Source organism: Anomaloglossus baeobatrachus, chromosome 4 (assembly GCF_048569485.1).
Source record: "Anomaloglossus baeobatrachus isolate aAnoBae1 chromosome 4, aAnoBae1.hap1, whole genome shotgun sequence".
Classification (NCBI taxonomy): domain Eukaryota; kingdom Metazoa; phylum Chordata; class Amphibia; order Anura; family Aromobatidae; genus Anomaloglossus; species Anomaloglossus baeobatrachus.
The window spans coordinates 440,084,226-440,228,404 of NC_134356.1; the positions used below are offsets into that span (position 1 = coordinate 440,084,226).

General features: G+C 46.7%; 1 protein-coding gene across 1 annotated transcript; it reads right to left on the reverse strand.

Annotated features, from left to right (window-relative positions):
- Positions 1-41,660: 41,660 nt before the first annotated feature.
- Positions 41,661-105,926, reverse strand: RAB8B (RAB8B, member RAS oncogene family). The gene is made up of 8 exons (XM_075345513.1): positions 105,750-105,926; positions 82,367-82,427; positions 75,868-75,928; positions 72,665-72,742; positions 64,285-64,374; positions 64,132-64,197; positions 59,175-59,225; positions 41,661-44,701 (listed from the first exon to the last, which is right to left on the reverse strand). Exons 1-8 carry the CDS (start codon positions 105,871-105,873, stop codon positions 44,609-44,611), a joined length of 624 nt encoding a protein of 207 aa, XP_075201628.1. The 5' UTR covers positions 105,874-105,926; the 3' UTR covers positions 41,661-44,608.
- Positions 105,927-144,179: the final 38,253 nt, after the last annotated feature.

A 144,179-nucleotide genomic window follows, 5' to 3' on the forward strand; every position in this document is an offset into this window, starting at 1 on the left:
TGCTCCAAAGATCAAATGGCGCTCCTTCCCTTCCGAGCCCTGCCGTGTTGCCAAACATTACTTTACAGTCACATGTGGGGCATTACCTCGTTCAGGAGAAATTCTGTAACACATTATGTTGTTTTTTTTATATATTCCCTTTCTGAAAATTGAAAATTGAAAATCTTGTAGTGGTAAAAATGTAATGACTTCCGGATCCTGTCCTGGCTGAGGTGGAAGCTTAGAGGAGAAGCTCCTGCCACCCCTCACAGAAACCGACTAAAAAAAGACCCCCCCGGACGAGCCAGCAAACAGAGAGCAGCACAGGAGGTTACCTAAAGCAGCCAGCTATGGAACGGTACCTCCTGAGAAGTGCTGGGAGCGGTGAGGGAGCCTGGAGAAGCTTTGACATGGACAGAGGAGAAGATAAGATAATGGCGCCGACGAGCCTGATGGGGGAGGAGCCTGATTGCATGGTGGGAGACACAGAAAAGCAAACACAGAGCTGGAGGGGGAGAGATAGGGGAGATATGAGCGAGGAGACAGGAGATAAGGAAGATATGAGCAAGGAGTCACAGGAGGACACAGCAGGAGAGAAGTGGATGCAGGGGACTGATGACAGTGGATCGCAATGGGAGGATGAAGAGGATATGGAGGCAGAGGGGAGAGAAGATGCAGGCAAAGCAGGGCAGCTCAGAGACACAGCAGTGTTGGAGGATGAAACTGACAAACAGCACAGGGAGATTAATCCCACTCAGACTCACAGGAAGTCAAATGCAAGAATTAATAATACCCCTTCCAAAGGAAACAAAAAACAGCCTACTACACCAACATCACAAGCCTGCAAGCTATTGGGGGATGGAGGTGGTGGCCCAGTCCAGACAAAGAGAACTAAGAAAACAGCACCACCTGCAGGCCAAGACAAGTACACACAAAAGCTTAATGTGGACTATAAAAAACTGGCTGAAGAAGTGACATCACACTTGTCAAAAGAGGTTAAAGTGGCTATTGAGGCAGCCATACAAACATCATTAGCTAATATGCAAAAACAGATAAATGCCCATGCATCTAGACTGGCAGAATCAGAGCAGAGAATATCTGACTCCGAGGAGACAATACTGGCTATGCAAGCACAAATAGCAGCTCTAGCAAAATCTAATGAATACTTGAAGGATAAAGCGGAAGATTTGGAAAACAGATCGAGACGAAACAACCTACGTATAGTCGGGTTGCCAGAGTCTGTGTCGATTGGACAGTTGGATAATATATGCGAGTTGGAGCTACCGCAGGCCCTGGGCATAAAGGCGAAATTCAGAGTTGAAAGAGCCCACAGAGTGGGTCCACTGAGACACCAGGAGGTGAATAAGGGAGAGGGCCACAACTCAAACAAGAATACCCCGATAAGAGCCAGACAGGTGATTGTCAAGTACCTTGATTATAAGCATAAGGAGGAAATATTGAGGGCCTTTAGAGAACGAAAGCGTCCACTACAATATCAAGGCAACAGACTGCTAATTTTTGGGGATTATTCAGCGGAAGTATCCAGAAGGAGAAAAGAATTTACCAAAATTTGCTCATTTCTGTACAACAAAAAAGTAAAGTGCCAGCTATTATACCCTGCTACACTGAAAGTTAGAAACCCCAATGGCTCGTTTGTATACTACAAGGACTACAAAGAAGCAGAAAACATTCTCATGGCAGAGCTCGACAAGACTAGGTCAGAAAGGCAAGAAAAAGGAGCTAGTGGAGAAGGGAATAATAGAAGAGGATCCCCCACAAGCTCAGGAAGAGATGTGGGACGTCTTGGGGGACAAAAGCAAGTCGAGACCAGGGAGGAAAGGAGGCCAAGCCCAGGTCGACAGCATAATTCTCACCCGGAACACAGGAACCAACCCTTGGAGAGAAACCATGATACCTGAACTGGAACTCGCTCATTGTTTTTCCTTTTTTTGCCTGTTTTTTTTTTTTTTTTTTTCTTCCCAAACAGGAAGAGGCGTTGAGGAGGATGCATTACGGAGAGAGGGTTGGGGAGGTGAGAGGAGGAGGGGGAAGGGAGAAAAGAGAGGAAAACATCCCAAAGTCTGGGTCCTCTTCCCCCCCCCCTCTCTTTTTTTTTTTTTTCTTCTTCTTTCTTTCTCCATCTTCTCTCCCCTTGGTCTTTTTTCTTTTTCTCCTTTGTCCAGGAACATCATCCAAATTCAAATGAAGTGGGCCTGTTCTGGGTGGACTGATGGCTACCTGGAGTCAGAGATAAGTAGGACTGGAGAATCTTGCTGAGGTTTTGACATACTGTGCTAATTTTTGCATAATTTTCAAAGGCTTATTCCAGTTAGTCCAGGGATAGAACATATATTTTTTGAGGGGTGATTAGGGAGCTACATATTTTGGCTAGGAATAGGGGAGCTCACCAACGTGGCGGAAAGCGCCGTGGATTTCTCGGAAGGGAAAATATGTTTTACAGTTACATGCTTTTTGTTGTATTTGTTATATTTGCAAGGTGGGGAAAGGGAGTGTCGATTTTGTGGTACCAACTGTGATTCTAGTGTCGAACATCTCGTCTTCCTTGATGCAGGGGCCCATAGGGGAGGGAGTAGTAAAAGCAGAATACACAGGTAACCATGATACAGATAACTACGTGGAATGTTAAAGGGCTGAGATCACCTAACAAACGAGCAATGATATTGAGACATCGGAAAAGACTAAAGACAGACATTGCCTTATTACAGGAAACCCACTTGGGGGGGGAGGACTTTTTCCGCATGAAGAAACAGTGGGTGGGCACCATTTACGGGGCAGCGGCACAAGGTAGAAAAGCGGGCACTATGATTCTAATAAATAAACAATTCAGTCATGAGGTAGTGGCACATGAGGCAGACGACCATGGAAGGTGGCAGCACTTAACGATCGTTAGTCCAGCGGGTAAACTCAGTATTTATAATGTCTATGGCCCAAATTCACAACAAATCACATTCCATGATGACATAAAGGCCACCATATTAGCAGATGGGGAGGCTAACATGATAGTGGGAGGCGATTTTAACACCGTCCCAGACTCAGCTGAAGATAGGAGGAGGGGCGAGGAGGGGACAGCTAATGTGGGCAGGAGTTTAGACAATAGGGATGTAACATTAGAAGACGTAGGACTGAAAGACATCTGGAGACTAACTCACCCACATGACAGAGAGTATACACACTTCTCTCACCCTCATGATAGCTGGTCACGTATTGATCAGTTCTGGATCTCGCAAGACTTACTGAGTGGAACGCAAGATTGTGTGCTAGAGAATATGGTGATCTCTGATCATAGTCCGGTGAGATTGGGCATTAGAGAGAAATTCAGGAGAGGTACAGATATCATATGGAGATTCCCATCGTTCCTTCTCAGGCAAGATAATTTCCACAAGGTGCTACAGGAGTGGTGGGGAGAATTCGCAGAGGACAATAAGGAACATAGAGAGTCCCCAGTGATATTTTGGGAAACGGCAAAAGCGGTCCTAAGGGGCCGTCTGGTGGGGTACGCAGCCATGATCAAACGGAAAACCAATGAGAATTATAATTTCCATAGTGAAGCAGTACGGGTAGCATATACAAATTATGTGACAAATAGATCTCCCATGACAAAAGGCAGATGGCTGGAGGCAAAAGAGGGATTTGACGAATGGGCCAAAAAAAAGGAACAACTATTCTGGTCGCATAAGGAGGTTGACTTACATAGGTTTGGCAACAAGGCGGGAAGGATGTTGGCCAATCTGGCAAGGGGCAGCAGAAAGATGACAGTGATCTCTAAACTGAAAACAAAGGGGGGAGAGGTGACTACGGATCCTAAGGACATTAATAAACTGTTGGGAGATTACTATAGAAAACTATATGGGTCAGGGAATAACGACATGACTGATGAGGCAGAGTGGCTAAGACAAGCCCAAATGCCTAGCTTGACGGAGGAAGATTTGAGTGCCTTAAACGCAGATATCACAGTAGAGGAGGTGACGAGAACAATTGGGGAGCTTAACACCAACAAGGCACCGGGACCTGACGGTTTCAATAGTGAATTCTATAAGGCTCTGAAGGATCTGATCTCGCCGGATCTAACCTCAGTCTTTAATGCTTTCCTGGGAGGGGCGGAAATACCCAAAAATTCCAACATAGCATATATTAAATTACTCCCCAAGGGAACCAAGGACCTGGATGATCCCTCTAGTTATAGACCTATATCGCTCATAAATCAGGATTTAAAAATTATGTCCAAGATCATGGCTAACAGACTAGCCGAGATCTTACCTAGGATCATTACGAATCACCAGGTGGGGTTTATTAAGGGGAGAAATGCCGTTACCAATATCCGAAAGACAATTCTAGTGGTAGACGCGGTTAGACTGGGTCTCACTGAGGGAGGGGCTAGACCTGCCCTAGTTACACTTGACGCAGAAAAAGCGTTTGATAATGTAAATTGGAGGTGGTTAGACAGGGTAATGGAGGCCATAGGGATTGTAGGCAAGATGAGACTTTACATTAGAAACCTTTATGCCAACTCGGGAGCTAGGGTACACACTCCGGGCTTTCTATCAGACGTGTTCCCTTTGATGAAGGGAACAAGACAGGGCTGCCCATTATCTCCTCTTTTATTCAACCTGGCAATCGAGCCGTTGTCAAGAATACTACAGGGACAAAATAGCTTTAAAGGAATCAAGATAAGGGGTTCAGAAGTAAAGACAGCGCTTTTTGCTGATGACATCATACTTTATATGGGGGACCCCGGTGCGGATTTGCCACAGACTCTTGCCTTGATTGAAAAATTTGGCTCATTCTCAGGTTTCAAACTGAACAAAAAAAAGTGCGAGATCATGTTCCTAAAGGGGCATCATGGGACAATGGGGGGACAAATAAGGGATGGCTGTCTATGTGGAATTCCTATAGCACAATCTTCAATTAAATACCTGGGAGTGCATATAGGAAGATCGGTGGAAACAATCTATAACTTGAACTATGGACCGCTAATCAGGAAAATTATAGTTCAATTAAAGGGATGGAAAGGTCTGCCACTTCCATTACTGGCAAGATGCCACCTGATAAAAATGATGAGCTTTCCTAGGCTGCTGTATCCCTTCCAGACAATCCCGCTATTGCTAAAACTAAAGGATGTGAATAAGCTCAACTCCGCGTATACAGAATTTCTGTGGAGGGGAAGGAAACCCAGAATAAAGTTGCGTACGCTGATGAAGTCAACAGAGGAGGGAGGTCTAAACTTTCCAGATGTCCAAGGGTATAATCTTGTATGTATCATGAGGCATGTAATTGATTGGGTGAGAGGAACGAGTAGGCACTCAGATCATGCGATGGAAACTAAATATGCGTCACCGTGGGATCTGACGTCCATTCTGCACTCCCCACTATCCAGGGTTGAAGGGCACATAAGGAACTCAATTATATTCCGAGACACCATGCTAACATGGAAGTCGGTAAGGAAAAAACTGGGGCTCTCATGGAAAGTGTCCAAGTACTTGAACCCCTGGGCATTCCCAAATTTTCCCCTGGGACGAGAAAACAAGCTATTTACTAGATGGAAAGAGAGGGGAGTCAGGAGAATGATAGATGTCATGAATGTGGAGGACAGGAGGTGGATGACAGGTCGGGAAGTGTTGGATAAGTACAACCTTAATAGCTCACATGTCATCCAGTATGAACAATTGAAACATGGAATAATAGGAGACCTTGTTGTGGTTGGAAGAGAGCTGAACAGAAGTTCGATTGATGAGTTACTGGAATGTGATGTAACAAGTATAAATGTCTCTAAAATTTATCGATCGCTAAGGGGGGTGCTTATCTCACGGGAGGATAGTCGGACTTTAAAAGCGTGGGGGAAACAATTGGGAAGGGAAGAAGTGGTGGATGATATACTGAGAGGATGGGTACAAGTGCGGAAACATATTACCAATGAGAGATGGAGAGACACTCAATTCAGAATTCTACATAGGGCCATTATAGGTTTCAACATACCAGGTAGGGATAGGTGGTGTCCTAAGTGTCAAAAAGAAAAAACGGATATGCTGCATGGGCTATGGGAATGTGAGACAATCGCTAGGTTCTGGAACCAAGTCAGACTATTTGCCCAGTCAACATGGGGAATTTTCAGCAAACTAGACTTAATGGTGTGGATTTTCCACTCCTTTGAGGGAGGAGTAGGAGAAGGACCGAGCACGCAGGAAAAGAGGAAATACGCAATAACGCATGACATAGCCATGATAGCTAAGCGTTGCATCTTAAAACACTGTATTCAAAGGGAGGGCCCATCCATAAAGGAGGTTATGGGCGAACTACACAACCTTCTGAAGTGGGAAAAACTAGAAGCGGAGAGGGATAAAGATGGGTTGACAGCCAAGTTTTTTGTGAGATGGAGACATTTTATTGAAAGCCAATTCACACAGGGAGAAATAATTAACCTGATGGCACCTTTTGTTCACTCGGAGTGGTATATCCTGAGCGATATCCAGGACAGCCTGGGTAAACTGAGAATCACCTAGGAGGGGGCTCTGGCGGGAGGGGGAGACGAGACGGTTGGGAATACCAAGGCACGCTAGCAAAATTGAAATCATTCAGGGACGACACAGAGATTTAACGAATTGTATTGCATATGTTATATTATATTTCATTACCTCTGTTTTGGTTTAATGTTACTGTATACTATCTTAAATCGAACAGCAACATGGAACTCCAAATTGGGGTATCACCCACCTCTATGTCACATTTTGTCAGACGAATGTTCTTCTTTTGCAATGATACTTGTCATGTTTTTACAAATTTGAAAAATCAATAAAAAACGTTTTGGAAAAAAAAAAATGTAATTATTTTTTCTTCCACACCCAATCATACAAAATTTTGTGACACACCTGAAGTGTCAATATGCTCACTGCACCCCTGGATAAATTAATTGAGGGAAGCAGTTTGCAAAATGGGGTCACTTGTGGGGAATTTCTACTGTTTTAGCACCTCAAGAGCTTTGCCAATTTGACATGGCACCCACAAACCTTTCCAACTAAATCTTAACTCAGGTAAGGCACTCCTTCCGTCCTTCACTTTGTACTGTGCTTTAAAAGTAGTTTTCAACCAGATATGAGGTATTGGCGAACACATAAGAAATTGCACAACAAATTTTATTGCCTATTGTCTCCTGTTACCCTAGTAAAAATGAAAAGTTTTGGGTTAAAGCAACGTTTTTCTGATAAAAATGTATTTTTTAAATATTATGGCTCAACGTTATACGTTGTGAAACCTGGGGTTTCTAGATTCCTTGAGGGGTCTAGTTTATAAAATGGGGTCACTTGTGGTGGCTTCCATTGTTTAGGCAAATCACAAACTCTCCAAACACGACATGGAGTCCGCTAATGATTTCAGCCAATTTTGCTTTAAAAAAAGTCCTTTCACTTCCGAGTCCTTTCATGCACCCAAACAGTAGTTTTCCACCACATGTGGGGTATTGGCGTACTCAGAAGAAATTGTACAACAATCTCTACAGTGCATTTTCTCCTATTACCCTTGTGAAAAATAAAGATTTGGGTTAACGCAATATTATTTTGGTAAAAATGTATTTGTTCATTTTCACGGCTAAACTTTATAAAATGTTGTGAAGCACATGGAGGTTCCAGGCACTCACTGCACATATATCTCACTTGAGGGGTCCGGTTTCAAAAATGGGGTCACTTGTGGGGGGTGTCCACTATTTAGGCACATTGGGAGCTTTCGAAATGCAACATAGCGTCTGCTATCTATTCCAAACATTTTTGCACTTTAAAATTCAAATGGCACTCTGGTCTTATTATGAAGACCTATATAATATCAAGGCTCAGTACACGGAGCTTCCGCCCACAGACCTAGCAGAAAAAATTGAAGGATATATTTGGGAGATGGCCTTGCCCCCTCTAGACAATCTTGTTGTTGAGGCTTTGCAGGAGGATATTTCCGAATCGGAAATTTGTAGTGCAATTCAGATTACTCCCTCGAGGAAGTACCCTGGCCCTGATGGGTTTAGCCCGGACTTTTATAAATTGCTTAAAGACCAATTGGCCCCGATTATGACCAAAACGTTTGTCAGGGGCCTTGAAGCGAGAGACAACACCATTAAAACGTTGTCTCTTATTGCTAAGGCTAAAAGCATGTCGATTCCGTTGGGCCTCCTAGCTATCGACGCTGAGAAGGCCTTTGACAGAGTCCACTGGGGCTTTCTGAGAGCAGCCTTGGGACAGTTAGGACTGGGACACCGGTTTTTACAAAAGATCAGTGCATTATATGATAATCCAGCAGCCAGGGTCAGGGTTAATGGGGCATTGTCCTCCTCCATCGCTATACGAAACGGGACCAGACAAGCCTGCCCTTTATCTACTGTTTTATATGTGGTGGTTATGGAGAATTTGGCTAATGCACTCAGGGGAAATAAAAAACATTAAAGGGCTTAAGATTGGCGATACACACCACAAAATTGCACTATACCCAGATGATCTGCAGCTATATGTTTCTCAGCCCCACATTTTGTTTCCTTCTATAATAAAGGAGTTTGAACGATTCGGTTACCTAAGCAATTTCAAGGTTAATCTTTCAAAATCAGAAGCGTTAAACATTTCTCTGTCCCAAGATGAAATCACCCGGGCAATGGCGAACTTCCCATTCAAATGACGACCTACAGCTATTAAATATTTGGGGATATTAATTCCAGCAGATCTCTCTAAACTTTACACGCTTAACCATAACCATCTACCACTGTTAGAGAATACAATCAAGAACCTCAGGTCCTATGGTGGGTTGAAACTGTCTTGGATGGACATGATGAACATCCTCAAAATGGATATCCTACCACGCTTTTTATATTACTTTCAGACCATCCCCATCTCCCCTCCCAACAGCTTCTTCCGTAATCTTCAATCAGACATCATTCGATTTGTATGGGGTAGGGTGAAACCTAGAATCAACCTTTGCACTTTGACCCTTTCTAAGGCGTGTGGAGGAGCCGGTCTCCCTAATTTTAAAGTTTATATGCAAGCAGCAGCCTTGGCCCGCCTGCTGGATTGGCATTTCAGTAACAATTCCAAACAGTGGATACAGGTGGAGCAGGAGGGACTAGGGATACCTCTTAGACACCTCTCATGGTTACTCCCATTCAACCTCCTAGAGGTAGGGCCGTTCTCGGAATTTACAAGAGAGACACTTAGGGTCTGGCATACAGTATCCAGTAAAATATCTCCCACACAATCCATTGGCCCCCTCACTCCTCTACTCTCCAATCCATCGTTCCGTTCAGGATACAAACAGAGAGGCTTTTTCGGCTGGAGGGCAGAGGAAGACATCCGCTTGGGGCACATCCTGATCGATGGTAATTTACCTATGTTTCAGGCCTTTCAGACACAGCGTCCATCTAGAGCAGTGTTTCTCAACTCCAGTCCTCAAGACCCACCAACAGATCATGTTTTCAGGTTTTCCCTCAATATTAGACAGGGAATAATTCCATCACCTGTGCAACATTAAGGAAATCCTGAAAACCTAATTGAGGAAAACCTGAAAACATGATCTGTTGGTGGGTCTTGAGGACTGGAGTTGAGAAACAATGATCTAGAGGAACACAGTGTCTGGAGTTCTTCCATCTGTGGGCCTAAGGCTCTGTGTTAGAGTCCACTAGCCGAGTTCGGGGCACTTGCAGTGCTTTTGAAGATTTGTTCATGAGAAAAGTTCCGCCTGAGCACCTTCTGTATGGTATGCTCAATTGAGTTGGGGTCCCGGGTAAACGAGGCTACCAGTTGGCTTGGGAAAGAGAGCTGAAACAACTTATCTCGGCAGTTGTGTGGGAAACGTATTTCCTATTTACCCATAAATTGTCAGTTACGTGCTCTGCACAGGAAAAGAGCTTTAAAATATTGACATGTTGGTACCAGTTTCTGGCTACACTACATACCATATTTCCCTCAGTATCAGTGCTATGTTGGAGATGTGGATGAGAAGTTGGTACAATGATACATGTCTGGTTGGAGTGCGACAGGGAGAAAGTTCTCACAAACTACCAGCTTGTCACTGGGAAAACTGTGAAGAACTGTCCAAAGATTGCACTACTCTCCATCTTACCTCACTCAATTGCATATCATAAGTGTGATATTCTACGCCTCTGCCTGGCGGCGGCGCGCTCCATCATCCCGTGGTATTGGAAGACCTCTACAACCCCTCCTATCTCCGAATGGTAAACGGAGATGGCGAACATTTGTAGGATGGAGGAGCTCTCCGCCGACATTGCTGGTACTAGTGAAAAATTTTGTAGGACCTGTAGTAAATGGATTCTGTTTAGGGACTCTCCAGATTTTCATAAACTGTTTCTTTAGAGTCCTGGGTAGGTGGTGTGAGGTGGTTGGAGATGTGCCATACAAGACTGATTGAGGCAGTGCTCGATTGGTAGTTCTTGGAGGACCCTTTAAGCCTTAGACCTCGCCCTTTCCTTCCTATACGCTCCTTCCCCTGTTTTCCCTTGAACGCTCTTTCTGGTACCTATCTTTCCTGATGTACCCCCCCTCTCTTTTCTTGTCTTGTCTTTGTTTCTCTGTCTCTTGGTTTCTTACATGCCTTTACTTGACACACTCAATGTTAGTTTTCCTTAGACTTTTAGGTTCCCAAAGGAAAGTATAAATTCAATATTAAAATCCTTTAGACTGAACGGGGAGCCTGGTTTTATAGGGCACTTAAACTTCTTAGTGTATACTTGTATATCATTAGATATTGAGAACCCCTCTATCTGTATTAGCAACATGAAGGTTGACATACATTTTTCAGTATGTGCCTCGAAGTAATTGAGGGGTTGTTTAATAATCTGTTACAGCTGATAGGTTTATAAGATGTTTTGACCCTTGGTAACAATTGGATTCAATAGTGTACAAACGAAATTACTTATATTGTATGTTAACTTTCTGGATTTTTCTATTCTCGCAAAAATAGATTGAGCATAAAAATTCAAATGGCGCTCCTTCCCTTCCGAGCCCTATCGTGTGCCCAAACAGTAGCTTTCTACCACACATGGGTTATCGGTGTACTCGGGAGAAATTGATCAAAATTGTACAGGCATTTTCCCGTTACCCTTCTAAAAATGCAAAATTTGGGGATAAAGTAACATTTTGTAGTATAAACTAACATTTTCATTGTTTCCTTCCATATTGCTTTATTTCCTGTGTAGTACTAAAAGGATTAATAAACTTTTTGGATGTGGTTTTGAGCAGTTTGAGGAGTGCTAGTTTTAGAATGGTGCTATTTTGGTATTTTCTATCACTTAGGCCCCTCAAAGTCTCTTCAAATGATATGGTCCCTAAAAAAATTATTTTGTAAATTTTGTTGGAAAAATGACAAATTGCTGATAAACTTTGAACCCTACCAACTTCCTAACAAATAAAAAAAATATATGAATCAAAAGTTGCGCTGATATAAAGTATACATGTGGGAAATGTTATTTATTAACTATTTTGTGACATGACTATCTGGTAGTTTCAGAAAACGTGTATGTGAGCAGTCTTCTGAACTTCCGGTCATGCACAGTGCGCCTACTGAAGTCAGGTGGCTGCCACGCTGCTTTTGAGATGCACCGAAATGAGCCACGCACATGCACAAGAGATTTCAAGGAGCTGCAATGACACTGGCTCGTGAAATCATGTTATGGGCGAAATTCAATAGAAGAAAAAAGCGGCACCTGCCATAACAATAAATCCAGACTTTATTGGATTTAGAGATGTCCTCTGTTAATTACCAACACATAAAATCTTTAATTTTAACTCACCTAATCAACCCTTCTATCCCACCTCCAAACTCCCCCACTTTATACGCTACAATAAGAGCATGGAAAACTTTGGCCAAAACTCCGACTAATCTTAATAAAAATCATCTTCTAAAGCCTGCTTTACACCATACAATTCTGCATACGATATCGTATGCGATCGTACCCGCCCCCATCGTATGTGCGACACGTTCAATTTTTTTGCCCGTGACGCACAAACGATTATTTCCCGTCACACACACTTACCCGTCCATACGACCTCGCTGTGGGCGGCGAACATCCACTTCCTGGAGTGGGAGGGACGTTCAGCGTCATGCGGCAGCTGGCCAATAGAAGTGGAGGGGCGGAGATGAGCGGGACGTAAACATCACGCCCACCTCCTTCCCTCTACATTGCCGGCGGGAGCCGCAGGACGTAGATAAGATCTGTTCATCGTTCCCGGGGTGTCACACACTGCGATGTGTGCTACCTCGGGTACGATGAACAACCTGACGTTCAATTTTTAGAAAATGAACAACGTGTATGCGATGAACGTTTTACCGTTCAATCGCAATCGCATGTACCTGTCACACACTACAATGTACCTTACGATGCCGGATGTGCGTCACTTACGACGTGACCCCGCCGACACATCGTAAGATACATTGTAGCATGTAAAGCGGGCTTTAGAAATACTCCCCTAGCCTTTTGGCGATTCTGGATAACTCAGAAATTCCCTCAACAAGGCAGGAGTCAAATCTAAAAACTATTGGAGACATCTTTAACGGAAAAGACTTTGTATCCTTCCTGGATATAAAGATCAAACACAAGCTCCCAGAATCTGATTTTAAGGCCCTCATCAAATTTAGGGAAATTTTAAGGACAAAATTATTATTTACAAACCCCCTTTCTGAAATAACCTGCATGTTATTCTGTAACCCAACCAGAATGTCCCTATGGTGTTGTAAAAATATCTACAACTACTTCAATAACGATTAAACATTCCACAAAAGCAAATATATGCTAGATTGGGAAAGAGATTTGGGTAAGAGGTTTACGAATGAGGAATGGCAGAAAGCCACAAAGCTCTCCACAGTGCGGCACCCCCCTACATCTCCACCCTCCTCTCTGTCTATCATCCTACCCGTTCTCTACGCTCTGCAAATGACTTTCGACTAACATCCACACTAATTCGAACCTCCCACTCCCGAATCCAAGACTTCTTCCGAGCTGCACCAAACCTCTGGAACGCTCTACCCCAAGAAGTTAGGACAAATCACCACTTACTCCGCTTAGGACGCTCCCTAAAAACGCATCTTTTTAGGGCGGCCTATCACACTCCCTAGCCAAACTAATTTCACCTACTCACTCTACAACTTCTCAGAACATAACCCCACGTCAAGCTCCATGGCACCCAAATGCATCTCACGGCTCTAGCCAACTGGTCCAAGAAGCCATTATCTATCCCCCATGATATGGCTGGATTGTCATTGTAAATAAGCACTTGTACTTTGCCCCTCCCCCCATCTCATTGTAGATTGTAAGCTCTCACGAGCAGGGTTGCCATTTTTCCTTTTAAATATTATATCTTCTATAATTGTTACTTGTTTGTATATGTTTATGTATATGATATGTATATGTATATGAGCCTCCTGAATTGTAAAGCGCTGCGGAATATGTTGGCGCTATAGAAATAAAGATTATTATTATTATTTATTAGAAAGCCATTTCACTAACCTATTCTTCAAATACACGTGCCTCTCTCCATCAATCTCACTTCGAAATTCTCACGCGTTGGTATCTCACTCCATGCAGACTTGCTAAATTTAATAGAAAGACGTTCCCTTTATGTTGGAGGGATTGCGACGAGAGAGGTACTTTACTCCATATTTTCTGGCGTTGTCCCATATTGAAGAGTCTCTGGGAAAATATTTCTAGTCTGATTAATCAGATTACTAACTCCACAATTCAGATAACTCCCCAAATGGCCCTGCTTTCACTTAATTTGGAAAAATGTGACCCTATATATAAACCTATCCTAACTCATTTATTTCTAGTTACTAGAAATCTTATAGCTTCTAATTGGAAGACACCTGCGGTGCCCACTATCTCTGAGGTCATAGAGACTACTTCTCTTCACAACAACTTCGAGAAGAAGTACTATGCTACCATTAACAATGCCTTTGCTTTTTATTACTGAAGTTGGGATCACTGGAATCGTTTTATACAAGGTATTACATAAAGAATCTATATATATAATTGCCTTATTCTGTCTGTCTGTCATGCTCCAAAATTGTGTCACCGTGACATGTCCTTACGGTGACACAAAGCTGATTGGCCGCTGGGTTCGCCATGGCCCCGCCCCCCCACACGGATTGGCCTCTCGCCCCGGCTCTCTGCAGGCCCCGCCCCCCTCACGCAATGCACGCTCGCTCTGGCCCAACTGACACGGGGCTCCGATTCCCAGGTGAGTACACACACATCAGATCACACTCACTCTCACACACACCTCACACATCACATCCACACACTCACAACATGCTGGGATATCTCTTGCTTCTACACCGGCTCCGTCAGGATCCCGGCAGCGCCACACATAACCTTGCGATGCTGGGATCTTAACGGAGGCCGTGAAAGCTGGTAACCATTATACACATCGGGTAACTAAGGTCCCTTAGTTACCCGATGTGTATCATAGTTACCAGTTTACACCGGCTCCCACTCACTCTCACACACACCTCACACACACATCACATCGCATCCACACATCAAGGTCCTGCAGCTGCGGAACATACATAACATAACAGCACACACACACACACACACATAACAGCACACACATACACACACACACAAATCAGATCACACTCACTCACACACACACATCACATCGCATCCAAATACTCACAACATCCTGGGATATCGCTTGCTTCTCGGCGGCGATATTGTGCTGTTGTGAGCTTCCAGGACCTGACGGAGGATCACATGGCCAGAAACATGTGATATCCCCGGATATTGTGAGTATCAGCGCGTATGTGCGATTTCGTCAGTGTCTGTGTGTGTGAGTGTATGCGATCGGGTGTGTGTGAGTGTATGCGATCGGGTGTGTGTGAGTGTATGCGATCGGGTGTGTGTGAGTGGATGCGATCGGTTGTGTGGGTGAGTGGATGCGATCGGGTGTGTGTGAGTGGATGCGATCGGGTGTGTGGGTGAGTGGATGCGATCGGGTGTGGGTGAGTGTCGGCAGAGGAGCACGGCGTGCTGGAGGAGGCTGGGAGCAGAGAGGCTGATCTTGGGGAAGGCTGGGAGGGGGAGGCTGATGCTGAGGGAGGCTGGAAGGAGAGAGGCTGAGCAAACGTGCTCCATCCGCCATACTGCGCACTCCCCATCGTGCTGCATCCCCCATGCTGCGCACTCCCCATCGTGCTGCATCCCCCATGCTGCGCACTCCCAAACGTGCTCCATCCGCCATGCTGCGCACTCCCCATCGTGCTCTATCCGCCATGCTGCACACTCCCAAAAGTGCTCCATCCGCCATGCTGCGCACTCCCAAACGTGCTCCATCCGCCATGCTGCGCACCCCCCATCATGCTCCATCCGCCATGCTGCGCACTCCCAAACGTGCTCCATCCGCCATGCTGCGCACTCCCAAACGTGCTCCATCCGCCATGCTGCGCACTCCCAAACGTGCTCCATCCGCCATGCTGCGCACTCCCAAACGTGCTCCATCCGCCATGCTGCGCACTCCCAAACATGGTCCATCCGCCATGCTGCGCACTCCCAAACATGGTCCATCTGCCATGCTGCGCACTCCCAAACGTGGTCCATCCGCCATGCTGCGCACTCCCAAACGTGCTCCATCCGCCATGCTGCACACTCCCAAACGTGCTCCATCCGCCATACTGCGCACTCCCAAACGTGCTCCATCCGCCATACTGCGCACTCCCCATCGTGCACCATCCGGCATGCTGCGCACTCCCAAGCGGATGGAGCATGATGGGGGGTGCGCAGCATGGCGGATGGAGCACGTTTGGGAGTGCGCAGCATGGCGGATGGAGCACGTTTGGGAGTGCGCAGCATGACGGATGGAGCACGTTTGGGAGTGCGCAGCATGACGGATGGAGCACGTTTGGGAGTGCGCAGCATGCCGGATGGTGCACGATGGGGAGTGCGCAGTATGGCGGATGGAGCACGTTTGGGAGTGCGCAGTATGGCGGATGGAGCACGTTTGGGAGTGCGCAGCATGGCGGATGGAGCACGTTTGGGAGTGCGCAGCATGGCGGATGGACCACGTTTGGGAGTGCGCAGCATGGCGGATGGAGCACGTTTGGGAGTGCGCAGCATGGCGGATGGAGCACGTTTGGGAGTGCGCAGCATGGCGGATGGAGCACGTTTGGGAGTGCGCAGCATGGCGGATGGAGCACGTTTGGGAGTGCGCAGCATGCCGGATGGTGCACGATGGGGAGTGCGCAGTATGGCGGATGGAGCACGTTTGGGAGTGCGCAGCATGGCGGATGGAGCACGTTTGGGAGTGCGCAGCATGGCGGATGGACCACGTTTGGGAGTGCGCAGCATGGCGGATGGAGCACGTTTGGGAGTGCGCAGCATGGCGGATGGAGCACGTTTGGGAGTGCGCAGCATGGCGGGTGGAGCACGTTTGGGAGTGCGCAGCATGGCGGATGGAGCATGATAGGGGGTGCGCAGCATGGCGGATGGAGCACGTTTGGGAGTGCGCAGCATGGCGGATGGAGCACGTTTGGGAGTGTGCAGCATTGCGGATAGAGCACGATGGGGAGTGCGCAGCATGGCGGATGGAGCACGTTTGGGAGTGCGCAGCATGGGGGATGCAGCACGATGGGGAGTGCGCAGTATGGCGGATGGAGCACGTTTGGGAGTGCGCAGCATGGCGGATGGACCACGTTTGGGAGTGCGCAGCATGGCGGATGGAGCACGTTTGGGAGTGCGCAGCATGGGGGATGCAGCACGATGGGGGGTGCGCAGCATGGGGGATGGAGCACGATGAGAGGTGCACACCTCCCCCCAACACACACACACACGCGCACTGCACAACACACACACACTAGGAATCACAAACAACGCCCTACACAGACACCCACACACACAGACAACGCTGCACACACAAATATACGCACATACCGCACAACACACACATTGCTCAAAACATACCTCCCCCCAAAACACACCACACACACACAAACCGCACAACACACACACACACACAACGCTACAGACACACAGCGCTCCACAAACAACGCAACACACGCAACACACATACAACACCGCTCTCACCCCCCGCGACACTCAGAACATGTACAGCGCCCTACACAAACACTTGGTAACTACACACAACAACATATATATATATATATATATATATATATAACAAAAATCATACATGAACTACACAATACGTAAATTCTAGAATACCCGATGCGTAGAATCGGCCCACCTTCTAGTTATTTATAACTACTTAAAAACCTTTTCATAAAATGAATCCTTTTATTCAAACCTTCAAGCATGCTTGTTTTTGACAATACAGTACGCTTATATTCCTAGAATGGAAGCCTGTTAATATGGTTGAGATTTGTTTATGTTCATTGTTCTTCCTTTTACCCATTTCATCCCCAATAAAGTAATTACTTTACCTCCCCCCGATATAAACGTTTTATTCATACAATAGATCTCCACATGTATTCAAATAATGGTATGCTACACATAATAACATCTTGATTGTGTGGATTTGATATGTTATTCTGTTAACCCTATTTTAAGACAAATATATGAAAACAGACTTTATTGAGAGCGGTGCATTAAAATCGTGGATGTCTGAGGCCGTGTTCTGGCACCCTGAAGGACGACAGCTGTTTCGCGCAAATGTGATTCTATGGCTGTCATCCTTCAGGGTACCAGCGCCTGGACTTTGACCTCCATGATTTTAATGTACCGCATTCTGAATTTGTTGTTATGGTAGGTGCAGCTTTTTTCTTCTTCTATTGTATTACCCTTGGACATGTCTTTTCTCATGATCGAGCGCTGCTAAAGATCCAGCATTACTCAGGAGTTTCCATTTGCTCCCCAACCACCTGCAGCACAGGACCAGGTAACCAGGTGGTGTGTGACCGCATCTGCCCTTTCGTTGTTGATAACACAGAAAGAGGGCCAACTAAACTGGGGAAACAATGCCCATGTGACTAGTCAAGGCCCTAATTAGCATAGCGACAGTGAGGTTTACAAGTAGTATTTTAAATATTCATATTAGTGAATAGCGTTATACAGGGCTGGTTAGGCAGGAAATTTGGGCATACAGGTATGAATGCTGCTGGGATGGAGGGCATAGGGGACCTGATAGATTCCCTTTAAAGGTAATAAAAATGCAAATTTTGAAAATTGCAAAATTGACTAAATTTTCACCACGTTTACAATATTTTCACAAATCAACGCAAAACATATTGTCCTAAATTTACCACTAACATGAAGTGCAATATGTCATGAAAAAAAACAACTCAGAATCACCGGGATCTGTTGAAGCATTCTAGAGTCATTACCGCATAAAGTGACACTGGTCAGAATTTAAATTATTGGCCTGGTCATGAAGGAGAAAACAGGCTGGGGGTGAAGGGGTTAACATATGTAGAAAACCATGTATCATTTACTCCACACCTTACAAATACTTGCTACTTAGTATTGGTAGACCACATAAAATCCCAATAAAACACATTTAGGTTTGTGGATTTTGCATGAAAAAATGTGGAAACGTTCACATGGTATGAATATTTTTTCAGTGCACTGCATATACCTTTTCTGTATACATTTATTCTTTTCTATATAATAATACTGCTAATTATTATGAAGCTCCCTGCCATCTAGTGGTTATATTTTATATTGCTTTACATTTTTTATATTGTGACCTGCAGCATTCTCCCCACATTTTTGTGTGTGATTTCAATTAGCTGTTTTATGAAGTATGTCATATTTTCCCCTTACAAAACTATATATTTTATCGCCATACTTGTACTGACACGATGAATCATGATACCAAATAATTTTTTGCACACAATGAATGCTGTAAAAACAAAACCCAAAAAAGAATGTTGCAACTATATTTTTTCTTTTGCAAGTTTTCTGCACTGAGAATTTATTCCCCATTTTTTCAGTACATTGTGAGTGACTATGTCATCCGCAAAATGGATGGCTCCTGGAAAAAGCGAGAGAAAAAAAACAGAAATGCAAATGCAAAAAAATTGGCAGGTCTTTATGATGTATAAAAAAAAAAAATAACTAATGGGATGTGCACACGGCATCTTTTTCAGGCAAATTGTGCCCAGAATCCCCCTAAAACCGCACCACATAAATGCCCCATTACATGAACATAGTGCACAGCAATGTCAACACAAGTTGTTATGTCACTTCATTTATCCACTTCAGGGTTCAGTAAAGGCCACTTTACACGCAACGACATCACTAACGAGGTGTTGTTGGGGTCACAGAATTCCTGACGCACATCCAGCCTCGTTAGCGACATCGTTGCGTGTGAAACGTATGAACGACCGCTAACGATCAAAATTACTCACCTAATTGTTGATCGTTGACAGTCGTTCTAATCCTAAATATCGTTGCTGATTTAGGACGAAGGTTGTTCGGCATTCCTGAGGCAGCACACATCGCTACGTGTGACACCCCAGGGACGAGGAACACCACCTTACCTGCGTCCCCCGGCAACGAGGTGGGCGTCACTTTCTTTTGGCTGCTCTCCGCCCCTCCGCTTCTATTGGACGGCTGCCGTGTGACGTCGCTGTGACGCCGCACGAACTGCCCCCTTAGAAAGGAGGCGGTTCGCCAGCCACAGCGACGTCGCTACGCAGGTAAGTACGAGTGACGGGTCCTAGCGATGTTGTGCGCCACAGGCATTGATTTGCCCGTGACGCACAACCGACGGGGCGGGTGCTTTCAGCAGCCTTAAGACTGGAGCTGTAAAAGAAGTGACACACTAAATCTTCAGGCGACTTAACATTATAGAGGTCGAGACACCGTAAGAACAACAGCAAAGCCGCCTCAGGAAAATAGTCACCAGTGTTTACCTGAAGCAGCTTTGTCTAGGAAAATGAAGATAAACCATTTGCACTTATTAAGATTGACATTCCATACACCAGTCTTAATGATCAGGAGCAGCAATAAGATCTGCTTAATTAAGAGTCCATGTCCCTTAATAAATTTGGTCCATCTTATCAGTGGCATGCGCCTCACCAGAAATGTTACTTCAATTGTTGACTGGAGTCCATTTCTGGTGGAACTTATCATATAGTTCATAAATCAGTTTAGGAGTAATCTAGATTACTACTTGCCAAAGGCAACTAAACCCCTAAACTAAAGACTTATAAATAAAACTTAACTTTAATTCATTCAATTGTGAAATAATTTCACAAAGTGCACTATACACACATGTAAGAGCACTAAGGGGTACTTCTCACATAGTGAGATCGCTGCTGAGTCACAGGTTTTGTGACGTACCAGTGACCTCATCAGCGATCTTGCTGTGTGAGTATAAGCAGCGACCTGGCCCCTGCTGTGAAATCGCTGATCGTTACACACTGTTCTGGTTCATTTTTTGCTCGTTGGTCTCCCGCTGTGCAGCACACATCGGCGTGTGTGACGGCGGGAGACCAATGAGCACCGACTCTGTGTAAGCAGCATACGCTGGTAACCAGGGTAAATATCGGGTGACTAAGCAAAGCGCTTTGCTTGGTTACCCGATATTTACCCTGGTTACCAGTGTACACCGCTTAGAGATGGCTCCCTGCACACTTAGCCAGGGTAAATATCGGGTAACTAAGCAAAGCACTTTGCTTTGTTACCCAATATTTACCCTGGTCACCAGCGTACACCGCTTACAGGCTGCCAGCGCAGGCTCCTTGCACACGTAGCCAGGGTAAATATCGGGTAACTAAGCAAAGCGCTTTGCTTAGTAACCCGCTGTGTACCCTAGCTACCTATACAGGGAGCCAGCGCTGGCAGCCTGTAAGTGGTGTACGCTGGTAACCAGGGTAAATATCGGGTAACCAAGTAAAGCGCTTTGCTTAGTTACCTGATATTTACCCTGGTTACCAAGCACAGCATCGTTACACAAGTCACTGGTGGCTTGTTGCTGGTCGCTGGTGAGATCTGCTTGATTGACAGCTCAATAGCGACCCTGTAACGACGTACCAGTGATCCTGGCCAGGTCGTATCGTGTTCGGAATCGCTGGTACGTTGTTTAGTGAGACGGTACTCTTAAGGTACCGTCACACTAAGCAACTTACCAGCGATCCCAACAACGATAGGGATCGCTGGTAAGTTGCTAGGAGGTTGCTGGTGAGCTGTCACACTGCGACGCTCCAGCGATCCCACCAGCAACCTGACCTGGCAGGGATCGCTGGAGCGTGGCTACACGAGTTGCTGGTGAGCTCACCAGCAACCAGTGACCAGCCCCCAGCGCCGCGTGGAAGATGCTGCGCTTGGTAACTAAGGTAAATATCGGTAACCAACCCGATATTTACCTTGGTTACCAGGCACGCAGCTACACGTGCAGAGAGCAGGGAGCAGCGCACACTGAGCGCTAGCTCCTTGCTCTCCTAGTTACAGCACACATCGGGTTAATTACCCGATGTATGCTGCAGCTAAATGTGCACAGAGCAGGGAGCAGCGCACAATGCTTAGCGCTGGCTCCTTGCTCTCCTAGTTACAGCACACATCAGGTTAATTACCCGATGTGTGCTGCAGCTACATGTGCACAGAGCAGGGAGCAGCGCACAATGCTTAGCGCTGGCTCCCTGCTCTCCTACTTACAGCACACATCAGGTTAATTAACCCGATGTGTCCTGCAGCTACATGTGCAGAGAGCAGGAGCCGGCAGCACAAGCAGTGAGAGCGGCGGAGGCTGGTATCGAAGGTAAATATCGGGTAACCAAGGACAGGGCTTCTTGGTTACCCGATGTTTACATTGGTTACCAGCCTCTGCAGAAGCCGGCTCCTGCTGCCTGCACATTTAGTTGTTGCTCTCTCGCTGTCACACACAGCGATCTGTGCTTCACAGCGGGACAGCAACAACTAAAAAATGGCCCAGGACATTCAGCAACAACCAACGACCTCACAGCAGGGGCCAGGTTGTTGCTGGATGTCACACACAGCAACATCGCTAGCAACGTCACAAAAGTTGTTCGTTAGCAGCGATGTTGCTAGCGATGTTGCTTAGTGTGACGGGGCCTTTAAGCTGGTGTCACACTAAACGACAGCGACAACGACGTCGCTGTTACGTCACCATTTTCGGTGACGTAACAGCGACCTTGTAAGTCGCTGTTATGATCGCTGCTTAGCTGTCAAACACAGCAGAAGCAGCGATCATAACGTCGCTGTGCTACATGTGCAGAGAGCAGGGAGCCGCGCTTAGCGCTGGCTCCTTGCTCTCCTGCAGCACACATCGGGTTAATTAACCCGATGTGTGCTGCAGCTACATGTCACAGTTCAGAGAGCAGGGAGCCGCGCTTAGCGCTGGCTCCTTGCTCTCCTGCAGCACACATCGGGTTAATTAACCCGATGTGTGCTGCAGCTACATGTCACAGTGCAGAGAGCAAGGAGCCGCGCGCACTGCTTAGCGCTGGCTCCTTGCTCTCCTTGCTACAGTATGCATCGGGTTAATTACCCGATGCATACTGCAGCCACATGTCACAGTGCAGGAGCCGGCGCTGGCAGCAAGAGCGGAGGCTGGTAACCAGCGTAAACATCGGGTAACCAGGGAAAGGTCTTCCCTTGGTTACCCGATGTTTACGCTGGTTACAGCTTACCGCAGCTGCCAGTGCCGGCTCCTGATCGCTTCATTTCGTCGCTCTCTCGCTGTCACACACAGCGATGTGTGTGTCACAGCGGGAGAGTGACGACCAAAAAATGAAGCTGGACATTCAGCAACGACCGGCGACCTCACAGCAGGGGCCAGGTCGTTGCTGGATGTCACACACAGCGACAGCGACGGGACGTCGCTGCAACGTCACAGAAAATGGTGACGTAGCAGCGACGTCGTTGTCGTCGTCGTTATGTGTGACACCAGCTTAAGTGCAGGAACAGCTCATCTAATCTCTTTATGGAGATACACAATCTTATCTCTCCTACTGTGATTATTTAAAGGGGTTATCCGGCTTATTTTGCATTTTTTTGGTCGTCATTTCACTATTGGGCTACATAGGGTTCATGTGAGTAGATAGCAACTACCTATGTGCCCTTCTGTTAGCCCCTCTCCTCAGATATGACCACTCCTGCCAGGATTTAGTTGCTTCCTGTGATGTCACGTCGACAGGGGTAGGACCTTGTTGATGGTCAACACAGCTGATGTCATGTTGCTGACCTGCTCGGCGGGTACAGTGCATGGAGTCCCCAACCTCCCTTCCCCTGCACCCTCCCTTCCCCTGCACCCTCCCACACATTTCATAATGCAGTGGGCTAAGGCATAATCTAAGGCCCCCTTCACATGTCTGTGTTTCAGGTATGTGTGCAGAGAAATAACTGTGGAACAAGAAGGGCATAAATAGGGTCTTACCAGATAAGGCAACAGATAAGATAAGGCAATTGTACTCACTTATTAGCATTGTGAAAGTCACAACTCCTAAATGCACGTAAGAAAAATGGCGTCAGTCGCAGCCCTGGACTGGAGAATGAAGACGTAAGTAGGGGGAGATCGGGTGTATGCCGTGCTATCACCAGCGTTGCCGCAAAGTTCTTTCCTCTTTGATTCTTGTGGCTCTATATATCTGTGGCACCCCTGAGGGTCCAGTTGCCACAGAGGAACTGTACCTCAGTCAGTGGTGTGGAGTCCCATCCCTGGTAAGGAGTTCACAGACCATAGCACACACACAGAAATACACTTAGCATAGCTTCACTCCATCAGGCCGTGGTTAGGGCGAGATTGCTCCTTAGGAAGAGCACAGTCCCGGGAACCAGACTGGAGGTGGAGTTGGTGGGTGTACACTTAGAAGAGTGTGAAGAAGGAAAGTGAAATTAAACAGAACAGTGGAAGACAGAGAATGAAGTAGGAAGCGGAGGGGTGTGGTCCTAGGGACTGGAGCTGGAGGAGCTCGTCCTAGGACCAGGTGGAAAAAAAGAAGAGAAAGAAGGGGTCCTAGAGCCACGGGAAGTGAGAGATCCACCCGTGGGCTTGCATCCACAGCTGACTGTCTGGTGTGGAGGGACTTGGCTGCAAGGGGGGAACCAGCCCCTATACTAGAGTAGAACTACAAGGCTCAGCTAGCAAACTGTAGCCTGAGGTATCTTTATGTGCCAAGGCTGCAACCGCACACAAATCCGCTGGAAGGTGACCAGATAGGACTAGGGGACAGAGCAAGAAGCTTCCCAGAAAAGGGTCCGCGGGCACTGGCTCAGGGCACAGTGTGTGAGGTGCGGGGCAGGCAGGAGAGGCCAGCACAGGAAGACGACCAGGAAAGGCTTTTACAAAAAGGGACACTGGGCTTGTTCTCCAAACTACCTAGGGATCGGCTGGATCCCGTCACAGCAGGACCCCGCACTCCAAGGACAGCATTAAATCAGCCGGGATAATATGGAACTGCTAAACTGAGTAAAAGACCTAATGACTGCATCATCGCTGTGTCCTGGAGTTATTGCCTGCGTCTCCGGTTCTGCACCCCAATGTTAATTCCTCCATCATACACGATCACCTGCCCTGGGGTTAAGCTCTACCAGTGGAGAGCTGAACCACCTCTGCTGCATCACCACCGACCCCAGGGGAACTGAATGGCAGCGGCGGCCCATATCTTGCTGCAAACCACAGGTGGAGTCACGACTTATTCCCTGTAAATATCCCCCCCATCTCATCATTTAATAATTGACACCGCCAGGGTCATGGAGTCAGGCCCTGCCACCGTGATCTCCCAGAACAGAACCACAGCCCGGTTTCGAGTGCCCCACGGCCCTGGTAGGCGTGTCAACTTGGCGTCACGAACAGGATTTCGTGCCCATTAACACGGGCACTGTGTGCCTAAAGACTGTGTGAAAAACCGTGCAATTGTGGCTACTAAGAAACAACAGGCGGCATGTGTAATCAGAAAGGATGGCAAAACGGCGCAAACAGCCGTGCCTGCCCAGATAGAGAAATGAAACTTTCTAAATGACTCAGGAGCCTCGCCTCCCCAGGAAGTAGAAAGAGGAGTAAGGAAGTGTGATGAAGCACCTGTGTTACTGGAGAACTCTGACATTAAACAGCTGACCAACCCCATAAACCATTGCCCCGATTACCATCGCATCAGAGCAACAGGGAAGAGTCGGGGCGAAGTGCCAGAATTGGTGCAACTAATGGAGCAGTTGTGGGCTGGTATTGTTAGGCTGGGAAGGGCCCAAGAACGATTGACCTTCCCAGCCTGATAATACCAGCCTGCAGCTGTCTGCTTTACCTTGGTTAGTTATCAAAAAATGGGGGTAGGACCCCGTGCTGTTATTTTAATTTTTTTTTTTTCAATTAAACCAGCCTAAAAGCACTTTTTAGTGCCACATGAAAGGCACTAAAGGGTGAAAGTGTAAAATTGTTCTCTAATCTAAGTTCTGCTTCCTACAGCAACTCTTCTTGAACTGCATTGTGCTGAGCATCACGACCCCCGGTTTTCAATTCCAGTAGCCAAAATGGCTATGGTATTACGATGATTGGCAAGCAACCCTCATACTTAACCGCTTCACGACACATGATGTACTGGATACATCATGGATCGTGTCAGGGTAATCCCTGCCGACTGCTGTGCGCAGCCAACAGCGATCCCTGCACATGTCAGCTGATTTTGAACAGCTGACATGTGCGGCTATCAAGCACGAGTGGATCCGCGATTCACACACACCTGTTAACCCCTTACATCTCGCTGTGAAAATGTCACAGCGCGATGTAACAGCGGGCCGCAGTAAGCACTTCCCCGTCGCCATTGGAAGTCACGTGACGTGATCAAGTGGAACCATTTGTTGCCATGGTAGCACAGGATCATGTGATGACTCCTGTAGCTATCATGTGTAGAGAGCGCCGTGTGTGAGAGGAGAGCAGTGTTTCTGCAGATCTCAGCTGTGTAGCCGTTATCTAAATGAATGAGCGATCAGACTGCAGATCGTGATAGTCCCCGGGGGGACTAGTAAAATAAAAAAAAAAAAATTAAAAGTTTTACAAAATTAAAAAATAAATAAAAAACCTAAAAGATCAAATCACCCCCCCATTCGCCCCACTGAAAATTAAAGGGTTCAAAAATAAAAAAAGCTATACACATTTGGTATTGCCGCATTCAGAAACGCCTGATCTATCAAAATATAATATTTTGCGCAAAATGCAATAACAGGTGATCAAAATAGCGCTTCTGCGCAAAAATAGTACCGTTAAACGTCAGCTCAAGATGCAAAAAATAAGCCATCACTGAGCCATAGATCCTCAAAAACGAGAATGCTACGGATCACAGAAAATGTCGCAAGAAGTGCGCCTTTTTGGGGAAAATAATCTGAAAATTTTTTAACCCTTTTTCTTAACCCCTTAGATAAAAGTAAACCTATACATGTTTGGTGTCTACGAACTCATACCGACCTGAGGCATCACACTGACACATCAGTTGTAACATATACAACTCCTGGCTAAAATTATGGAATCGCCTGGCTCTGAGGATGTTCATTCAGTGGTTTACTTTTGTTTAAAAATAAGCAGATCACAGACATGGCACAAAACTAAATAATTTCAAATGTCAGCTTTCTGGCATTAAGAAACACTAAAAAAAATAATGAAAACCTAATGTGCTAGCCAGTAACGATTACTTTTCAAGACCAAACAGTGAAAAAAAATATGGAATCATGAAGAACAAAAACAAAAAAAAGAACACTCCAATACATCAATAGTATTTTGTTGCACCACTTCTGGCTTCAATGAAAGCTTGCAGTCTCTTAGGCATGGACTTAATGAGTGACAAACAGTACTCTTCATCAATCTGGCTCAACCTTTCTCTGATTGCTGTTGCAGATCAGCTTTGCAGGTTGGAGCCTTGTCATGGACCATTTTCTTCAACTTCCACCAAAGATTTTCAATTGGATTGAGATCCTGACTATTTGCAGGCCATGTCATTGATCTTATGTATCTTCTTTCAAGGAATGTTTTCACACTTTTTGCTCTATGGCAGGATGTATTATCATCTTGATAAATGATTTCATCATCCCCAAACATCCTTTCAATTGATGAAAAAAGAAAAAAAGTGTCCAAAAATTTCAATGGGCATTTATTGAAGATGTAATGACAGTCATCTCCCCAGTGCCTTTACCTGACATGCAGCCCCATATCAATGGCTGTGGAAATTTACGTGTTCTCTTCAGGCAGTCATCTTTTTATTGTTTAGCTTTTCTGTATGTAAATCCCATTTCTTTTAGGTGGTTTCTTACAGTTTGGTCACAGACATTGACTCCAGTTTCCTCCCATTCGTTACTCATTTGTTTTGTTGTGCATTTCCTGTTTTGGAGACATATTGCTTTAAGTTTCCTCTCTTGACACTTTGATGTCTTACTTGGTCTACCAGTATGTTTTCCTTTAACAACCTTCCCATATTGTTTGTATTTGGTCCAGATTTTAGACACAGCTGACTGTGAACAACCAAAATCTTTTGAAACATTGCCTGATGATTTACCCTTTTAAGAGTTTGATAATCCTCTCCTTTGTTTCAATTGACAGCTCTCATGTTAGAGCCATGATTCATGTCAGTCCAACAGCTCTCCAAAATGTGATCACTCCTTTTTAGATGCAGACTAACAAGCAGATCTTATTTGATGCAATGTTAGTTTTGGAGGTGAAAATTTACAGGGTGATTCCATAATTTCTTTCCTCATAATTGAGTAATTCCATAATTTTCCCCCCATTTTGGTCTTGAAAATTAACTTTTACTGGCTAGCACATTATGTTTTCATGATTTTTTTTTTTAGTGTTTTTTAAAGCCAGAAAGTTGCCATTTGAAAGGACTTTAGTTTTGTGACATGTCTATGATCTGCTTTTTTTTTTTTAAACAAAAGTAAACAACTGAACGAACATCCTCAGAGCCAGGTGATTCCATAATTTTTGCCAGGGGCTGTACATGGTGAATACAATATCCCAAAAACAATCGAGCAAGCACACTTTATCAATTTTTTCGTACTTTGAATTTATTTGCCATTTTTCCAGTACACTATATGGTAAAACGAATGGTTTCCTTCAAAAGTACAACTCGTCCCACAAAAGAAAAGCCCTAATATGGCAAGATTGACGGAAAAATAAAAAGGTTACGGCTCTCGGAAGAAAAGGAGCAAAAAAAAAAAAAAGCAAATTGAAAATCACCCGGGGGTGAAGGGGTTAAAAACAGACACAAAACACACTGGGTGGGGATTTGTGCATGGCACACTACCTCACCAGATACTCTGCCGTTCAACAAGTCTGCTGACCATACCGATGCCCAATTGAGTAACGAGCAGAGCCATGCATGCTCGCTCACCACTACTATGGAGCCCAGGTGTAGCGGTGCTGGTGCATTACCTTCAGGGACTCCACGGGACGGTCTGGTCACAGGTAGGTTGCTTCTTTAGGAGTTTTGTGATGACACTCTCGGTATTGCGGTCTGACCGCCGCTGCAGGTTAGGGGACACCTGGGGCAGGTGTTGTGTGCAGCTGGGTGGTGTGGCCTCCCGAGAGTGAGGCTGACCCCAGGGACTCGAGTGTCTATGCGTGGGACCACCGGTCGCAGAATGACTCAAACACAGTCCATATAGCCTTTTGACGTGTTTACTCACTTTTTAGTTGTTTCGGTGAGATGCCCAGGCGACACTGTGATAACCAGGTGGAACCAGGAATTCTAGAAGACCGTTCTGAGGGCAGCTGTCCACTCGCCCTCCTTGCACTCTTGTTTGTTTGGGAGGACCCCTCACTTGAAGTATGGTGGGATTCCTCCAGGGAAGCTGTTTCTGACCCCGCTCCCCTCTCTGGCCCTTCTGCCGGCAGCGTAGACCTTGGTGAGATGGCTTCTGGCCCTGTCCCCTTGTGGGTCCCCCTGTTGCTGCTTGGGCTCGGACTCTGTGTTATGGTGGTGAGGGCATGAATTACCCCCACCTTCAGGTTGAGCAGCTCCAGACAATCAGATTGGGTTTCTGCTCTGGGGACCTGTATCCCCGTGCGTGCCGGAATACCAGCGGTCCCTGTACTCGGCCACCTCTCTGTAGGGGTCTTCCAGGCTGATCTACAGGTACCCATTCTTCCCCGTTTCCAGCTACCACACTCTGCAGGGTCTGTATAGCAGGGGTGTACGTCTGCTCCCCTCCACACTCCTGAATACTCTGCTTTAGACTCCTCCTTCTCTTCCTGTTTCTCCTGCATCTAGCTTCCAGCCCCTCCTCTACACCCCTTGCAGGGAATTGAAAGTTAACCCCTACAGGGCTACCCAAGGGTCCCTCCTAATGGTGTGGAAAACCTGGTTGCTAAGTGTTTGTATGTGTACACCTCATCCTGGCCTTTGGAGATTACCTGGAAGCACTGCCCCAGAATGGGTGCAATACTCTGTGGTGCCTGACCAGGTCAGGGGCACCACACTACTACACTAGCTTTTTCTTTAGTTTCCATATATATATATTACTGTAAAGACATCATTGCATTGCCTCAATGTTGCATTCTCATCGCTGACATGTGGCTGTGACCCTCTGCCATCCACAGGTGACTTTGTTTAGACCTTGAAGTGGTGCCCCAGCTAAATTTATCTTGTAATGTTGAATACATCCAAGCAGTGATGAATATGACTTGAATGCCAAGATATTTATTTTTTATGACAAATTGCTGGTCCAGCCTAGAGCTTAAAAGGAGTTGTCCGACAAACTCCAATTATTTTTTTTTAAGCTAATCTGTGCTGTATTGTCATATAAAACACCCCTACATTATTTATTTTTTTGTTTTCTAACTTTTGTTCCTCTTGAATTATCCCTTTATTCTCTGCAGCTCTTTGTTTAAATTCAGCTCAACAAAACATGAAATCTTCCTATGCCAATCCTCCTTAAGGAGACTTTGCAAGCCAGTCTGGCTGCCAGGTAAGGGGACTTATAGCTGCAATGCCCCTCTGGGAAATATTCAAATTGTCTCTCCAGTAAAGGAGACAAACTCTAGCACAGCGCCACCTATTGGAAGTAGCGATCCTAAAAGTCACAAGTGGATTTTCAACAATCCTTTGAAATATGACTCAGGATATATAAGCCAGATCAGAATCCCAATTTGCAGACACGGTGTTTCGGGGTGCTTGCCCCTCGTCAGTGCAAAGTATGGGGGTGTCTGATCTGGCTCATGAGAAAGCTATGTGGGGACCACGGGGGAACACTATTCTCCTTAAGGAGACTTTGCAAGCCAGTCTGGCTGCCAGGTAAGGGGACTTATAGCTGCAATGCCCCTCTGGGAAATATTCAAATTGTCTCTCCAGTAAAGGAGACAAACTCTAGCACAGCGCCACCTATTGGAAGTAGCGATCCTAAAAGTCACAAGTGGATTTTCAACAATCCTTTGAAATATGACTCAGGATATATAAGCCAGATCAGAATCCCAATTTGCAGACACGGTGTTTCGGGGTGCTTGCCCCTCGTCAGTGCAAAGTATGGGGGTGTCTGATCTGGCTCATGAGAAAGCTATGTGGGGACCACGGGGGAACACTATTCTCCTTAAGGAGACTTTGCAAGCCAGTCTGGCTGCCAGGTAAGGGGACTTATAGCTGCAATGCCCCTCTGGGAAATATTCAAATTGTCTCTCCAGTAAAGGAGACAAACTCTAGCACAGCGCCACCTATTGGAAGTAGCGATCCTAAAAGTCACAAGTGGATTTTCAACAATCCTTTGAAATATGACTCAGGATATATAAGCCAGATCAGAATCCCAATTTGAATAGTGTTCCCCCGTGGTCCCCACATAGCTTTCTCATGAGCCAGATCAGACACCCCCATACTTTGCACTGACGAGGGGCAAGCACCCCGAAACACCGTGTCTGCAAATTGGGATTCTGATCTGGCTTATATATCCTGAGTCATATTTCAAAGGATTGTTGAAAATCCACTTGTGACTTTTAGGATCGCTACTTCCAATAGGTGGCGCTGTGCTAGAGTTTGTCTCCTTTACTGGAGAGACAATTTGAATATTTCCCAGAGGGGCATTGCAGCTATAAGTCCCCTTACCTGGCAGCCAGACTGGCTTGCAAAGTCTCCTTAAGGAGAATAGTGTTCCCCCGTGGTCCCCACATAGCTTTCTCATGAGCCAGATCAGACACCCCCATACTTTGCACTGACGAGGGGCAAGCACCCCGAAACACCGTGTCTGCAAATTGGGATTCTGATCTGGCTTATATATCCTGAGTCATATTTCAAAGGATTGTTGAAAATCCACTTGTGACTTTTAGGATCGCTACTTCCAATAGGTGGCGCTGTGCTAGAGTTTGTCTCCTTTACTGGAGAGACAATTTGAATATTTCCCAGAGGGGCATTGCAGCTATAAGTCCCCTTACCTGGCAGCCAGACTGGCTTGCAAAGTCTCCTTAAGGAGAATAGTGTTCCCCCGTGGTCCCCACATAGCTTTCTCATGAGCCAGATCAGACACCCCCATACTTTGCACTGACGAGGGGCAAGCACCCCGAAACACCGTGTCTGCAAATTGGGATTCTGATCTGGCTTATATATCCTGAGTCATATTTCAAAGGATTGTTGAAAATCCACTTGTGACTTTTAGGATCGCTACTTCCAATAGGTGGCGCTGTGCTAGAGTTTGTCTCCTTTACTGGAGAGACAATTTGAATATTTCCCAGAGGGGCATTGCAGCTATAAGTCCCCTTACCTGGCAGCCAGACTGGCTTGCAAAGTCTCCTTAAGGAGAATAGTGTTCCCCCGTGGTCCCCACATAGCTTTCTCATGAGCCAGATCAGACACCCCCATACTTTGCACTGACGAGGGGCAAGCACCCCGAAACACCGTGTCTGCAAATTGGGATTCTGATCTGGCTTATATATCCTGAGTCATATTTCAAAGGATTGTTGAAAATCCACTTGTGACTTTTAGGATCGCTACTTCCAATAGGTGGCGCTGTGCTAGAGTTTGTCTCCTTTACTGGAGAGACAATTTGAATATTTCCCAGAGGGGCATTGCAGCTATAAGTCCCCTTACCTGGCAGCCAGACTGGCTTGCAAAGTCTCCTTAAGGAGAATAGTGTTCCCCCGTGGTCCCCACATAGCTTTCTCATGAGCCAGATCAGACACCCCCATACTTTGCACTGACGAGGGGCAAGCACCCCGAAACACCGTGTCTGCAAATTGGGATTCTGATCTGGCTTATATATCCTGAGTCATATTTCAAAGGATTGTTGAAAATCCACTTGTGACTTTTAGGATCGCTACTTCCAATAGGTGGCGCTGTGCTAGAGTTTGTCTCCTTTACTGGAGAGACAATTTGAATATGCCAATCCTGACAGTCAGAGCTGGCACCGCCCGGCCTCACTGTCCAGACCCGCCCTCTGCACACTCATTGGCTGGCAGTATTCTGCCCAGCACTGACCTCTCCGCGCACTGTACCTGCCCAGCAGGGAGGCTACATAACTTCGGCTGTGAAGCCCCGTCTACAAGGCGAGCATAAGCTCCTGCCCCTATCGACGTGACATCACAGGACGGAGAAAAATCCTGGCAGGAGAGGTCACATAACCACTCTAAGCCAGGGGAGAGGGGCTGACAGCAGGGCAGGTAGGTAGTTACTATCTACTTACCTGCCCCTATGTAGCCCAATAGTGAAATAATAAATAAAAATAACCCTTTAAAGGCTTGACTTTCTTCACTTACCTACAAAACAAACCTTTAAATAAAATGCAGGGCCAGCACTGGACTCAAAACATGCTAATGAAATTATAAATCAAACGCTGGTTAAAATGTACAGTGTATGACTAGTTTAAAGAATGGTAGCATAGGACGGCATCAGTGTTTCAGATACCTGGGTGATCCTGCCAGTGTGGCGCCCCTGAAGCTCTAGTCGCCACAGAGTACTGCACCTTATTTAAGGTGCGGTATTCATCTCAAGGTAAGGAGGGGGTTAATCACATTCACACTTTACATACAGTCAGGTGCCTTCCCACTGGAGAGACGGCCCATGGTAGATAGGGGGGGTGGCCATCACAAAGCATGGGACTTTCCCGGTCACTGAAGCCCGCCACCTGGGGGAGCAGGTATCACTTGGGGTAGAAGTAGGAGCAACTGCACAAAATCTTCAGTCAGTCTACCCGGGACTTCAGTTCTGACAAGACACCACCACTACCTTCATCCTTTTTTTTTCTTTCACGGGCTCTGTGGCTTGGAGCAGAATGCTCAGCCCGTGTTCCTCACGACTGGAGGGGCAACTCTGAGAAAGGACATTTTCCAAACACTGGTTGCTTCTTCCAACTTATCTGAGGTTGATGGGGCCAATCACAGCAAGTGACCGGTACTTCACGGCAAGCGACAGACTGAGTAAAACACCTGGAACCCGCAGAGACAGTGTCCGCCTGTCATTCCCGCCACAGCCTCCCCGTGCCTTGGCGCCCGCCATCACTACTCCCCTCATCATCCTCCCCGGGGCCTACTCCACCGCACCTGTGGGGAGCAGAAACACCTCGGCTACTACTACCATCCGCCCCGGAGGACAGCGACATCAGCGGCGGCTAATTCCCTGGCCGCATAACACAGGTGCCATCATGACAACAACCTCCACCATCACCCTTATCCACCCATTCTCCTTCACCACCCCTTTCCCTCCATGTACACCTCGGGGGTCATGAAACCGGGCAGGGCCACCCGTAACATCCCCTGAACCACACCAGTCCAGTGACGAGTATTTTCCCCGACCCCCTGGGGTGCAGCACCAGCAGCATATTTTTGTCTCATAGATTAAGGCTGTGTCCGCACTTTGCATCGTCGTAGTTGCAGTTCTAAATGCATCCTCTGGCAGAAATTACTTTTGCCAAAGTTGCGTTTGAGCACATAAACGCGATAAATACGCGTGCATTTTTGCCACGTTTTAAGTGCTTTTTACATGCTTTTCCATTGCGTTTAGACAGATACGTTTTGAACATAAAGACATTGCTAAATAAAGTTTAAAAAATGCAAACACTAAAACAAGGGGGGAAAAAAAAGGAACACAAATATAATTATTTAAAACAAAACAAAAACTTATATTTAATATAATTATAGCGGTTTTATATTACTTATCGCTAAAATAACAATACATTAATATTTTTTTCATTAATTTAATTGTCGGACTGTGTGTGTGTATGTAAAGGGACATATCATTCCATTATTTTGATGTCAGAAACGTATGCATTTATGTAGTCCAAAACACATGCTTTCTGCACCTAAAAAGCAGGTAGAACGCTGGAATTTTGAGGTTGCTTGCCTTTTACAACTTTTCATTGACTTCAATGTTAGCAAAACGCAGCACAAATCGCAAAAACAATTGACATGCTGCTTCTTTGAACGCAGAGTTTTTGGCCAAAATTATGCAAATTAAACAGCGTTTTGAACTGCAAAGTGCGGACAAGAAATCCCCATTTCCCATAGACTTTGCTGGAAATTCAAAACGCATGCATTGTGTAATGAAACCGCTGCAGTTCAAAACGCAGCAGAAACGCAGGTGAAAACGCAAAGTGCGGACACAGCCTAACACCTTCACCAACTTGGACATACTGGTACATCCAGGACACGGTGGGCTCGCGTATGTCAGTTCATCTGATACGGCAACATGTGCCTCTAACAGGTGCGAATAGAACGGAGATCTGCCCACGCTTATTATGTAGTTAAATCTTGCTAGCAATCTCTGACAGAGGAACTTAACGCACGCCGGACGGGAGAACTTCATTCCTCGCTCCTATCGGCGGTCGCATGACGTGATTGTGGGACGCCAATGGGTTGTCATGGCAGCCAGGGGGATACTGATTACCCCTGTCACGGGCATAACAGTTCCTGTGAACGCCAGCATTTGTGCTGTACAGAGCAGTGCTGATGCCTGCTCTGTACAGCACAAGTGATCAGACAATCGCCACTGCAAGTCCCCTAAGTAGACTAGTAAAAAGAATAAAAAAATAAGTGGGGAAAAATAAAGTTTAAAAAATATGAAAAAAAAAAAAAAGTTAGTCCCCCACCTTTTTGCCTTGTTGAAAATAGAAACAAATAAAAAAAAGAACGAACACATATTTGGCATCGCCAAGTTTAGAAATGCCCGATCTAAAATAAATTAAATGTAAACAGCGTAAGGAGAAAGAGCGAGAGAGAAAAAAAACAAAACAAAAAACCCTCAAACTGCTAGAATTATGTTTGGTTTTTTTTTGTCTCCGTGACATGGTGATAAAAAAAATAAAGATAAAAAAAATAAAAAAAAAAAAAAATCACATGTAGACTAAAATGGCATAATTAAAACAGTCAGCTCAGGACACGAAAGATAAGCCGTCAATCAGCCACAGATCTCGAAAAATAAGAAGGTTATGAGCCTCGTAGTCCACTATGTTCGGGTGTCCGTCTGCAGAAAACGTTTATGTGCAAAAATGGCACAAAACAGAGCACACGCTAACGCAGTGTGCTCCATTACAGTGAATGGCCCTGCCGGGCGCATGCGTCCAGAACACGCTTTGCAGAGTGGGGGAGGGGCGGTTTGGACGGATGCTCCGACGGGACCTGTGGACGTAGGGAAAAACGCAATGTGAAAGGAGCCTTATATAGTTTTTCAGAGCGCTTTATATAATTGCCTCTGTAGAACATTATGAAACAGAAAACAAACAAACAAACAAACCCTCACCTTTATAATACTCCCCTAGGGGGCGGTCTGGTTAATTGGAGTCACTGGTTTCGGTCCAACACCTCCATCCTGTGGACTCGCTGTCCTCCTTCCCAGCCCGGTGTGGATGAAGCATCCTACGTCATCCACACAGAGTTAACCATTGTGTTCATGCGCAGGCGCACTTTGATCTGCGGTGCTGAGGGCAGGGGAAAGTACTGTAATGCGCAGCATGTGGAAAAGTGAAAAAAAGGTCCATGCAGACGCACGATAATACTTTGCTCTGCCCTCAGCGAGGCAGATCAAAGTGCGCCTTCACAACAGCACAATGGAGGCCTCTGTGTGGATCATATAGGACACGTCATCCACACGGAGTTGGGATAGAGAACAGCGATCGCACAAGATGGAGGAGGCGCTGAACTGAAGGCAACAACACCCATCGGACTGTACCACCCCCTATGCGATTATAAAAGTGTTTTTTACGTTATACAGTGTGGCCTGGGCTCTTATATACAGCATTACAGAATACTGAATATAAAAGCTCACTGGTGGTGGCCACAGCTCATAAGGGGAAAAACCTGGTGACAGGTTTCCTTTAAAATAAGTCCATTATAAAGACACGGCTAGCCTGAGCTTTCTCGGCACAATTTCGTTATCATTCACCATTGAGAAAGGTGGTGACATAAAACCAGTGGGTGGAACAGTGCACTGAGCACCCCAATTACCATATGTGATTAACGGGGTATACCCATCATCAAGATCTTATCCCAATATGTAGTAGATGTAATATTATTATTACCAAATACATCCAATTAGAAATGTAGTATCATTCTCCTCATATAGCCATGTCTCTTACCTCAAGTTCAGGACACTGCATCTTAGGTATCCATAGTTCCAACCAAGACAAACTAATTAACTACCGGTCACTAAATAAGTGGACGTAACCATGGATACCCAAGCTGTAATGCCCTGCACATGAGGTAAGAGACTTGGCTAGGTCAGGAGAACTATACAACATTTCTAATTGGAAGTATCTGCTAATATTATTACACCAAATACATATTGGGATAGGATCTTGGAGATGAGAATACCCCTTTAGGCCATGTGCGCACTAGAAAGTGACTTTTTCTTAAGGAAAATCCAGACCCTCTTAAAGAATGCCGTACCCGCAGTAAAAAAAACGCACCAAAACCGCAACGAAATCCGCATACGATTTTACTGCGGTTTGTCGTGGATTTACCCCGGATTTTCCGCAGGTTGGTCCCTGCGGATTTTTACCATTATCTATGGCAAAAAACGCAGGTACCTGCGGAAAAGACGTGACATGCTCATTAATTCCGCAGGGAAAAATCCGCGGGTATAAAAAAAAAGTGTGCGCACAGCATTTTTTTTTTTTAAAGCCCATAGGATTTGCTGGGGAATGACTGAAGCAATGTTAGACACATTTTCTGCAGCAAATCTGCAGCAAAATCTGCGGTAAATCCGCAGCGTGCGCACATAGCCTAAGGGCTCATGCACAGGTTGCGTAATAGCATGCAGTTACGCTGCGTATTGCACTGCAGTGTAAATGCATGCGTCCTGTGTCCCCTGCACAATCTATGAAGATTGTGCATGATACGTGCGCACAATGCTTTTGTGAACGCAGCAATTTGGGTGCTAAAATTGACCCAAATATGTGCGTTCATAAAAGCAGCATGTCAATTATTTGTGTGTTCTGGATGCAGCTCCCACTCTGTCTATGGTGGGGCAGCAGCCATAGCACATGAAATGGGCTTTTTTTTAACAAAGATACTGTATCCATTATGCAGTGTTTCTGCAGCGATTTGAAGCACACGTGCTGTCAAATCGCTGCAGAATATTCAGCAGTTAGTGCGCATGAGCCCTTAAGCTTCAGAATCTGCAGAAAAGAAGCAACAATTAGAACTTGATTGCCCAATTCAGACAATGGATTTCCTTGTACATGTTCTGTGATTTTCATGGATAGAATACACATAAAAATGGATAGCGCTTATTAACATGTTCCATGTTTTTGAGGTCTGTGTAACAGCAAAAAAAAAAAAAGAAGACATGTCTATTTATGATACAAGTCATGGCTCAAAATTACCCAAACAAGTCCATGATAATCACTAACTGCACACATCATCGTCAGTATGCCATCCGAATGCGGTCAGTTTTTAACTTTGTATTGGGTATGAAAAGCTTTACAATGGTTTGTCTTTTTTGCACCTGTAAAAACTAAAGACGCACTGTTGTCTGTTTTTCCCCACTGTAATAGAAGAAGCTCGGAATTATTTTTTTTTTTCTGCATTTGAGAAAATCACAGATGAAACACTGATGGCAGACTAAAAATAAATCCGATAAAAATCAGATCCAAAACATTGATGAAAACAGGAGTTTTGCACTCAATTTTTTTTCTGATGTGTGAATGAGGCCTAAAGATGCGATTGTTATAGGGGCCAAATTCCGACAAGACTATAGGCCCAATACATCAAGGTGATTTCACAAGAATTCAAGAGTAAATAATGCAAAATGTTTACACAACTCAAAAGTTGCACAAAAACTTAGCGACTTTTGCCAAAGTAAGCGAAGCTGGAGGAGGACGAGACAGGGCAAAGCCCACCCTGCAGTCAGGAATTTATTTAAAGAGTATTGCGCTTTTGTTGCCATTTTCTGAGACCTGTTGTGTTCTCATTTTTCGGGATCTGGGGCTCAGTGACTGCCTATTCTTTGCGTCTTGAGCTGACTTTTTAATTATATCATTTTCTGGGTAGATTAGATGTTTTGATCATTTGTTATTGCATTTTAATGCAATGTTCCTGCAAAGAAAAAAAAAAAAAAACAAAACTTAATTCTGGAGTTTCGATTCTTTTCGCTACGCACTTTACCGATCAAATTAATTGATTTTGTATTTTGATAAATCAGATATTTCTGAACGCGGCGATATCAAATTTGTATGTTTTTGTTTTTTATTTTCTATGGAGCAAAAGGGGGGTGATTTGAACTTTTTAGGTTTGGTGGGTTTTTTTTCCTTCATATTTTTAAAAACTTTATTTTTTTTTTTATTGATTTTCTTAGTCCCCTCAGAGGACTTGAAGCCTGCACTATCCGATCGGTTCTGCTGTTCAGGCTGGTGTTTCAGCACAACTCTGTGCAGCAATGCAGATGATCTATGAATGGCGGTGCTCTGCCGGCATTCGCACATAGTGAGTCATGACAATGGCAGGGGTCATCATCTGATATTCAGCTGTCATGACAATGCATAGGCGCCAGGGAATTGCACGATCCCTGCTGGCACGTGTTAGCGCGATATAACTAGTTTCAGAAAATAAGGTTGGGAATTTGGTCACGAATGATGGTATTCTCAATGCTGAGAAATTCAGGTAGACACTTATCCATCATACAATACGATCAGGGAGGTGTCTGCTTGTCTCCAAATTTATTCTGTGCCAGCACAACCACCCCAAATATGCAGCCAATGTCATTAAAGGGACTGTCATCACAGAGTGACTGGTCAATAAAAGCACAAGCACTCTATGCATCACGGTGGAAGCCAGTAATTTAAAAACACCTTTCCACCTACTTGTTCCCCTTCTATCTCATCCACTCCCTCCCTTCCTTGACAGCTCTAGATTCGTAGAGACAGCGAAGGGAGGAAAGGGAGAGGGGAAAACAAGCAGGTGGGAGGGTGCACTTAAATATTTTGCCAAGTCATCTTACAGAAGCACCTGTACTTGGTTTGAGCAGTCATTCTGTGCTGACAGAGTCCCTTTAAGAATCATCTTCAGCTTAAAGAATATGAAGTTCTGACAAATATGATATTGCCTCACAGACCCCTGATCACATCGTGTCTGTTGGATTTGCACAGACTACATCCACAGAAGATCTGTGGTTAGTTCTCAAAGATGTTTGGAACAACCTCTCTGCCAAATTTCTTCAAACACTGTGTGCCAGAGTACCAAGAATTCATGCGGTTTTGAAGGCATAAGGATGGTCAGATCAAATATTGATTTGATTTCAATTGCTTTTGTTCATTCACTTTGCATTTTGTTATCTGCTAAAAAAATAATACTTTTATTTTTGAAAACATGCTTACGTTCTGTAAGTTTTGTGTGTGAAAAAATGCTGCACAGTACTGTATATATTCTAAGTGCCATGCATGTTCAGATGTCACACCAAACTGGCTCTTTGGAGTCCCAGCACCGAGAACCTCCGCAAACAACAAGTTATAGTGCCTTGCGAAAGTATTTGGCTCCCTTGAATTTTTCAACCTTTTCCCACATTTCAGGCTTCAAACCTAAAGATAAAAATGTTAATGTTATGGTGAAGAATCAACAACACGTGGGACACAATTGTGAAGTAGAACAAAATGTATTGCTTATTTTAAACTTTTTTAAAAATAAATAACTGAAAATTGGGCCATGCAATATTATTCGTCCCCTTTAAGTTAATACTTTGTAGCGCCACCTTTTGCTGCGATTACAGCTGCAAGTCGCTTGGGGTATGTCTCTATCAGTTTTGCACATCGAGAGACTGAAATTCTTGCCAATTCTTCCTTTGCAAACAGTCCGAGCTGAGTGAGGTTGGATGGAGAGCGTTTGTGAACAGCAGTTTTCAGCTCTTTCCACAACTTCTCGATAGGATTCAGGTCTGGACTTTGACTTGGCCATTCTAATACCTGGATACATTTATTTGTGATCAATTCCATTGTAGATTTTGCTTTATGTTTGGGATCATTGTCTTGTTGAAAGACAAATCTCCGTCCCAGTCTCAGGTCTTTTGCAGACTCCAACAGGTTTTCTTCAAGAATGGTCCAGTATTTGGCTCCATCCATCTTCCCATCAATTTTAACCATCCTGTCCCTGCTGCAGAAAATCAGGCCCAAACCATGATGCTGCCACCACCATGTTTGACAGTGGGGATGGTGTGTTCAGGGTGATGAGCGGTGTTTCTTTTATGCCAAACATATCGTTTGGCATTGTGCCCAAATAGTTTGATTTTGGTTTCATCTGACCAAAGCACCTTCTTCCACATGTTTGGTGTGTCTCCCAGGTGGCTTGTGGCAAACTGTAAACGACACTTTTTATGGATATCTTTGAGAAATGGCTTTCTCCTTGCCACTCTTCTATAAAAGGCCAGATTTGTGCAGTGTACGAATGATAGTTGTCCTATGGACAGACTCTCCCTCCTCAGCTGTAGATCTCTGCAGTTCATACAGACTGATCATGGGCCTCTTAGCTGCATCCCTGATCAGTCTTCTTGTTTGAGATGAAAGTTTGGATGGCCGGCCTGGTCTTGGTAGATTTGCAGTGGTATGATACTCCTTCCATTTCAATATGATCACTTGCACAGTGCTCCTTGGGATGGTTAAAGTTTTGGAAATCTTTTGATAACCAAATCCAGCTTTAAAACGTCTCCAGAACAGTATCACGGACCTGCCTGTTGTGTTCCTTGGTCTTCATGATGCTATCTGCGCTTTAAACAGAACACAGACTATCACAGAGCAGATGCATTTATACGGAGGCTTGATTACACACCGGTGGATTATATTTATCATCATCAGTCATTTAGGACAACATTGGATCATTCAGAGATCATCAATGAACTTCTGGAGCGAGTTTGCTGCACTGAAAGTAAAGGGGATGAATAATATTGCACGCCCCACTTTTCAGTTATTTATTTATTTTTACAAAAGTTTAAAATAAGCAATACATTTCGTTCAACTTCACAATTGTGTCCCACTTTTTGTTGATTTTTCACCATAACATTAAAATTTTCTTTATGTTTGAAGCCTGAAATGTGGGAAAAGGTTGAAAAATTCAAGGGGGCCGAATACTTTGGCAAGGCACTGTATTTTCTAGATGGAGGATAACTTGCTTAGAATATATTCAGACTGTTAAAAAGGTTATTCCAGTCTTCTACACATATAGCTTGTAGTGTAGGATTGCAGGTGAACGGCCAACACATTCAATCATGAAACAAAATGAAATATTTTTGGAACTTGTAGATCTGCAATCATAGTAAAAAGGTTATCAGAAAGAAATAATGGCACTTTAATAATATGTGCTCTAACCACCATCTTGGGAGAAACAACACATGTATTTCTGTAAAATAGTGTATTCCTTTGAAGAAAAACAAGAAATGGAAAACTGTGCACAATTCCACAGATAAGTTGATAATTTAAGAAATAAAACTTTAAATACTGAAAATGCACAAAATAGGAAAAGCAGAGATAAAGCAAAGTATGCATTCTGAACACAGGCTCGGGAGCAGGAGTATATCAGTACATTAATACTTTCAAGCCATATTTAGGGTTTTTTTTTCCTCTTTTTTCACTAAAACAATGTGCAAAATAAAATTAAGACACAAAATAAGTCAGCAGCTTTAACCTTACAACAGAGACCGACATTATCAGCAATGTCAGCCCAAACAAGCTCAGTAACGAAGAATGGAGAGAAATGGCAGTATACAGCCTTGTATGTGTCCGGGTGTGCGGATGGGTCAGGCTTTGATGGCTCACAGGGAATACAATGGATATAGAGATCTCACATACTCATACAAGAAAGAATCTACCAATGGCTTGTGCCAAGCATAAGAGTTTGAAGAGTGGAAATCTTAAGTTTTCCAACCCCATGAATTTCTTACAAACCGATTACAAATGGACAAAATAACAGAAGGGGGTGTACCTTCCCCCCCATACACATTAGATAGTAGTCGGTGAACATTCGGCTGACATTTAACGCCTGAACCCCCCCATACACAGCTGAACATTTCTATGTTCTCTATTAGAGACGGCACCAGACATCTCTAGAATTGGCTTATCTCCTCTAAAACAAAAGGGTCTTCAATCAGGAATTAAAGAGCCAGATCTTCCAATTGGCAGTTTTGGCGGACTTTAGTCTAATCAGTATGGGGGCCTCGATACCCACCTAAATCACTATCTTTACCTTACTCAGTTGGTCACATCAACACACATTACTGGAAGCCGGTAAGTAAAACCCAGTAGTAGACACCCAAGCATCAGCATGGGAACGCCTCAGGATTGGTAAAGTGGTGACTACTACGGCTTTAATACTAAGTGGTTTGTAAGACTTTTTCAGGGGTTGGTAAAATCCTTTTAGTCAAAATCAATCATATTGTTATTTTCATTAGTCAGTTCTACTTAATATAATAAGCTACACTAATCACTTATTCTTCAAAAGTACAGTATGGTTTCTCCTGATCCTTTTCAAAAACAGTGTAAAATGTAATTGCAGGCTTTAGAAAACTTTTGACATGTAAGACCACCAGCTGATCACTAACTGTAAACGAACCCGCTGGACTCCGCGTAGCACCGCTGGACTCCGAGCAGCGTCCATAACATCTCTCTTCAGTTTCAAATGAGAGTGGAACGTTTAAGAGACCCCCCTTTTATTTTATAGGTGGGGCACAACCTCTGAGGTGTGTATGACATGTCAAATGCTTTCGGATGATGAACTTGCGCTTTAAGTCAGTGCATAGGTGTCCTCATAATTACATGAGCTGATCACATAGCAAAGTATTACAGTGCTTGGGTATGAATTTATCACTTTACTCTGCAAAGATGATCATTTCCCACCACCAATCAAAACATATAAAATTATAGTAACATGTTAAATTAGGATTTCTGAAACTTATATGCAAATTAAGTAAAAATAATTCCAAGAACGAGGTCTGGTTGCTCTTGAAGGACAGTCCCTTACAAACATAAGGCCTCACTAGTTACCCATTATAGGTTTCCCAATGTTTGTATCACCACGGTGGTCTTCTATATTGCGATCTGTTCTCCCTTTTTAATAAAAACGGGGACTTTTGAATCACTGAAATGTGAATAGGTCCATTGTGGCCCAACAACATGTAAATCTGAACCAACCCTATATAGTTTTAAATATATAAAGGAGCAATGGCTCCAAAATGTGTTTTGAAGGACCCACAACCATATAAAAATATTCAGAAAGTTCCGCAGCCTCAGGAACCTCAGAATTGTTCAGCTACTGCTCCTATGAAGACATGGCGAAAACACAATTTTAATAACGTTTCCAAATACTATTTTAAAGATTAGTTAATAAAAAATATTAGTACTAAATTATTCACTTGTATACCATATACTGGCTCAAAGGAAACACAGAGCAAGGAGAAAGCACCTGCCCATAAGCAGACAAGAGACTCACAATGACAGAGTTCACATTGAAGCAGGTCATCATGATGGACGGCAGGTAAAGTCTAGCATCTGGGAAGGAGGTTGGCAAGTGTATTCATGGAGTGGAATTATGGATAGCGGGTTACATGAGGAAGCAGAAATGCCAGAAAGGTATAATTAACCCCTTGTGTGAGCTAAATGCATGGTCTAAGGAGTGTCAGGATGGGTAATCCACATTCATATCAAGTAAATATACATTTCCTATCTGCATTACTATTCATGTGCATCAGATTTACTTTTCAATATGGCTAAATTTCAGACATGTAACAGCTTAAAGCAAATCTTTCTGCGGTTGTGTGGGATCTGCCAGTGAACCTACATCAGTTACATTTGCCCTTAAAATGGAAAATCCCACCACCGTAAAGTCCAACATTTGGTTCCAATACATTACAGCGTCCAGAGGCAGCAACAGCAGATGGAAAATGGTTACAATAGTAAGGCCACCATGCTTCTTCCAGTTAATAAAATCTGTAATAAACAGATTGCATCCTAGCCTTGACCAGTGACTACTCAACGGGGGGCAGAATAAAATTGGTTTGGAAAAGGACAATAGCCTTTAGCCAAAATGGAGCCAAATAAAAAGCGGAAAATTCAGATTTTGATATTAGCCTTTTTGTTCCTGTGTGCGTTGCAAAAAGTAAGAAAAAGCTCCCCAATGTAGTCTTCCACTCCAGAAATCCATATCGGCAACTGTCTCATATCGGGCGCTTTCAGCAAACAGCAGGTTTATTTTTCCCCAGAGGCCTTTTGCGACACCTGCTGTTGGCAAGATGCCATTCAATCAGGTGTGCCACAGTCCATCTCTTCCTCTCATCCGCGTGCTTCAGTTCATCAAAGTAACACGCAACGAAAGAAACTGCTTTTCTTCGCTGATTTTTCTGTAATCTTTACCGGACCTCCACCTCCTGGAGAGCTGCTTTCATTCTGGGAAAAAAAGTAGAAAAGGCAAAGTGTGACATTAATGAATGTACGCTCATACCGTACCATAGAACATAGACCATGGATACAAGCCTTGATCATAAGGTCACATTCATTTATACCCAGATATCCAGCTACACAGCAGATTAGTGACCCGAATAGTTAAAGGGGGTTGTTCACTACTCACTATTAGTGGCCACATCGAGGTAAATCTCATAGGGAAGGCTTTTCTCAAATAGCTTGAGTAGCACATTCTGCCTCTGAGCAGCGCTATTATGGCCCGCTCATCCCCATCAAGTGAGCCCCATTCTGAGATTCGGTGATGTCACGTCAACTTATAGTTGACCAGACATTATCGAGGCGGGATCCAGTCTCCTTGAGTGACTGGGCTGTGTGCGGAGTTTCACAGCCCGTCACAGCCCAGTATCTTGCACGCTCTCTTTCGCTGCAGAGCACCGCAAGCGGGAGCAATGCTGGGCTGTGAAGAGCGGTGAAACTCTGCCTACAGCCCAGTCACTCAGGAAGAATGGGGGCCACCTCGGTGATGTTAGGTCAACTGGAAGTTCACGTGACATGACTGGCTCTCAGAGGTCACAGAGCCCGGGACTCACTTGATGGGGATAAGCGGACGCCAATAGCGCCGCTCACCGGCAGAATGTGCTACACAAGGTATTTGAGAAAATCCTTCCCTATGAGATTTACAGTGATGTGGCCATTAATGGTGAGTAGTGAACAAACCCTTAATAGGAAATGTCCAGCTAGAGTTTAAGAGCTGCAGATGTGTTTAAAAGTAAATTAAACGGATTTTATGAATAAACTTTAATTTTGCAGTTCAAATATAGAGAGAAAAGGGTTAATAAACTGCGCTGCTGTAGAAAGGAGGATTTATGTAGAAGGAATGATTTTATTTGGCTATGCGTTTCAAAGTCTTATGGGTTCTTCCTCAGGACAAATCATATACAAACATCAGATATAAAACCGGGGGTATATCAAATATATTTTTGGATAAGACCCTATTTGTGCTTACTGTCTCTTCCAGCACTTTTAACCGTTAAACTTTAATTTTCAAAGATCTACAGAAAACCTGACAAAACTCCCTATGTCGATGTAAAGGGGACTGGCTGACTGGTTTATTTCAATGACCAGCCAAGACCCTTAATCCCTCATGGCTATTGCAGATAATAGGGCCGGCATAGTGTTTGATCAGAACTAGACAGGCAGCCCCTTCATACACATCCTTTTTGTATTTTGTATGGGAAAATCCCTTCTCACATGGAATCAATGGTGCTCTAAAAAAAAAAAAAAAAAAAAAAAAAAAAAAACTGCAAAAACAAAACACCAAACATCGCTACACCAAACATTCCGAAACACCAAACATTCCAAAACACCAAACATAAAAAAGCAAAAAAAAAAAAAACAAAAACAAAAAACACCACAACAGCAAGAAACAAACAATAACACAAAAAAAAACAATGAACAAAAAAAAACAAAAAAAACCAAACAAACCAAACAACAAAAACACCACCACTGAGACAGGGAGCGGGAAGAAGGCCTTTCCCATCTCAAGGCAAAATCTTAAAAGTTATGTTGCTGGACCGCTGCTAATGTCAGTGGGGATTTGATAATGAACATATTACCGTAGTGTTAAGGCTCATTCAGACATCCGTACACACAGATATATAAGTGCTGTCATGCTCCGGTTGGGAAACCCAAGACCAGTGTGTGCATTGCGGTCTCAGATTGTAACAATGTGAACGAACGTCTGAATTAGCCCCTATTTCTTCAATTTTAAAACATCAGCAAAAGTTTTTATCTGCCTCGACAACAGCTTTAAACCCCCAATCTGGCTTTTTTTTTTTTAAATTATTTATTTCAATTTTACCGCTGGAGTTCCCTGCACTTAATCTTATATAATTATACCAGGACCGATGCTAATGTCAGCAAGGATTTGATAAGGATCATATTACCGTAGTTATTAGGGCTCATTCAGATATAGGTTATAGGTTGAATTCGATGACCTAACATGTTCATCCAGAGAAAGGCAAAAGCACATAGAAATATATTTCATATATTTCTATGTACTTTTGCCTTTCTCGGGATCAACAGGTTAGGTTAGAGGTTGAATTCGATGGACTAGGTCTACTTTCAACTTTAAAAACTATGAAACCACGACTCCTGTTATAATGGAGCCCATAATGCCATTGCAGTTGTTGCAATCAATTTTAAACATCATTATGTCCAGCCCTGTATTTTTCTTATTAATTTGTTTTGTTTTCTTTAAACAGAAAAAAAAAATAATTCTAGGCTCATCTTTGGAGAGAACCGAAAAAAAGAGAATTTTGTTACTTACCGTAAATTCTTTTTCTTATAGTTCCGACATGGGAGACCCAGACCATGGGTGTATAGCTTCTGCCTCCGGAGGACACACAAAGTACTACACTCAAACGTGTAGCTCCTCCCTCCTAGCATATACACCCCCTGGTAGCCAGTCCTAGCCAGTTTAGTGCAAAAGCTGAAGGAGGACATCCACCCACAAGTAGAGACAGAGCAAAACCCGGAACAACCGGAACCTCTGTCTACAACAACAGCCGGTGATAACACACGGAACAAGAAACCTGCCAACAGGCAACACGGAGGGTGCTGGGTCTCCCATGTCGGAACTATAAGAAAAAGAATTTACGGTAAGTAACAAAATTCTCTTTTTCTTCATCGTTCCTTATGGGAGACCCAGACCATGGGACGTTCAAAGGCAGTCCATGGGTGGGAATAAACAGAAAAACTGAGAAGTAGGCGAAACCTAACTTCACAAATGGGCGACAGCCGCCTGAAGGATGCGTCTGCCCAAGCTCGCATCTGCCGAAGCATGAGCATGCACTTGGTAGTGCTTCGAAAAGGTATGCAGACTAGTCCAAGTGGCAGTCTGACAGACCTGCTGAGCCGTAGCCTGGGCCTGAAAGCCTAAGAGGCACCGACAGCTCTGGTCAAGTGTGCCTTGATCCCCGACGGGAGAGGCACTTGAGTACACTGGTAGGTATAGGAAATGGCCGACCTAAACCAACGAGCCAGGGTCGGCTTAAATGCCGAGAGGCCCTTACGCTGACCAGTGGTCAGCACAAAAGAGAGGTGCACCGCCTAAGAACGGCGGTGCGAGACACATAGATCCGGAGCGCCCGCACCAGATCCAGAGTATGCAACGCCTTTTCAAAGCGATGAACAGGAGCCGGACAAAAGGAAGGCAGGGAAAGAAGGGAATTTTGTTACTTACCGTAAATTCCTTTTCTTCTAGCTCTTATTGGGAGACCCAGACGATTGGGTGTATAGCACTGCCTCCGGAGGCCACACAAAGCAATTACACTAAAAAGTGTAAGGCCCCTCCCCTTCTGGCTATACACCCCCAGTGGGATCACTGGCTCACCAGTTTTAGTGCAAAAGCAAGAAGGAGGAAAGCCAATAACTGGTTTAAACAAATTCACTCCGAGTAACATCGGAGAACTGAAAACCGTTCAACATGAACAACATGTGTACCCGCAAACAAACCAAAAATCCCGAAGGACAACAGGGCGGGTGCTGGGTCTCCCAATAAGAGCTAGAAGAAAAGGAATTTACGGTAAGTAACAAAATTCCCTTCTTCTTCGGCGCTCTATTGGGAGATCCAGACGATTGGGACGTCCAAAAGCTGTCCCTGGGTGGGTAAAGAAATACCTCATGTTAGAGCTGCAAAGACAGCCCTCCCCTACGGGGAGGCAACTGCCGCCTGCAGGACTCTTCTACCTAGGCTGGCGTCCGCCGAAGCATAGGTATGCACCTGATAATGTTTGGTGAAAGTGTGCAGACTCGACCAGGTAGCTGCCTGGCACACCTGTTGAGCCGTAGCCTGGTGTCGCAATGCCCAGGACGCACCCACGGCTCTGGTAGAATGGGCCTTCAGCCCTGATGGAACCGGAAGCCCCGCAGAACGGTAGGCTTCAAGAATTGGTTCTTTGATCCATCGAGCCAGGGTGGCCTTAGAAGCCTGCGACCCTTTGCGCTTACCAGCGATAAGGACAAAGAGTGCATCCGAACGGCGCAGGGGCGCCGTGCGGGAAATGTAGATTCTGAGTGCTCTCACCAGATCTAACAAATGTAAATCCTTCTCATACCGATGAACTGCATGAGGACAAAACGAAGGCAAAGAGATATCCTGATTAAGATGAAAAGAGGATACCACCTTCGGGAGAAACTCCTGAATGGGGCGCAGCACTACCTTGTCCTGGTGGAAGACCAGGAAGGGAGCCTTGGAAGACAGCGCTGCTAGCTCAGACACTCTCCGAAGAGATGTGATCGCTACCAGAAAAGCCACTTTCTGTGATAGTCTAGAAAGTGAAACCTCCTTCAGAGGCTCGAAGGGCGGCTTCTGGAGGGCAACTAGTACCCTGTTCAGATCCCATGGATCTAACGGCCGCTTGTATGGGGGAACGATATGGCAAACCCCCTGTAGGAACGTGCGCACCTTAGAAAGTCGTGCTAGACGCTTCTGAAAAAAGACGGATAGCGCCGAGACTTGTCCTTTAAGGGAGCCGAGCGACAAACCTTTTTCTAACCCAGATTGCAGGAAAGAAAGAAGGGTAGGTAATGCAAATGGCCAGGGAGACACTCCCTGAGCAGAGCACCAGGATAAGAATATCCTCCACGTTCTGTGGTAGATCTTAGCAGACGTGGGCTTCCTAGCCTGTCTCATGGTGGCAACGACCCCTTGGGATAAGCCTGAAGACGCTAGGATCCAGGACTCAATGGCCACGCAGTCAGGTTGAGGGCCGCAGAATTCCGATGGAAAAACGGCCCTTGGGACAGTAAGTCTGGTCGGTCTGGTAGTGCCCACGGTTGGCCGACCGTGAGATGCCACAGATCCGGATACCACGCCCTCCTCGGCCAGTCTGGAGCGACGAGTATGACGCGGCTGCAGTCGGATCTGATCTTGCGTAGCACTCTGGGCAAGAGTGCCAGAGGTGGAAACACATAAGGGAGCCGGAACTGCGACCAATCTTGCACTAGGGCGTCTGCTGCTAGAGCTCTGTGATCGCGAGACCGTGCCATGAAGGTTGGGACCTTGTTGTTGTGCCGGGACGCCATTAGGTCGACGTCCGGCCTTCCCCATCGGCGACAGATTTCCTGAAACACGTCCGGGTGAAGGGACCATTCCCCTGCGTCCATGCCCTGGCGACTGAGGAAGTCTGCTTCCCAGTTTTCTACGCCGGGGATGTGAACTGCGGATATGGTGGAGGCCGTGGCTTCCACCCACATCATAATGCGCCGGACTTCCTGGAAGGCTTGCCGACTGCGAGTCCCCCCTTGGTGATTGATGTATGCCACCGCTGTGGAGTTGTCCGATTGAATTCGGATCTGCTTCCCTTCCAGCCACTGCTGGAAGGCTAGTAGGGCAAGAAACACTGCTCTGATTTCCAGAACATTGATCTGAAGGATGGACTCCTGCTGAGTCCACGTACCCTGAGCCCTGTGGTGGAGAAACACTGCTCCCCACCCTGACAGACTCGCGTCTGTCGTGACCACCGCCCAGGACGGTGGTAGGAAGGATCTTCCCTGTGATAATGAGGTGGAAAGGAGCCACCACTGCAGAGAGTCCTTGGCCGTCTGGGAAAGGGAGACTTTCCTGTCCAGGGATGTCGACTTCCCGTCCCATTGGCGGAGAATGTCCCATTGAAGTGGACGCAGATGAAACTGCGCAAACGGAACCGCCTCTATTGCCGCCACCATCTTCCCGAGGAAGTGCATGAGGCGTCTTAAGGAGTGCGACTGACTTTGAAGGAGAGCCTGCACCCCCGTCTGTAGAGACCGCTGCTTGTCCAGCGGAAGCTTCACTATCGCTGAGAGAGTATGAAACTCCATGCCAAGATACGTTAGTGATTGGGTCGGTGACAGATTTGACTTTGGGAAGTTGATGATCCACCCGAACGCCTGGAGAGTCTCCAGTGCAAAATTCAGGCTGAGTTGGCATGCCTCCTGAGAGGGTGCCTTGACCAGTAGATCGTCCAAGTAAGGGATCACAGAGTGTCCGTGAGAGTGCAAGACTGCTACCACTGCTGCCATGATCTTGGTGAACACCCGAGGGGCTGTCGCCAGACCAAATGGCAGAGCCACGAACTGAAGATGGTCGTCTCCTATCACGAAGCGCAGAAAGCGTTGGTGCTCCGTAGCAATCGGCACGTGGAGATAAGCATCTTTGATGTCTATTGATGCTAGGAAATCTCCTTGGGACATTGAGGCAATGACTGAGCGGAGGGATTCCATCCGGAACCGCCTGGCGTTCACATGCTTGTTGAGCAGTTTTAGGTCCAGAACAGGACGGAAGGAGCCGTCCTTTTTTGGAACCACAAAGAGATTGGAGTAAAATCCTCGCCCCCGTTCCTGAGGGGGGACAGGGATCACGACTCCTTCTGCTCTTAGAGAGTCCACCGCCTGCAGCAGGGCATCTGCTCGGTTGGGGTGTGGGGAGGTTCTGAAGAACCGAAGTGGAGGCCGAGAACTGAACTCGATTCTGTACCCGCGAGACAAAATGTCTGTTACCCACCGGTCTTTGACCTGTGACAGCCAAATGTCGCAAAAGCGGGAGAGCCTGCCACCGACCGAGGATGCGGAGGGAGGCGGCCGAAAGTCATGAGGTAGCCGCCTTGGAAGCGGTTCCTCCATTTGCTTTCCTGGGGCGTGAATGAGCCCGCCAGGAATCTGAGCTCCCTTGTCCTTTCTGAGTCGTTTTGGACGAGGAGAATTGGGCCTTGCCCGAGCCTCGAAAGGACCGAAACCTCGACTGCCACTTTTTCTGTTGAGGTTTACTTGCCCTGGGCTGTGGCAAGGAAGAGTCCTTACCCTTGGACTGTTTTATGATTTCAGCCAATGGCTCACCAAACAGTCTGTCTCTAGATAATGGCAAGCTGGTTAAGCATTTTTTGGAACCAGCATCTGCTTTCCAGTCCTTTAACCATAAGGCTCTGCGCAAAACCACAGAATTGGCGGCCGCCATAGAGGTACGGCTCGTAGATTCTAGGACAGCATTGATAGCATAGGTCGCAAACGCAGACATTTGCGAAGTTAGGGACGCCACCTGCGGCACTGCTGGATGCATGATAGCATCCACCTGTGCTAAACCAGCTGAAATAGCTTGTAGTGCCCACACGGCCGCGAATGCTGGAGCAAACGACGCGCCGATAGCTTCATAGACAGATTTTAACCAAAGGTCCATCCGTCTGTCGTTGGCATCTTTAAGTGAAGCGCCATCCTCTACTGCGACTATGGATCTAGCCGCAAGCTTGGAAATTGGGGGATCCACCTTTGGGCACTGGGTCCAGCGTTTGGCCACTTCAGAGGGAAAAGGATAACGGGTATCCTTAGAACGTTTAGAGAAACGCTTGTCTGGATGAGCGTCGTGCTTCTGGATTGATTCTCTGAAGTCAGAGTGGTCCAAAAAAGCACTTAATTTACGCTTGGGATACAGGAAATGGAACTTCTCCTGCTGTGCAGCTGCCTCCTCTGCTGAAGGGGCTGGGGGAGAAATATCCAACAGTCTATTAATCGCCGATATAAGGTCATTAACCATGGCGTCACCATCAGGGGCATCCAGATTGAGAGGGGCCTCAGGATTAGAATCCTGATCACCGTCCTCAGTCTCATCACAGAGAGACTCTTCTCGCTGAGACCCTGAGCAGTGTGATGACGTCGAGGGTCTTTCCCAGCGAGCTCGCTTAGGCTGCCTGGGACTGTCATCTGAGTCAGAGACTTCAGCTTGTGATGCTTGAGACCCCCTTGAAGTACGGATTAGTTCCAACTGAGGGGGACCGGAGAGCATAGACACAGCAGTGTCCATGGTCTGAGGAACTGGCCTGGCCTGAAAGGTCTCCAGGATTTTTGACATAGTCTCAGACATTTTATCAGCAAACACTGCAAAGTCTGTCCCCGTCACCGGGGCAGGGTTCACAGGCGTCTCTGCCTGGGCTACCACCACAATAGGCTCTGGCTGACGAAGTGCCACTGGGACTGAACATTGCACACAATGTGAGTCATTGGAGCCTGCCGGTAGATCAGCCCCACATGCAGTACAAACAGTGTACACAGCCCGTGCCTTGGCAGCCTTGCGTTTTGCGGATGACATTTTGCTGCCTCCTCAGAGCAGTACAGGGTGTCCAGCCAAGAAGCGACCTTACAGTGCACTATATAAATATATATATATATATATATATATATATATATATATATATATATATATATATATATATATATAGTACCAAGAAAGAAGTACACTAATATATCACTGAGGCACTAGTGGGGCCAGCACTACTGTGCTGCTTACCGCCCGCTTAGGAGCGGTGTGTGGTCGCCAGAAATCCCTCTAGTCTGGGTCTCCCAGAGCCTGCTGCCTTTCCCCAGCCAGATCGCATGTGTAATGGCTGCCGGCGTCCTTGTGGAGAGGGGGGGCGGGCCCTGGGCGTACACCGACGAAGAGCGGGAAGTCTGCTTCCCCCTGTGCCTAGTGAGAGGGCTGGAGCATGTAAATAAAGCTCCAGCCCTCGGCGCTGCCAATTGAGCAGCGTCTCTCCCCTACCCTGATTGACAGGGTGGGGGCGGGAACGAAGCGGCGCTAGGCCGCAGAAGCCGGGGGCTAAAGTTAGAAGCGCCGCCGCCGTAAAAGCGCGGTCGGCGCAAAGTCCCCGGCGCACCACAAGTCGCAGCTGCGCCGCCGCTCCAGGAGCGGTCGGCGCAGTAGTTCCCAACATGTAACGTCACTCAGCAAAGCTGCAGTGACCTAACCCCAGCGTACAGCGCTACTGTCCCCGGCGCACTATAACGCTCAGCAAGCCTTGAGAGTGTCCGTGCCTGCCGGGGACACAGAGTACCTGAAAGTTGCAGGGCCTTGTCCCTGAACGGCACTCCCGCTCCAAATCCAGCAGGTTCTCTGGGTCTGTGGATGGAGCCCGGCCCCAGGGCTTGGGGGCCGGCAAGATCCCACTTCCACAGAGCCCTCCAGGGGATGTGGAAGGAAAGCAGCATGTGGGCTCCAGCCTCTGTACCAGCAATAGGTACCTCAACCTTACAAGCACCACCACGGGTGAGAAGGGAGCATGCTGGGGGCCCTATATGGGCCCTCTTTTCTTCCATCCGATAGAGCCAGCAGCTACTGCTGACTACAAACAGTGGAGCTATGCGTGGATGTCTGACCTCCTTCGCACAAAGCAGAAAACTGGTGAGCCAGTGATCCCACTGGGGGTGTATAGCCAGAAGGGGAGGGGCCTTACACTTTTTAGTGTAATTGCTTTGTGTGGCCTCCGGAGGCAGTGCTATACACCCAATCGTCTGGGTCTCCCAATAGAGCGCCGAAGAAATGCCCCGGTTAAGGTGGAAGCAGCAACCACCTTAGGGAGAAAGTCCGGAGTCGGACGGAGAACCACCTTGTCTTGATCAAAAACCAAAAAAGGGGGGACTCCGAAGAGAGTGCAGCCAAAACAGAGACTCTCTTGAGGGAAGTTATGGCCACTAGAAAGACCACTTTCTGTGAAAGACTAAACAAAGAAACCTCCCTAAGAGGCTCAAAGGGGGGTTTCCGGAAGCCGTGAGGACCGAATTAAGGTCCCAGGGCTCCAAAGGCCGCCGGTAAGGCGGAATGATGTGAGATGCGCCCTGCATGAAGGAACGCACCTGAGCCAGCCGGGCGATACGCCGCTGGCACAACACTGACAGAGCCGAGACCTGTCCCTTAAGGGAATTGAGGGATAGTCCTAGCTGCAGACCGGACTGTAGAAGGGACAGGAGGGTCGGCAAGGCCAAAAGGCCAAAGGATACTTCCGAGCTCGAGTCATAGTGGAGATGACTTCAGGAGGGATACCAGAAGTCGTCAAGATCCAGGACTCAAAAGCCACGCCGTCAATCTGAGAGCCGCAGGTTCTGGCGGAAAGACGGACCTCGTGAGAGAAGGTCTGGACAGTCCGGGAGATGCCATGGCACCTCTACGGACAGACGGAGCAGGTCAGGGTACCAAGCTTGCCTGGGTCAGTCTGGAGTAATGAGAATGACCCGACGGCCCTCCTTTCTAATCTTGCGCAGGACTCTGGGCAAGAACTAGAGGGTGAAACACGTAAGACAGACGAAGCTGGGACCAAACTTGAACCAGTGCGTCTGCCGCAAAAACCTGAGGATCGTGGAGCCACGGTTTGACGGCTGAGACAATCTGCCTCCCAGTTTTCCACGTCTGGGATGTGGGCTGCGGATATGGTGGACTAGGAGTCCTCCGTCCACTGAAGAATGCGATGAACCTCCAACATTGCCAGGCGGCTGAGTGTCCCGCCCTGGAGGTTGATGTAGGCAAACGCTGTAGCGTTGTCTGACTGGACTCGAATGTGCCTGGCCGCCAACAGATGGTGAAAGGCTTAGAGAGCTAGAAACACAGCTCTGATTTCCAGCACATTGATCCAGAGGGCTGATTCGGACAGAGTCCAAGTGCCCTGCGCTCCATGGTGGAGATATACTGCTCCCCAGCCGGATAGACTAGCATCTTGGTGAGGATCACCCGGGACGGAGCCAGGAAGGAGCGTCCCTGAGACAGAGGGGCCGAAGCCACCACTGAAACGGGCCCCTGGTCTGTGGCGAAGCCACCACTCCGTGGAAGGAGGAAGTCCGCTTGTTCCAACAGCGGAAAATATCCAGCCGCAGAGGACGCAGATGGAACTGGGCAAGGGAATCGCTTCCATTGACACCACCAACTGATCCAGCACCTGTATTAGGTGCCTGATGGAACGACGTCAACCGCCAGCGGAGGGACTGCTGTTTGACTAAGGGCAGCTTCACAAGTGCCGACAGAGTCTCGAATTGCGTCCCTGGGTATGTGAACTTCTGGGTCGAAGTCAGAGTGGACTTGGACAGAATGACAAACCACCCGAATTGGTTAGAGTGGCGAGAGTGAGCGAGGCACTCCGCTAACAGTCTGCACTGGATGAAGCCCAGACTAGAAGGCTGTCTAGGACAAAAAGATCACTGCCAACCCCTAGAGGTGCAGGACCGCAATCACAGCTGCCCCGACCTTGAGAATACTCGAGGGGCCGTGGCTAACCCAAAGGGAAAAGCCACGAATTGGACCACTCTGATTGCAAAACGTAGCCAACGCTGGTGTGAAACTGCGATTGGCACATGCAGATAGGCATCTCTGATGTCTATGGATGCTAGGGAATCTCCTTGGGTCATTGATTGATCGCAGAGACTCCATGCGAAAATGCCGCACCTGAACATGCTTGAGAAGCTTGAGATCCAGGTCGGAAGGCCCTCTTCGGGTACTAGGAATAGATTTAAGCAGAAATCTCAGAACCGTTCCCAGTCGGGAACCGGTACAATTACTCCAGTGGCCTGCAAGAATGCCACAGCCTGTGAGAAGGCGGCGGCCTTGGAGCAGGGGGGAGTTGACAGAAAAAATCTGTTTGGCGGGCTGGATAGAATTCTATCCTGTAGCCGTGGGAGATGGTATCTCGCACCCACTGATCGGAGACGTGTTAAAACCATACGTCGCCAAAGTGGGAGAGCCTGCCACCGACCAAGGACGTTGCTGGCGTGGCCAGATAGCCAGGAGGAGGCTGACTTAGTGGCAGCATCTCCTGCGGTCTTCTGAGGACGCGGCTTCGTGCGCCATTTGGGTTTACGATCCTTGGCTGAGCTAGTGGACGAGGCCGAGGGCTTAGAGAACGATCAGATGGAGGAACGAAAAGAACGAAACCTCGACTGATTCCTGCCCTGGACAGGTTTCCTGGTTTAGGTTTGTGGCATGGAAGAACTCTTCCCGCCAAGAGCTTCCTTAATAATTTCATCCAGTTGTTCCCGAATAGTCTGGTCCCAGCAAGGAACTTCTTTAGAAGCATCCGCCTTCCACTTCCGAAGCCACAGGAGCCTGCGGATAGCGAGGAAATTAGCCGAGGCCACCGCAGTGCGGTGAGAGTCTCCAGCATGGCAGACATGGCATAGGATGAAAAGACTGAAGTCTGGAAGTTAAGGCAACCATTTCGGGCATAGAGTCCCTGTGAGGGAATGCATCTCCTCTAGAGAAGCAGAGATGGCTTTGAAAGCCCGCACTGCTGCAAAAGCTGGGGAGAACGAGGCCCCTGCCGCCTCCATACAGATTTAGCCAGAAGGACAACCTGGCGGACAGCAAAGCCGTAAGTGAGGGGCCATCAGCCACTGATACAACGGTCCGGGCTGAGAGTCTAAACACCGGAGGGACCACCTTTGGTGAATGAGCCCACTCCTTGACCACCTCTGGTGGAAGGGGAAAACTGTCATCAGAACCACGCTTTGGGAAGCGTTTGCCAGAGCAGACCCTGGGCCTGGTCACAGTGGCCTGAAAACTGGAGTGGTTAAGAAACACACTCCTTGTTCTCTTAGGCAAGGTAAACTGGTGCCTTTTTGCCAGAGAGGGTTGCTCCTCTGATACTGGCGGATTGAGGTCCAGTACAGAATTAATGTACAGTGGGATCCTTAGAGAGGTGCCGTCAGCCACTGATACAACTATCCGGGCTGAAATACTAGACACCGGAGGGACCACCCTTGGTGAATGAGCCCACTCCTTGACCAACTCTGGTGGAAGGGGGAAACAGTCATCAGAACCACGCTTTGGGAGCGTCTGTCAGGACAGGCTCTGGGCTTGGTCACAGTGGGCTGAAAACTGGAGTGGTTAAGGAACACACTCCTTGTTCTCTTTAAGGTATACTGATGCCTTTCTGCCAGAGGGGGATACTCCCCTGATACAGGCGGATTGAGGTCCAGTACAAATATAATGGACGCAATCAAATCATTAGCATCTGCATCACCTTCGGACAGATCAATGGTACATGAAGTAGCGTCCGAGCCCCCAGTAAAGACATCCTCCTCGTCCAGTGAGTCAGCTCGTGAATCAGAGCTGCGGGACGGGGAAGGACAGGGGACCCTGCGTCTCCATTTTAGGAGGACGGGGTCTGAGACCAGATGAAGAGTCCTCTGAGAGCTTTGCTGAGCGAGCCGTAGCAGCAGAAGCGCCCTGAGAAGGGGGCTAATGCATGCTCAGCACCACCGGAGCCGGAGCAGCTGGAGGGACCACTGATGAGCCTCCAGGCTGAGGGACCACTGTGTTTATGTGCTCGGTACAGACAGTACGAGTCTACATGCAGTGCATATTAAGAACAGCCTTGCAGCCTTGCTCTGATGTGAGACATGCTGCAGAAGTGGGGGCTCTGTGAGGGAATGCATCTCCAGAATGACCCCCAGCAGAGTATATAAACAGAGTATATAAGCAGCTGCACAACCGGAGGTTGTGGCTTGCCAGACCGTTTAACATAAAACATCTCTGTGCCCTCCAGTCCCCCAGCCCAGGCCTCCATTTGTCACAATGTGGTTAATGCAGACATTAAGAACGCTGAGAAAATGGCGCCGGAGCGAGGAGAGGGGGCGGGGCCTACTCTGAGAGCAGGATCTGGAGGGCAAATGAGGTATACAGGGGAGGGAATCCTTCCTCAGTGAGGAGTGTCCCTTCCCTGTGCTGAACAGCCGCTGGGCGGAGCCACACTGTCCCTCTGCACTGACTGACATGCAGGGGTAGAGAATCGAAACTAGGCCTCAGGCGAAGCCGGGGCCTAGATTTAAACATGCGGCGAGCGTGCAGGCACCATCGGCGCGGTTCTCCAGTGAAAACTGGAGAACCGGCCGGAAATGTTAACACAGTTATAAAACACACTCTCCCCAACATATAAAGTACAAGGGACCCCTGGAAAGACCACTGTCTGTGGTAATAACGTCTCAGTACTTAGCTTGTGAGACGCAGGTGCCAGGTCCCTGGGAGGTGAGCGCTCCGTCCGGCAGGATCCTGAAAAGGGCTGCGGATGGAGACCGGTCTCCTGCAAAGCAGTGAGAACCGTGATGGCTCCCACTTCAAGCCAGAGCCTCAGAGGATGGTGAAGGAGCGCGGCATGTGAAGGCTCCAGCCTTGTAAAATCAACCTTAACAGCACCGCCGACACAGTGGGGTAAGAAGGGACATGCCGGGAGTCCAGATTGGACCCGCTTTTCTTCCAAATCTTTGAAATCAAAAATCAGAGGATGCATGTGTGTGTGTGACCTCCTGAACACAAAGCATTGAACTGGCTAGGACTGGCTACCAGGGGGTGTATATGCTAGGAGGGAGGAGCTACACGTTTGAGTGTAGTACTTTGTGTGTCCTCCGGAGGCAGAAGCTATACACCCATGGTCTGGGTCTCCCATAAGGAACGATGAAGAAACGATTTTTTTGTCCTATAGTATTTATAGTCTATACATCATGTTTGACCAGCATCGCCCTCCATAGGAAAAAAATAGTAATAGTGGTAATTTTATTTTTTTACTAAAAAGCCTGGATAGTTTGTAACCCACACTATAAAGAGCTGATCGATGGAGCTCTGCTCCGCTAATCTGATGTGCAGTTTGACAAAAATATTTCTCTTAATACAAACCATTTTTCTGTTGAGTTTCGTCATAATGTCACGACCAAGAGTGAAAAATGCCTAGAAAACAAACATTTATAAATAATTAACAACATCCTGCTCCTATGAGAAGAAAAAAAAAAATCCATAAATAAATTATTAGAGAGAGAGAGATATAGATATACAGTTCGGTTCAGAAATATTTGGACAGTGACACAATTTTCGCTAGTTGGGCTCTGCATGCCACCACATTGGATTTGAAATGAAACCTCTACAACAGAATTCAAGTGCAGATTGTAACGTTTAATTTGAAGGTTTGAACAAAAATATCTGATAGAAATTGTAGGAATTGTACACATTTCTTTACAAACACTCCACATTTTAGGAGGTCAAAAGTAATTGGACAAATAAACCAAACCCAAACAAAATATTTTTATTTTCAATATTTTGTTGCGAATCCTTTGGAGGCAATCACTGCCTTAAGTCTGGAACCCATAGACATCATCAAACGCTGGGTTTCCTCCTTCTTAATGCTTTGCCAGGCCTTTACAGCCGCAGCCTTCAGGTCTTGCTTGTTTGTGGGTCTTTCCGTCTTAAGTCTGGATTTGAGCAAGTGAAATGCATGCTCAATTGGGTTAAGATCTGGTGATTGACTTGGCCATTGCTGAATGTTCCACTTTTTTGCACTCATGAACTCCTGGGTAGCTTTGGCTGTATGCTTGAGGTCATTGTCCATCTGTACTATGAAGCGCCGTCCGATCAACTTTGCGGCATTTGGCTGAATCTGGGCTGAAAGTATATCCCGGTACACTTCAGAATTCATCCGGCTACTCTTGTCTGCTGTTATGTCATCAATAAACACAAGTGCCTCCACCATGTTTTACAGAGGATGTGGTGTGCCTTGGATCATGTGCCGTTCCCTTTCTTCTCCAAACTTTTTTCTTCCCATCATTCTGGTACAGGTTGATCTTTGTCTCATCTGTCCATAGAATACTTTTCCAGAACTGAGCTGGCTTCATGAGGTGTTTTTCAGCAAATTTAACTCTGGCCTGTCTATTTTTGGAATTGATGAATGGTTTGCATCTAGATGTGAACCCTTTGTATTTACTTTCATGGAGTCTTCTCTTTACTGTTGACTTAGAGACAGATACACCTACTTCACTGAGAGTGTTCTGGACTTCAGTTGATGTTGTGAACGGGTTCTTCTTCACCAAAGAAAGTATGCGGCGATCATCCACCACTGTTGTCATCCGTGGACGCCCAGGCCTTTTTGAGTTCCCAAGCTCACCAGTCAATTCCTTTTTTCTCAGAATGTACCCGACTGTTGATTTTGCTACTCCAAGCATGTCTGCTATCTCTCTGATGGATTTTTTCTTTTTTTTCAGCCTCAGGATGTTCTGCTTCACCTCAATTGAGAGTTCCTTAGACCGCATGTTGTCTGGTCACAGCAACAGCTTCCAAATGCAAAACCACACACCTGTAATCAACCCCAGACCTTTTAACTACTTCATTGATTACAGGTTAACGAGGGAGACGCCTTCAGAGTTAATTGCAGCCCTTAGAGTCCCTTGTCCAATTACTTTTGGTCCCTTGAAAAAGAGGAGGCTATGCATTACAGAGCTATGATTCCTAAACCCTTTCTCCGATTTGGATGTGAAAACTCTCATATTGCAGCTGGGAGTGTGCACTTTCAGCCCATATTATATATATAATTGTATTTCTGAACATGTTTTTGTAAGCAGCTAAAATAACAAAACTTGTGTCACTGTCCAAATACTTCTGGCCCTGACTGTAGAGATATATATATATATATATAGAGATATATTATATATATATATATATATATATATATATATATATATATATATATATATATATATATATATATATATATATATATATATATATATATATATATATATATATATAATGTATATATATAATATATAATATATATATGTTTCCTAGCAGCTATTTTACCATGAGGGCCTGCTGCACAAAGTCTCCTCTTAAGTTGTTCTAGAGATGAGAAGGTGTGTCCAAACTTTTGGTCTGTACTGTATATGTATGTATATATACACATGTTTGGACACACCTTCTCATCTCTAGAACAACTTAAGAGGAGACTTTGTGCAGCAGGCCCTCAAGGTAAAATAGCTGCTAGGAAACCACTGCTAAGGACAGGCAACAAGCAGAAGAGACTTGTTTGGGCTAAAGAACACAAGGAATGGACATTAGACCAGTGGAAATCTGTGCTTTGGTCTGATGAGTCCAAATTTGAGATCTTTGGATCCAACCACCGTGTCTTTGTAGAAAAGGTGAACGGATGGACTCTACATGGCTGGTTCCCACCGTGAAGCATGGAGGAGGAGGTGTGATGGTGTGGGGGTGCTTTGCTGGTGACACTGTTGGGGATTTATTCAAAATTGAAGGCACACAGAACCAGCATGACTACCAGAGCATCTTGCAGCAGAGTGCTATTCCATCCGGTTTGCGTTTAGTTGGACCATCATTTATTATTCAACAGGACAATGACCCCAAACACACCTCCAGGCTGTGTAAGGGCTATTTGACTAAGAAGGAGAGTGATGGGGTGCTACACCATATAACCTGGCCTCCACAGTCACCAGACCTGAACCCAATCGAGATGGTTTGGGGTGAGTTGGACCGCAGAGTGAAGGCAAAAGGGCCAACAAGTGCTAAGCATCTCTGGGAACTCCTTCAAGACTGTTGGAAAACCATTTCCGGTGACTACCTCTTGAAGGTCATCAAGAGAATGCCAAGAGTGTACAAAGAAGTAATCAAAGCAAAAGGTGGCTGCTTTGAAGAACCTAGAATATAAGACAGAGTCCTGAAAATAAAGAAAACTCTTTGAATGAGAAGGGGTGTCCAAACTTACACATTATATATATATATATATATATATATATATATATATATATATATATATATATATATATATATATATATATATATATATATATATATATGTATTATATAATGTTCCACGTTATTTTTTTTTTTTGTAAAGCAAAGGACCAATGATGACCAGCATAGTTTCTGCAAAGTGATTTCACACAGGCCGCCTTTATAATAAACTTTACAAGGGGTCACTCTGTTATTTGTATAAGGCTTGAGGTGTAACTCATGCAAGGGTCGCATAGCACCCCCTGGACCATCTGTCCGCTCTCCTACCAGGAGCATGTCAGCTGCACAGAAATACACAGAACTGACCCGCTCCTGACAGGAGAGCCACCGGCCACTCTGAGCAGTGAGATCCCATGCTTGCGCGAGTGTGCCTCTAGCCTTATACAGAGCTCCAAATCCGCTACTCATGTTGAAAGGCCGGGCTGCCAATAGATGTCCCTACAGGGACCTTCTGTAGATGGCTTACCAGGAGCTGTACTACTGCATATGCACTACACTGGGGAGCTGGTAAAGGGTGCAGCAAACTCAAATGTTCTCATTTAACTATGGCTGCGTAAAAGGCAAGGTATGGGATATGTAGTTCCTCAAAAGTTATAGCTACCTTTAGTGATTAAAAATGTAGTATGTTTTAGTCTGCAATCTATTCCTTCATTCATTATAGAAAAGCCTTAAAGCGGTATTCCCATCTCCAAGATCCTATCCCAATATGTAGTAGGTGTAAAAATAATAATAATAATAGCAAATACGTTTAATTAGAAATGTAGTATAGTTCTCCTGATATAGCCATGTCTCTTACCTCATGTGCAGAGCATTTTAGCTTATGTATCCATGGTTACGACCACAAGCAACGAGGTGACTAGCTTTCACTATATGAGTGGACATAGCCATGGATACTAAAGTCAAATGCCCGGAGCACGAGGTAATAGACATGGTTATATCAGGAGCACTATACTACATTTCTAATAATAGGTATTTGCTAATATTATTACACGTACTACATATTGGGCCAGGATCTTGGAGATGGGAATATTCCTTTAATGTCATTTACAACTTACTCTAGGCGTCAGACTTCTGTAATGTGTCTCTTCCAGTAATACATGCTGGATGAGAGGTCAGCAAGCCCAAAGGACGTGGCCTATATACCAGCACAGCTTCATTCCTAGTGATTTTCCCTTCTACAGCTAATGAGGGGTTCTTCTACCCTGTCCTACCTGACAGTGATGCTGAGGAGTTTGTGATTTCCCTCTCCTCACACAGAGTCTTCAGAGTTCTCACTCATGTCTGTATATGGATATACAGACTGCCACTTGCCCTCCCTTTCTCCTTGTGTGCTTTCCTTATTGTATATATTCTAATACAATATAGTGTGTGACCTGCCTTTCCTACACATATAGGCTCTTTCTACACTTATTGGAAAACATAGAGCTCACCGATTGCAATATTTTATACATGGTTGCCCTTTGCAATGTGAGAGCTGGGAATGCAGAATGGCATTACCCATGGTGGCTATCTCCACACCCATTACCCATGGTGGCTATCCCCACACCCACTACCCATGGTGGCTATTCCCACACCCACTACCCATGGTGGCTATCCAACACCCATTACCCATGGTGGCTATACTCCACACCCACTACCCATGGTGGCTATACTCCACACCCACTACCCATGGTGGCTATCCCCACACCCATTACCCATGGTGGCTATCCTACACCCTAAAAAAACTGTTTAATTTGGCAGCACACAGTAGAATTAGCGCTGATTGAAAAATAAAGTAAGGCAGTGCAGCTACTTTTGGCCACGAGCAATAAAACAAATCACCTGAAAACACCCCATCTCTCTAGAAGAAAAAAAAAAAGCTAATGGATGACATGGCAAACATGATTTCTCCGATGGCTTCAGGGCTCAGTTGAGAGGTTGCACCTACACAAAGGGAGCGGCTCGGATGTTTCAGGTATGTGAGGGATCTGGTGCACATGAAATCACCATTAGACATAGGTTTCCCTTTTAGTGAATAAAAAGTTTTCATAAGTTTTTTTTATCTAGGATCAGTTCTTACCTCTTCCACATTAATGCTGGATTTTGCACTGGTTTCCAGAAACTTGATTCCATAATCAATAGCAAGCTGAATTTAAAGAAAGAAGAAAACTAAAAAACTAACCACAAAACAGTACCAGAATATGGTCAGAATGAAGGCCAACAGACGACGTACCTTTTCGCCCCTCTCCCGGGATACTTGTCTCTTATCATTCATGTCACACTTATTGCCCAGGATCATTCGCTCCACATCAGATGAGGCATGCTGGGGAAGAATTACACAGAAAATAATGAAGCAACGAGAAATTGGCTTGTTCTGACCAATAAACTTTCTGGTTATACCTAGAATCAACACATTTGCCCTCATAGTAACTCAACGACTCCTTTTCTTGTCGGTAAGGATGAGGATATAGACTGCATGGTTGTGCCGCACATACATACACATGAACATCTCCATATAATAGCATATTTATCATCAAGCCCCCTATTGGTGAATGTGAATTTAGAGTGGGCAACTCCTCTGGTTAGGACCTTCTTCTATTATCCAGCACTGAGGGTCTTCAGCGCACCCAACCTATCCGTCATTTAGAGAACTGGATTACGGAGGTCAGCAAGTGCGTGTAACCCTACATGTCTCCTGGGATGGAAAAATAACATGCAGGGTCCCCCACAATTTACAGCCGATAGTTGGGGTCTCCGTGGCAGGCGATTTTCCAAAATTAATATTTTATATGTCTATGTGGCACAGCAATTACTTTATGGGCAAATTCCTTACACTTTGTAAAGAACATTATGCAAGGATTGGAGGCTGAGCAGAGATCTCCGGGATTTCTTATACGGTATATGTTCATTTTGTGTTTTTCTCTTGGGTTTTACCTGTAAAACGTCCTCAGTGTGAATGTGCTTCTATTGCGCATATGCAAACTTATGCTCCAGCTCATTCTTTTTTTCCCACGCTGTACAAATGGGGGTGTAGCCTCGGCTCGTAGCTACACATTGCATCTATATAGCTTCCCAGGACAGGTGGCCTTTTCCTTCTCTGCCCTTATTCACATTGATGTCACTGACAAAAGGTAAGGTTTTAATACTATAGTAGGACCGTCCTGACAGTGTACACCTTGTCGCGGTGTGATGGCTTCTATGCTGTTTGACCAAATACAGTGGAACCTCGCTTAACGAGTAACCCAGTTAGCGAGTATTTCGCCTAACAAGTAAAGCTTTCTGTAAATTTGTAACTCTGTTTACGAGAAAGCCTTGCTGTACGAGCAAAATACTCTCCGCACACACTTCCGATCCCGTACATCCACCGCGCTCTAACCCGCTCTTGCAGTCCACACAAATACACACAAGCACTCACAAACACACACACACAAACACAAACACACACAAACACGCACACACATACAGTATTATGCTCACCTTACCTTCCGTTCCGTTGCCGGCTTCCTGGAACTTGCATGTATTGGGTAACCAAGGCGACCGATGCCGGACTTTTCGCTCCCAGCGCGCTGACGTCAAAAGACAGGAGCCTTTCAGTAGCGGCTGACAGAGGAAGGTCCTCCCTCCACAGGATGTGTATCTGTTAACCATCGCGACGAGGGAGGAATTTCCCCTGTCAGGCGCTACTCAAAAGGCAGTGCGCTGGCCAATCAGAGGCAAGCGGCTCCTGCCTTTGACGTCAGCGCGCTGGGAGTGGAAAGTCCGGCATTGGTCGCCTTGGTTACCAGATACACGTCTTGTAGGGGCAAACTGCAAGTTCCAGGAGACCGGTGAGGGAACGGAAGGTAAGGTGAGCATAATCTGTGTTTGTGTGTGTGTGTTTGTACGTGTTTGTGCGTGTGTGGAATGGCACAATAGGGCACCAGAATGGGACATTTAACAAGTTGTGGAACGAAGTGTCTGCATTGCAATGATTTCCTATGGGAAATCTTTCTTTGCTGAAAGAGTAACTTGGTTTACAAGCACAGTCCCAGAACGGATTGTTCTCGTTAACCAAGGTTCCACTGTAGTGTTAACCAAGCATCTTATGTTATTTAGTAGTACTATTTTTTTTGTTTAATTAAAGGGCATCTAATATTTTGTTTTTATCTCATGGTTTTGTTTTTTTTCATAATTATAAATGTGAAGAAATAGATTGTAAAAATAATGACACCACAAAAGGACTACATAGGGTCTACAATTGAAAAATCATTTACAGGGTTTCCGATCAGCAGCTTTAAAGAGGTTGTCCAGTTTAAATCCGTAAGCCTGCAAATCACTCTGTGACTGCAGACTTGTGAAGCCTCACATTGTACGCACTGTAAGGATTCACCGGTTTCAGAACCAGGAATGGCGGTTACATGGCCGCAAATATGCATACACCTGTCCAGAATCCGACTAAATGGGCACAGCCTTGGTCAATGCAAGTGTATTGCGTGAGACCATGTCTATTTAACTGGATTTTGGCCGGGAGTATATATTTTACATACTTGCAGCCATGTGGGTGTCTTTCACCTCTCTGAATCCGGCGAATCCTCACAGCGCACAATGTGTGAGATGTAAGGATTCACATGTCTGCAGTCACAAAAGAGTTCAAAAACACAAAAAGTTCATATCACTCTCCTCTTGCCTCATTGAAAATAAACCATTAAAATAAAAAAATACACATTTGGTATGGCAACATTCAGAAATGCCTGATGAAAAAAGCAAAATAAAATTAATCTGATCGGTAAAGACCGCAACAAGAAAAAAAAATCCAAAAGCCCAGAATTACGCTTTTTATGGGCACTGAAACAAAATGCAATAAGATGCAATTAAAATATCACAGCTACACTACAATGGTATTCGGTAAGTGAAAACGTAACCTTAAGATGCAAAGAACGAGCTGTCACTGACCCCAGATCCCGTAAAAAAGAGAACTCTATGGGTCTTGGAAAATTGTGACAAAAGCGCAATTTTCTATACAAAATGTCAGACTTTTTTTTCACCACTTAAGGGTACTTTCACACTTGCGTTATTTTCCTTCCGTTACAATCCGCCCTTTTGGGAAACAGCGGAATCCGTTAACGGATTCCGCTGTTTCCCATAGACTTGTATGGTTGACGGATTGTACCAAAAGGAGCTGCGTTGCTTCCGCTGGGCGACGCTCCGTTGCTTCCGCCCAGCGGGAGGAACGCAGCATGTAACGTTATTTTGAGCAGCGGAATCCTCTGGATTTCACTGCGCATGCTCTTTTTTTTTTTTTTTTTTTTTAAATCAAACTTTATTTTGGCTCGCGGTGGCCGAACGTTCAGCTGAGCGCCCGGCCGTCGGCAAGCGACAGCGCTCAGCTGAATGACCGGCCACCAGCATGCCCGGCCGCCGGCAAGTCACAGCGCTCAGCTGAGCGCCCGCCCGCCGGCATGCCCGGGCGCCGGCAAGTGACAGCGATCAGCTGATCACCCGGCGGCCGGCTGCAGGGAGCGATCAGCTGATCACCCGGCGGCCGGGAGCGATCAGCTGATCACCCGGCAGCCGGCTGCAGGGAGCGATCAGCTGATCACCCGGCGGCCGGGAGCGATCAGCTGATCACCCGGCAGCCGGCTGCAGGGAGCGATCAGCTGATCACCCGGCAGCCGGGAGCGATCAGCTGATCACCCGGCGGGCGGGAGCGATCAGCTGATCACCCGGCAGCCGGGAGCGATCAGCTGATCACCCGGCGGGCGGGAGCGATCAGCTGATCACCCGGCGGCCGGCTACTGGGAGCAATCAGCTGATCACCCAGCGGCCGGCTGCAGGGAACGATCAGCTGATCGTTCACTATAGTCTGCCGCTGGTAAAACCGGGAAAAAAAAAAAAAAAAATCAAAACGAATTGCGTTGTTTTGCAGCATCCGTTGCATCCGTTGTGTCACTATATGCAACACATCCGTTGCATCCGTTACACAACGCAATGCAACGGATACCGTTCAACGCAAGTGTGAAAGTACCCTAAATGAAAAAAAACAAACAAACAAAAAAGAAAACCAAAAAACCCCACGACACTATACATGTTTGGTATCTATGCATCGTACTGACCTTGGGAAACACACTGCTGGGTCAGCTTTACCAAATAGTGAACACAGAAAATAAAAAATAAAAAACATTATGGAATTATACTTTTTTTTGCAATTTCACTGCACTTGGAATTTTTTCACAATTTTCCAGTACAATATGGGGCAGAATGAATGGGGTCATTCAAAAGTACAACTCGTCCTGCAAAATAAATACAAGCCCTCATATGGCTACAAAAATAAAAGAAAGTTATGGCTCTTAGAAAAAGGGGAGAAAAAAAATGAAAAATAGAAAATCGTTGGGTGAAGTGGAAGATAATGTATGAATAATCTTTTTTTTCAACTGAAAAAAAATCTAAAGTATTAATGTTTTCATTTAGAAAAAAAAAAATATATATATATTTTTAATTCTTTTAATGGACAGAATATGAAAAAGGATTTACAGTGGAACCACAGTTTGCGAGTATTTCACTATTCGAGCAAAGCTTGCTGTAAATTTGTAATACAGTTTACGAGCAAGCTTTGCTGTACAAGCAAATACTCACCGCACACACTTCCGGTTCCGTACTATCACCGCGCTCTGACCCGCTCTTGCAGTCCGCACAAAAAAAAACACACACATATTATGCTCACCTTACCTTCCGTTCCCTCGCCGGCCTCATGTTCTTGTAGTTCGCTGGTACAGGATGTGTATTGGGTAACCACCGCGACGATGGAGGAACTTCCGCTACTCAAAGGCAGCGCACTGCCCAATCAGAGGCATGCGGCTCCTGCCTTTGACGTCAGCACTCTGGCAGCAAAAGCTCTGGCATCAGTCGCGATGGTTACCCGATTCACATCCTGTACTGGCGAACTACAAGAATCAGGAGGCAGGTGATGGAACAGAAGGTAAGATGAGCATAATATGTGAGTGCGCGTGCGTGCTTGGGCGTGTTTGTGCGTGTGTGGAATGGCACAATAGGGGACCAGGATGGGACATAGAACAAGTTGTGGAACGAATTGTCTGAGTTTGCATTATTTCCTATGGGAAATCTTGCTTTGCTAGACGAGTAACTTCGTTTACAAGCACACTCCCAGAACAGATTATGCTCGTAAACCAAGGTTCCACTGTAAAAGATTTAGATATTTTCAACAATTAAACACTGGGGGGAACAGCTGCTAACATTTGTCATGAAAGCCTAGTGTAATGGTAGCTTGCATTATGACTGCGCATGTGTCTGGTGTCACTCGTCCCCTCCCCTTCTGTCGATTAAGATCTCAATACAGCGACACTTGATGACTGATAAAGAGATTATATTAGAGTCACTGAGTTCTGTTGGCAGCAACAATTCTGTTAGTTGGCTATGTGCTACTCACTGGTCATCAGCAGCACTCGGATCACAGTAAATACACAGTTGAGCAGTCAATGATAGGATTAGATTCACAGCTCTGCGGACTGTATCTCGTATGAAAGTATATTCCACATAGCCATGTATTTACTATCACATTATAGGATTACATACACAGCTTAGCTTACAATTACTGTGATCTGACAGGAGCAATCATTTAAAGGGAAGGTGTCATCCAAAAGAAAAAAAAAAATTCAATAACTGAAAAAATATAAAGTATTAATGTTTTAATGTTTTGTTTACATACTATTTGTTTTTAATTGAGCAATATTATATATATATATATATATATATATATATATATATATATATATATATATATATATATATATATATATATATATATATATATATATATATATATAAATATTTGATATTTTCTACTGTTAAACACTAGGGGGAGCAGTTGCTGAAATCCTACTGAAATCCTACTGTAGAACTAGCTCACATTACAACTGCAGTAAAAGTAGGCAGAATCTGCTCTCCTGTGTGCGATATCACCTCCCCCTCCCAATCTGGGTGTTTCCGAAATAAGGGAAGATGAAGTTTAGGGACACAGTGCGGAGCCATTTTGTTGGTAACCACAAATGTCTAAAGTGTCACCAAGGACAGCAGGAGTATCACACAGGATAGGATTAGATACCCAGCTCAGCAGACAGTATCACACAGTATAGGATTAGATACACAGCTCAGCAGACAGTATCACAGAGGAGAGGATTAGATACACAGCTCTGCAGACAGTATCACACAGGTGGGGGGAGGGGCGCCGGTACTCATACAGGCCGGGGGGAGAGAGTGGGGGTGTTATTGGAGACTGTAGCAGCAGCGGCGGGTTAGGAGCGCCGGTAATCACACAGGCCGACAGGTGACAGCAGGGAGCTGTCCTGTAATAAGTATAGGGGTCGGAGCCCAACTATCAAGAGTCTATGCCCTGGGGGCTGCCATAAAGAGGGGGAGTAAAGCTGGGTTCACACACAACGACAGCGACATCGCTGTTACGTCACCATTTTCTGTGGTGTAACAGCGACCTTACATGATCGCTAGTTAGCTGTCAAACATGTAATTTTAAGCAGCGACGGAGCAGCGATCATAGCGACCTCGACGGTTGTTGGGATGTGTCACGAGCGTCGCTGTGCGACGACTCAGACCTTGATAGAGGCGTGGTGTTTACCCCTAGACATGTTTTGCGTTGCCTCTTTTCACGCCCCTCTGTTCCGATTGGTGATCGCTACAGCGCCTTTGCGTTGCCTTTTTCACGCCCCTCTGTTCCGATTGGTAATCACTACAGCGCCTTTGCGTTGCCTTTTTCACACCCCTCTGTTCCGATTGGTGATCACTACAGCGCCTTTGCGTTGCCTTTTTCACGCCCCTCTGTTACGATTGGTGATCACTACAGCGGCGCCTGATTGGGCGACGGTGCCAAACAAAGGAAGACACAAAGAATGACACACTAGCGACACCAAACAGAGACTCTACTACGTGGAACAAAGAATGGAACTTAAAGAATGAAATCAATGTAACGCCTTTGGCAAGTTACCCAAACGGAACGCTGTTATGACCACCAATCGGAGTCGTGGGGGCGTTGTAAAATACACCGCAAAAACATGCCCTTGTCCTGCCTTCAGTCCTACGTCACTGCCTTCAGCGTCGTCGCGACCGTCGCTGCTGCGGTGTCAAACACAAGGATGCATGTGGCGAAGCGGGATAGCAGCGATCAAAAAATGACCTGAAATATTCAAGAGCGAGCAGTGATCTCGCAGCAGGGGTCTGATCATTGTTATGTGTCACACACAGCGACGTCGCTGTTGAGGTCATTGATACATCACAGAAAATGGTGACTTAGCAGCGATGTCGTTGTCGCTGTGTGTGACACCACCATAACTGTCGTTAGAAACACCAAATCGAAGATGGCAGCCCCCAGTGCTTCCATAAAACTCGAATTAAATAAAAACTAAATAAACAGTGAGTTTAATTTTGTATTAAAAATACTTTATTTCATAATCACTATTTTGAATATAAAAAAAAAAACAAAATGCGACACCTTCCCTTTAATTAATTGTGGCTGCTGCATTCATAGCACAGTAATTACTGGTGAGCAGTGAGCAGAGATCTGGGCACCAGCACTGTGGTGGCGATTTCATTAAGTGACGTACTCACCGCTGGATAAAGTCACTGCTGTGGAGCTAGTGCCTGGGCTTGGTGCGGTTTTGTAGATACAGCAATAAAACCTAACTCAGACGTCATTGCATCAGGGATATGTGAATAAGACTTTACACTGAGCATAGCCGAGTTAGTGTGCAAAGCACAATCAGCATGCAGAGTACTGAGCGTTGACTGAAATTGTAGCTCAGTGCTGGGCTACAATAAAATGGTTGCTGGCTCCCCCTCACAGCTGTGAACTGGGCATTCCAGGGGTGTGCCCAGGTTTGAGGTTAAATTCCAGTGGCTAGAAGGACCTTGGGCTTGATCAGCGTGGATAGTGGGCGTGGCCAGCTTCGTTGGTGGGTGTGGTGAGGTTTCCTCCCATCCACTACAATCATGCAAGGGGGGAGCTTCATCCCCATATCCCCCGCTCCTATTATAATCAAGCTTATGTCCACGTGGACTTATCAAAATAATCTTACTTCCTGGTATCAGCTATGTTGGTGTAGGCCCCGTCCCTTCTAGTCACATGGTCTTGACGTCAGCAGAGGTCCCGCTGTCCACTGGGATTTAGACGTTACAGTGTGCCCAGTACACAACTGAGGCAGTCATATTACAGGGGATGTGTTTAGACAGCGACTGCAGTTATCTATGCCACGGAGCGGCTGTATTTCTGGTGTGTAAGTGTTGTGCTGTGACATTTACACACTGGCAAAAAAAAAAAAAAAAGCAGCCCCAATGGCTACAGAAAAATAAATATAAAAACATAAGTTGAAAACAGCACATTTACCAAATAAATGAGTATATAATGAATAAAAACCATGACAGATTCCCTTCATAACAAGTACAACAACTAAAAAAGCCAAGAATAGTGTACAAAAATAGAAGTAGTTTTCCTGCTTTTTAGCTAGGGCGCTGACATGGCACATTACAGGTATACACTGGAGGGTCCCACACGGAGAAATAGCAGAAGATCCACTATATGAACCGCACAGAGAAGAGGGGACATCACTTACTTCTTCAATATTTCTTATCCAGTTTTTAATATTGTCAAATGACTTCTCATTGGTGATATCATACACCAGCATGATACCCTGGAAGAAAGACAAGAAAACATTCACTGATTAAACAAGTAAGCTAATAAGTCAGGCAATTTTTGGAAAATGTGTGAGATACATGGGTGCCGCACCTATAGGGCTCAATCTACTGTGATTAAGGGGGTCCGCTGGCTCACTAGCTGCCTGGAGGGGTGTCTAACGCATCATCCAGTTGTGGCCATTTTTTTCTTCCCTTAATGATACTATTACTATGACCAAGCCTAAAAGTTGATATATACAGCGTATCAACTCTAGAAAAGCGTGGATTCATTATTTTAGTCATTGTGCAACCGACAGGCTCACAGAAAACCAGGAAAGAAGAAAGGAAAAATAAAAGAAATCTGCCTCTTCAGAGCCACATCTGTCTGGTGTAGGAGCTCTTCCCCCCCTGCAATACTACACACGTCCTATAGACAAATGCGCAGTAGATGGGGGGAGAAGAGCAAAACTTTTTCTTTAAAAAAAAACAAAAAAAAAAAACAAAAAACCTTGGAGAACCCCATTAGAAAAGTGTATGAAAATTGACATAAATTAGGGAGGTCAAGGAACTGTGAAGATCAGGAGCCATTATATGGCTTCCATATGTGTTAAAAGTAAATAACAATAGTAACCAGTGACAAATTTAGATGTGACGGCCCCATTCTAGCGGTGTCAGCACTGCCTCTCCCAGGGTTCATGTGACATTGTTATGTCATGTGATACCTGCAACCAAACAGAAGCCATTTCTCTATCCCCTGATTTGGATGTCACCGACATTCAGATGAAGCGAGAACAGCCACAATTTTCATTTCCTCCGAATATTTGATTTATCTGGAGGAGTAGATAGTGAAGTGATCTCTTCAGCCAATGTTATGGAAGCCCTGGGAGAGCCAGTGCCGACATCACAGGGGAGTATTAATATTATTTTACATAGGGTAAATTTAGCGATTGAGAAATGATTACCCAAGTAGTGGACAACCACTTTAAAAATCACAGCAGCGATATGGCTTCTGGGATATGTCCTCACAGTGTATATGCCTTAGGATAGGTTCACATTTCCGTTGTTTATGATCAGTCACAATCCGCCGCTCTGATAAACAATGCAATCCGTTTGGCGGATTCCGTTGTTTCCCATAGACTTGTATGAGCGGCGGATTGTGCCTGATGCCCTTGCGTTGCATCCGGTGCCCGACTGATCAATCGTGGAACGACTGACTGTCGGGCGGCAGGAACGCAGCATGTAGTGTTTTTTGAGCAGCGGAATGCTTTTGATTTCGCTGCGCATGCTCTCTCTCGCCGGCCGAACGATCAGCTGATCTCCCGGCATCCGCCTTCTGTGAGCGATCAGCTGATCTCCCTGCATCCGCCTTCTGTGAGCGATCAGCTGATCTCCCAGCAGCCGCCTTCTGTGAGCAATCAGCTGATCTCCCGGCAGCCGCCTTCTGTGAGCAATCAGCTGATCTCCCGGCAGCCGCCTTCTGTGAGCAATCAGCTGATCTCCCGGCAGCCGCCTTCTGTGAGCGATCAGCTGATCTCCCGGCAGCCGCCTTCTGTGAGCAATCAGCTGATCTCCCGGCAGCCGCCTTCTGTGAGCAATCAGCTGATCTCCCGGCAGCCGCCTTCTGTGAGCAATCAGCTGATCTCCCGGCAGCCGCCTTCTGTGAGCAATCAGCTGATCTCCCGGCAGCCGCCTTCTGTGAGCAATCAGCTGATCTCCCTGCAGCCGCCTTCTGTGAGCAATCAGCTGATCTCCCTGCAGCCGCCTTCTGTGAGCAATCAGCTGATCTCCCGGCAGCCGCCTTCTGTGAGCAATCAGCTGATCTCCCGGCAGCCGCCTTCTGTGAGCAATCAGCTGATCTCCCGGCAGCCGCCTTCTGTGAGCAATCAGCTGATCTCCCGGCAGCCGCCTTCTGTGAGCAATCAGCTGATCTCCCGGCAGCCGCCTTCTGTGAGCAATCAGCTGATCTCCCTGCAGCCGCCTTCTGTGAGCAATCAGCTGATCTCCCTGCAGCCGCCTTCTGTGAGCAATCAGCTGATGTCCCTGCAGCCGCCTTCTGTGAGCAATCAGCTGATCTCCCTGCAGCCGCCTTCTGTGAGCAATCAGCTGATCTCCCTGCAGCCGCCTTCTGTGAGCGATCAGCTGATCTCCATGCAGCCGCCTTCTGTGAGCAATCAGCTGATCTCCCGGCAGCCGCCTTCTGTGAGCAATCAGCTGATCTCCCTGCAGCCGCCTTCTGTGAGCAATCAGCTGATCTCCCTGCAGCCGCCTTCTGTGAGCAATCAGCTGATGTCCCTGCAGCCGCCTTCTGTGAGCAATCAGCTGATCTCCCTGCAGCCGCCTTCTGTGAGCAATCAGCTGATCTCCCTGCAGCCGCCTTCTGTGAGCGATCAGCTGATCTCCCGGCAGCCGCCTTCTGTGAGCAATCAGCTGATGTCCCTGCAGCCGCCTTCTGTGAGCAATCAGCTGATCTCCCTGCAGCCGCCTTCTGTGAGCAATCAGCTGATCTCCCGGCAGCCGCCTTCTGTGAGCAATCAGCTGATCTCCCTGCAGCCGCCTTCTGTGAGCAATCAGCTGATGTCCCTGCAGCCGCCTTCTGTGAGCAATCAGCTGATCTCCCTGCAGCCACCTTCTGTGAGCAATCAGCTGATCTCCCTGCAGCCGCCTTCTGTGAGCGATCAGCTGATCTCCCGGCAGCCGCCTTCTGTGAGCAATCAGCTGATGTCCCTGCAGCCGCCTTCTGTGAGCAATCAGCTGATCTCCCTGCAGCCGCCTTCTGTGAGCGATCAGCTGATCTCCCGGCAGCCGCCTTCTGTGAGCGATCAGCTGATCTCCCGGCAGCCGGCTATTGTGATCGATCAGCTGATCACCCGGCGGCCGGCTATTGTGATCGATCAGCTGATCACCCGGCAGCCGGCTATTGTGATCGATTAGCTGATTGTTCTCTCTCTCGTTTTACAACGGAATCCATTTTATCATGACAATGAACTCCAATTCTTGTCACCCGTTGTACAACGCATCAGTCACAAGCGTCAAGCAACGCGTGTGACTGATGCAAAACAACTGAATTGTGAACCTAGCCTTACATGTTAAAAGAGCAATGTTGATTTAGGTAAGGTTGAATAGAAGAAAGCTGTATACTTGCCATAGCTCCTCTGTAATATGCTGTAGTAATAGTGCGGAATCTCTCCTGCCCCGCTGTGTCCCTGAACATACAAGCACAAGAGAATGCTTTATCATGAGACAAGGAAATATTTTATACATAAATCATACAGTCACTGGAAATATCAGCCTCTATTATTGTGAGCTTACCAATAATCTTTTAGCACAGAGTAGTATGTTAGTTTTTTTGGGAGATCATATTCCTTTTTTTTTTTTTGTTGCAGAACTATAATTAGCACTCAGAGTAGGATAAATAGATTTACACACACATACAGCGGGTGAAAAAGTGTTGAACACATAACGAGCCCTCTAGGTATCTGTCCCTGGACTCATGACTACCCAGCCTCACATATGTACATAAGTTCTACTAAGCACTCATAATAATTAAATGAATGAAAGAAATACTGAACATGTCACCAATTTTCTAAGCTAATACAGCTCTGGCAAAAATTAAGAGACTACTGCAAAATTGTTAGTTTTGTGATTTTTCTCTTTATAGGTATATTTTTGAGTAAAATGTAAATTGTTCTTTTATTCTATAGACTACTGACAACATGTCTCCGAATTTCCAAGTAATACATTTTGCATTTATTTTCTGGAAATGAGAAATGGTCAAAATAACAAAAATATGCATTGCTTTCATATCTCAAATAATGCAAAGAAAACAAGTTCATAATCATTCAGGAACTACAATACTAATAATGTTTTAACTGAGGAAGAGTTCAGAAATCAATATTTTGTGGAATAACTAGGATTTTGAATCCCAGCTTTCATGCGTCTTAGCATGCTTTCCAGCAGTCTTTCACATTGCTTACATTTTTGCACCAGGAGTGGCATAAGGTCACCCAAAAGCAGTTGTTTGTTTGATGGCTTGCGACTATCCATCTTCCTCTTGAATACATTCCAGAGGTTTTCAATGGGGTTCAGGTCTGGAGATTGGGCTGGCCATGACAGGGTTTTGATGGGGTGGTCCTTCATCCACACATTGATTGACCTAGCTGTGTAACATGACACATTGTCCTGCTGGAAAAACCAGTCCTCAGAGTTGGGGAACATTGCCTGAGCAGAAGGAAACAACTGTTTTTCCAGGATAACCTTGTATGTGGCTTGATTCTTACGTCCTTCGCAAAGTTTAATCTGCCCAATTCCTTCAGTGAGGTAGTCTTTTCTGATGAGTCTAAATTTTAGTTTAGCCCAACATCTGGTCGTCTAATGATTAGACTGAGACCTGGAGAAGTGTACAACCCACAGTGTTTGGCACCCACTGTTAAATTTGGTGGAGGATCAGTAATGATCTTGGGATGCTTCAGCAAGGCTGGAATTGGACAGATTAAACTTTGCGAAGGACGTAGGAAGGGTTCGCTTCAATGGACTAAAGTGAGTGCAAGCTGAGAAAGCTCCACTGGGATAAAATGTATCTGCAACTGTGTTTGTGTCTGTGTTTATGTTCCTAGAGAGGCTTATGTTGATGTGAATAAATCGGATTCCACTTTTAAAATAAAAAAACAAAAGTGTTTCCTGTGCCATCTTGAAGAAGCAAGCAAAGTGAGTAAAAATCCCCATCACGTAAGTAATATACATACAGTATTGTAATATACACATATACATATTGTCACGGTTCTCTCTCTGCTTTAAGAGTTTAGTGACAGGTGTTTGCTATTTAAACAGGTTTTCATTTCCTTTGGTAGTATTCCTTGCCAGCAAGCAGGCCTAGTGCCACCCAGTCCTTTTATTTACTCTCTGCTACCAGCAGAGGGCGCTGGTTATTCTTGATTCACTTGGATGCTGGTCTTGGAGCTGTAAGGGGCGGTTTGAAACCTTCTGCTGAAGTTGCTTTGGTGGCCACAGTCTTCTTGCTGACTGCAGCAGTCTGTTGATGTGTTCCCACCGTCTGTCTCCCTTTCTCGGTGTGTTTTAGTGAGGCAGTGAGGCTAGTGTCCTGCACCTGCCCACTCCCTAGTCAGGGACTATTGTAGGGTCATTTCAGGGCTTCAAGTTCCAGCTTGGCGACAGTTGAGGATCCTGTATAGGGACTGGCAAGGAGTGCGGGGTACAGCGACAGGTAAGTGAGGCGTGACCCCTCTCTATCACCTCCCGGTAAGCTATATTCGGATTTTAAAACGCACCGCTCATTTCCCTCCCAAATTTTTGGGAGGAAAAGTGCGTCTTATAATCCGAAAGATATGGTAATTCTAAGGGTATAAAAAGAGACTTGACACTAAAAAAACAAAAAAACACTTAAGCTTCAGTCCTATAAAGATGTAAAATTGATTTGTGCAAAATTTTGGACATCTCAGTATTGATAAAAAGACTTAAAAGGACTTGGATTTCAAGCACCACTCCAGCAGTGACACCCCCCCCCCCCCCCCCACTGGAATGGTGTTTAATGTAGAAGTCCCTTGGTCTTATACTTATCTTTCATTATTTTCATCTTATTTTTGCACTGCTTCGGTCCTGCAGCTCCATCTTGTACCAGTAATTTCTGACTGTCCAGAAGTCACGTCACAAGTGCTAAATACAAGTCTGTGAGCCAGAACGAGGCTCAGTGTTATAAGAGGCCAGACCGAGAGGCCAGACCGAGAGGCCAGACCGAGAGGCCAGACAACAAAAACACGATCTGTCGCCGGAATCAGTCATCAGATGGAATGCGACGGATCCTGCGCCCATATGCTTCCATTATAACAACGGACGCCGACTGTTCCGTCGCCGTACGCTTTTCCTACGCAGACAAAAAACGTAGGTTCCGTTTTTTACAAAAACGACAGATTGTAACTGATGGCAAAAAACTGATGTGTGAAAGGGGCCTAAGACAGAAGGCTGGGGACTTAGATGTAAAGCACAGCACCACTCCGGCGGTGGAGAAGAGGGGGGGGGGGGAACCAAAACACCACACACACCAAAATCACGGAGTGGTGCTTTAATCCTTTTTTATTTTAATTCATACAAATATAATTAAATTACATTAGTCTTGCAGCCAAAGGTCTAGCAAATCTCAAAAGTCCGAAACGCAATTTTTTTTAATTTTATTTAAAAGGAACAAATATTGCACGAGTTCCAAGTGTCCTGGGTTATCACGTTCTTGTAATAAAGTCTGCTCCTAGGCGGTTAAAGGTGTTTTTCCAATGGAGGACCAACAATGACGCCTTATCAAACAATATTCAACTACGGTATTAGAGAGTGGAGGGGTGAGACTGTCGACCGGTAGAGTGTGGGGGGAGGGGAAGGGGAGGGGGTATGTGTGAGGACTACCCTCACAATTTGTTATGTTTATGAAAGTTTTAAAATGCAATAAAAATGTATCTGATTTAAAAAAAAAAAAAACAATATTCAACTATAAAACATGGTGCCAAAATATTGTCATTTATTTTCTTTGCAAACATAAACCATCCACATAGCTATCCCCCTGCTCAGTTACAAAAAAGGAAAACAGACAAAAAAATCCTGTTTGCACAAATGATTGCCAGGAAAATAAAATTACAATGCACAAGGCTCCTATGCGATCCTAGAGAGGCTAAATAATAGGATCTAGAACACAAAGAGGAAAGGTCACAGCTTTGAAGTGCAAGTTAATGTCCAGTTATATGTTCAGGATGCAGCTAATTCTACATCGTAAAGATATCAAAGGCAATAAAGGTTCTTCCATTAAACTGAATACAAATAACAGTGCAGTGGGACTAGTCCTGCCCAGTTTGCACATGACGCGAGAGGGGTGCAATGTTAGGAATAAGGAGGTGGAATTCACATGTCCAGTAATCATCAGTTTCAAACTGAAGAAAAGCTAATACATTTTTAAAGGGCATCTGTTCACATTGACTTTAAAAGATTTACCAAGTGGACCAGGCTGTCATCAGTTTCTCTAGCCAGACAACACAGTTTGGGTTACAAATTAAGTAGTCACCTTTGTAATGATACCTCCCGCAAAGGTGCTGTTTCCATCGAGGTCGCCACTGGGTCTCCCAGGGCTCACATGGCATTATTAAGCCACATGAGTCCTGTAGCTAAAACAGCAGTCGTTACTGGGCCGCTGTGCACTCACTTCCAGAGGTTGAATGTTGGACAAGCAAAAGAAGCAGCACAGCAGCCCAATAGAAGCCACTGATTGGCTGTAAAGCTCAAATGGCGCAAATAATTCCACGACAGTGCCGATCTTGATGAAACAGCAGCACAAATTCTAATCCTATAACACTCCCTTCATTATGATCATGCAGTTTAAACAGGCTGCCGATCAACTGACAGAAGCAAAGACACTACTCGTTTGTCAGGTGAATCTTTTGGCCTGCATAGAAGATTATAGTTCTCGGCAGCACAGTCATGTGAATACAAGACGTTCACTGCCGAGTACATGGCAGCCTACAACGACTGACCAATCTATTACTGATCAGTCTGCCAGTGTGAACAGGCTATTAGAACAAACACTTACCAATCTGACATCTTAAAGGGAACCTATCACCAGGAGTTTGCCTTATAAACTGCGGCCCCACCAGTGAGCCCTTATATACAGCATTCTACATCGTATACATTCTAGAATGCTGTGTCTAAGTGCCCTGGCTGCTCTGTATAACGTAGAAAAGACCTTTATTATACTCACCTAGGGGGCAGTGGGGTCCGATGGGCGTCGCTGCTCTAATGTCCGGAGCCTCCTCTCTTTAGTCCATCGCCGTCCTCCTTCTCAGCTTCATGTGGATAACGCATCCTGCTTCATCCACACAGAGGCCTCAATGGCGCTCTTGCACATGAACACTTTGACCTTCCCTGCTGAGGGTAGGTCAAAGTATTGTAGTGTGCATGCGCTTTTTGTCTTTGACCTTTCCTGGCGCCTGCGCATTACAGTACTTTGCCCCAGCAGACTGTGTGGGTGATGTAGGACGCATCATCCAAACAGAGCTGGGAAACAGGACGGCGAAGGAAGGATAACATGAGGCACCAGACCCGAGAGCAGCGACGGCCATTGGACCCGACGGCCCCGCAGGTGAGTATAATAAAGGTGAAGTTTTTTACATTATACAGAGCGGCCTGGGCTCCTATACAGCATTCTAGAATACTGTATATATAACTCTGTGAACACATTGCTTTTTTGCTGCTTTTTTTCATGCTTTTTTCCTTGCAGATTTTAATCAAGACTGGAAGGAAAAACGCAACCTAGCAAAGTCTATGAGAATCCTGACTTGCTGTGCACACGCTGCCTCATTTTCCTTGCAGATTTTGTTGCAGAAAAAAGCAGCAGCATGTCAATTCTTTCAGCGATTTTTCCTGTGTCTGATATAATCCACTGCAGTGCTTGATCACTACAGTGGATTATTTCTGTCAGCACTGACACTTCACTTCACACACCATGCATACAGCATGGTCTGTGAGGCTCTCCGTAGCTCGGTAACTCGGGATTGTCATGGTGACGGCCCAAGGTTGCCATGGCATCGATCAGGTCCCTGTGATCACATTACAGGGACCATTTCACCAGGGAGAGGTAAGCGATCCCTCTTCCTGTGATCACATTGATCGCAGCGTTCAGGGGGTTAAACTACCAAGAGCAGCACAGGCACTGCTCCAGGCAGAGAGAGCTGGGTTCCAGATGTATCTGCGGTGATCGCAGGGGTACACCGACTGAAATCTGCAACGTGTGCACATAGCCTGAGGACTTACTGGTGGTGGCCACAACTTATAAAGGGAAAATCCTGGTGACAGGATCTCTTTAAAGGGAACCTGTCACCACTTTTTTGGCATATAAGCTGCGGCCACCACCACCGGGCTCTTATATACAGCATTCTAACATGCTGTATATAAGAGCCCAGGTCAGGTGTATAACATAAAAAACACTTTATAATACTTACCTAATGGTCACTAGGTTGGCCATATTGGAGTCTCTGTTCTCCGGTGCCGGCGCCTCCTCTTTCGGCCATCTTTGTCCTCCTTATTCTCTAGCTGCGGTGCATGACGCATCCGATGTCATCCACACTTGCCAGCATTCAGATCCTGAGCAGGGCAGATCGAACTATTGTAGTGCGCCTGCGCAGGATCGGCGAGTGTGTATGACATAGGATGTGTCATGCATAGAGGAGTCAGAAGGAGGACGAAGATGGCCGAAAGAGGAGCCGCCGACACCGTAGAACGGAGATGCAGATATGGCCAACCGAGCAACCATTAGTTAAGTATTGTAAAGTGTTTTTTATGTTCTCACAGCGGCCTGGGCTCTTATATACACCATGTTAGAATGCTGTATATAAGAGCCCGGTGGTGGTGGCCACAGCTTATAGGCCAAAAAATGTGGCGACAGGTTCCCTTTAACACCACAAAAGCGTTAAATATAAACGCACCCATATTCTTAGCATCACTCACAGAACGTAGCGCTGCAGAGGAACGTCTCCTGTGTATGGCCCAGTCTCTTCTCGCTAACAAATATCTTAAATTTTACTTGCACTTTTTGGAATCGCAGTCAAAAGGAAGAGAAAAATAACAAAAGGAAACCTAGAGAGGTTAGAACGTACCATATCTGAAGCTTGATCTTTTTTCCATCTAATTCTATTGTGCGAATTTTAAAATCGATGCCTGAAAAAGAGAAAACCAGAAATCATAACCACATTTATTACCCAAGCAGTGTAACAAGGAGATTCAGATCTATTTTAGCTATATACCCAGTCTATAAATATCTGGCTGTATATCTCATCATATTATGTGCACACGAGCCAGCTTCTTTATTTCGGGCAGGAAGTGGCCTGTGTGCGTCATGGTTTGTACAGAAAGTCAAGAGACCACTTCCCGCAGTTCCTGCACAGCCCCGCTCTAATCCAACTCCCACCAGCCTAGGATTCATCACGAAACTAAAAGTTCATATCGAGCAGCACAAAGGCCTCATAATGCCAGAGATCAGTCATTATCATTGTGAAGGTGGCAAAAGCAGAGAAACGGAACTGGAGTACCATTTCTTTCTGTAAATAGTTTTGTTTTTTAGCTTTTCAAAAATTTGACTATTAATTATAATGACCGGTTGGAAACGGTTCCAGCAGCTTTAGTCAGGAAGTGCTCTGCTCTCCAGTTATGAAACCTCTAAGGTCACCCATGGTCAGCACAGCGGGTAGTTTCCAGCTCATACAATGACTTTTACTGATAGAAACCTGACTTTACTGAAATAACACCAAATTACATCTGTTCACACATTTGGCAAACAATGAATGCTTTATTCACAGATTCCACATAGACCCTGGAGAGAAATCATGGGTCTGGAGACCATAGGCTGAAGCCTCCATACACACCAGATCATGGAGCCTGACAGAGCTTCTCGTAGAGAACATGCCAACACTCGGCCAAGGTGAGCCTTCCTGTGTATGAGGGAAGTCAGGAGGGATGGTAGTCAGCCGAACTACTGGCTACTGTGTATAACCATTCATTTAAAGGGAACCTGTCAGGTCCCTTATGCGTTACAACCTACAAGCAGGAGCATGTGTGGCCTAGAAACCCCTTGCTACCCATCCCTGTGTTGTAATATCGTGCCATATGATTTTATAAAAAAAACGTTTTATAACTTACGTGTTCCCTATGTAAATGAGCAGAGGGTCTAGTCCCCTGGGTGTCACTTCGCTCCGTGGGCATTTGCATGCTTTCCGTGGCATCACGCCCCTGTGGGCGTGATACCATGGATTTACATGAGCTACGTCAATGTTAACTCTTTGAGATCCCGCGCGGGCACACTTGCCATTCCTGCAGCCTTCTTATCCGGGTGCTTGCTTCTCGGATTCAGACGCGCACTGCACATGCTGAGAAGACTCCTGCGGTTCCAACCATGCGCAGAGCGCGTCTGAAGCAAAGAAGCAAACACCCTGATAACAAGGCTGCGGGAATGGTAAGTGTGCACACGGAGCAACAGGGACGTTGCTCATGTAAATCCATGGTATCACGCGCCACAGGGGCGTGATACCACAGAAAGCATGCAAACACCCACGGGGCGAAGCGATGCCCAGGGGACAAAACCCTCTGCTCATTTACATAGGGAACACGTAAGTTATAAAAAAAAATATTTTAAAATTCATATTACACAATATTACAACACAGGGATGGGTAGGAAGGGGTTTCTAGGCCACACATCACCCTGCTTGTAGGTTAGAACACATATGGGACCTGACAGGTTCCTTTTAACCCCTTTACCTCTCAGCCTGTTTTCACCTTGCTGACCAGGCCAAATTTTACAATTCTGACCAGTGTCACTTTATGAGGTAATAACTACGGAAAGCGTCAACGGATCTCAGAGATTGGGACTTTTTTCGTCACACATTGTACTTCATGTTAGCGGTAGGTTTTGGTCGATCTGATTTGTGTTTAGTTTTGAAATAATCAAAAATTTTACAAATTTGAAAAAGTCTCTATTTTCGAACTTTGAATTTTTATGCCCTTTAACGATCGTTATATCACACAAATCGTTAATATTTGCCACATGTCTACTTTACATCACCACAATTTTTTAAAATATTTTTGTTGTTAGGAAGTTTAAATCATCAACTTCTTATTTTTTCTATAAAACAGACACACCAATTTTTTTTTTTATTTTTTTTTTTTTTTAAAGAGTACAGTACAAGAATGTTAGACCTGACTATCTGAAAGCAATCTGGAATGTTACACTATTGGGCGGTGAAGAAAAAACAATTACATTTTTACCAGTAAAATGTTGGTTTAGCCTCAGATTTCCAATTATCACAAGGGGAATAGGTAAAATAATGTGTTACACAATTTCTCCTAAAAGTGGCAATACCCCACATGTGACTTTACAGTACTCTTTGCCCACATGGTAGGGCTCGGAAAGGAAGGAGAGTCTGACTTCTGGAACACAGATTTTCCTTCAATAGTATTGCAGACTATTTGCAGAACCCCTAACTGCCAGAACAGCAGAAACCCCATCAAGTGACCACATATTGGAAATAACGCCTCCACTGGGAATTCATCTATGGATGTAGTGAGATGATTTTGTCACTAGAAAACACCCATGGTGCCAAACACAGTGAATTTTGCAGATTTAAATATTGCACAAAAGCCCTTGCTGTGCCCAGTACATTGTAGTGCCTGTACATTGGGCCCAAAAAGTGCTTCTGAATACCAGCTCCCCGTATATTAAACAGGCTCTCCTCACTACAACAATGCCAAACATGTGGACATTAAAGGGAATCGGTCACCAGGTTTTTGCAACCTAATCTGAGAGGAGCATAACATAAGGGCAGAGATCCTGATTCCAGCAGTTTTTAATTTAGTAAGCTGCTTAGTGTAATTTTGATAAAATCACTGTTTAATCAGCAGTAGATCCTCAGAGGACTACTAGGAATGCTGCTGGTAGTCCAGCATATTCATGAGCTCTGTATAACTGCTAGATCTGCAGAAGAGAAAACATTGCTTTTATCAAAATGACAGCAATCAGCTCAGTAAGTGACACATCGCTGGAATCAGGGTCTCTGTCTCCACATTATGCCGCTCTCAGATGAGGTAGCAAAAACCTGGTGATTGATTCCCTTTAAGTGTGGTTTAGACATATTGTGGTCTTTTGAAGGGAGGGTGTGGATTTGGTGGTGCAGATTTTGCTGGGTCTCTTTTTTTGGGGTGTAGCATAGTGCTTTTCCAGAGCCTGTGCTACCAGTACCATGCAAGCCCCATATATTTCCGTTAACAGATGACAGACCCGAGTGGGGACTTGTTTATTTGATAAACGCCATTTGTGGCAATTTAGGGTACAGAACATTTTGAATCAGTTCACATTTATCCTGTGCTCTACGCTAAGCACCTACATTAGGGTTTCCATCTAAATTTCTGAAATAAGTGATTTAGGTGAAGTCCTGGCTGGGTGAAGGGGTTAAATGAAGGGTCATAACGCCATCTTATTGAAGACGCTGTCCTCCTGCTTCGGACTTCTCAGAGGCTGGTGCTGCAGTGTTGATGAGAAGAGAGGATGTGATGGCGCATGCGCTGCCCATGACCCGAGCATCTGAGGAGTCCGAAGCAGGAGGACAGCGTTTTCAATAAGATAGCACCGGAGATAGCGCTATACGCAGGCACTAATTTCAACGCCATCTTAGTGAAGAGTTTCTGAAATACTTCTACATGCTACTGCGAGCGGGCACCGGACATAAATGCAATGGCAGCGACTGAAAAAGAAAAGTCCAGGCACGCATACAGGGACGGAATAATAATGCAAGACCCGACCCACATAGTCCTGCCCAGATGCACACGCCACTCAATCATTAGTGCATTACTGGAACTTTGATTACAAAGATCTCTGTAATCAAGCATCCAATCTCTCAACTAAAGGTACGATTGGATTCAGCATCCTAGCGTCAGTATGGCACTGGCTTTACTTTATGTATCAAAATCCTGCTGGTTGGTTCCCTTTAAAAGGCAATCTGTCAGCAGATTTTTGCTATGTAATCTAAAGCCACCATGCTGCAAGGCTTAAAACAAAATTCAGGGATGCCCGATTTGCCAAAGTCCAATCTGTTTATTTGATTTGTTTGTTTTTAGGCAGCAGGACTTATAATGCTCAGACAATGTCACAGGCAGGACAGTCCAGCACACCCTTTCCTCTGTCAATGCACAATCTCTTTTGAGAGCCTGGTGTGGTCAGCTCTCAGGTCAGCTAAATCTATAAATTACGATAGTGTCAGCGGCGGCAACCAGTAAGCCAAGTGATACATTGTTGCATTCAGGAACTCTTTGCCTACATCATGCTGCTCTCGGATGAGGTAGCAAAAACCTGCTGACGGATTCCCTTTAATGGGTGATGAGTAGTGTTGAGCGGACGCGGATCCGCACGGTTTGAGCGCCCGATCCGGGTCCGACCAGTACCCGGGATTCGGGGTGCACGATCCGGAGGTTTTTTTTTTTCTTCTCTCTCTCTCTCGTCCCGGATCCCGCTCCCCATCGCCGCGGATTCCGGATCGGATCCGGACTTTGGCGGCAACCCCATCCTAATCCGCCGGGCCCGGATTATGACCAATCTTCTCAACTCTAGTGATGAGACTCTTTACTTTTACTGTGTCATTGTTGAAAGTGTCTGATGATCTACATAAGGTTGGGGAGCAATGCCTTTGTGGTAGAACGCAGTTTGTGTCGCCCACAGGCTGCAATTTTTATTTTTATTTTTTAACAGATAGCTCCACATAGAATAGCATAGTCAGAGACACTAATCAATACCAAAAAATATAATAAAATTTAAAAAAAAATGTGGTCTGTCAGGTGTATACAGTTGTATGGAAGTTTTTACATATCAGTCTTTGGGCTATGTAACATTACTAGACAGTCATGATGCTAAAAAAAAAAAATAAAAAAAATTAAATATAAGGCGTTTATCACTATAAGGACTCTGCACTGCCCATGTCACATCATCGAGCGGCTCTACATCTCAAAGTCCAGTACTTTTGGCCTCCACATAAGAACGTCCCTAGAGATAAGCTATGTCTGCAGCACATCAATCGCCTACAGTAAATAACACGAGACTGCTGCAAGGTTCCTAGATGAGCAACTTCTTTACTGCAGCCAGCAAGGAGTTAAACCCAAGTATTCACAAGAAATCCTGTAATGAGGGAAATCTTGAAGGCTTCAAGAGGTGGGAGCTGAGGGCGAGAGGAAGGTGACAGGGCGGAAAATGATGAGGCTCTACAAGGACATGTGTGGAAGCCCCCGAGATATAATGTAGTGCAAAGAGCAAGTAAAGCCCCAATACACAGAAACCAGAAGTACCTGTACCCTAGCACATCAATCTGCACAAAAATCGCATCCCTAGTAAAGGACACAAGTGTGGCACCTCTCCTTCAGATATATGGGAATATATTGATTATTAGTATTTCTAGTGTGTTCTGCGTACATAGGAAATAGATCGCTAGCTCAGGAGAGCAGCTTGGCAGCTCCTGTGTACTGCATAGGAGTGGGTGTAAATGCAGTGTTACCATGGAGGAAGAGCTCAAATCCAGCCACCGTGAGTCATCACCGCTCTCAGACACACACCCCGGTGCCACACATGTAAATCAGAGCAAGGTTAGCACAAGCCATGGCACACAGGAAGGCTCAATGGAACTAGTGCCTAATATGAACATACATTCATGCAGTATGTGCTTTAGCACCAGACATTAACTCAATTCTCCATTGGAGTGTAACTAAAAGTCATCAGTAGCCTACAAAGCTGCCCGATGTCCCACACAACAGGTGGGATCTTTTCCCGTCCACCTGTTAGGCTGGAATCACACTTGTACGTGTAAAATCGGTGCAAGTCTCATGCTAGAAAGAAGCATGAGCTCTGTTCACGTTATGATCAGTGTGCAATGCAACTGCACTGCGATCCTGGGATTTTTCTCATGATTGCAGTGCGTGTGCAATGCGTGTTTGATGCGTATGGGATCCGTTTTTACTATGTCATCTGCCATTCAGCTCTGCTACATTGCCGCACACAGCAGACAAAGACAGAGCCATGTAGCAGAGCTGAATGGCCGCTGACAGCAGACACAGACAGAGCCGCACGATCAGAATGAAGACGGATGAACTTCACCCGACTTCATTGTCATCCCGCGGCTCTGTCTGTGTGTCATGGCCTGATTTGCGGTCCCCTGAGTGACTGAAGTGATCTGCGCTATCAGCGGTGCCGTCACTGAGGTTACTCGCGGCCACAGCAGAGGTCCTCCACCTGAGATCTGTGGCCGCGGGTAACCTGAGTGACGTCATCGCTGATAGCGCAACTAACTTCAGTCGCTGCGGGGAGCTCACAGAGAGCGATATAAAGTGGTGAAAGAGGGTGGTTTTTTTTTTGTGATTCATTTCAAATAAAAGGATTTTTGGTGTATGTCTTAATGTTCTTTATCTTACAGGTTAATCATGGAAGGTATCTTGGGGAGACACCTGCCATGATTAATCTAGGACTCAGTGGCAGCTATGAGCTGCTGCCATTAACTCCTTATTACTTCGATTGCCACCGCAACAGGGTAAATCGGGATGGCCGGGACAGTCCCGGGACTGTCGCATCTAATGGATGCGGCAATTCCAGGCGGCTGCTGGCTGATATTGGTAGGGTGGGGGGCTTCCCATAACGTGGGGCTCCCTATCCTGACAATACCAGCCTCCTGCCATATGGCTTTACCCTGGCTGCTATCAAAATTGAGGGAAGATAGGGAGACCTCACTCATTTGAAGTGTTTTCTGCAACATGCGATAAATGTATTGAAAAAAACGGATGTCACTAGGATTGTGTGTGCGCTGTCCGTGTGACATCCGTTTTTTTCACGCACCCATTGACTTTCATTGGAGTGACTCGCGCGAGAAACTCTCCAAAACGCAGCTTGCTGTGATTTTATTCTCAATCCGATTTGGACTGAGAAAAAAATAGCAGATGGGAGCTGCCTCATTGATTAACATTGGTCCGAGTGCAATGCGAGATTTTCTTGCATTGCACTCGTGCGAGATAATCGCAAGTGAGAAGCCGGCCTTAGAGCGAAACTCACAGCATAGCTTGTGTAGATCAGAATTACTCATAAGTCACCAAATAGAGTGAAAGCTCCAATCCCAAAATATTAGGCGTTGACCTTCCAGCAAAAATCGCTCTGAGAAAGTAGTAGGTTGAAGGGATTTTAGATGATATATAACGTATGTGCTTTATAGGCGAGACATACACTAGACGGGTGAAAAAATTAGGACACCTGCTCGTTACTAGCACGGGAGATTTTAGAACATCTCAAAGGTATAAATATGGAGTTCATCTTCATTTTGTAGCCCAAACATCCTGAAGAGCCTTAATGTTGAATGAGATGGCCTGTGACATTTTTCCGATCTAGTCCATCACAATGGTATCTGGTGGCAGTGATGTCAATGCTCAGTGCAGCCAGCCAAGTTCTTCTAACCCAAACTCACTCGCCCACCCATGCCTTTATGGACCTTGCTTCATGCAATGGGGAACAGAAAAGGCACTTCCTAAACACTTCCCCAAAAACCCAAAACTGGAAGCATATGAATTGTCTAAAATTTCTTGGTATGCTGAAGTATTAAAATTTTCCTGGACTAGAAAGGGGCGTAGACGAAACATGTAAAACAATCCCTCTTCATCCAGCTACATAGCTGGCACATTCTCCTAGCATTAGTCAAACCCATATGCCTCCATCAGACCACCAAAGAGAAAAGTGTCATTTGATGCTCGATAGAACACATTTCCACTGGCCTACAGCCCAGTGGTGGCTGCGTTACAGCACCACTTCCAACACGAGGCATTGTGCTAGGTGATGTAAGGTTTGCAAGTGGCTTCTTGGCCATGGACCTGCTGATGAAAAGATTTATAAAGGTTAATATTGGACAGAGTGGAATGCAATGTTTTATCGCACTCCACTTGCTCTGATTTTCATGCTGTGTGTTTTAGGCCTAAGAATCTTTATACAGGCGTGATACATCAGGTGGAGAGTTCCCAGAGAATGGCACTGCGGACTGTGCATATACACAACTGTGACCTCAGGAGACACTAAAAAGTTCTGCAAAGTGGTACAACAGCAAAGAAGAAAAAAAACTCAAATGTCACAGGGGAAGTGAGCTGCGGTGCACAGCAAAGACGTTCTGGACAGACCTCATCTACTAGAAAACCACCAATTTCACAAAATGTAAGCATTTCAGCAGATTTGGCGCAGTCTGACCAAACATGTACAATGGAGTGGAGTTCTCAGACCGTAGACATTGATGGTTTAAGAGGTTGTCCACTACTTTGACAACCCCTTTTTACTCCCCATGGTTGGCTTCATAGTTTAAAAAAAAATCTTATAATATATACATATAAAAATATAATATATACATATAAAAATATAATATATATACACATATACACACACACACACACACACACACATATAATGTACTGGTAATGTACCATAGACAAAACTACAATTCTGTTCAGAAGAGAAATCTCAAAAGTTACAAAAGTTAATCAGTCAGCAGATCAACCTCCCTAGCAATCTATATGGGTATGTAGGTCATAGGAAGAGGAGCAAAATGTTACTTTGATATCTGATATGATGTCTCATTCCAGAGAAATCAAAGTTTTTCTTAATATGTAAATGAGTTAACTCATTTACATATTGATCTGCATGAGAATCAGCCTCCAAAAATTCTTGAAAGGAGGCGGGTTACCAGTGTGAGACATGTAATGATAGACAGTCTAGTCTCCTGATCTCAATGTAGAGCTGTGTGTGGTTATAACTAAAACAGTACAGCAAAACTGAACTTTGTCTCATGACAAACATATTTGCAGCTGCAGCTTCCCTCTTCCGTTGTCAGCTCTGGTGATTACAATTGACATTTCTTCTGCTTTCATCTCACAGGCAGCTTATGAGGATAACTACAGATGTATGTATTTGCAATAAGGCAAAGTCCTGCTGCACGTCCCTGCACCCCACACTGGCTGCCTGTGCAATGAAAGTTGAAAAAGTGTTAGATATAAATCAGGCACAGCTCTGCTAAAGAGCTGATGGCACTATTAGATGACAATTACAGATGTATATGTAAGGCTATGTGCGCACATGTGCGTATTGCATGCAGTTACGCTTCGTCCTGCATCCCCAGCACAATCTATGAAGATTGTGCATGAGACGTGCGCAGCGATTCGTCTGCTGCCCGAAGCGTGCGTTCTAAAGAAGTGATAGGTCACTTCTTTCGTGCGCTTTGCATACTGTCTATAGGGAGAGGCAGCATGCAGAGCGCACGAATTCTGCAGGCACCAGGCGCTTCAGAACGGAGCTTTTCAGCTGCGCTCTGAAGTGGACCTTTTGTGTGCGGTGCAGAGCGCACACGTGCGCACATAGCCTAATAAGAAAAAGATCAGTGCTGTGAGTGTGATTATAACTGTCAGTCATTACATGTCTCACACTGGTAAACTTCCCCTTTCATTTAAAATAAGTTATGGAAACAGGTCTATCCTATAGATACATTTATTAAGGAAAGTTACAGAGAGATTATTTACTGTAAGAGCAATGATACTACGGAACCCTTTAGAACACCATTTTGTGGCAGTTGATTCACTGAAGAATTAAAAGGATTGTCCACTTTCAAGAACGTTGACCCCAAATTCTGTAAAATACCCGAAACAAGGTATATAGCTACTGGGTAATAATCCACTGAAGTATAAACGAAAATAGCAAAGTGAATAATAATAATTACGCCTAAAAAACAATTTTATTGTAAACAAGATAGTAAAAAGGTCAGAAAGGACCTGGTTTAAAATGGACAAGCCAGAAGAAAACATAGGACAGAGCCAGAGACTAATTCACATGATCCCCATTCGGATCAGCTGGCTACTACTAAGACACCCTATAGTACAAGTGTGAAGGATGTATCAATTGTCAATTATCACAAACAAGAGCTGCTGTATCGATGAAAAAAAGGGAAAGGAACGGTCTTACCCCATCTGCCGTAAACCTATTTCCCTGATTAAGTGTAGACACCTAATGCTGGAAGGTAATGGTTACCACACGCAGGATAGCCTGGTCTTCGGACCTCTGACTCAGGATCCCCAAAGGTAAACAACCACACGTCCAGCGGTGTAAAAAGCTTCTCCCAACGCGTTATCTACTCATATCATCAGGGGAGTCCGGTCAACAAATGACCCACATGACCCAGGACTCGTGTATTCCTGATGGAATAATTTTGTGCGATGCTATGCTGTGCTATATTATGTGGGTCATTTGTTGACCGGACTACCCTGATGATATGAGTGGATAACGCGTTGGGAGAAGCTTTTTACACCGCTGGACGTGTGGTTGTTTACCTTTGGGGATCCTGAGTCAGAGGTCCGAAGACCAGGCTATCCTGCGTGTGGTAACCATTACCTTCCAGCATTAGGTGTCTACACTTAATCAGGGAAATAGGTTTACGGCAGATGGGGTAAGACCGTTCCTTTCCCTTTTTTTCATCGATACAGCAGCTCTTGTTTGTGATAATTGACAATTGATACATCCTTCACACTTGTACTATAGGGTGTCTTAGTAGTAGCCAGCTGATCCGAATGGGGATCATGTGAATTAGTCTCTGGCTATGTCCTATGTTTTCTTCTGGCTTGTCCATTTTAAACCAGGTCCTTTCTGACCTTTTTACTATCTTGTTTACAATAAAATTGTTTTTTAGGCGTAATTATTATTATTCACTTTGCTATTTTCGAAAATACCCGAAACACAAAGAAGTTCTTGCACTTCCTAAGCCCTGCTGCGGTCTCAGTGTGTTAGCGGCAGCTGTGCGGTAGACTACCCGAGATGCTGAGATCAGCGGTGATACGCCGCGCTGTCAACATTACATCTCCGCTGTCGCACTCGCTGGACATTTTGCTCAGTAAATCTCCCAAATATATATTTCAAGATATGAAAAGCGACTTACGGAAGTTCCTAGTAGGAGATGCAAAACATTATTCTGCATTAAGACAAGCACAATACAGGGAGATGACCGGCGCCCGCCTACTTTACACGAGTGGTTATCCCGCGGTGCGGCTGCCACAGTCACCAAGGAGTGCACGCGATTGAGGTAAAGCAAGCTTCACAGACACGGGGCAAAAACACTGGGGTATCTATTTGTGCAGAACCATCATGGGACGCATTACACGAAGGTGGACTTTCACATCTTTTTTTGGAGTTTGGGGGGGGTGAGTATAGAGCAGAACGATTGTCTTGTCTGCAAAAGTCAATGACTTTATGAAGAAAGGAAACAACCTGAAAACACAGCAATATCATGATCATGTGCTGCGGGTGCTTTATTATTTAGGAGAAGGCAAGAAATATTTTTATTTACATCAAAGAAAATCGGATGGCACAAGGATTGTAGAAACCGCCACAAACCAAAAATGGGTCCAGCACACAAAGAAGGGAATTTTGTTTACTTACCGTAAATTCCTTTTCTTCTAGCTCCAATTGGGAGACCCAGACAGTGGGTGTATAGCTACTGCCTCTGGAGGCCGCACAAAGAACTACACTTAAAAGTGTAAGGCCCCTCCCCTTCTGGCTATACACCCTCCCGTAGGAGTACGGATTCCTCAGTTTTAGTACCAAAGCAAGAAGGAGGAAAGCCAATAACAGTTTCAAAAACAAATTCAATCCGATAACAAGATCGGAGAACTTAAGAAACAACATGAACAACATGTGCACCCGAAAAACGAAACCCTAAGAACAAATAGGGCGGGTGCTGGGTCTCCCAATTGGAGCTAGAAGAAAAGGAATTTACGGTAAGTAAACAAAATTCCCTTCTTCTTTTTCGCTCCTAATTGGGAGACCCAGACAGTGGGACGTCCAAAAGCAGTCCCTGGGTGGGTAAAAAGATACCACATGAACGGGCTGTCAGACAGCCTCTTCCTACAGGTGGGCCACCGCCGCCTGAAGGACCTGTCTACCTAGGCTGGCATCTGCCGAAGCGTAGGTATGCACTTGATAGTGTTTGGTAAACGTGTGCAGACTCGACCAGGTAGCCGCCTGGCACACTTGCTGAGCCGTAGCCTGATGCCGCAATGCCCAGGACGCACCCACGGCTCTGGTAGAATGGGCCTTCAGTCCAGATGGAATCGGAAGCCCAGCAGAACGGTATGTGTGAAGAATTGGTTCCTTGATCCACCGCGCCAGGGTGGATTTGGAAGCTTGCGATCCCTTATGCTGACCAGCGACTAGGACAAAGAGCGCATCAGAACGGCGTAGAGACGCCGTGCGAGAAATGTAAATCCTGAGTGCTCTCACCAGGTCCAACAGATGTAAACCCTTTTCAAATTGGTGAACTGGATGCGGACACAAAGATGGCAAAGTGATATCCTGATTGAGATGAAAGGAAGAAACCACCTTGGGAGAAAACTCTGGAATTGGACGCAGTACTACCTTGTCTTGGTGAAACACCAGGAAGGGAGATTTGCAAGATAACGCCGCTAGCTCGGACACTCTTCGAAGAGACGTGACCGCCACAAGAAAAACTACCTTTTGTGAAAGCCGAGAAAGGGAAACCTCTTTCAAAGGCTCGAAAGGCGGCTTCTGGAGAGCAATGAGAACCTAGTTCAGATCCCAGGGTTCCAATGGCCGTCTGTAAGGAGGAACGATATGACAAACTCCTTGGAGAAACGTGCGTACTTTAGAAAGCCGTGCCAAGCGCTTCTGAAAGAATACGGATAGCGCGGAGACTTGACCCTTAAGAGAGCTAAGCGACAAACCTTTTTCCAACCCAGACTGCAGGAAGGAAAGAAAAATTGGCAATGCAAATGGCCAGGGAGAAAACCCTTGAGCCAAGCACCACGCTAAGAATATCTTCCACGTCCTGTGATAGATCTTAGCTGAGGATGGTTTTCTAGCCTGTCTCATTGTGGCAACAACTTCATGAGATAAACCTGAGGCCGCTAGGATCCAGGACTCAATGGCCACACAGTAAGGTTCAGGGCCGCAGAATTCAGATGGAAAAACGGCCCTTGAGACAGCAAATCTGGACGGTCTGGTAGTGTCCACGGTTGGCCTACCGTGAGATGCCACAGATCCGGGTACCACGACCTTCTTGGCCAATCTGGAGCGACGAGTATGGCTCGATGGCAGTCGGACCTGATTTTCCGGAGAACTCTGGGTAACAATGCTAGAGGTGGGAACACATAGGGGAGTCGGAATTGCGACCAATCCTGAACCAAGGCGTCTGCCGCCAGTGCTCGGTGATCGTGAGACCGTGCCATGAAAACTGGGACCTTGTTGTTGTGCCGTGACGCCATCAGATCGACGTCCGGCGTCCCCCAGCGGCAACAGATCTGCTGAAACACGTCCGGGTGAAGGGACCATTCTCCTGCGTCCATGCCCTGGCGACTGAGAAAGTCTGCTTCCCAGTTTTCCACGCCTGGGACGTGAACTGCGGATATGGTGGACGCTCTGCTTTCCACCCACGTCAAAATCCGCTGGACTTCTTGAAAAGCTTGGCGACTGCGTGTTCCCCCTTGGTGGTTGATGTACGCCACCGCCGTGGAATTGTCCGACTGAATCCGAATCTGCTTGCCTTCCAGCCATTGTTGGAAGGCCCGCAGGGCAAGATAGATTGCTCTGATTTCCAGAACATTGATCTGCAGGGTGGACTCTTCCTGAGTCCACGTCCCCTGAGCCCTGTGGTGGAGAAACACCGCTCCCCACCCTGATAGGCTCGCATCCGTCGTGACCACTGCCCAGGACGGGGGAAGGAACGACTTTCCCTGTGACAATGAGGTGGGGAGAAGCCACCAACGCAGAGAGTCCTTGGCAGTCTGAGAGAGGGAGACAGTCCTGTCGAGGGACGTCGATTTCCCATCCCATTGGCGTAGAATGTCCCATTGTAGAGGGCGCAGATGAAACTGCGCGAACGGGACTGCCTCCATTGCTGCTACCATCTTTCCTAGGAAATGCATGAGGCGCCTCAGTGAGTGCGACTGGCTCTGAAGGAGAGATTGCACTCCAGTCCGTAGCGAGCACTGCTTGTCCAGTGGAAGCTTCACTATCGCTGAGAGAGTATGAAACTCCATGCCAAGATAAGTCAGAGATTGGGTCGGGGTTAGCTGAGACTTTGGAAAGTTGATAATCCACCCGAAACTCTGGAGAGTGTCTAGTGCCACCTTCAGACTGTGCTGGCATGCCTCTTGAGAGGGTGCCTTTATAAGCAGGTCGTCTAGATACGGGATGACCGAGTGACCCTGCGAGTGCAGAACAGCTACTACTGCTGCCATGACTTTGGTGAAGACCCGGGGGGCTGTTGCCAGACCGAAAGGTAACGCTACGAACTGCAGGTGTTCGTCGTGTATGACGAAGCGTAGGAAACGCTGATGCTCTGGTGCAATCGGCACGTGGAGATACGCATCTTTGATATCTATTGATGCTAGAAAATCTCCTTGAGACATTGAGGCTATGACGGAGCGTAGGGATTCCATCCGGAACCTCCTGACTTTTACGTGTCTGTTGAGCAACTTTAGATCCAGGACGGGTCGATACGATCCGTCCTTTTTTGGGACCACAAACAGATTGGAGTAAAAACCGTGACCTTGTTCCTGAAGAGGGACGGAGGTCACCACTCCTTCCGCCTTTAGAGCGGCCACCGCCTGCAACAGAGCATCGGCTCGGTCTGGTGGCGGAGAAGTTCTGAAGAAACGAGTTGGCGGACGAGAACTGAACTCTATCCTGTACCCGTGAGACAGAATATCCCTCACCCAACGGTCTTTGACGCGTGACAGCCAAATGTCGCCAAAGTGGGAAAGCCTCCCACCGACCGCGGGTGTGGGAATCGGAGACTGCAAGTCAGGAGGACGCCGTCTTGGCAACGGTTCCTCCGGCTGTCCTTTTTGGGCGTGACTGAGACCTCCAAGAATCTGAGCGTCTCTGGTCTTTTTGAGTCTTTTTTGACGAGGCGAATTGGGACCTGCCCGGTCCTCGAAAGGACCGATAACCAGACTGACCCTTCCTCTGTTGGGGTTTGTTTTGTCTGTGTTGCGGTAAGGATGAGTCCTTACCCTTGGAGTGTTTGATGATTTCATCCAAACGCTCTCCAAACAATCGGTCACGAGAAAAAGGCAAATTGGTTAAGCACTTCTTGGAATGAGAATCTGCTTTCCAATGTCTCAACCACAGGGCCCTACGCAAAACAACGGAGTTGGCTGACGCCACTGCCGTGCGGCTTGTAGCGTCAAGAACAGCATTAATCGCGTACGACGCGAATGCCGCCATTTGCGAGGTCAATGGTGCTACCTGCGGGGCAAATGCACGTGTGACTGAGTCGACTTGCGCAAGCCCGGCTGAGATAGCTTGGAGTGCCCATACGGCCGCAAAAGATGGCGCTAATGACGCTCCAATCGCTTCATAGATGGATTTCAGCCAGAGCTCCATCTGCCTGTCAGTGGCATCTTTAAGTGCCGCTCCATCTTCAACTGCAACCAAGGATCTAGCTGCAAGCCTGGAAATTGGAGGATCCACTTTTGGACACTGGGTCCAACCCTTGACCACCTCAGGGGGAAAAGGATAGCGTGTATCTTTAAGCCGTTTAGAAAAACGCCTTTCAGGATAAGCGTGGGGTTTCTGGATTGCGTCTCTAAAGTCAGCGTGGTCCAGAAAAGTGCTTAATGTACGCTTAGGGTATCTGAAATGGATTCTCTCGTGCTGCGAAGCTGACTCCTCTACAAGAGGAGCTGGTGGGGACATATTTAACATCTTATTGATGTTAAATATAAGATCATTAACTATGGCGTCACCATCTGGTGTATCTAGATTGAGAGCGGTCCCAGGATCAGAATCCTGATCAGTTACGTCCGCCTCATCACCCATAGATTCATCTCGCTGGGATCCTGACCATTGAGATGAATGTGAAGGCCCGTCATAGCGAGCCCGCTTAGGCTGCCCGGGGCCATCGTCCGAGTCAGAGTCTTCACCCTGAGGTGTATGTGCCCGTCCCGGAGCTTGGAGGTAACTCAGCTGAGGGGGACCAGGGGGCAATGATTGCACAGTGTCCGTGGCCTGAAGTACAGGCCTAGCTCGCAATGTGTCAAGAATTTGTGACATAGTGAGAGACATTCTGTCAGCAAAAGCTGCAAACTCAGTTCCTGTCACCTGGACAGCATTCACAGGTGGTACACCCTGGGTCACGTCCAGCAGAGGTCCCGACTGTGCAAGCGCCGCAGGGGCCGAGCACTGCACACAATGGGGGTCCGTGGAGCCTGCCGGTAGAAAAGTCCCACATGCGGTGCAGGAAGCATATAATGTCTGTGCCTTGGCACCCTTGCGTTTTACGGACGACATGCTGCTGGCTCTCTGCAATGTGAGAGAGTCTATAGCCAAAGGGCGACCAGCGCTATGCAATACAAAGTATTTGTAGAAACAAAATACTAAGAATACTACTGGCACAAGAGGGGGTGAGCCCTGAGGGCTGCTTACCGCCCGCTGAATAGCGGGTAAGAGGCGCAGAATTCCTTGTCTGGGTCTCCCCGGCTCCCCTCTGCAGCTCAGCGTGTCAGCAGGAATGGCTGCCGGCGTCTGTGGAGAGGGGCGGTCCGTGGGAGTTCCTAAACAAAAGTGCGGGAAACAGTGTCCCCTCTGTGCCGATTGTGAGGGCTGGAGTATGTAAAAAACGACTCCAGCCCTCGGCGCTGATGCACTGACCAGCGTCCCGCCCCTCTCCTGACTGGCAGGTCTGGGGGCGGGAACGAACGGAAGCAGGCCGCAAAAGCCGGGGACTCGAGTTATCAGCGCGGCCGCCGTAAAAGCGCGGCCCGCGCTGAAGTCCCCGGCGCACCACAAGTGCCAGCCGCGCCGCAGTCCCAGCGGCCGGCGCGACCGATTCCCAGAAGTGTGCCTGCTTCAGCGAAGCTGAATGAGGCCATGGCACAAGCGCCGCAGCGCTGATGTCCCCGGCGCACTACAACACCCAGCATGCTGCGGTGTGAGCGCCAAATGCACGGGGACACAGAGTACCTTGAGGAAGCAGGGCCATGTCCCTGATGTACTCCGCTCCATCCAGCATCTTCTCCAGGGGCTGTAGATGGAGCACGGTCTCAGTGCCTGGAGACCAGTAAATCCCACTTCACCCAGAGCCCTGTAAAAAGGGATGGGGAAGGAATCAGCATGTGGGCTCCTGCCGCCGTACCCGCAATGGGTACCTCAACCTTACAAACACCTCCGACATACAGTGGGGTGAGAAGGGAGCATGCTGGGAGCCCTGTATGGGCCCTCTTTTCTTCCATCCGACATAGTCAGCAGCTGCTGCTGACTAAAAACAATGGAGCTATGCGTGCGTGTCTGACCTCCTGCGCACAAAGCTAAAACTGAGGAATCCGTACTCCTACGGGAGGGTGTATAGCCAGAAGGGGAGGGGCCTTACACTTTTAAGTGTAGTTCTTTGTGCGGCCTCCAGAGGCAGTAGCTATACACCCACTGTCTGGGTCTCCCAATTAGGAGCGAAAAAGAAAAATGCACAATCAATATTTCAAGTATTAGGCTACATTGCCACAATGACTTTTTATTGTGTTTTAGATGCTGTTTTTTCGCTGTGTTATAAACTAAGTTTTACAGTTCAAGCAAAGGGTATGTGCACATGATGGGGACCCCCTGCATCCTGGATGCAGTAGGGTGGCGAGTCTTCACAGGTGACCGCAGCTGCTCGTACCCACGTTCAGGGTTCGGGGCGCTGCGGTCTCTCGCTTGCGTTTTCCCTGTGGAGAACACTTGTGAGTCCGTAGCAAACAATTGACATGCTGCGGTCAAGAAAGCCGCACTACAGGTCAGTGTTTGCTGCGGAAAAACAAGCACAGTGGGTACGGGATTTCTAGAAATCCATCCACTGTGCTTGTACTGTACATCGCAGCTTTTGGAAGCATGCAAACACTGATGGTGGGCACGTACCCTTAGGCCGGCTTCTCACTTGCGATTTTGTCGCAGTAGTGCAATGCGAGAAATTCTCGCATTGCACTCAGACACATGTTATTCAATGAATCAGCTCTCATCTGCGATTTTTTTCTCACTCCAAATCGGACTGAGAAGGAAAAAAAAAAAAAAAAAAAACGCAGCAGGCTGCTATTTGTAGAGTTTCACGCACGAGTCTCTCCAATGCAACTCTATGGAAGCGTGAAAAAAATGCATGTCACATGGACCGGCACTCACACCATCCTAGTGACATCCGTTTTTCTAAATACATTAATCGCATGTTTCACAAAACACTGGAAATTAGTGAGGTCTCATAATGTCGGTCAATCATAGAGATTGACAGACATTGTGAGACCTCACTCATTTCCAGTGTTTTGAGAAACATGCGAAAAATGTCAGTCGGTCTCTCCCTCTCGGTCTCTATTCTCTCTCTGTCGGTCGGTCGGTCTCTCTCTCTCTCTGTCGGTCTCTCTCTGTCCATGTCGGTCTATCCATCCTCTTTCTCTCTCTCTCTCATACTCCCCGATCACCGGCGCGGCTCTGAACGGCGTTCACACTGCTCCGGCGGCTTCTCCTCTTTTGAAAAAGCCGGACGCTCATTATTCAATCTCGTATTCCCTGCTTTACCCGCCCACCGGCGCCTATGATTGACTGCAGTCAGACACGGCCCCACGATGAGTGACAGCTGTCTCACTGCAACCAATCACAGCTGCCGGAGGGCGGGTCTATGTCATGCAGTAAAAAAAATAAATAATTTAAAAAAAAAAACGGCGTGCGGTCCCCCAATTTTGATAGCAGCCAGGGTAAAGCCATAAGGCAGGAGGCTGGTATTGCCAGGATAGGGAGCCCCACGTTATGGGGAGCCCCCCACCCTAACAATATCAGCCAGCAGCCGCCTGGAATAGCCGTGTCCATGAGATGTGACAGTCCCGGGACTGTACCCGGCCATCCCGAATTGCCCTGGTGCTGTGGAAATCGAGGTAATAAGGAGTTAATGGCAGCAGCCCATAGCTGCCACTAAGTCCTAGATTAATCATGGCAGGCGTCTCCCCGAGATACCTTCCATGATTAACCTGTAAAATTAAGAAAATGAAGACATACACCCAAAAATCCTTTATTTGAAATAAATAACAAAAAAAAAAAAAAAAAAACAACCTCTTTCACCACTTTATTCAAGTTACCAAATACCCTTCCATGTCCGACGTAATCCACAGAGGTCCCTCGACGCTGTCAGCTCTGCTACATCGGAAGCTGACAGAGAGCGGTCACAGACTACGACCGCTCTCTGTGAGCTCCCCGCAGCGACTGAAGTGAGTCGCGCTATCAGCGATGACGTCACTCAGGTTACCCGCGGCCACAGATCTCAGCGGGAGGACTTCTGCTGTGGCCGCGGGTAACTTAAGTGACGGCACCGCTGATAGCGCCGATCACTTAAGTCACTCAGGGAATTTGCGGTCACCGGTGAGACCTTCACCGGTGACCGAAAATCAGGCCATGACACACAGACAGAGCCGCGGGATGACAATGAAGTCTGGTGAGGTTCATCCGACTTCATTCTGATCGTGCGGCTCTGTCTGTGGCTGCTGTCAGCGGCCATTCAGCTCTGCTACATGGCTCTGTCTGCTGTCAGCGGCCATGTAGCAGAGCTGAATGGCAGATGACAGCTGCTGAGAAAAAAAAAAAGGATCACACAAGGATCACACACCAATTACACACACTCTGCTAGCCTGGAAACAATTAAAAAAAGCATTGCACTTGCATTGCACACTGACCTAAGGTGAACTAAAATCGGCCGAGTTTTTTTCATGCAAGTTGGACCGATTTTACACGCATAAATGTGATTCCAGCCTTAGACTTGCATTAGATACAGGAAATCTGCAGGTAAAAAAAAACGCATGTGCACTTTTCTAGAGCCTTTATGCAGTGGAAACATGTTAAAAAGGAATGCAAGCCGCACCTAAGAATGTCAATAAATAAGAGTTAATCAAGAAATAACATCTGGAACTCCATTCTGAGTCTGAACTGGCTGCAAAAACCTAAAAAAACATCACTATATAGAGAGAAGTTATGAACTGCTGTGTGAATACTGACATGAAAAATCCAATAGCTATATGTAAGAGTGAAAATGTGAAAAATGGAATCTGCATTACTGCCATGAACATATGAATCAAGAGAAATTTAGCTACTGAATTGATCAATGCAACAGAGCCCCAACACTACGCCAAAGTATTTCTCTACGTTGGGGTCCCTAGCTTGTGTGTGTCCTCTCATGCAGTTAAAAAACTTACCGTGTATGGGAAGCTGAGACCCAGGCTATATATGCGTATAATGTGGACTGGCTATTGTAGATTTTTTTAGGTTTTTGCACCCAGTTCAGACTCAGAATGGAGTTCCAGACGTTATTTCTTTATTGATTTGCAGTCTTTCGTTTGTGAACCCGGCCCCACCACACCTATTGCCAGTCCACATTATACGCATATATAGCCTGGGTCTCAGCTTCCCATACACGGTAAGTTTTTTAACTGCATGAGAGGACACACACAAGCTAGGGACCCCAACGTAGAGAAATACTTTGGTGTAGTGTTGGGGTTCTATTGCATTGATCAATTCAGTAGCTAAATTTCTCTTTATTCATATGTTCACGGCAGTAATGCAGATTCCATTTTCATATTTTCATTCTTACACATAGCTATTGGATTTTTCATGTCAGTATTCACACAGCAGTTTCTGCTTTTTATATATTCCCCTTACATAGTCCCTGGTGTGCACACCTTCTCTCCATATAATAAATAAGAGTTGTCAAACAAATATCAGGAAAAACAAAGCAGCTTTATTTAAAGCGTGACACCACAAAAAGATAAAAACTGTCACAAAGCGCTAAAAACGCATGTTAAAAATATGCGCAAAAAAACTAAGAAGCCTAATTTATATAACCGGATCAGAAATTCTGCAACATCCAAAACACACCAAAAGCTGATGGTGGGAATGTAGCCTTAGGAAAAAAAAAACCTGGACGTGTGAAAGGGCCACTAGAGTGCGTGCACTGCGTCTTTTCAGATGGGCTACACCAGAAAAACTAAAATAGTCACAATACAGAGTAAAATGATTTACTGCTCATATGTTCAGTCTTTTTAAACTTCATTTAATTGGTTCAGAATTTGAAAGTCTGCAATAGAAGTGACCTGACCGTTGCTCAGTTGGCTCACTCTTGGATGCCGCTCACTAGTTTATACATATAAGTATCTGGTGCACATGGGTTATAATCCCACAGTATGGCTGCCACCTGCCTCCACCAGCCAAGCCGGACACTCATGCGTAAGTCTGCGGCTACTCCAGGTCTGACCAGCAGACTTCTGCGCTCGCTGATCTTGTTTTTAGGGACCTGCATATTTTGGTTGCGCTTGCATAATACAAGTCATGTGATTCACAGATCAGGTTTCAAACCTTATTCTTAAAAATAAAAAAAAAAAAAAAAAAAAAAAAAAACACACAAAATGTATCTGAAAAGTAGTTTTTACCCAGAGAAGAAACAACAATACAGCTCTATAGGAGAAGCACCACATACAGCATAAAAGACGTGCTGCAGGCAGACATGTACAATGGCGGCCTCCGTCGTCTCCACCAGTCTGAGGGGCACTGGATGGATTAGACGCTCATATAATAAAGTCTTGCTTGAAATCTGCTCATCATTGTGGTCATATATAGAAGCACACGCACCCTCAGACATCAGCAATCCCTCTATGATGAAGACAAGTCAGTTTCTTCGTCATATACTATCAGCCCACCAGTCAGTAATGAAAGCAGACAAATATTATATTACTTGCCATTATTGTTCAGAAGTTTAAATCATTTGTCTGTGCTTCCTACAGCAAAAGCAGCACCTCTCAGGGCTGACGCGGAGGCCGGGCAAGCACCTCTCGGGGCCAATCGGGCACCTCTCAGGGCGGGCCAGCACCTCTCAGGGCCGACGCGGGGGCCGGGCCAGCACCTCTCAGGGCCGACGCGGGGGCCGGGCCAGCACCTCTCAGGGCCGACGCGGGGGCCGGGCCAGCACCTCTCAGGGCCGACGCGGGGGCCGGGCCAGCACCTCTCAGGGCCAATCGGGCACCTCTCAGGGCGGGCCAGCACCTCTCAGGGCCCGACGCGGGGGCCGGGCCAGCACCTCTCAGGGCCCGACGCGGGGGCCGGGCCAGCACCTCTCAGGGCCCGACGCGGGGGCCGGGCCAGCACCTCTCAGGGCCCGACGCGGGGGCCGGGCCAGCACCTCTCAGGGCCCGACGCGGGGGCCGGGCCAGCACCTCTCAGGGCCCGACGCGGGGGCCGGGCCAGCACCTCTCAGGGCCCGACGCGGGGGAGGGGCCAGCACCTCTCAGGGCCCGACGCGGGGGAGGGGCCAGCACCTCTCAGGGCCCGACGCGGGGGCCGGGCCAGCACCTCTCAGGGCCCGACGCGGGGGCCGGGCCAGCACCTCTCAGGGCCCGACGCGGGGGCCGGGCCAGCACCTCTCAGGGCCCGACGCGGGGGCCGGGCCAGCACCTCCCAGGGCCCGACGCGGGGGCCGGGCCAGCACCTCCCAGGGCCGACGCGGGGGCCGGGCCAGCACCTCTCAGGGCCAATCGGGCACCTCTCAGGGCGGGCCAGTACCTCTCAGGGCCCGACGCGGGGGCCGGGCCAGCACCTCTCAGGGCCCGACGCGAGGGCCGGGCCAGCACCTCCCAGGGCCCGACGCGGGGGCCGGGCCAGCACCTCCCAGGGCCCGACGCGGGGGCCGGGCCAGCACCTCCCAGGGCCGACGCGGGGGCCGGGCCAGCACCTCTCAGGGCCAATCGGGCACCTCTCAGGGCGGGCCAGTACCTCTCAGGGCCCGACGCGGGGGCCGGGCCAGCACCTCTCAGGGCCCGACGCGAGGGCCGGGCCAGCACCTCTCAGGGCCCGACACGGGGGCCGGGCCAGCACCTCCCAGGGCCCGACACGGGGGCCGGGCCAGCACCTCTCAGGGCCCGACACGGGGGCCGGGCCAGCACCTCCCAGGGCCCGACACGGGGGCCGGGCCAGCACCTCCCAGGGCCCGACGCGGGGGCTAGGGACTAACAATGTGTACAATTGACATGAGACCTTTTCATATTCCAGCTGCTGATCCCTTTCTACAGGCTGGTGCATTGTAGCAGGTGGCATGGATGTATTATACACATTGCTTGTCAGTTACACCCAGGATGTGCCCATATCCCTGGGCATCAGCCGCTAGTTAGTACACAGCTCCATACCAGCTGTGGGGGAAGTTACTGGGAAGTTTTGTATCCAGCCCTGGGCACAGTACCCAGCTTGGCACATGGGGTGCCCAGAAAAGGCAGTCTATGGCAGAGGGCACGCAGGGGCAGACCCGTGCACAGTAGTTGTGAGCAGGGTGTCTGCTGTAGCCGGGGGAGGGCACGGGGCTCAGGGTGGCTCGGCAGCAGCGCAGGGTGACAGTGTGGCTGGAGCCGGGGGAGGAAGTGAGCAGTGGGTGTGGTGAGGGCACTGACCGATGGTGGAGATAAAGGTGGTATTGAAGGCGTCCTCGCTGAACCTGAAGAGCAGGCACGTCTTCCCGACCCCGCTGTCCCCGATCAGCAGCAGTTTGAACAGGTAGTCGTACGTCTTCGCCATCTTCACACTTTCCTCCCAGAGAACAGGAGCCACCGCCGGCCCGCGGGGACAGTTTCCACCAATCAGATGCTAAGACTGGGCACCCTGCCCGTGACGTCACCTTTCCTTCCACCTGATGGCCAATAACAGCGACGAGGCGGGACTCCACAAGCCTTGTCACCCCGGAGACGGGTGACGCGCCCATGCTATCCTCGCCTCTCTAGCTAATTCGTTCGAAAAGTATCACGGGAAATGTAGTATGAGCCTATAGAGAGGCGGAGCCACGCCCACACCGGCTATGGAACTACAAAACGAAGAGGTTCATGGGATACGTAGTCTTCTGACCATACAGGGCGTTCACAGGAAATAAACCGAAAAGTATGGCTGTTGTAGTCCGTCACGTAGTGCGTGGGAACACGGCGGAGGCTGTCGGTACACAGCTTGTTTCCAACTCGTGTATTTGTGGGCCTAACATATTCATAGGCATATTCAGCTGACTGTTCCCGGTGTATGGTTGGGGCAGACTTAGCCCTGTGCAAACCATACCTGCGCTGCTCGGGCACCCTTGGCGTGGGCAAGAGACTGGTGGGCTGTTGTGCCCCTCATATTTCCATGTCAGGTGCTTCACCCCCTCTGATTGACGGTACCCACTTCCCACAGTGAGCAGCCCTGGCTCCTCTGCAGATGGCACTCACTAGTACCTGACACCCTGGAGTGTAGACTGTGCCCCCCATACTGTGTGCCCCCCATACTGTGTGCCTCTGCTCTGGCACTTTATGCCCACCCATACTGTGTGCCTCTGCTCTGGCACTGCGTGCCCACCCATACTGTGTGCCTCTGCTCTGGCACTGTGCCCACCCATACTGTGTGCCTCTGCTCTGGCACTGTGCCCACCCATACTGTGTGCCTCTGCTCTGGCACTGTGTGCCTCTGCTCTGGCACTTTATGCCCACCCATACTGTGTACCTCTGCTCTGGCACTGCGTGCCCACCCATACTGTGTGCCTCTGCTCTGGCACTGTGTGCCCACCCATACTGTGTGCCTCTGCTCTGGCACTGTGTGCCCACCCATACTGTGTGCCTCTGCTCTGGCACTGTGCCCACCCATACTGTGTGCCTCTGCTCTGGCACTGTGTGCCCACCCATACTGTGTGCCTCTGCTCTGGCACTGTGCCCACCCATACTGTGCCTCTGCTCTGGCACTGTGCCCACCCATACTGTGTGCCTCTGCTCTGGCACTGTGTGCCCACCCGTACTGTGGGCCTCTGCTCTGGCACTGTGTGCCCACCCATACTGTGGGCCTCTGCTCTGGCACTGTGTGCCCCCCCTCCCCATACTGTGTGCCTCTGCTCTGGCACTGTATGCCCACCCTTACTGTGTGCCTCTGCTCTGGTACTCTGTGCCCACCCATACTGTGTGCCTCTGCTCTGGCACTGTGTACCCCCCCCCCATACTGTGTGCCTCTGCTCTGGCACTGTGTGCCCACCCGTACTGTGGGCCTCTGCTCTGGCACTGTGTGCCCACCCGTGCTGTGGGCCTCTGCTCTGGCACTGTGTGCCCACCCGTACTGTGGGCCTCTGCTCTGGCACTGTGTGCCTCTGCTCTGGCACTGTGTGCCCACCCTTACTGTGTGCCTCTGCTCTGGCACTGTATGCCCACCCTTACTTACTGTGTGCCTCTGCTCTGGCACTGTGTGCCTCTGCTCTGGTACTTTATGCCCACCCATACTGTGTGCTTCTGCTCTGGCACTGTGTGCCCACCCATACTGTGTGCCTCTGCTCTGGCACTGTGTGCCCACCCATACTGTGTGCCTCTGCTCTGGCACTGTGTGCCCACCCATACTGTGTACCTCTGCTCTTGCACTGTGTGCCCCCTCCCCCCCCCCCCGTGTTTTGGTACTGTGTGCCCACCTACACTGTGTGCCCCTGCAGGACATACAAGCAAGAATGAAGAAAAGGAATAAATAAAAAGAATGAACATAACTTCTTGGATCAAAATTTTATAGAGCTGAACAATAGGTTTCTTAGACATCATGGACATGGAATATATGTAGATTATAGGGATATAACACATATTCCATATAAACAGGTGTATATTTTATTCCCTGAGCTTCTTAGGTGGAGAATTAACATGGATTATATGTAGATAATACGGAAATGTACACATATTCCATATACACAGGTATATATTTTATTCACTGTGTGGGAAATGACCATGGAATATATGTAGTTTACAGGGGAATAAACATATATCCCATAGAAAAATGTGAATATATTATTCCCTGTGTTACAAAAGTGGGGAACGAACATGGAATAAATGTAGATTACAGGAGAATGAGCACATATTCCATATAAACAGTTGTATATTATATTTCCTGAGCTTTTAAGGTAGGGAATGAACATGAAATATAAGTAGATTACATGGGAATGAACACATATCCCATAAAAACAGATGAATATTAAATTCTGTGTGCTTCTTAGGTGGGGAATGAAGGAGAAATATATGTAGATAATAGGGAAATGAACATGTATCCCATATAAACAGGTGTGTTTTATATACCCTGTATTTGATATGTGGGGAATGAACTTGAAGTATGTACAAAATATTGAACATTGTTTCCATTTACAATACATTGTACTTACTGATTTCAATTTGTGAAAGTCTATCTAGATAGGTAGATGGCAAAAAGTAACTATTAGTCTGTAACACAGCGAAAAGAACAAATCAGAGGGCTCTACCCGGTAATCCGGCGTCAAGGAAAATAAGACCCTGGTCCTTAGAACCGCTTTCCAAATACAGTGGCAAGACAACACAATACCACATGGAAAAGGATCCACATTCTCCAACAGTAGTGGCCGATCTGAACACTTCCAAGACACAGCAACAACAACCCCTCAAAAATGTGTATTTTCCTTTCTACATGCCTCTAGGGGTCACACACCTTGTTGGGTAGAGGAGAATACACCCCACCTCTTTACACAACTATATCATTCAATACAAAGTGTGGAAAACTCCAGACTCTCTACAGCAGACCTGGGCAAGGGGCGGCCCGTGGGCCACATCTGGCCCGCCTACTCTCTGTGACCGGCCCGCCTGGCTCAAGGCGTCCTTGCTGGCCGGTCACTGATGAGGGCAATCTGACCTGTTGTCAGGAGCTCCAGGCTCCGGGAGGCCCGTGGTCAGATTGCCCTCATCACACGCTGTGTGCCGGGCAGGGAACAGAGGACATCCTGCAGCGCCGCACAGTGTAGGCAGTGGAACACAGGAATCTGTCCTCTGTTCCCTACACGGCAACTTTCTCTGTGACACACACGCGCGCCCTGATGTCGTCAGTACGGCGCACGTGTGTGTCATTTGAAAAGTTCCCACCCGGCAGGAGAAGAAGCTGCAAAAGCCGGGGCCCGTACGGAGAGAAGCAGCGGCGGGGCCCCTACAAGAACAGCAGCGGCGGAGGCCCGTACAAGAGAAGAAGCATCTCGGCAGGAGCCCGTACGGAGGTACCTGAGGAGGGAGAGGTGAGTAATAACCTAAGGGGACAATGGGGGGGGGAACTAGTGAGTAATATTTGGGTGTAGTGATGTAGTATATGGGAATGTAGTTTTACAGGTGTAGTATATAGGGGTCTAGTGATGTATATGGGGATGTAGTGATGTATATTACAGGTGTAGTATATAGGAGTGTAGTGATGTATATTACAGGTGTAGTATATAGGAGTGTAGTGATGTATATTACAGGTGCAGTATATAGGAGTGTAGTGATGTATATTACAGGTGCAGTATATAGGAGTGTAGTGATGTATATTACAGGTGCAGTATATAGGAGTGTAGTGATGTATATTACAGGTGCAGTATATAGGAGTGTAGTGATGTATATTACAGGTGCAGTATATAGGAGTGTAGTGATGTATATTACAGGTGCAGTATATACTGCAGTGAATATTCAGTGAGTATAATTACCGGCGATAAGGAGCGGGAGGCAGCAAAGCCAGAGACAGCAGCGCTGGAGAGAGGTAAATATAGAAAATCTTTTTATTAAAAAGACCCGTGTTTTCTCTGGTATTTGTCACACTGATGTCACGCAGATCACATCAGTGTGCGATCCGTGTGACACCCGTGCTGCTGGAGAAAAAATGGACATGTCTGCGTGTGTGCGTGCAGGGCCACGAGGGGTCACACGATCCGTAACTTACTGTTTGTTTATGAAGGGATAGTATATATACTGTATACAGTATTGGGTAAAACTGAGTTAATTATATTAGTCCGGCCCTCTAAAACCATCCCAATTTCTCATGCGGCCCCATGGGAAAATTAATTGCCCACCCCTGCTCTACAGTCTTGTGTACCATGAAGGTCTCCTGCAAAGAGAGGAACAAAGGCCACACTCTCCCACTAGATAAGACAGGGAATGCTAGTTATATTAATGACTATAGAGGCCTAATTATATTATGGTCCATAATTAAAGAACCCCTAAAAAAAATTGTGTCCTATACTAAATAGAATGTGCATATTCCAAATCTGAAGTCAAAATTGTTGCAATATGTCAGGAACGTTTGTTATGTATAAGGTTGGAGAAATGAATCAAGCACTTGGAAAGCCTTGAATTATTTCATACAGAACAAGTTGTACACCAACAATTACCTGATCTACATCAACGTTTTCATATTACATTACATTTACATATACTGTTTACTAACAGAATTTCAAAAAGTCTCGTATTCCAGTTTAAAAGTCTTAGCCTGGTTTCACACTACGTCTTTTTAACATCCGTCCATAACGTTTTTTTAGCGGAAGTACGGATCCTGCTTTTACAGCAATAACGTATGCAAACGCATCTGTTATTTTGCAGGATCCTGCACTGGATGTTTAGGGGCGGGCATTGGAGTCATGTGATCGGGAGTGAGGGGAACTAGACTGGGAGGAGGCTTCTGACAGCTGCAGACGCTGGTAACCAAGGTAAACATCGGCCTTGGATACCCGATATTTATCTTGGTTACGAGTGTCTGCAGCTGCTAGGAGCAGGGCTGCCTGCACGCGTAACCAACGTAAACATCGGGTAACTAAGAGAAGTGGTTACGCGATATTTACCTTGGTTACGAGTGTCCGCAGCTCTCAGGTGGGAGAGAGAGGAAGGGGAGGAAGGGGGAAAGACATAGATAGAGAGAGAGAGGGTGAGGGAGGGAGTAGAGAGATAGACAGATCACGCGAGACTGGTTCTGGGCATGCTCAGTACTTTCTGGGCATGCTCAGTACAAAAGCAGGATCCTGTCTATCAGCACGCCAGCGTTCACCTGCGTTTGCATGCTGTTTAGTCAGGATCCGGTGACTTGCAGTATTTTGACGCAGCTCAAAAACGCTACAAGTAGCGTTTTTGAAACATGTTAAAAAACTGCAAGTCACCGGATCCGCACTATAACGCAGGCAAACGCAGGTGAACGGATGTTAACGCGAGTCCATTGTAAATGCATTGAAATGAAAACGCATTTGCACTGGATCCGTACTTCCGCTAAAATAACGTTTTCAACGGATGTTAAAAAGACGTAGTGTGAAACCAGCCTTACAGGAGCTGGGCCCATTACTGTTAGAAGTGCGTCAGGCATCGACTTTTGCACTTGTGAACAGACATATCTGGCGGTTGCAAAAACCAGCTATAGTCTGCCGGTCACTCTCTGCTGATCTGATCAGCAGAGATGTGTGGCTTTTAGAGGCACAGGTTATCCGCAATCCACCCGCGCCTGGTAACCCTTTAGATTGTGCTGTCAAATGCTGACAGCCTCATTTAAGTGGCCGAATTGGAGATCGCGCCGTTCTCCGCTGCCATCAGCGCCCCATGACGTGCCAGAGAGCCAAACTCACAGGAAAGCAGCATTTCTCCTGATCAGAGCGATGCTGCTCTGATCAGGAGAAATGCACAGGCAATCAAACACTGCAATGTTAAAGTCCCCTAGGGGGAATAGTAAAATAAAGAAAAATGTAAAAAACAAGTTTTAAAAATATGAAGAAAAAAAAAGTTCAAATCACCCCACTTTTACCCTTATTGAAAATAAAACAGTTAAAAAAAAATACACATATTTGGTATTGCCGCATTCAGAAATACCCTATCAAAATATAAAATAATTAATCTGATCGATACATAGTGTGGTGAGAAAACAATTCCAAACTCCAAAATTACATTTTTTGGTTGCCACAATTTTTTTTTAAATGCAATAACAGGCGATCAAAATTTGTAAGTGATGAGTGAATATATTCGGCACTGTTTGTTATGAATAGAATAGTAGTCGAGATATTAGTTACACGACGAGTATTTTGGTACTCACTTCGGGAATTTCAAGTCACCTCATATCTTTGGTACCTGATCTTCAGCCACTAAACATGTCACGATTGCTTGCCATTCACACTAATGTCATAGCCATCTATGCTACTGGCATTACTTTGATTGGCTGGCCGAATTGCATCATTGGGTCTATACAAGACCCTCCAATAACATCTCAGGTGGGCTGTCCAGATCACAGCAGAGGGAGGAGATCGGCGCTGTCTTTGTGCGGCTCACAGTATATGAGAGAGCATTGCGTGCGGGCGTGCATGCACGCAGAACATTGTGTACAGGCGGTGCGTGCATGCAGAGCATTGCGTGTGTGTGTGCAGAGCATCGCATGCGGTTGTGCATTCATGGAGAGCATTGCGTTCGTGCATGCAGAGAATTGCGGGCGGGCATGCATGCAGAACATTGTGTGCGGGCATGCGTGCGTGCATTCAGAGCATTGCATGTGGGCATGTGTGCATGCAGAGAATTGCGTGTATGCATGCATAGAATTGCATGCAGGCATGCATGCATAACATGGCGTGCGGGTGTGCGTGCATGCAGAGCATTGTGGGTGGGCGTCTGCGTGTGGCAGATCACTGCAGGCAGGCATGCATATGGCAGAGTATTGTGTGCGTGCTTGGGGCAGAGCATTGCAGGCGCGCATGTGGCAGATCATTATGTGTGGGCGGGCGTGTGGCAGAGCATTCTGTGTGTGCGTGTGGTAGAGCATTGCAAATGTGTGCGTGGCAGAGCATTGCGAGCATGCATGTGGCAGAGCATTGCGGGTGGGTGTGGGTGCAGCAGAGCATTGCTGGTACGGGGTGTGCAGAGTGCTATGTGGGGAGCACTATGCAGCTGTCCTTGTTGACACTTTAGACATTATCATCACTTTGCGGTCACCATCAAAATGGCTCCACACTGTGATCCTAAACTTCATTCTCTCTTATCCTTTTGGAAACACCCAGATTGGGAGGGGGAGCTCACACACAGGAGAGCAGATTCTGCCCACTTTTAGTGCAGTTGTAATGTGAGCTAGTTCTACAGTAGCTCTGCAGCAGGATTTCAGCAGCTGCTCCCCCTAGTGTTCAAGAGTGGAAAATATCAAACTTTTTAATTTGTTTTATATTTTGCTCAATTAAAAACAAATAATATTTTAAAAAAACATTAATACTTTACATTTTTCAGTTATTGACATTTATTTATTTTTTTGGACGACACCTTCCCTTTAATGGTATAAAAGGAACATCATGTAGTACAGAAAGTAGAATATTAAACTGCTGCAGCACAACATGAAGGCCCTCCAACATTTTTGGTAGAGGGCCACCTGTGGGCCATCCCAAATGTATGATAGAACGGGGGCCTTCCCAAATTTCTGGTAGAGGGCCACTTGTGGGTTCTCCCAAATGTATGAGAGAGGGAAGGCTCTCCAAAATTTCTGGCAGAAGGCTACCTGTGGGCCCTCCCAAATGTATGAAAGGGCTCTCCCAAATGTATGAGTGAAGGCCAACTAAGGGCCATCCAAAATGTATGTGACAGACAACGTTGAGTGGAGACACCACTACTTCAGTTTTGGGCGCCAACCCCTGCAGTTACGTAGGTAAAAATCAGAGTCAGGTAGGGAACTCTTAGCCTCTTTGGGGTCCTTTGATTAGATGTCTCCTGATTTGTCCATCATTGTGTGTATAAGGATGCAGTAGTAAAAAAAAAAACACCGGTGGGCAGATAGGAAGGTGATAAGGACGGCACGTCCGCCAGGGGAGAGGGACAGTACAGCGCAGGGACGCTGGCATGGGAGTTACAGTACACCCCCCCATTTCCGGAAATCTTTTAAGGAGAAGAGGGGAATTAATAGTCTCTCTTGGCTTGCATGTCATATCCTGAGGACCAAAGCCCTTCCAATAGAACAAAAAGTAGGTTTTTTGTTATGATCCGAAACCATGGAAGATTACAATGTATCACTGGCAAAAGGGGACAAGAGCATTGGCAACTAATCTAGCCGCCATCCCCTTACTAACCATCAACACTTGAAGTAGCTGAGGGGTGAACTAACATCCTATGCACCGCGAACCCAGCCGGTGAACTAGCTATCCTAAAGGAAGGAAGGATGAATAACTCTCTGCCTCAGAAATAGACCGCAAAAGGTATACAGTAGCAAGCCCCCCACATTCAAAGACTACGGTAATATAGGAAAATACAATACACAGATGGATGATAGGATGAGCAAAGGTGAGACCCCACTGACTAAATAGGAAAGGATAGGAAAGGGGCTGATGGTGGCCAGAAAAAAACCTTACAAAAACCCAAATACCTGATAGGACAAAAAGGTCCTCAGATCGCACGATCTGCACTCTATCCTATATCAGGCGCTCTTGTCAAACCAATGAACAGAAAACAGGAACAATTACAAATTCAAGAAGCAACAAACACATGGACCTATAGAAGCAAAACTCCAAACATAGCTGCAGGGAGCTTCCCAGCAAAGCAACAGAGAGGGAAGATTCCTGCATGCAAATAAACTGAAAACAACCACAATAATTAACAACCCAGATAAGAACAAAAGAACAAAAACAACATAAGAAAGAACCAAACACTTATCTGGGGTAGATGTGGTCAGAAGCAAGATGAAAAGGCTGGAGCGCTACAGGACAATGATAACCGACTCAGCCTGCCAGGAGACCAGGGTTTAAATAGGCAGAGAGTTAGCAATGGAAACGCCCATTGCTCCAGCACATCTGGTCTCTGTCCAAACCATTCCTGGCCACAAGAGGGAGCCTCACAGCAGCAAAAGCATAGCTGACATTCACAACAGTACCCTCCCCTTGAGGAGGGGTCACCGAACCCTCACCAACGCCACCGGGTAGCTCAGGATGAGCATGATGGAAGGCACGAGAGCTACAGGACAATGATAACTGGCTCAGCCTGCCAGGAGGCCAGGGTTTAAATAGGCAGAGAGTTAGCAATGGAAACACCCATTGCTCCAGCACACCTGGTCCTCATCCAAACCATTACTGGCCACAAGAGGGAGCCTCACAGCAGCAAAAGCATAACTGACATTCACAACAGTTTTTACCTTGGAACCTTTTCATGGCAAGGATGGCTTTTACCTCAGAGGTGTCTTCATCACTGACCAGAGGAGGCAAGATACCTGGATCCCTGTAATAAGATGACAGGCTTGAGGAGACACACATGGAATGAGGTATGGATACGTAGAGAGGACGGAAGCTTCAGCTTGTAGGATACCTCATTAATCCACTGGCGTACCTCAAAGGGACCGATGAAGCGGGGACCCAACTTGTAGGAAGGCACCTTGAGGTAGATGTATCTGGAAGAGAGCCATACCTTGTGTCCAGGCTGGAATGAAGAAGTATCTAGGCGTCTTTTCTCCGCGTGCCTCTTCAAAAGGATGGAGAACTGCTCCAGGGAGGACTTGGTCTCCTTCCAGATGTCGGAGAACATCTTGAAAAAGACATCAGCTGCAGGGTTGCCAGAGGTGAGCACCACTATGAACGGGATTCTGGGACGCTGTCCATGCATTATATGGAAAGGACATTTAGAGGGAGATTCACTCGTGATTGTTATACAAGGATTTCGCCTGCAGAAGTAACTTGACCCATTCGCTATGGTGCTCATTTTCAAAGTGCCTCAGAAAGTTCGTCAGAATCGGATTCACCCACTCCACTTGACCGTTGGACTGTGGATGGTAAGTTGACAAAAAGTCCAAGGTGACACCCAGTAGTTTGCAGGTGGCCCTCCAGAACTGTGACGTAATCTACACACCTCTCTAGGACATGATGTGTAAACCGTGCAAACGAAAGATGTGCTGGACGAAGGCGTGAAATGAGCCATTTTTTTGAAAACCTGTCCACTACCACCCAGATGGTGGTGCAACCGAAGGACCCCGACAGGTCCATATTAAAGGGAACCTGTCATCAGAAATTTTGCTTTAAACCTAAAAGTTTCCCCCTCTGCAGCTCCTGGGCTGCATTCTAGCAAGGTTCCTGTACTTTTTGTGGCCCCTTTTAAACCAAATTAAATACTTTATAAACTTGTACCTTTTGCTATGTACATTTTGTAAATCGTCCATTGGGGCGGGCTCTCTGCTGACCGTTGCTGTTCCTCCAGCAGATTTACGGCCCCCCCAACGCTGAATTTCATATCTTAGGACGCCGCCCGTGGTCCCACGTATGCGCTGTGCGACTGTAGCGGGACTGTGCACTGTATGCACGTGTGACCGCTGGTGATGTTTTGCGCAGGCACGAGGTTATGGGCAGCGCTGTGAGTGTCATCAGCAAGTGCCGCCCATAACCTCGTGACCGCACTTTCCCCTCTTCCTCTAGCGTTCTGCGCAAGCGCTTGCTGGCCAGATGACCCGACGTCACCTCTTTCCCATCTTGCCCTGCTGCAGGGTAAGATGGGAAGGAGGTGACGTCGGGTCATTTGTCCGGTGAGCGCTTGTGCAGAACGCTGGAGGCAGTGGGGGAAAACGCGTCCACGAGATTATGGGCGGCCACTTGCGATACAATCACAGCGCCGCCCATAATCTCGTGCTTGTGACACACGTCACCAGCGATCCTGGCGTGGGCGGCACCTCGGGCGCAGTGGGCGGCGTCCTGATGGATGAAATGGAGCGTGGAGGGGACGGCGTCAATGTGCAGGAGGGACAGCAACGGTCAGCAGAGAGCCCGCCCCCATGGACGATTTACAGAATTTACATAGCAAAAGGTACAAGTTTATAAAGTATTTAATTTGGTTTAAAAGGGGCCACAAAAAGTACAGGAACCTTGCTAGAATGCAGCCCAGGAGCTGCAGAAGGGAAAACTTTTAGGTTTCAAGCTAAATTTCTGATGACAGGTTCCCTTTAAAGTTTATTTCAATATGCTGCCAAGGAGCAGATGGCACCGGAAGGGGAAGCAGTCGCCCAACACAACAGGAAGCTTCTTTGGGCTCTTGTTGAAAGCACATAAAAGACAGGCCAAAACAATCTCCAGGACATGCTGCATCGTTGGCCACCAATAATGCCAAGAAATCAGCTAAAGGGACTTCTTATGTCCAGCGTGACCGGCCAGCTTGGAGGAATGACCCCACTGAAGAACTCTCTTCCTGTCTGCTTCAGTAACGAACGTCTTACAGGGAGGTACTCGAGACAAGTCAACAGGAGCCGCCGACATCATCCTGTAAGGCTCAATAATATGCTTTGGCTCCTCCTCTTGGTCGGCTGACAGGAATGACCGAGACAGCACATCGGCGTTGCGCTCTTCTCTGCCAGGCAGAAATGCAGGACAAAATCAAAGCAGGCAAAGAACAATGACCATGGGGCTTGGTGCAGATTCACCCTCTGATCTGACTGTAGGTAGGCCAAGTTTTTGTGGACAATTTAGATGATGACAGAGTGCATCGCCCCTTTCAGCAAATATCACCATTCCTCCAGAGCCATGTTGATTGACAACAGTTCCAAGGTGCCAATCGATTAGTTGCACTTGGCTGGAGAAAAAGCCCTGAAAAAGAATCAGCAGGTTACAGTCTTACCCGTAGCAGACTTCTGTGTGAGGACCGCCCCAGCACTGAAGGACAAAGCATTCACTTCCAAGATAAACTGCTTGCTGGTCTCCTGTCTATGCAGCAACGGTGCTGAAGAGAAGGCCTGTTTGAGGGAGATAAAGGCATCTTTCGCTTCTGTGGTCCACACTTTTATATTTGCCCCTTGGCAGGCCAAGGCCAAGATGACATGAACTAGGGACGAGAACTGTGGGATGAACTGTAGATAATAGTTGGTGAAACCGAGGAACCACTGGCTCGCTTACAATCCCCCAGGCAGACGCCACTTCAACACTGCAGATACCTTGTCTGGGTCCATCCTCAGGCCGGTCTCTGAGATTATGTAACCTAGGAAAGGCAGGGAAGACTGTTAGAAGAGGCACTTCTCATATTTGGCATAGAGATAATTCTCCCGTAACCCCTTCACGACTGCGGGCAGTAAAGTTATGTCCTATTATAACGTGACTTAACGACCAGGGACGTAACTTTACTGCCTAAAATTCATTTGATTGCCGTGGCGATAGCAACGGCTTTCAAATGATGTCCCCTGCTGTTTCTTACAGCAGGGGACCTTTGCTTGACCCCAGGTGGGGTGGCATCGCCACCCCCCCATCGACGATCGTTGTGATTGGCTGTTCAAATCTGAACTGCCAACCACAGCGTTCGCACTGATTTCGGCTAAAACAATGCCTAAATCAATGCGATACTGTGAAATCCTGCTATGAGGTGCCGCAGCAGCTGCAGCACATCATAGCTGGAGCTCAAACATGTCGCGCCCCAGCCCCTGCAGCAATGATTGGAGCGATCGTGCTATGACGCGCAATCGCTCCAATCAGCGTGCAGTGGGGCGGTCTGATGTGCAGGTGGCCGCCCTCCCCTGGCCTGTGCTGGTCTGCGAGCCCTCCCCCAGCATGTCTGCAGCGTGCACTGGCTGGTACTTGTAGTACCACGCCAATGCTGCTGCCGCCGTTGCCGCTGATGTCACCGCTCCTGCTCCATGTGAGTATTGCGCTCCCCTTGCAGCCCGTGCGCGCTCCCGCGATGTCCGCTGCGCGCTCCCGTGATGGCCCCTGTCCATGCCCCCCCCGCGATATGCCCCCCCATGCCCCGATCTGCCCCCCGACATCCCGATCTGCTTGCCTCCCCCGTGATCTCTATTCTGCTTCTGCAGCTGCTTCTCCGGTCTCCCCCCTCCTCCTCTGCTCTCCCCCCGACATCCTCTTACCTGTCTTCACCGGGTCGTCTAAGGTCTTCACTGGCCCGATCACATCTGCCTCCATCGCTGGGTCCTTCCTGGGTATTCTGCTGAGCTGTCCAACTTCCTGCCTGATGCTCCTGTAAAGCTGTCCATCTCGCTGCCTTCTGTTCCTCCTGCACTTTCTCTGGTCAGTGATCCTCCTAATCCTCTGGGTACTGTGAGTATAACTTTTTTTTTTTCCTGTATCCCCTGTCCATTTTTACACCTCGTCCGTCCATGCGTCCCACCGAGCACTGATCAGGGATGCACATAACGGATCGGCATCCCTGCTCAATTTTCGGCGGGACTTTTTTTTTTTCCCGTATCCCCGATGCTTTTTATATCTCATCCAACCGTGCGTCCTGCAGCGGCCGATCAGTGCACCGCGTCGGTGCGTTTGAAAAGTCAAATGGCATGCCTTCTCTTCCCTGCTCTGCCGTGCGCTCAAACAACTACTTTCCACCACATATGAGGTATCTGCATACTCGGAAAAAATTGCAAAATACATTTTATGGTGCATTTTTTCCTGGTACCGTTGTAAAAAAAAAAAAAGCTACCTGGTTGAATCAAAAATTTTGTGGTAAAAAAAAATAAATAATTTTCACGGTTCAACGTTATCAACTTCTGTGAAGCCCCTGGGGGTACAAGGGGCTCACCAAACATCTAGATAAATTCCTTGAGGGGTCTAGTACCAAAATCGGGTCATTTGTGGGGGAGCTCCACTGTTTAGGCACCATAGGGGGTCTCCAAACGTGACATGGTATCCGCTAATGATTCCAACCAATTTTGATGTCAAATGGTGGTCCTTCTCTTCTGAGCCCCGCCATGCGCCCAAACAATTACTTTCCACCACATATGAGGTATCTGCGTACTCAGGAGAAATTGCACAATATGTTTTATGGTGCAGTTTTTTCCTGATAACCTTGTGAAAAAAAAGCTACCTCGTTCAAGTAACAGTTTTGTGGGAAAACAAAAAAAACTGTATTCATGGCTCAACATTATCAACTGCTGTGGAGCCCCTTGGGGCTCGCTAAACATCTAGATAAATTCCTTGAGGGGTCTAGTTTCCAAAATGGGGTCACTTCTGGGGGAGCTCCATTGTTTAGGCACCTCAGGGGGTCTCCAAATGCAACATTACGTCAGATAATGATTCCAACCAATTTTGCTGTCAAATGGCACTCCTTCTCTTCTGAGCCCCGCCATGCACCCAAACAATTACTTTCCACCACATATGAGGTATTGTCGTACTCAGGAAAAAATGCACTATAAATTTTATGCTGCATTTTTTCCTGATACTTGATCCTTGTGAAAAAAAGCTACCTAGTTGAAGCAACAGTTATAAACTTCTGTGAAGCCCCCAGGGGTTCAAAGTGCTCACCAAACAACTAGAAAAATTATTTGAGGGCTCTAGTTTCCAAAATGGGGTCACTTGTGGGGGAGCTCCATTGTTTAGGCACCTCAGGGGGTCTTCAAACCCGACATGGCGTCCGCTAATGAGTGCAGCTAATTTTGCACTCAAAAATTCAAATGGCGCTCCTTGCCTTCCGAGCCCTGCCGTGTGCCCAAACATTTGATTTCCACCACATATGAGGTATCTGCGTACTCAGGAGAAAATTCGCAATACATTTTATGGTGCATTTTTTCCTCATACCCTTGTGAAAAAAAAGCTACCTAGTTGAAGGAACAGTTGTGGTAAAAAAAAATTTTTTTCTTTTCACGGCTCAACGTTATAAACTTCTGTGAAGCCCCTAGGGGTTCAAAGTGCTCACCAAACATCTAGAAAAATTATTTGAGGGCTCTAGTTTCCAAAATGGGGTCACTTGTAGGGGAGCTCCATTGTTTAGGCACCTCAGGGGGTCTTCAAACCCGACATGGCATCTGCTAATGAGTGCAGCTAATTTTGCGTTCAAAAATTCAAATGACGCTCTTTCCCTTCCGACCTCTGCCGTGCGCCCAAACAATTGATTTTTACCAAATTTGGGGTATCGGTGTACTCAGGAGAAAATGCCCAATAAATTGTATGGTGTACTTTCTCTTTTCTCCCTTGTGAAAATTAAAATGTTATGGCTAAAGTAACATTTTTGTGTTAAAAAGTAAAATTTTCATTTTTTCCTTCCACATTGCTTTGGTTCCTGTGAAGCACCTAAAGGGTTAATAAACTTCTTGGATGTGGTTTTGAGCAGTGTGAGGGGTGCAGTTTTTAGAATGGGTAACTTTTGGGTATTTTCTGTCACCTAGGCCTCTCAAAGTCACTCTAAATGTAATGTGGTTCCTAAAAAAAAATATTTTGTAAATTTTGTTGGAAAAATTAGAAATTGCTGATGAACTTTGACCCCTTCTAACATCCTAACTAAAAAAAAATTTGTTTCGAAAATTGCGCTGGTGTAAAGTAGACATGTGGGAAATGTTATTTAGTAACTATTTTGTGTGACATATCTCTCAGATTTATAAGCATAAATTTTCAAAGTTTGAAAATTGCAAAATCTTCAAAATGTTCGCAAAATTTCCGAAATTTTCACAAATAAATGCAAAAATTATAGGCCTAAATTTACCACTGGCATGAAGTACAATATGTCACGAAAAAACAATGTCAGAATCGCCAGGATCTGTTGAAGCGTTCCAGAGTTATAACCTGTCAAAGTGACACTGGTCAGAATTGCAAAAAATGGCTCGGTCATTAGGGTGTTTTAGTGGCTGGGGGTGAAGGGGTTAATCTCAGCAAAACCTGGTGAACATCTCTTCTGTGTATTGGGCAGATCAGGAGAAAACACCAAGATGTTGTCCATGTAGACTACCACACAGCAGTAGAGCAGATCACAGAAAATATCATTGACGAATTCCTGGAAAACAGCGGGGGCATTGCTGAGTCCGAATGGCTTGACCCGATACTCATAGTGGCTGCCACGGGTATTGAAGGCCATCTTCCGAAGGAGAACTTGCGCATCTTCTCTCAAAAGCGCACCTCACAACCTGTGCACTTGACCCCATCCCATCCCACCTCCTCCCCAACCTCACCGCTATGCTTATTCCAGCCTTAACCCATCTCTTCAACCTATCTTTAACAACGTCCCTCAAGACTCTGTCCTGGGACCCTTACTCTTTTCCATCTATACATTTGGCCTTGGACAACTCATAAAGTCCCACGGCTTCCAGTACCACCTATATGCCGATGACACTCAGATCTACCTCTCTGGTCCAGATGTCACTTCTCTGCTGTCCAGAATCCCAGAGTGTCTATCGGCTATATCTTCCTTCATTTCCTCTCGCTTCCTGAAGCTCAATGTGGCCAAAACTGAACTGATCATCTTTCCTCCATCTCACCTACACTCTCTACCTGATCTACCTATTACAATAAATAACATCACGCTCTCCCCAGCACACAAAGTTCGGTGCCTCGGAGTGACCTTTGACTTTGCCTTGTCCTTCATACCACACATCCAATCCCTGACCACCTCCTGCCGTCTTCAACTCAAAAATATTTCCAGAATCCGCCCTTTCCTCAATTCCCAATCTACAAAAATGCTAGTGCATGCCCTGATAATCTCCCGCCTCGACTACTGCAACATCCTCCTCTGTGGTCTCCCTGCTTACACACTCACCCCTCTCCAGTCCATCCTTAATTCTGCTGCCTGAATGATCCACCTCTCTCCTCAATACCACCCTGCTTCTCCTCTCTGCAAATCCCTCCATTGGCTCCCAATCTTCCACCGTATCCAATTCAAATTACTAACACTGACCTACAAAGCCATCCATAATCTATCTCCTCCGTATATCTCTGAACTAATTTCTCACTACTCTCCAAAACGCAATCTCCGATCCTCCCAAGATCTCCTTCTCTCTTCCTCTCTCATTCGCTCGTCACGCAACCGACTCAAAGACTTCTCCAGAGCATCCCCAGTCTCCTGGAACTCGCTGCCTCAACATGTCAGACTATCTACTACACTTGCAAACTTCAAACAGAATTTGAAAACTCATCTGTTCAGGAACGCCTATAACCTTCAATGACCTCACTGCTTCACCACCACCGTGCGCAGCTGCCGCCCAACCTACACCCCACCTACTGTCTCCTCTCCAAAATCCTATAGAATGTAAGCCCGCAAGGGCAGGGCCCTCTTCTCCCTGTACTAGTCTGTCTATTGTAACATATATGTATTCTGTATGTAACCCCCTTCTCATGTACAGCACCATGGAATCAATGGTGCTCTATAAATAAATAATAATAATAATAATAATCTTCCGTTCATCACCTGTCCGTATCCGGACGACATACACACCACAACAGAGGTTGAGTTTGGAGAAAATCCTGGAACCCCGGAGTCGGTCAAACAATTAAGTGGCAGTGGGTGTTTGTTCTTTACTATGATTTGATTAAGACCGTTATAGTCGATACATGGCCGAAGAGACCCGTCCTTTTTCTTTACAAAGAAGAATCCGCCTATGGCCGGTGAGAACTTTTGGATAAATCCTCTTGCAGGTTCTCCTTAATGTATATAGACATGGCTTGGGTCTCAGCCTGAGACAGAGGGTAGATACGACCACAAGTAGGAGTGGACCCGGGTAGAAGGTCAATGGGACAGTCATACGACCTATGTGACAGTATAATTATCCTTACTTCCCAATAGGTATGTCTTATGTTCTTCACTGCATCATTCATTCATTCACATTCATTCATATTTTCATATCTTCTGCAGATCACTTATCCCACTGAAGAATTTTGTAATACATTTTATCTATATATTACGTTTTGCCAATTGTATATATGTATACAGACCTATACCCCTCTGCATTTATTATCCTCACAACTGAGAACGCAGGGAGTCATACAGTATCTGATTGTTGTTTATTTCTCTTATGTATATATTTCGTATTTCACAATTTTTAATTGTTCATTTTGCTTTTTATTTGTTATTTTGTCTACATTTAACAAATTGTATGTCCTTGAGAAAGACTCTTTGTAGAGTCGAAACATCGGACTTTTGAGTCACATGTCTGTGTATATATAAATAAACTACCGTGTTTCCCCGAAAATAAGACGTCCCCCGAAAATAAGACATAGCAGGAGTTTTCAGGGATGCTTTAATATAAGACATCCCCTGAAAATAAGACATAGCTGCGGTCAATAATGAAGTGTCATGCAGTGGTGAAAGAGTTAAAGACACTGCAGGACACGTCATTATAGACAGCGGGCACCCGCAGAAGAGAGAAGACAAAAGAAAGAAGACCCCCGATCATACTCACCAGAAGCCGACCGGGAGCAGGTGAGCACATCAAGGTCCTGCAGTGGAGGAACACACACACACACACACACACATCAGATTACACTCACTCACTCTCACACACACCTCACACACACATCAGATCGCATCCACACACTCCCAACATCCAGTGATATCGCTTACTTCTCGGCGGTGATACTGTGCGTGCACTGACCTTCCAGGACCTGCCGGAGGATCACATGGCCGGAAGCATGTGGTATCTCCGGATGTTGTGAGTGTGTGAGCGCGTATGTGCGATATCGTCAGTGTGTGTGTGAGTGTATGCGATCGGATGTGTGAGTGTCGGCAGAGGAGCACGGCGTGCAGCACAGCTGCTGGGACCGCCCACCGGAGGGCACAGGGAGAAGTGGGGTGTGTGTGTGAGTGTATGCGATCAGATGTGTGCGTGTATACTGTCTGATGTGTGACTGTGTGTAAACGTAAGCAATCGGATCTGTGAGTGTCGGCAGGATGCAGAGGAGCACGGCGTGCAGCACAGCTGCTGGGATCGTGGGGTGGGTGGGAAGAAGTGGGGTGGGTGTGTGTTTGTGTGTGAGTGAGTGAGTGTGATCTGATGTGTGTGTGTGTGAGATCTGATGTGTGTGTGAGATCTGATGTCAGCCAGACGCAGGGGAGCACAGCTGCAGGGAGATCACAGGGAGAAGTGTGTGTGTGTGTGTGTGTGTGTGTGATCTGATGTCAGCCAGACGCAGGGGAGGCGTGCAGCGTACCTGATGGGAGATCACAGAAGGATCTGGGAGCCATACAGACGCCCTGGGCTGGTAAGTATGACGATCCTGGGGGGCGGTCTGCTTTATGTGGGGGGTAAACTTACCCCCAACCATGTCTCCTCGAGAATAAGACACCCCCTGAAAATAAGACATATATTTTTTTTTCCCTGAAAAAAGCACTAAGACAGTGTCTTATTTTCGGGGAAACAGGGTAATCAAGTTTGATCATCGGCCTTTTTTATTCCACTCTTCTTTTTTTGTGTGCCAAAGCTTCTTTTTGTATGACTATGAGGCAGCAGTCTTAGCCTCTCTCTTGTCGAAGACATCCGTGTAAGCCCAGTAAGTGGACGGCAGCTCCGGAATATTAGAGGGTTTCACAGGTGGCCAAGCAGGTTGCATGGAAACAAGAGAACTTTCATGGTAGCAGTGACCCAACCTGAGTAACTTTCAGGATCTCAAGTCCAGATCTGGTTTGTGCTTCCGAAGCCACGGCAGACCTAGTAGCGGTGGATGCAACATTCCTGGTAACATGTGAAAGGCGATTCTCTGCATATGCAGCATGCCCACACGAACGACAATTTTCTCGGTGATGAACTGGATGGCCTCAGGCAGTGGCTTTTTATCCACTGACAGCACGGTAATGGCAGCTGATGAACAGGATTCTGATACCGATCCACTACGGCTTGCTGTATGAAATTCCCATCAACACCAGAGTCCAGTTGTCACGCTGTACATAGGGCTAGTAAGACGTAGTACAGCATATTCCCCACTAGGTGGCAGCAGAGTAGTGAAGGAGAGTCAAAGTTTCACGGTAAAAGAAAGGCAGCTAAAGTACAGCAGAGTAACTCCAGCAGGCAGCTAACAGGCGAACCACCAGGGAGGGGCAATAGAATAGTCAGACATTCAGGGTCTAGCCAGGAAATTCAAGTCACTGCAAAGGGAGGATCAAAGTTAAGTCAGAAACAGAACCGAGTCAGAAGCTGGGAGATCAGGAATGCAGAGGGAAACACAAACACAGACAGGTGCAGGAAGTCAGGGACTGGGACAGATGGACGAACGGGGGAGGGTACAGGTCAGGGCATGACAACAAGGAGTCAGATAAACCAGGAAATCTCACTAGAGCAAGTCACCGGCTGCAGAGCAAAAATGTAACCAGCACAGGAATGCAGGTTCAGAGACCATATATAGTGTTTCCTGAAACCAGAATGAGGCTGATGGGAGTTAACCCCTGACATGACAAGGCCGGGTCTGTGAAACTTTGGAGCGGAGAACACCAGTCCTGGATCATGACACCAGTAAGGCTGTTTCAGAGAACTGGGAGTCGCGAGAGGTTACGAAGAGTCATATACAGAGGTGACAAGGACTTGCTCTCACCTAGGGTAGCCTTTCCTACTGACCCTAGGCAGGGTAGTTTCTCTGTTTCCTGGGACAGAAACGAATCAGGTGCATGGAACATCCGCAGTAGAAACATCCTTCAGTGATGTGTTGGCCTTCACGGTGGTGACTTGCCAGGTGCACTTCTTCTGCATGATGGAACTCTAGAATGAAAGAGCCAGGTTACAAGGACCTTTCTCTCAGTTCAACTCTCTCGATTGTTCTTGGAACCAAAGGTTGATTTGGATAGCCAGGGATACTAGATGGTCCAGAGCAGATGGCACATCTCGACCCACCAGCTCATTCTTTATTCTTCCAGACAATTCTTCCCAAAAGATAGCCATCCGTGCTTTGTTATTCCAGCCCAGTTCAGAGGACAGGATGCGGAACCAGACTGCATATTGGCCTACAGTTAGACTCCCTTGGCGGATGCAGCTGTTGAGACCTGACCCAGCTCATTGAACACCTTACAGAAGGTCTCCAGAAAGACCTGTAAGTTGGAAGTAACTGGATAGTCCCTCTCCCTTAACAGATTAATCCAGGCCAAAGCCTCTCCTAAGTGGTACATGAGGAAGGCCACTTTAACTTGATCCAAGGTGAAGTGGTGAGGTAGAAGCTTAAAATGGAGCGAGCATGAGAATTGGTTTGCAACCCTTCACCCTCCTGAAAACTGATAGGGCAGCTGGACTCCCAAATTTTAAAGTATACTCCCAAGCCTCAGCCCTGGTCAGCGTATTAGATTGGCATTTTCAGAGCAATGCCAAACAATGGGTACAGATAGAGCAGGAGGAACTTTCCGTTCCCTTGAAACATCTCCCCTGGATACCGTTGTTGAACCGACCTGTTGTGGGCCACCTCTCAGAATTCACTAAAGACACACTTAAAGTATGGCACTCAATTTCGAGTAAATTTGCCCCGCCAACCACTTTGGGCCCTCTGTCGCCTCTTTTCTCCTGTTCGTCCTTTAATCCTGGATACCTGAAGGGTTCCTTTCTCGGCTGGAGGGCAGTGGAGGACACCCGTATGGGACACATCCTCATTAATGGTAGGTTACCTGCTTTTTGCATTGTGCAGTCATGGCCCTCGTCCGGAGGTGCACAGTGGTTTGAGTACCTACAGTTACAGTCTTATATCTCTGCGCGGGAAGCAGATGATTTGGTCCTACGAGATAATTCGCCAGATCACACAATTTCCCTTCTATACAATATTTTCATCAGACTGAGGGCTACCAAGAAAAGAAACTATCAGCTGGCTTGGGAGCGGGACTTAAGGGTGCTTTACACGCTGCAACATCGGTAGCGATCTCGTTAGCGATGTTACACGCCAGATCGCAGATAAGCTTCACCAAGATCGCACATAGGTCATTTTTTTATAGCGCCGGTCACATGTGCAATCTCGGTAAATCATATGTGCGATCTGGCGTGTTACATCGCTAACGGGATCGCTAGCGATGTTGCAGCGTGTAAAGCACCCTTTAGGGAAGATAATCCCACAGGTGGAATGGGCGAAAGGTTTCCTGGTTTCCCATAAAATGTCAATTGCTTGTTCCGCCCAGGAAAAGAATTTTAAAATCCTAAAGAGATGGTATCAATACCCATCTAAGCTTCATGCTATCTTTCCGACGGTCTCTGGGCTGTGTTGGAGGTGTAGCTTGGAGACAGGTACTATGCTGCACATATGGTGGGAATGCAGGGGAATTCAACTAAGCCACCATGCGACCTTACCAAATGTCTGAGAAAGAGCTCTTCAAAATGTATGAGTGAGGGACACCTGGTGTCCCTCCAAAAATTATGGTTGAGGGCCGCATGATGAGTCTGTCGATACAGTGTTGGGGGAGGATGAGCCCCCCACCAAAAAAAAAAAGATCCACAGACACCATCTTCTGCACAGTGTGTCCAGAGACAGCAGTGCTAATCACTGAGCCACCGTACTATCCTACCAAATGTAGGCCCTCCAAACTGTGTGAATGAGGGCCGCCTGATGGCCCTCCTAAAATTATGGTTGAGGGCATCATGCTGACTCTGGATATGGTGAAAGAGGCCAAATAAATAAATAAGATCCACACAGGCCATCTTGTGCGCAGTGTGTCCGGAGTTATGCCGGTGTCACACGGTACGATATATCGTGCGATATGTCGGCGGGGTCATGGAATTCGTGATGCACATCCGGCATCGTTAGAGATGTCGTACCGTGTGACACCTGTGAACGAGCAAAAATACTCACCTTATCGTTGCTCGTTGACACGTCGTTCATTTTCAAAATGTCGGTCCTCCTTCTGTGCTCCGGTTGTTCATTGTTCCCGAGGCAGCACACGTCGCTCCGTGTGACACCCCGGAAATGCCGAACACAGCTTACCTGCGTCCCGCCGGCAATGCAGAAGGAAGGAGATGGGCGGGATGTTACGTCCTGCCCATCTCCGCCCCTCCGCTTCTATTAGCCGGCGGCTGTGTGATGTCGCTGTGACGTCGAATGTCCTTCCCCCTTCAGGAAGAGGATGTTCGCCGCCCACAGCGAGGTCGTGTGGGAGGTAAGTACGTGTGACGGCGGTTACCGACTTTGTGCGCCACAGGCAATGAATTGCCCGTGACGCACAAACGACGGGGGCGGGTGCAATCGCATGATATATCGTCCCATGTGACGCCGGCATTAGTGTTGGGGGAGCTTGTGTCATTGAAGGGAAATAAAATAATAATAAATCTTTATTTTTATATAGCATTAACATATTCCGCAGCGCTTTACATACATCAGGAACATTGTCCCCATTGGGGCTCACAATCTAAATTCCCTATCTGTATGTTTTTTCTTGGAGTGTGGGAGGAAACCGGAGTACCCGGAGGAAACCCACGCAAGCATGGGGAGAACATACAAACTCCTTGCAGATGGTGTCCTTGGTGGGATTCGAACCCAGGACCCCAGCGCTGCAAGACTGCAGTGCTAACCACTAAGCCACCATGCTGCATTTTTGGTCTGCATATCTACAACTCCTGGTACAATAGTCAACCAAATAGTCCTAATTACAATCCAGTCTAGTGTAGATTAATACAGTACAGCTATTCATAAATTACACAGAAGGTGTCTGACCATGTCACACACACCACATGCCCAGATAAAGTAGTAAAATGTTACCATTAGGCTGCAGTATGTGCGCATGCTGAGTATTTGGTGCAGAAATTTTCTGCTGCATCAAATATGCACCTTCTGGCAGAAAAATGCATGCATTTTTGGTGCGGTTTACAAAATGAAGTCCATGGATGGAAGACTGAACATGGCAAGCAAAAACGCACCAAAAATTGATAAATTGCAGGTTATTTCTGCATCAAATCTGCAAGGAAACAATAAGCAACATGCAAAAAGGGCACTTCAGAATTCTCATTGACTTTGCTGGTATAAGTATAGACATGCAGATTTGTGACACATCTGTACCAACAAACGCATCAAAAACGCCTTGTGTGCACACAGCCTTATATTGAGAAAAACAAAAGCAAAAATGTGTAATTATAGGCTAAACAGGAGGATTTTTTTTTTCTCTCTTTTTTTATTCTGCCTTATATAAAAGTGATTATGCAGGAAAGAATTTTTCTGGACATTTTCTTCCTGTAAGATGTAATTTAGATTGGGTTTTTGGAGCTTTTAGTGTCACTCCGTAAAAGTGGAGTAATACTCTGCCAACATTATTCCCAGAGAATAAACGTGAGTCAGAAATGCATCCAGGCATCTTCCCCATGCTGTTCCCATTCAGTTTCAGCACTTTTCCATTCATTGCAGCATCCTTACAGCCCTCCCAGACCTCCGTGGATGGTCCTCCTGAAAATTATTTGAGTTTCTCATGGACTTCTACGAATACACCATTATTAGAAATTTTTCAGCTCGAATAATCCAAACCCATTTCTAATTGCCACCATTCACCATGATAGAGACTGCATTTGCCATACAAATGCTCATAAGTCCTATGAAATCTTGCTTGAGTGTATAGGAGAGCCAGTGGTTTCCAAGATGGGAAATATTATGTTTACTTAGGTTTATTTAGATCAGTATTTTAGGTATTATTTTATAGGTATTATTTAGTATTTCACATTTCATAGTATCATAGTATCATAGTTTTTAAGGTTGAAGGGAGACTCTAAGTCCATCTAGTTCAACCCGTAGCCTAACATGTTGATCCAGAGGAAGGCAAAAAAAAAACCCCCCAATGTGACAAACAAGTTCCAATGGGGAAAAAATTTCCTTCCTGACTCCACATCCGGCAATCAGACTAGTTCCCTGGATCAACACCCTGTCATAAAATCTAATATACATAACTGGTAATATTAAATTTTTCAAGAAAGGCATCCAGGCTCTGCTTAAATGTTAGTAGTGAATCACTAATTACAACATCATGCGGCAGAGAGTTCCATAGTCTCACTGCTCGTACAGTAAAGAATCCTCGTCTGTGATTATGATTAAACATTCTTTCCTCAAGACGTAGCGGATGCCCCCGTGTTCCAGTCGCAGGCCTAGGTGTAAAAAGATCTTTGGAAAGGTCTCTGTACTGTCCCCTCATATATTTATACATTGTGATTAGATCCCCCCTAAGCCTTCATTTTTCCAGACTAAATAACCCCAAGTTTAATAACCTGTCTTGGTATTGCAGCCCACCCATTCCTCTAATAATCTTGGTCGCTCTTCTCTGCACCCTCTCCAGTTCAGCTATGTCCTTCTTATATATCAGTGACCAGAATTGTACACAGCATTCTAAGTGCGGTCGCACTAGTGACTTGTACAGAGGTAGAACTATATTTTTTTCATGAACACTTATACCTCTTTTAATACATCCCATTATTTTATTAGCCCTGGCAGCAGCTGCCTGACACTGTCCACTAAAGTGAAGTTTACCATCCACCCATACACCCAAGTCTTTTTCTGTGCCTGTTTTACCCAGTGTTCTACAATTAAGTACATAATCATACATTTTATTTCCTCTACCCAAGTGCATGACCTTACATTTATCTACATTAAACTTCAATTGCCACTTCTCAGCCCAATTCTCCAATTTACATAAATCTCCCTGTAATATAAAATTATCCTCCTCTGTATTGATTACCCTGCAGAGTTTAGTATCATCTGCAAATATTGAAATTCTACTCCGCATGCCCCCAACAAGGTCATTAATAAATACTAGAAGGTGGCCCGATTCTACGCATCGGGTATTCTAGAATTTACGTATTGTGTAGTTCATGTATGATTTTTGATATATATATATATATATATATATATATATATATATAGATGTTGTTGTGTGTAGTTACCAAGTGTTTGTGTAGGGCGCTGTACATGTTCTGGATGTTGTCTGGGTGTGATGGGGGGTGAGAGCGGTGTTGTTTGTGTGTTGCGTTGTTTGTGGAGCGCTGTGTGTCTGTAGCGTTGTGTGTGTGTTGCGCAGTTTGTGTGTGTGTGGTGTGTTTTGGGGGGAGGTATGTTTTGTGCAATGTGCGTGTTGTGCGGTATGTGCGTATATTTGTGTGTGCAGCGTTGTCTGTGTGTGTGGGTGTCTGTGTAGGGCAGTTGTTTGTGGTTCCCAGTGTGTGTGTGTGGTGTGGTGTGTTGTGCAGTGCGCGCGCGCGTATGTGTGTGTGTTGGGGGGAGGTGTGCACTTCCCATCGTGCTCCATCCCCCATGCAGCGCACTCCCCATCGTGCTCCATCCCGTATGCTGCGCACCCCCCATCGTGCTCCATCTCCCATCCTGCGCACTCCAAAACGTGCTCCATCCGCCATGCTGCGCACTCCCAAACGTGCTCCATCCGCCATGCAGCGCACTCCCCATCGTGCTCCATCCCCCATGCTGCGCACTCCCAAACGTGCTCCATCCGCCATGCTGCGCACTCCCCATCGTGCTCCATCTCCCATGCTGCGCACTCCCAAACGTGCTCCATCCGCCATGCTGCGCACTCCCAAACGTGCTCTATCCCCCATGCTGCGCACTCCCAAACGTGCTCCATCCGCCATGCTGCGCACTCCCAAACGTGCTCCATCCCCTATGCTGCGCAGCCCCCATCGTGCTCCATCTCCCATCCTGCGCACTCCCAAACGTGCTCCATTCGCCATGCTGCGCACTCCCAAACGTGCTCCATCCGCCATGCTGCGCACTCCCAAACGTGCTCCATCCGCCATGCTGCGCACTCCCCATCGTGCTCCATCCCCCATGCTGCGCACTCCCAAACGTGCTCCATCCGCCATGCTGCGCACTCCCCATCGTGCTCCATCTCCCATGCTGCGCACTCCCAAACGTGCTCCATCCGCCATGCTGCGCACTCCCAAACGTGGTCCATCCGCCATGCTGCGCACTCCCAAACGTGCTCCATCCGCCATACTCCGCACTCCCCATCGTGCTGCATCCTCCATGCTGCGCACTCCCAAACGTGCTCCATCCGCCATACTCCGCACTCCCCATCGTGCTGCATCCCCCATGCTGCGCACTCCCAAACATGCTCCATCCGCCATGCTGCGCATTTCCAAACGTGCTCCATCCGCCATGCTGCGCACTCCCAAACGTGCTCCATCCGCCATGCTGCTCACTCCCAAACGTGCTCCATCCGCCATGCTACGCACTCCCAAACGTGCTCCATCCGCCATGCTGCGCACTCCCAAACGTGCTCCATCCGCCATGCTGCGCACTCCCAAAGGTGCTCCATCCGCCATGCTGCGCCAGCATCAGCCTCTCTACCTGCAGCATCAGCGTCTCTACCTGCAGCATCAGCCTCTCTCCTCCCAGCATCAGCCTCTCTGTCCCCAGCATCAGCCTCTCTGTCTCCAGCATCAGCCTCTCTGTCTCCAGCATCAGCCTCTCTGTCTCCAGCATCAGCCTCTCTGTCCCCAGCATCAGCCTCTCTGTCCCCAGCATCAGCCTCTCTGTCGCCAGCATCAGCCTCTCTGTCGCCAGCATCAGCCTCTCTGTCCCCAGCATCAGCCTCTCTGTCCCCAGCATCAGCCTCTCTGTCCCCAGCATCAGCCTCTGTCCCCAGCATCAGCCTCTCTGTCCCCAGCATCAGCCTCTCTGTCCCCAGCATCAGCCTCTCTGTCCCCAGCATCAGCCTCTCTGTCCCCAGCATCAGCTTCTCTGTCCCCAGCATCAGCCTCTGTCTCCAGCATCAGCCTCTCTGTCCCCAGCATCAGCCTCCCGCAGCATCAGCCTCTCTGTCCCCAGCATCAGCTTCTCTGTCCCCAGCATCAGCCTCTCTGTCCTCAGCATCAGCTTCTCTGTCCCCAGCATCAGCCTCTCCGTGTCCAGCATCAGCCTCCCCATCCCAGCCTTCCCCAGGATCAGCCTCTGTCCTCTCAGCCTCCTCCAGCACGCCGTGCTCCTCTGCCGACACTCACAGATCCGATCGCATACACTCACACACACCCACACACACCCACCCGATCGCATACACTCACACACACCCGATCGCATACACTCACACACACCCGATCGCATACACTCACACACACCCGATCGCATACACTCACACACAAAGACACACACACTGACGATATTGCACATACGCGCTGATACTCACAACATCCGGGGATATCACATGCTTCTGGCCATGTGATCCCCCGGCAGGTCCTGGAAGCTCACAACAGCACAGTATCGCCGCCGAGAAGCAAGCGATATCCCAGGATGTTGTGAGTATGTGGATGCGATGTGATGTGTGAGGTGTGTGTGAGTGTGATCTGATTTGTGTGTGTGTGTGTGTGTGTGTGTGTGTGCTGTTATGTGTGTGTATGTTCTGCAGCTGCAGGACCTTGATGTGTGGATGCGATGTGATGTGTGTGTGAGGTGTGTGTGAGAGTGAGTGTGAGCCGGTGTACACTGGTAACTATGATACACATCGGGTAACTAAGGGACCTTAGTTACCCGATGTTTATAATGGTTACCAGCTTTCACGGCCTCCGTCAAGATCCCAGCATCGCAAGGTTATGTCTGGCGCTGCCGGGATCCTGACGGAGCCGGTGTAGAAGCAAGCGATATCCCAGCATGTTGTGATGTGTGAGGTGTGTGTGAGAGTGAGTGTGAGAGTGAGTGTGATCTGATGTGTGTGTGTACTCACCTGGGAATCGGAGCTCCGTGTCAGTTGGGCCAGAGCGAGCGTGCATTGCGTGAGGGGGGCGGGGCCTGCAGAGAGCCGGGGCGAGAGGCCAATCCGTGTGGGGGGGCGGGGCCATGGCGAGCCCAGCGGCCAATCAGCTTTGTGTCACCGTAAGGACACAATTTGGGAGCATGACAGACAGACAGACAGACAGATAGACAGACAGATAGACAGACAGATAGACAGACAGATAGACACAGACAGAATAAGGCAATTATATATATAGATGTTGAAAAGAAGCGGGCCCAATACTGACCTGTGGTACCCCACTATGAACTGAGACCCAGTCCGAGTACGTACCATTAATAACCACCCTTTGTTTCCTATCACTGAGCCAGTTTTTAACCCAGTTACACATATTTTCCCCTATCCCCATTATTCTCATTTTATGTACCAAACTTTTGTGTGGCACCGTATCAAAAGCTTTTGAAAAGTCCATATACACAACATCCACTGCATTTCCCTGGTCCAGGCTTGAACTTACCTCTTCATAGAAGCTAATCAAATTAGTTTGACAGGATCGATCCCTCATAAACCCATGTTGATACTCTGTCATAAGGTTATTTTTCTTGAGATACTCCAGTATAGCATCTCTCAAGAACTTCTCAAGGATTTTACCAACCGTAGAGGTTAAACTTACCGGGCTATAATTTCCCGGCTCAGTTTTTGTCCCCTTTTTGAATATTGGCACCACATTTGCTATGCGCCAGTCCTGCGGTACCGACCCTGTTATTAAGGAATCTGAGAAGATTAAAAATAATGGTCTATCTATCACAGAACTCAATTCCTGTAATACTCTGGGGTGTATGCCATCCGGGCCCGGAGATTTGTCAACCTTAGTGATTTCGAGGCGGCGGCGTACTTCCTGCTGGGTTAAGCAGGTAATATTCAAGGGTGAATTTATGGCATCACTGGTCATGTTATCTGCCATGGCATTTTCTTGTATAAAAACCGTAGAAAAAAATTCATTCAGCAGGTTGGCTTTACCCTCATCCCATCCCACCATTTCACCAAGACTATTTTTAAGGGGGCCAACACTATCGCTTTTCAGTTTTTTACTGTTTATGTAGTTAAAGAATATTTTAGGATTATTTTTACTTTTTCTTGCAATGAGTCTCTCTGTCTCAAACTTAGCTAACTTAATTTGCTTTTTACATATTTTATTTAATTTTCTATAATTATATAATGCCTCATCACTACCTACCCTCTTTAATTCTTTTAAGGCTTTCTGTTTTTCTTTTATTGCTTCCCTTACAGCTCTATTTAGCCATAGGGGTTTCTTCCTATTTCTAGCATGTTTGTTCCCATAGGGTATATTTTCTGCACAAGCCCTATTCAGGATGCTCATAAAAGTCTCCCATTTGCTTTGTGTACTTTTATTACTTAGTACATCATCCCAGTTTATTGCACTAAGATCATCTCTCAACCGTTTAAAATTTGCTTTCCTGAAGTTTAGTGTCCTTGTAGCCCCTCTACTATACATCTTACTAAAGAATACATGAAAACTTATTATTTTGTGATCACTATTCCCCAAGTAACCCCCAACTTGTATATTTGATATGCGGTGTGGCCTATTGGTTAGTACAAGGTCTAGTAGTGCTCCCCCTCTTGTGGGGTCCTGTACCATTTGTGAAAGGTAATTATCTTTCATTGTTATCAAAAATCTATTTCCTTTGCTGGAACTGCAAGTTTCTGTTCCCCAATTTATATCAGGATAGTTAAAGTCCCCCATAATAATTACCTCTCCGAGACTCGCTGCTTTATCAATTTGCTTTATGAGGAGATTCTCAACCTCTTCCATAATATTCGGCATCTTATAACACACCCCTATCAGTATTTTATTATTCATTCTCCCCCCCCTTATCTCCACCCATAGGGACTCTACATTCTCAGTACCCTCACATATTTTGTCACGCAGGATGGGTTTTAAGGATGATTTTACATATAGACACACACCTCCCCCTCGCTTATTTGTACGGTCATTCCTGAATAGGCTATAACCCTGTAAATTAACAGCCCAGTCATAGCTCTCATCCAGCCATGTCTCTGATATCCCCACTATATCATAATTTTCTTCCAACAATATTAATTCTAATTCCTCCACCTTATTTGTGAGGCTTCGGGCATTAGTGTACATTCACGTTACGTATGACTCTGTACCTCTATTCCTCCTTACTGTATTAACTGTCCTAACCCTTCCCCCCGTACCACCCCCAATTTCATTACTTGTGCCCTGGTCACTATCTGCACTACATTCCCCTTCTATAAAGTGAATACCCTCGCCCCCCATTCCTAGTTTAAACACTCCTCCAACCTTCTAGCCATTTTCTGCCCCAGCAGAGCTGCACCCTCCCCATTAAGATGCAGCCCATCCCTAGCATAGAATCTGTAGCCAACTGAAAAGTCGGCCCAATTCTCCAGGAACCCAAAACCCTCTTTCCTACACCAATTCCTGATCCACCTGTTAACCTCCCTGATCTCCCTTTGCCTCTCTAGTGTGGCTCGTGGCACAGGTAGTATTTCCGAAAATACCACCTTGGAGGTCCATGCTTTAAGCTTACAACCTAATTCCCTGAAATCATCTGTTACGGGGGGCTGTCTGATAATAACTTAAAGGAGTATCAGACAGTCAGGGTCCACCGTGCAAAGACTCTGCTGCAGACTATGGCAGAGTGCAATACCTCTGTTAACTCACAGAAGGATATAATAAGTAAGTAAAGCAATTCCTCCCTTACTTGGAGGGTGTGTGGAATGATCTCTGTTAATAATCACAGAGACAAAGGCAATGTGTGCGAAATGGCACCTACCTAGGTCCGCTCTTCTAGTGGTGCAAAAGAGACGAACAGCAGCGTAAGCCGCACAAAGCTCCTACCTGCGTTCGCTCCACTAGTGTGCGAGGACACGAACCACTAGATATGGCACCTGCCTAGGTCCGCTCTTCTAGTGGTGCAAAAGAGACGAACAGCAGCGTAAGCCGCACAAAGCTCCTACCTCTGTTCGCTCCCCTAGTGTGCGAGGATACGAACAACTGCCAGACGCAGTATAAGGAACGTTACCCTAGCGGCAACGTCCACCTACGAGTCGAACCACAAGGCCCAGCCAGACCATGTGCCTCAGGCACCTGCCTATGTCCGCTCCCCTAAGAGGTAAGGATATGGACAGCAGCCGAAGCTGTAAGGTATAAGAACGCTACCCTGCCGGTAGCGCTCACCTAGCATAGACAGAGGAATGCCTAGAGGAACGCGCACAGAACCAAGAGGACTGAGCGCCATGCGGCGTGTGTCAGGGTCTTATATAGACTCTGTGCCTCATCCAAGATGGAGGACACCAGAGCCAATTCGCTGCCAGAATGACAGGAGTGACGTCATGCTGGCCTATCACCGAGCAAGGCATCACAAGCACATGACCAGCGACCAATCGGCATAGAAGGTGTCAGAGACATGTGACCTCGTGTCAGCGATGATGTCACCCGCACATGTGCAATGGCTCCAAGATAGGACTTAGTCTCCGGCGCTCGCACATGTGCAGTAGCAAGAAATCTGGACTTAGTCTCCAGCACTCGCACATGTGCAGTAGCAAGAAATCTGGACTTAGTCTCCAGCGCTCGCACATGTGCAGTAGCAAAAAATCTGGACATAGTCTCCAGTGCTCGCAGCAACCGTAACAGTACCTCCCCCTCAAGGGCCCCCCTCCCGGCGACGCAGGTAATCGGCAACTAAGTCGGGAGCATGGACAGCCTCCTCAGGCTCCCAAGAGCGATGTTCCGGGCCGTAACCCTCCCAATCTATCAAGAAGAACCTGCGCCCTCTAACCATCTTAGAACCAACTATGGCTCGTACCTCATAGCTAGAGCGAGAGGAATCAGAGGCAGGAGAGTGCACTTCACGAGCGTGAGGTAAAATAGCCGGCTTTAGCAGTGAGACATGGAATTTGTCATGAATCCTAAGATGGACGGGTAACTTCAATTGGTAGACTACAGGATTTACCTGTCGAAGAACCTCATAAGGACCCAGGAAGCGAGGAGCAAATTTGACAGAGCTCACTCTAAGTCTCACGTGTTTTGCAGAGAGCCACACAAAGTCCCCTGGAGAAAAGACAGGAGCCGGGCGACGAAACCGATCGGACACCGTCTTCATACGGTCCTTAGCTGCTTGGATCGACTCTTGAGTCCGATCCCAAACCTCTCTGGCATTAGTTGCCCAGTCGGCCACAAGAGGAGGAGGTGCAGCAGCGGGAAACGGTACCGGTACCCTAGGGTGTTGCCCATTATTGAGTACGAACGGTGTCTGCCCAGTGGCCTCAGCCAGCGAATTGTTAAGGGCAAATTCTGCCCAGGGTAGGAGGGAGGACCAGTTATCGTGGTTCTCAGCAACAAAGTGTCGAAGGTATATAATCATAGATTGATTGGTACGTTCAACCAAACCATTGGTCTCCGGATGGTATGCCGAAGAGAGATTCAACTCAATTTGCAGAAGGCTACAAAGATCTCGCCAGAAACGGGAAGTAAATTGCGGGCCTCTATCACAAATGATACGATCTGGCATCCCGTGAAGCCTAAAGACATGCTTGAGGAATAGTTTGGCTAGTACCCTGGAAGATCGGATTCTCGATAACGGTACGAGATGAACCATCCGGGAGAAATGGTCCGTAATGACCCACACAAATCTATGTCCCTGTGAACATGGAAGATCACCCACAAAGTCCATGCCTACCACCTCCCATGGTCTATCTGGCACTGGTAAAGGATGCAAGAGCCCAGCCGGTCTCTGCCGTAATGGACGGTTGCGAGCACACGAGTAGCAGGAACCGACATATCTCTTGACGTGGCTGGCTAAGTGTGGCCACCAATACCACCTCTCCAATAACTCTCGTGTCCGCCTAATACCAAAATGCCCACCCACCTTTGAGGTGTGGGCCCATGACAGTATATCATTCTGTCGATCAGGCGGAACAAAGGTCTTGCCCGGTGGGATTTGGTCTAACGTCACAGGGGAGAGCGTATGAAAAACCCTGGAGGGAAGGATAAGACGAGGTTCGTCAATCTCTTCCTGGGTAGAAAGCATAGAGCGAGACAGGGCGTCTGCCTTGTTATTCTTACTCCCAGACAGATAGTTGATGGAGAAGTGAAAGCGGGAGAAAAACAAGGACCAGCGGGCTTGGCGAGGATTCAGACGCTGAGCGGTTTGTAAGTACGTCAGATTCTTATGGTCTGTATAGACCTGGAAAGGATGTTTCGCTCCTTCCAGCAAGTGACGCCACTCCTCCAAGGCTAATCTCAAGGCGAGCAGTTCCCTATCCCCAATGGTATAGTTTCTCTCTGCCGGTGAAAAGGTTTTCGCAAAGAAGAAACACGGCCTTTTTCTACCTGCAGATAGACAGACAGATAGACAGACAGATAGACAGACAGACAGACAGACAGACACAGACAGAATAAGGCAATTATATATATAGATGTTGAAAAGAAGCGGGCCCAATACTGACCTGTGGTACCCCACTATGAACTGAGACCCAGTCCGAGTACGTACCATTAATAACCACCCTTTGTTTCCTATCACTGAGCCAGTTTTTAACCCAGTTACACATATTTTCCCCTATCCCCATTATTCTCATTTTATGTACCAAACTTTTGTGTGGCACCGTATCAAAAGCTTTTGAAAAGTCCATATACACAACATCCACTGCATTTCCCTGGTCCAGGCTTGAACTTACCTCTTCATAGAAGCTAATCAAATTAGTTTGACAGGATCGATCCCTCATAAACCCATGTTGATACTCTGTCATAAGGTTATTTTTCTTGAGATACTCCAGTATAGCATCTCTCAAGAACTTCTCAAGGATTTTACCAACCGTAGAGGTTAAACTTACCGGGCTATAATTTCCCGGCTCAGTTTTTGTCCCCTTTTTGAATATTGGCACCACATTTGCTATGCGCCAGTCCTGCGGTACCGACCCTGTTATTAAGGAATCTGAGAAGATTAAAAATAATGGTCTATCTATCACAGAACTCAATTCCTGTAATACTCTGGGGTGTATGCCATCCGGGCCCGGAGATCTGTCAACCTTAGTGATTTCGAGGCGGCGGCGTACTTCCTGCTGGGTTAAGCAGGTAATATTCAAGGGTGAATTTATGGCATCACTGGTCATGTTATCTGCCATGGCATTTTCTTGTATAAAAACCGTAGAAAAAAATTCATTCAGCAGGTTGGCTTTACCCTCATCCCATCCCACCATTTCACCAAGACTATTTTTAAGGGGGCCAACACTATCGCTTTTCAGTTTTTTACTGTTTATGTAGTTAAAGAATATTTTAGGATTATTTTTACTTTTTCTTGCAATGAGTCTCTCTGTCTCAAACTTAGCTAACTTAATTTGCTTTTTACATATTTTATTTAATTTTCTATAATGCCTCATCACTACCTACCCTCTTTAATTCTTTTAAGGCTTTCTGTTTTTCTTTTATTGCTTCCCTTACAGCTCTATTTAGCCATAGGGGTTTCTTCCTATTTCTAGCATGTTTGTTCCCATAGGGTATATTTTCTGCACAAGCCCTATTCAGGATGCTCATAAAAGTCTCCCATTTGCTTTGTGTACTTTTATTACTTAGTACATCATCCCAGTTTATTGCACTAAGATCATCTCTCAACCGTTTAAAATTTGCTTTCCTGAAGTTTAGTGTCCTTGTAGCCCCTCTACTATACATCTTACTAAAGAATACATGAAAACTTATTATTTTGTGATCACTATTCCCCAAGTAACCCCCAACTTGTATATTTGATATGCGGTGTGGCCTATTGGTTAGTACAAGGTCTAGTAGTGCTCCCCCTCTTGTGGGGTCCTGTACCATTTGTGAAAGGTAATTATCTTTCATTGTTATCAAAAATCTATTTCCTTTGCTGGAACTGCAAGTTTCTGTTCCCCAATTTATATCAGGATAGTTAAAGTCCCCCATAATAATTACCTCTCCGAGACTCGCTGCTTTATCAATTTGCTTTATGAGGAGATTCTCAACCTCTTCCATAATATTCGGCATCTTATAACACACCCCTATCAGTATTTTATTATTCATTCTCCCCCCCCCTTATCTCCACCCATAGGGACTCTACATTCTCAGTACCCTCACATATTTTGTCACGCAGGATGGGTTTTAAGGATGATTTTACATATAGACACACACCTCCCCCTCGCTTATTTGTACGGTCATTCCTGAATAGGCTATAACCCTGTAAATTAACAGCCCAGTCATAGCTCTCATCCAGCCATGTCTCTGATATCCCCACTATATCATAATTTTCTTCCAACAATATTAATTCTAATTCCTCCACCTTATTTGTGAGGCTTCGGGCATTAGTGTACATTCACGTTACGTATGACTCTGTACCTCTATTCCTCCTTACTGTATTAACTGTCCTAACCCTTCCCCCCGTACCACCCCCAATTTCATTACTTGTCCCCTGGTCACTATCTGCACTACATTCCCCTTCTATAAAGTGAATACCCTCGCCCCCCATTCCTAGTTTAAACACTCCTCCAACCTTCTAGCCATTTTCTGCCCCAGCAGAGCTGCACCCTCCCCATTAAGATGCAGCCCATCCCTAGCATAGAATCTGTAGCCAACTGAAAAGTCGGCCCAATTCTCCAGGAACCCAAAACCCTCTTTCCTACACCAATTCCTGATCCACCTGTTAACCTCCCTGATCTCCCTTTGCCTCTCTAGTGTGGCTCGTGGCACAGGTAGTATTTCCGAAAATACCACCTTGGAGGTCCATGCTTTAAGCTTACAACCTAATTCCCTGAAATCATCTGTTACGGGGGGCTGTCTGATAATAACTTAAAGGAGTATCAGACAGTCAGGGTCCACCGTGCAAAGACTCTGCTGCAGACTATGGCAGAGTGCAATACCTCTGTTAACTCACAGAAGGATATAATAAGTAAGTAAAGCAATTCCTCCCTTACTTGGAGGGTGTGTGGAATGATCTCTGTTAATAATCACAGAGACAAAGGCAATGTGTGCGAAATGGCACCTACCTAGGTCCGCTCTTCTAGTGGTGCAAAAGAGACGAACAGCAGCGTAAGCCGCACAAAGCTCCTACCTGCGTTCGCTCCACTAGTGTGCGAGGACACGAACCACTAGATATGGCACCTGCCTAGGTCCGCTCTTCTAGTGGTGCAAAAGAGACGAACAGCAGCGTAAGCCGCACAAAGCTCCTACCTCTGTTCGCTCCCCTAGTGTGCGAGGATACGAACAACTGCCAGACGCAGTATAAGGAACGTTACCCTAGCGGCAACGTCCACCTACGAGTCGAACCACAAGGCCCAGCCAGACCATGTGCCTCAGGCACCTGCCTATGTCCGCTCCCCTAAGAGGTAAGGATATGGACAGCAGCCGAAGCTGTAAGGTATAAGAACGCTACCCTGCCGGTAGCGCTCAACTAGCATAGACAGAGGAATGCCTAGAGGAACGCGCACAGAGCGTCTACTCTTATGCATGAACCAAGAGGACTGAGCGCCATGCGGCGTGTGTCAGGGTCTTATATAGACTCTGTGCCTCATCCAAGATGGAGGACACCAGAGCCAATCCGCTGCCAGAACGACAGGAGTGACGTCATGCTGGCCTATCACCGAGCAAGGCATCACAAGCACATGACCAGCGACCAATCGGCATAGAAGGTGTCAGAGACATGTGACCTCGTGTCAGCGATGATGTCACCCGCACATGTGCAATGGCTCCAAGATAGGACTTAGTCTCCAGCACTCGCACATGTGCAGTAGCAAGAAATCTGGACTTAGTCTCCAGCGCTCGCACATGTGCAGTAGCAAAAAATCTGGACATAGTCTCCAGTGCTCGCAGCAACCGTAACAGTACCTCCCCCTCAAGGGCCCCCCTCCCGGCGACGCAGGTAATCGGCAACTAAGTCGGGAGCATGAACAGCCTCCTCAGGCTCCCAAGAGCGATGTTCCGGGCCGTAACCCTCCCAATCTATCAAGAAGAACCTGCGCCCTCGAACCATCTTAGAACCAACTATGGCTCGTACCTCATAGCTAGAGCGAGAGGAATCAGAGGCAGGAGAGTGCACTTCACGAGCGTGAGGTAAAATAGCCGGCTTTAGCAGTGAGACATGGAATTTGTCATGAATCCTAAGATGGACGGGTAACTTCAATTGGTAGACTACAGGATTTACCTGTCGAAGAACCTCATAAGGACCCAGGAAGCGAGGAGCAAATTTGACAGAGCTCACTCTAAGTCTCACGTGTTTTGCAGAGAGCCACACAAAGTCCCCTGGAGAAAAGACAGGAGCCGGGCGACGAAACCGATCGGACACCGTCTTCATACGGTCCTTAGCTGCTTGGATCGACTCTTGAGTCCGATCCCAAACCTCTCTGGCATTAGTTGCCCAGTCGGCCACAAGAGGAGGAGGTGCAGCAGCGGGAAACGGTACCGGTACCCTAGGGTGTTGCCCATTATTGAGTACGAACGGTGTCTGCCCAGTGGCCTCAGCCAGCGAATTGTTAAGGGCAAATTCTGCCCAGGGTAGGAGGGAGGACCAGTTATCGTGGTTCTCAGCAACAAAGTGTCGAAGGTATATAATCATAGATTGATTGGTACGTTCAACCAAACCATTGGTCTCCGGATGGTATGCCGAAGAGAGATTCAACTCAATTTGCAGAAGGCTACAAAGATCTCGCCAGAAACGGGAAGTAAATTGCGGGCCTCTATCACAAATGATACGATCTGGCATCCCGTGAAGCCTAAAGACATGCTTAAGGAATAGTTTGGCTAGTACCCTG

Bases quoted from the DNA above. Each gene is read 5' to 3' on its own strand.
- RAB8B (XM_075345513.1), bottom strand. From the start codon at position 105,873: ATGGCGAAGACGTACGACTACCTGTTCAAACTGCTGCTGATCGGGGAC. The intron at 82,428-105,749 runs GTCAGTGCCCTC...TCTCTTTTTCAG, and splicing joins CACCTTTATCTCCACCATCG to GCATCGATTTTAAAATTCGC. The intron at 72,743-75,867 runs GCAAGTATACAG...TCTTTCTTCCAG, and splicing joins CATATTACAGAGGAGCTATG to GGTATCATGCTGGTGTATGA.